Source organism: Jatropha curcas, chromosome 6 (assembly GCF_041381405.1).
Source record: "Jatropha curcas cultivar XTBG-Jc1 chromosome 6, XTBG_Jcur_1.0, whole genome shotgun sequence".
Taxonomy (NCBI): Eukaryota; Viridiplantae; Streptophyta; class Magnoliopsida; order Malpighiales; family Euphorbiaceae; genus Jatropha; species Jatropha curcas.
In genome coordinates this window covers 29,719,334-29,832,815 of record NC_143156.1, presented here as the reverse complement: position 1 = coordinate 29,832,815, position 113,482 = coordinate 29,719,334, and the positions used below count along the sequence as shown (strand labels likewise).

The window sequence follows — 113,482 nt, the reverse complement described above, 5'->3', positions numbered from 1 at the left end:
ATATAATGGGTTAGTAGTTTGGTGGTTTGTGTCCTCATATCATGAGGCAGAAAAGAAGGCAGGTGCTATGCTGATTATAGTGATCAGGATAATTATCCATCCCTATAAAGCAGGTGTATTAAATTTATTCATTTTATATTTATGTATCTGAATTTTATTTGTCTTATTAACTATATATCTGAATGGATTATTTTTTTTTAATTAAATATAGTTGGTTGAAATTTCTAGCTGGGATATTAAAGTAAACTATCACACTTTTCTACCTCATTTGTTTTCTAATTATCCCCTTATTTTTTTCATAAACATTTTTTTTGAAATATCTTGAAAAAGTTTAAAAACTTTTTAAAGAAAAAAGGTAGAAAATAGTATAAAGTGAAAAACAAAGAAATAAGGCTATGTTCAGCTCATCGGAATGATGGAATAGAATAAAGAATAGAATACCAATTTCCGATTCCACTGTTCACTAGCACAAGTGAGGAAGGGGAATAGGAATAGGGAGGAATGGGAATTCCTTAGTGTAGGAGTGAGAACAGATTAGGAATATACATATATATTTTCAACAAATCAAAATATGTCTTATTATTTTTTTGAAATACCAAATTAAACCGTTTTCATTTTTCGCACCCCCATTCTCTTCTCCATGTCTCCAAAACCTAGTAGTGCCATTCCATCCTTTAGCTGGAGAAGCTTGACAAGCCTCCTGTCATCCTCATTGGAAAGTCTCATTCTGCCATTCTCCTACTTCCTCACTCTCTCAAGGTATGTGTGTTCTCTTTTTCGATTTTTTTTTTAATTGATTTCATTGGGTGTTTTTTGTCAGTCATCTATATTTATGTTCGTATGATGCTTAATTTGGTCTTGGGTTATGCTTTTGGCTCGCGAAATAGAAAATGATGTTTTGTTTTGATGGGAATTTATATCTGGTGCAGAAGTTTTTTCATTGAATAAGTAGCAATTAGGGATTAAACCATTCAGCTTGTATATTTGGATTTTGGTTAGGCATAAGTAGTGATCAGCAATTAATGTTGATCATACGTGGTAGTTTTATTAGTACTTGGTCTTGACTTGTACAAAGTGTGGAAAAATGAATGCTGCCAGTGCCCTATGGGAGGCATTGTGATGCTGGAAACCTTAAATAAAAACATTTGTTTATAAAGTTGTCTTGTTTCGTAATCATAAATCGGTTGTTGGGATTAAAAACTGTTAGAAGAGAAGGATGACACTGTTTGAAGATGGTGGTTCAGTTGTTTAGTGTTGTTTCTGTTTTTAACCTTAGTTTTCTGGTTATAACGAGGGTGCGTGAAGATGGTACTTGAGATTGTTTGGGAAATTTTCATTATGTTTCAGAGTTGTAGAGAACTTTAAGCTTTGATTTTATTTGAAGGCTTTCTAATCAAGCTTTCTAGTGAACATTGTTAGAACTTGAACTTGCTAAGTGTGAAATGCTGATGAGTTTGTTCAGTTGTATCTGTTTTGAAACCTGGTGCATTTCATTTTTCGTAAATGAGAAAGATATCCTGATTTTCCAAATGTAGCTTGGTCCAATTCTTTTCTGTCTATAAGCTTGGATGATATATGATGTTCAACTATGTCTTGTTAATGCAATTTATCGTTGATTCTGCTCAAATCATATTGATTATGGGTTGATTTTGGTACAAAGTGTTGGATTTTTGTATGCATGTTGTCCGAATTACAATTTTTTTTATACTTTCACGAGCTGTCTAAGCCCGTGTTTGTTTTTAGAGTCCATGGTAAATCCGATTAATTCTCGCTCGCCCTTGGAGGCAAATGGATTGATTCGAGGGAATTTGTATTGTGGAGGATTAAACTCATGACCTAAATCATGATGATCAATCTAACAAATGCTCTTTGCGATTGAGTATCCTCGGTCAGATTCCAAATTACAATAGATTGTGGCTAAAAACAATATATAACTTACTACTTTTGTCTTTTTTTCGAAGATGTGAGAGATTTCTTTATTTAATTATTTTATTGTTATTTGGTATTAAATTTGGGATGTTACGAGATTTGATGGGGTAATTTTTCAACATCATGAATGGAAAAAAAAAAAAAAGGAAAAATGATAAACCATATAAATTGTTTTCTATTCCTAGAAAATGAAAAATTAAAAACATGGAACCATGGCAAACATGCCTTTGGTATGATTTATTAAGGAAATTATTTATTTTAATTTTCTTATAAGATATTTCAATTGAATATATCTAATTGTAATTGAAAAGGGAAAAAAAAAAAAAGATTCAAAAACATGATTTGGCTGCTGCTCATTTGAACTTGATAATCCTCTTTGTCAAGTGAGAAAGTCATGCGCAGCCCATTATGACTTTAAGCTAAGGGGTATGTAAGTTTGAGTTGTTCATGGAGACAAATGAAAATTGCCAGTCAAAGCTATCTTATTTTAAAAATATTGTTGAGGTAACTATATTTTTTAAGATTAAAAATAATAATAACATATAGTTAGGCTGCTGTAGTGTGTTTAGGTCAAAGTAGACCTCATTTTTATTTTCCAGTCAATTAGAGTCGCACCATTATTTTTCTCTTCTATGGTCCCCAAAAATGGTTAATTTATTGAATTTGGATGGATCTTTGAAGAAGGAGCAGCAGCATTTACGCCGTCAATTAAATTACAGAGCAAGAGGAAGCCAGCTCTATATACTCTACTAAGTCAAGAATCAAAGACGACTGTGCATTCAACAATACAACTATCCTTTCTTTGCATATTTTTCTGTGGAAGAAGAGATCTAGAGACTTAAAACCACATAAAGAGAAATCATCTAAAAAAGATTTATTAGTTTTTGGTATTAGTTCGGATTTAGCGATAAACAAAGTGAAGTGAAAATAAAGGATCTACATAATCGAACTTTGCTAATTTCAGATTAAGACTTAGTTGTTGTATTAGAGAGTTGTTTTGATAAGTAATTGTTAATTGACTAATTAGTTCTTTAACTTTAAGCAAGACTAGTCAAAGTTTAATTAAGCATTAGGTAAGTAAGAGATGTGAGAAAATTTTAGGGAAATCTTCTTGATTAGATGTGAGAAAATTTTAGGGAAATCTTCTTGATTAGTTAATTACTATGCTTAATATTATGATGTGATTGATTGATTATCAGAAATATAAATAATGAGATTCATGCAACCAGTTTATTTATATTATTATTATTATTATTATTATTATTATTATTATTATTATATATTGGGGAGTGCAAATGGTTGGTAACCTGGCATTCACCCTTGGGCTTGGCAGACAAAAGATAATGTATGAAAAGGAGACAAAGATTACCTTTGAAACTATAATATTTATATGTATTCATATAGTAATAATAATAATAAGAAAAACAATATTTTTTTACTCAATGGACTAGTATGAATAGACTGGTTGAAAATCCCATCAAGAGATTTAATATTTTCCCCTTTCAATCAGTGAACATGTTTTTCTTTTGAAGGACATCCATCAATTAATTATTTAGCATTTTTTATTAATTAAAGAAAATAGTAATTTGGGTAATACTGATCTTACACTTCTATTCCATATTTGGATGATAATAATTGGTCATTATATATATATATAATGGCTGTTGAGTTGCTTATATATATGTATATAAATTTTTAATTCATATTAAAGATATATAGTAATGAAGAGTGAACTCTAAGCTTCAAAGCGTCAGCTTATAATTCTTATACATTTCTTTTAGCAGAAGAATCATTAATTATTTACAATATGAATTGTTTATAAGATAATTTACATAAGAAATTCATTAATGTGAATTAGATTAAAAGGGTTTCATAAATTTTAATTCGGGTTCGGGTTTATAATAGTAATACCCACTAAAATAAAACTTTCGATTTTTACTCATACTTTATCTAAATTCAGTCAAAACCCTAAAATTCGAGTTTGACCAGGTTTGGGTTGGGTGTGTGCCCATCGGGTTGGGTTGATTTTGCGGTTCCTGTATATGGCATGCAAGAATATATAGTATGATGATGATGATGTATGTATGACCATGAATTAATGCTTGATCGATGATGGTGATGATGATGGGTATTTGAAAAACAATGTAGGAAAAAGACAGACATACTCATTCTCAAAGGATAGGTAGATCCGCATTAATAGGTTCACGTATTCTCATGCACAATATAATAAAACTTTATTATTATTATTATTATTATTATTATTGAAAAACAATGATCCTGATATGAGTTGACTTTACAAGTTGTGTGCTATACTTGGCTTGATGCCGATCTCAAAACCCTATCTTTTATTTTTTAATTAACATTCATATTAGCATAATATATAGTTATATATACTTCATGGCAAACCCGCCCACCATTGCTAACTAAGAAAAATATATGTTTTATTTACTATTTTAATTACCAATTAATCTAAGTTGATTATCATATTTGGTTGCGGGACGATCTTAAAAATAAATCACAACAGGACTTGATTATTGATAAATTATTATCAATTTTTAAATATATTATTATGAATTCGAACTCGTGATCACACCTTATATAAATTTTTGTATATCTCAATTCATAAACATGATATATTAATCACGGAGAGTGTTCGAAAGGGAAAGAGAAAAAAAGTTTTTTCAAAAGACTATCTATATGTCTTTGATATTCACTCTATCTTAATTACAAAAAAAGTAAATTCAAAATAAAAGATTTGTACCGTCGATCTTTCAATTAGTTTGGAATCACATGACTTAGTTATTTTCAAATCGAAGTTTTTAAAAATCAATTTGGTATAATGTGAATCCTACACTAGGACTCTAATTTAGTCATACACACATGAATATCTATACATATGTAGATTGTAGGGGTAGTTGATTGACTTAGAGACATTAAGGCATTGGTGTATCTAACTAGGAAGCCACAATAAATCAAGCAACCAAATTTGTCAAAAAGTGCAATAGAGATCATTAATGTGAATCATAGAAGAAAAAAGCAAAAAAAATTTTTTAGGAGACATTCTTGGCATTTGTAATCATAAAATCAAATTCATGCATTAGGGTCGGTTTGACAAAATTACTTGTTTCAGTAGTTGTTAGCTGTTTTATTAGCATTTAACTATTAGCTATTTGAGTAATTTTTCATAAACTACTAAAAGTTAAACGTTACACTAGTTAATTTTTTATAAAATGCTATCTTAATATCTAAAAGTCAGTCCAAACGCTATGTTGCCAAACACTTTAAAAAATAACATTTAGTATTTTGACCAGACACAGCCTTATTCGATTACTTCTAATACAAGCTAATTCTATACATGTTTACATGACAATTTCAAAGAAACCATGCATATATTACTTGGACGGCATTGAATTTTGGCAAGATGCCCGTGTTGGGAAAGTAGTTTCAACTTTTAAGCTAAAGAGTTTGTTTGGTGGTTATGTGTCATACAAAGGTACCTTTATATTATTATGCACGAGGGTAGAATATTAGGTTTCATATATATGTAATATGTTGCCTTAGGTCAAAAGCTGTAATAAAATGCATTTATGCATGATTTATAAAAAATAAAACAAAAATTGATTTTCTTCTAGAATTTTTTGAACTTATTTGAAATTTTCTAACATATATTATGCTATATATATGTATTTTTTTTTTCGAAATTTTAATTTTAGGATCATCAATTTATAATATTGTTGTTATATTATTATATTCTTATGGACTAATTAAAACAATGGACCATATATGAATTCAATTTTTCTCCTTAATTAGATTATTAAAAATAAAAAAGGAATAAAAATAAAATTAAAGAAAATGAATATGCATGGAGGAATCAGGATCTTGACCTTTTTTGCATATTAGTATGTTAAATTATGAATATAAAGAAACATTTTCTTTTTGAATATTATGAAATAATATAAAAATGGCTTAGCTGTAGAGCTTTGTTGACCATATCAAACTGCTCTCTCAAAGTCTAAAACTAAAACTTTTCAATTACAATCTTTTTTTTTTTTTTTAATTATTATTTTTTGTGTGTCTGGGAAGCCAAACTCACTGCATATACTTCTCACATTCATTTACATATAAATACTAAAAAATTTAAAAACACTATATAAAAATATATATTTTTTCACGCTAAAATTTATTAAAACTATGATCTTATCTGGGTGTAAGTTAGTTAAACCGCCTGTAAGCTACTCAAGACTCAATTTGAAAAAACAAAATTCATTGTTGGAAAAATCAAGTTTATCGTTTTTTTTTTCAAATTATAAATTATAAACGAACCATATTTGAGCTTGAGTATATGTTTATCAGACTTGATTTCGGATTTGAAATCAACAGAGCTCGGTTTGATTTATTACAATCTCTTGCCTATCAAAATTAGTCAAAATTGATATAGAAATTCCTTTAACATTCTCTTGTCTTTAGGTGGCCCACCCAAGACCATTTGAATTCAACTCAACAAAAAAAAAAAAAGAAAAAAAAAAAAGATAAACCACTTTCATTAATTAAAAATTATAATTATTAAACCAAAAAATACTCATAAATCAAGAAAACAACTCAGTGATTCGTATTTTGCGTACTTTGCTTTCTTTTCCAGTTGGGTTTTTCTCCTAATTAATTACTAATTAATGTGGAAAATAATGAAAGATGGTAATAAATATAAATGTATAATAATAATAATAATAATAATAATAATAATAATATACAGAGACCTTACACACATCTGACTTGTTGACAACATGAGGCCTTAAGTATGATAATTTGGGGGAGGGGTCTTAGCGTAGGGACAAAAATACATCCGTGATTCTCGACGAGAAGAGAGTGGAGTGCCCTTTTATTTATTTATTTTTATTTATATTTATATTTTATGGTTATATATTTTTTTTAATTTATAATTTCTTTTGCCCTAAAGTTTGTGGGTGAGTGACAGGCTAGCAAGAACAAAGCTTTATTAATAGCTAGATATGGTCATATGGGGCCAACCTTCTCCGTTGGTGAGTGAAAATATTAATATACCTCCCATGCAAAATATATATTTTCTATTATTTCTTTATTAATTTAATATTATTTTTACTCAAAACTAAATTAAAAATAATGTCTTTAGTGTTATTTTTTTTACATGTATTTCATACGTCAACCGAGATATTCAAGTAAAATTCTCTTTACAGTAAAGACTCTAATAGTATCAAATAAATCTGTAATTATATAAGAAATCTTAATAGTTTTTATAATTGTTTTAAATTAAGTACTAATGGGTGGATAATTAATTTAAACATAAATGAAGAATAAAAGTATAATTTTCTAAAATAATTTTAAGGTATCTTCTGTCTTCCACAATTAAATATAAATGCACTATGAGAGAGACTCGTGGGCAGTTTGACAGATGAATAATTAAGTGTAGTAGCTTTCATTTTAATTACTAACATTCAAAATTCAATTACTATAATAACCTAACTATATTCACATGCTGTGATCCGTTTTCTAAAATGAAAATATCATTTTCAAATCAAGTAATTAAAAAAAAAACATATATTCAATATATGGTTTTCCCTTTATTTAAATATTTAAATTTATTCACAATAAATCACGTTAGTTTGATTTAGCCTTAATTAACTTTTTATTTACTTTTCTCCTTTGAAAAATTCTCAGATTTTGTCAAACAAAAAAAATCAACGTATTAGACACGGTAAGTGTCAGTATTAAATATGAGGTTGACTTATCTAGACTGGGTCTATAATTTCATCAAGGGAGTAAACTAATGAAAATAATTTTTTTTTGAAATGATAATATTTTTAACCATATATCGGGAAAAAAAAATATAAAGTAAGAATAACTTTTAAATTCTTATTTTCATTGGTTTAATTCATATGTGAGGCTATGAACTCGGTATAAGTAAGTATCTTCAACCACACATCATTATACAGTTATCTATATCAAACTACACTATATGCATGCATGCAAGTCATTATATATATATATATATATATATATATATATATATTAAAAAAAAAAACTTTAGCACACAATAATATCATATATATATATATATATATTGACAGATTAAGACGGGTATATCTCCATTTTTTAAGGTCTAGGGTTTTCAATTCCAAGTGTTGTTTACATTTCTGCTTTATTTTTTTTTTCTCTTAATAAAAAGAATTATTTCAAGACTTCATTTCTTTCTTTAGGTGAGAGAGAGAGAGAGAATGAATTAATAAACTGAAACATCAAGAAGGTCATTTCTAATTCACAGCCTAGATGCCACTAAAATTCCTAATCCCTATTCTTGTTTCTTGAAGTCTTTCTTGGTAGGGGAAGACAGCTAAGGAAGAAAGAAAAATATGAAGGGAATTGTCAGTGATTGTACTCTTGAAGGTTCTGATAAGTTAAGCTTTTCTCACAAGAAAAGCCACGAAGATGATGATTCTGATGAAGAAGTTAACAAGAAAAATTGTTGTAAGCAAAGAAATGAAGAAATTATTAGTACAAGCAACAGCTCAGTTGATGAAGAGAGTGAAAAGAAAGAAAAGGATAGTGCTACAACGAGATCTGTCCGGCAATATATCCGGTCAAAGATGCCTAGGCTCCGGTGGACGCCCGATCTCCATCTTTGCTTTGTTCATGCAGTTGAAAGACTAGGAGGGCAAGAGAGTGAGTTCTTATTGATTAATTATCAGTCTTTCTTTCTGTTAATTAATTGGTTGGTGTCTTTTAATTTTACTTATTAATGATCTACCAGTAATGGTATTAATTCATCTTTTTTATTTAGGGGCAACACCTAAGTTGGTTCTTCAATTGATGAACATCAAAGGCCTTAGCATAGCTCATGTGAAAAGCCATCTTCAGGTAAATAAATACACTTCAATCTATATGGAAATTTCACAATCTTAGTTTTTTGTTTTGGGTCTAAACTCATGATCTTCTTCTTCTTCTTCTTCTTCTTTTAGATGTATAGAAGCAAGAAGATTGATGATGCTAATCAAGGTGATCCTTATGATACAAATTACAACAAAATTAGGGTTTCTTTCATTTGTGTGCTTGTCATCTTCTTCTCTCTAACTTCAATTAGGAATGATTTTTGATTATAGGGCAACGGCTTTTATTTGAAGGAGATGATCACAATATATTCAACCTTAGCCAGCTTTCTATGCTACAAGGTTTCAATCAAAAGCCTAATTTTACCAATTTAAGGTATGAGAAAATTTTAATTATTAATTAATTCCTTAATCCCATTTTTACCATTAAAATTGAGCTTCAAAATGGTTATTTTAATTTCATTATATTATAGATATAGAGATGTTTCTTGGAGAGGTCATGAACATCACCAGATTTACAATCCATATATGGGAGTAGGAGGAAACACACTCACTAGAAGCAAACAAGGATTTTCAGACTCAGCCGTAGATAATAGATTAATTAATCATCATTTTCCTTCTCTCAATGGACAAAACTTCATTAGTAAAATTCATCAATCTTCTAATGAGCTCAAGTCGTTTCACAGACCGAGCTCATTAGAATCGAGTAACTTGATATCCAAGTTACGAGAAAGAGGAAAAGATCAAGATCAAGAACGAGAACAAGAAGATTGTTTCAAGAACGACACCTTACCAATTCAAGGAATGGAAAACAATTTGCTGAAAAGGAAGAATAATTTTGATTTGAATTGTAAGTTGGACTTGAACTTGTCCTTGAAAGTAGCAAGAAAGGAAAATAATAGTATGGAAGGAGATGAAGTTGATAGTAGTTTATCTCTTTCTTTATCTTCTTCTTCATCTTCAAAGCTTAGTTGTGGGTTCAAAGAAGAGCAGGATGAAAGTAATAGGAAGGTTGCAAGAAGGGCAAGTACTCTAGATCTGACTTTATGAATGAGACAATATTCTAAGTGAGATCTTGAGGTACTTGTCTGAGAGCAATGCTAGATTAATATGATCTTGTCATGCACATTGTACCAGAAACACCAGGTAATTAATTATTAATATATTTTTTATCTTTAATTTTTTCCTTTTGTTTTTTTCATAATCTGGCTAAATAAGAACTGCCTAAATCAATTATTTAAATCTCATGAATTAGTCAATTTTATGCATAATATTAAGCATATCTTTCTAGTTTGATTCCGAGACAGCAATCCCACTAGCTAGATCAAGAGGTCGAGTCGTGGAGTAAGTACATCGGGGAGGGATATTAGAAATATAATTCTTGTTGTTTTAGCATTGCAAGATTATATATATATGGTATAGTGGGTTATGTGTATTGTTTTCAGAGTTGAATAGATAGAGGAGCTTTCTTAATCTTGATTAGTAACTAGCTAGGTGCCCGGTAAAACAGGATTAGAAAAAGTTAAAACAAGATCTTGAAATAATCAAATAATTTGATTCGAAATCATTTTATTATGTTATCTCTGCAGCTATATTAGTAGTAAACGACAAACACTTGTCCATATTCTTACAATACTGGATACTGAACAAGTGTACGTTAAAAAGTTGTTATTTGAATTGTGTTTTATCCAGGGATTATCTAGGAGATTAATTATAGCATATAATAATTGCTTTTGCTTTCCAAGAAGATGCAGAGATGAGAGACCCAATTAATAAAAAAAATTAATTTAATTAACCAATATATATATATATATATATATAGTAGATTGAGAGATTAGAGCTACGTCTATTATGTTAATGGCAATAAGGCAATATTAAATAAATGAAATATAATGAAATAGAGTCTTGCTTTGAAATCTTTGAAATTTTTTATATAAACCGAAGCATGGAACGAATACATTGCAAAGAAGTTTCGGGAGCTATGGAGAGACTTTTCAAAGGTTATGGAGAGAACTTTAAATTTATACTGATTATAGGTTGAGAACGCTATTGAGTTAAATTTTCTGTTGTTTCTCAGTAACTTAATAGAACGAATGGCCGGTAATTGATTGACTACAGTTTGAAATTCTACTTGGAGAGATTTAATATATTTCAAATCCTTTAGTTATCTATAGTGGAAGTTTTTGCATTATAAATTTTATGAAGCTTCTTACATTCTAATATGAAAAGGCAATCATGGACATGAATGATTAATGGAGGAAAACGCAAACCTCATATACAGGTAAACTTAAACTAGCTATAAAGACAGTGCATGCACGTGTGCCAACAGATATGCAAACTATGTCTACACTTTTGCACGTGCACTTGATTGCTTTTTCATTTACAATCTCATGACAATATCATGAACGATAACTTTGTACCAGAGTATTACCAGTAAATGCTAGAGAAACGAACATGTTTTTAGGTTATCAATTACATAAAAACTTGGATTGCAAGCTAATAATATTTGAATAATAACATTTTCTTAAGGATAGTTTCCATAACTTTTTAAGTTGAGAGTAATATTTAGCATTTCAAATGTTAATATGCACTTCAATAAATTGGAAAATAAATATATCTAAATTTAATAATTAATTCTTGTGATGCACAAATCTTTTGGATCAAATTATTTTAATATATTTCCTTTTAGTTTATTAAATTAGGATTTATTCGGCAAAATTAATTTTTTTAGTTGCTGTTGATTATTTTAGCAAGAAGGTGTTAGTTGTTTGAGTAAATTTTCATAAAACAGTAAAAATTAAACATTATTTAAGTTAATTTTTTTATAAAATATTACATTAATCTTTAAAATTTAATTCAAGCATTATATTATCGAACAACGTTTTAGCGTTTTAATTGACTATTTAAACAGCGGTTGCTGAACACAGCTTTAGTGAATCACTAATTGAGCCAAATCACTCTTTCATTTCTAATAAAGAAGTTTAATTAATGGGATTGAAAACCCAAATCTTGCTTTAGGAGATTGGTCTAAACAAATCTATCATTTCCTCTATTTTGCATGCAATGGAGATTTTACTAATACACATCAAGTCATTGAGGGTCTTTTTATTCTTTTACTAGAGCATTGAAAAGGAAAATTTTCAACTCATATTTAATTTATAGAAAAATATTTATCGAGAATAATTAAACTTCGAGATGAAATTAGTCTCATACCTAATAAATGATAGAAGGAAAAGGTATAGCTGGTCTAGGAGTCTTAGGAAAATTAGGAAAAATTTTCAATTTGATCATGTAATTTTTTATTAATTGTATTGGTAGACAATACTGTTTTTTTTTTTTTTTTTAAAGATCAGAAAAACTAGAAAAAATATTGTATACAGCTTAGCTTAACCTCATCAAAATTTATTGTGTACCCAAATCTACAAAGGGCCACCTGCCTAAAATTTGACATATAATACCTAACTCAACCAATATAACAATATCAAAATATCACCTAACATAATGAGCAAGAAGGACTTGGATTTTATGCAACAACTCACATATATATATATATATATTTCTCTAAGCAGATCCGATGATAAACGATTTCGATTCAAGAAAGAATATAAATTTATATATATAGTTTCTTCAAACTCTTAAACATGCATTAATACATCATTTTTCATAAATCTCATGTCAATAAACAAGGCCATTTTATTTTATTCATATCATCTTAATTTACTGAAGAAGAAATTTACCTTTGGGATTCTTTTACATATTATTATTTGATTTATAGTTTTCTTAATAACCAAGAACATGCGGAATCACAGTCTCTTGAGCTATATTGGCAAGATTAGAATATACTTGTAGTGTTGGATGAACAGCATCCCAAAAAACATACTTTGATGCATCAGGACATGTTGTTGTCACATTACATGAAAGTCCGAATTCAAAGAGCCCACTCCCGCAACAACCTTTTAGTGTTTGTTCATATCCTTCAACAAAAACAAATTATATAAAGAATTTTTAATTTGTTTGTTAGAGTTAATATCCAAAAAAAAAAAAAAAATCTACAAAAAATGTCCTTTGAAATTATGCAGATTCGATTAATCCATGCTCGATTCAGATAAACAATATTAACAGTCATGATTTCAAGTTTTCAACCTTCAACTTTTCAAATAAAGGAAAGTCATAATTCATTCACATATTGATATAAGTAGCGATTTCAAGTTTTGAACCTTTAATTTCTTAAATTTCAGGTTTTAAATCTTTAACTTTTCAAATAAAAGTTTCTGATCTGTCCACCTATTCATATAAGTGTTATTAACAATTTCGATTTTAGGTTTTGAATCTATCCATGCTCTTTAAGTAAATATCATTTGATCCTTCGTCTATTAATTTTAGATTTTGAGTCTATCCATATTTTTTTAAATAAATATTATTTAATCCGTCCATCCATTAATATAATGTAATGTTTTTTTAGTATAATCAGGAAGCTATTAATACAACGCTTCTCATACATCGAACTTCTGATCTACCTAATGGCACAACCAACACTTTGTTGGTACAGTTTAATGTTTTTTGATAGTATTTTTTAAAAAAAAAAACAATTTCTTACCGTATTTAGCTGGGTTGTTAATCATATCCAACAAAGTACTATACGTGTCATAATAAGCAACCTTGACATTCTGAAGATCTTGATTTTCCAATCTTGAAGCTAAACCCTGAAGCTTTATATTAAAGGCAACACTATCCATATTCTGTTGTTCGACACACATACGTTGAGACGTGGCATTGCTTGATTGGTTGCTACTGAGTGTCACTTGTATCGGCAAACACCCCACCGGTTCTAGGCTCGTCAACGCAAACCTCCGCCCTCCTTTATTGTACAGTCTCTATAATATTTCAAGTTATAATAATTCAGTAATTAAGAGCTTCGTTGCATTTTTATTTTCTAATATGGATATGTTAAGTTTTTCCTCGATTTATAATTAATAAAAATAAATTTTTCGCCGACGAAAAATAGATAAATAAGCCAAATATTTACTTTAATAGCATTTTCCAAATTTTGGAGCAGGAAATCTTGGTAACTGGAAATTGTAAACTCAGGTGTTCTTAAAGGAGAGTCATAGATGTGTTGGGTCCCGGCAATAAGATTACGAGAAAAATAACACAGCGGAAAAATAAAAATATGACACAGATATTTACGTGGTTCACCCTTTAACTGTTAGGGCTACGTCCACGGGACAAAAACCGAATAATTCTTCCACTATTAAAAATAGTAGGCTTACAAAGAGAGTAATACAAAATAGTGGCACTCACACAGTGTTTCCCAAATTATCCTCACTATTCTCTTGACCCGAGTTTTAGAACCCAATTCTAAAACTCAAATTCTCTCAAAAAAAACTCTCTTCGCTCTTTTTGGTCTGTGTGTTATGAAGCGTTGTGCCATCTCCTATTTATAGGAGGGATGGACGCGGGATTAGGAGAGGTGGACGCGTTAATTACGCGTCCACCGAAAAACGGATCACCTACCAAGAAGAAAATTCTTATTTCCTTATTTCCATTTTCAACTACGTGTGGGTCCTACCACGTTTTCTTTTTTTTTTTTGTTTCAAAAGTGGGTCCCATTGAGTGGGCACCGCACAACAAATCTCCCCCTGCACACTCAAGTGGGGACGTTAGCCATACCAGCTATCTTTCTGCAAGTGACAAGTTTCTCCGTAGGTAAAGCTTTAGTCATCATATCAGCGCCATTATCATCAGTGTGAATCTTTTCAATCTGAAATAACTTCATCTCCAGCGCATCGCGTATCCAATGATACCTCACATCAATGTGCTTTGACCTTGAATGAAAGGTCGAATTCTTGCTGAGATGTATCGCGCTTTGACTATCACATAGCAGAATGTACTTCTCTTGTTCTACACCCAATTCTTGTAGGAATTTCTTCATCCATAAGAGTTCTTTGCTAGCTTCTGTAATGGCGATATATTCCGCCTCAGTGGATGAGAGTGCAACGCATTTTTGCAATTTTGATTGCCAAGAAACTGCTGCTCCTGCAAAAGTCATCAGATATCCAGAAGTTGATTTGCGCGAATCAACATCACCACCCATATCTGCATCTGTGTAACCATCTAACACAGGTCTATTATCACCAAAACATAAGCACATTTTGGAAGTGCCCTTAAGATACCTGAGAATCCACTTCACTGCATTCCAGTGTTCTTTACCTGGATTTGAAAGAAATCGGCTAACAACACCAACAGCATGAGCAATATCTGGTCTTGTGCATACCATGGCGTACATCAAGCTGCCAACGGCGGATGCATAAGGAATTTTCTTCAGTTCTTCTTTTTCTTTCTCACTTGAAGGACATTGACTAAGACTTAATTTGAAATGACCTGCAAGCGGAGTAGAAACTGGTTTTGCATTGCTCATATTGAATCTGCTGAGAACTTTCTCGATGTACTTCTCTTGAGACAGCCACAACTTTCTCTTTTTCCTGTCTCTGGAGATCTTCATTCCGAGTATCTGTTTTGCCGATCCCAAATCCTTCATGGCAAAGGATTTTCCAAGTTCCTTTTTCAAGCTCTCAATTTTCTTAGCATCTTGGCCCACAATAAGCATATCATCCACATATAACAAGAGAATAATAAAGTCGCCTTCTATGAACTTTTTCACAAATACACAGTGATCAGAAGTAGTTTTCTCATACCCGTGATTTACCATGAAAGAGTCAAACTTTTTGTACCATTGTCTTGGAGCTTGTTTGAGGCCATACAAGCTTTTCTGCAATTTACACACCAAGTGTTCTTTGCCTTTGACTCTGAACCCTTCTGGTTGCTCCATATAAATTTCCTCCTCTAAGTCACCATGGAGGAAAGCGGTCTTTACATCAAGTTGCTCGATCTCCAAATTCAGGCTAGCTGCTAAACCGAGCACAACTCTGATAGAAGACATCTTGACTACGGGTGAGAAAATTTCTTCAAAGTCAACTCCTTTCTTCTGACCGAATCCCTTCACAACCAGTCTCGCCTTGTACCTTGGCTGTGAGTTGTTCTGTTCAGTCTTCAACTTGAACACCCATTTGTTCTTCAATGCTTTCTTACCTTGAGGCAGTTTCACCAACTCATAAGTCTGGTTCTCATGTAAGGACTCCATCTCATCTTGCATGGCTTTCAGCCACTCATTCTTTTTACAATCTTCCATTGCCTCCTGGTAGTTCTCTGGTTCTCCCCCTTGAGTCAACAAGTCATATTCATTAGGAGAATATCTTTGGGAAGGTATCCTGCCTCTCGCAGATCTTCTCAATTGAGGCAGTTCTTCTATTGGAGCTGGTTCAGCATCATTCTGAACAGGTTCATCATCATCTTCTTCATCATTTTGTGGTTCTATATGAGGTTCTGCATCAAGACTAACAGGAAACTCATTGATAGACTTTGGCTTTTCATTTTTCTCAAAGTCTTCAATGGTTTGGTCTTCCAGGAATACTACATCTCTGCTTCTGATGAGCTTCTTTTCAACTGGATCCCATAATCTGTACCCAAAATCATCATTTCCATAACCCAAGAAGATACACTGTTTTGACTTCGAATCAAGCTTGGATCTTTCATCTTTTGGAACATGAGCAAAAGCCCTGCAGCCAAATATTCTAAGATGATCGTAAGAAATATTTTTCCTTGACCACACCTTTTCTGGAACATCTCCTTTGAGGGAGGTTGAAGGTGAAAGGTTGATCAAGTAAACTGCAGTATTCATTGCTTCAGCCCAAAAGGTTTTAGGAAGTTTAGCATGAGAGAGCATGCATCGAACCCTTTCAACAATGGTCCTGTTCATTCTCTCTGCAACTCCATTCTGCTGTGGAGTTTTGGGAACTGTCTTCTGAAGTCTGATGCCGTGTTCTGAGCAATACTTCACAAATGGACCTCTGTACTCACCACCATTATCAGCTCTAACACATTTTAGCTTTCTTCCCGTTTGTCTTTCAACACTAACATGAAAGACTTTAAACATATCCAGCACCTGGTCTTTTGACTTTATTGGGAAAGCCCACACCTTTCTAGAATGGTCATCAATAAAGCTAACATAATATAAGCAGCCACTCAAAGATTTGTCACCCATTGAGCAAACATCAGTGTGTATCAATTCTAGAATACCAGGTTTTCTAGATGGAGAAGGAGATCTTTGAAAGGAAACTCTATGTTGTTTACCAGACAAACAATCAGTGCATATTTTCAGAGGCAAACCTTTCAAAGATAGCATTTTCTTCTTAGTGAGAGTCTCCATTCCTTTCTCACTCAAATGCCCAAGTCGTTTGTGCCATAACTCAGCAGATGAATCTTCAACTGCATTCACTACTCCTGTGCAAACTTTAGCCTGGGTGTAGTAGAGGGAGTTGAACTTTCTTCCTCGACCGAACACCAAGTTGCCTTTGGAAAGCTTCCACGTTCTGTTGACAAACAAATTTGCATAGCCCAATTCATCTAGACAGTGAACTGAGATCAGATTGAAGTTTGCTGTAGGAGTGTATCTCACATCTTCCAACCAGAGATCATATCCAGCATTGGTTTTGATGCATACTGTTCCAATGCCGCAATTTTCCACATATGTGCCATTCAAAGTCTTGACATGGCCGTAATCTCCGAGGGTAAGTGATGAGAAATATTCCTTATTTGAAGAAATATGATAAGAACATGCAGAGTCAATAATCCATAAAGATTGTTGACTAGTGGAACACTCACTAAGACCAGCATGAGAAATCAGCGCACTACCATCACCAAGTGCGTCAGCATCAATAGCTACTGAAGCTACCTCCGTATCGTCTTTTTCTTCATCACTTTCTTTGGCTCGTTCCTTCTTCCACTTTCTACAATGCCTTTGGATGTGACCGGGCTTGCCACAATGATAGCAAGTGACACCTTTTCTTGACTTGGATCTTCTCCGTGAATTGTCACGTTTGTCTGGATTTTGGGGGTATCTTGTTCTGCTTCTCCCCCTCCTTTCTGTAACTGTAACGAGTGCATCTGAGTTGCTACTCGTAGCATTCTCCTTACGTCTGGTTTCTTCATTCAGAATGCTTTCCTTGACTGTGGTTAAGGTCAGATTCCCCTCCGACACATTACTGAGCGTAACAGTCAGTGTCTCCCAACTGTCTGGCAAGGAACTCAATAAGAATAGTGCCTGCACCTGGTCGTCAAACACTATCTTTGACGTCGTCAGTTGGTTCACTATTTCTTGAAATTTGCCCAAGTGATCTGAAGCACTTTCGCCATCTTTGTACTTTAGATTTACAAGCTTTTTAATTAAAAAGGCTTTGTTCTGGGCATTCTTCCGCTCGTACATGTCCTCCAACTTCTTCCAAATTGAATAGGCATCTTTCTCATGAGCGATATGATTTATGACGCTCATTTCAACAGACTGCCTAATAGTTGCGACTGCTTTTCTGTTAATTGACTTCCAATCGCTTTCATTTATTGAAGCTGGCCTGACCCCCTTCAACTCAATCGTTTCAAACAGATCTTTACAGCATAGAAGATCTTCCATTAATATCTTCCATACTGCATAGTTTGATGAGTTGAGTCTAACCATTGTGCCTGTTGTTCTGTCGTCCATTTTTAACTTGTGCAGAATATTATCACCAGCAAAACCGTATACGTGAATAGTAGTATACGTGAATAGTGACCGTATAATTGAATAGTAACAGTATACGTAAACAGTACCTGTATGCGTGAATAGTAACTGTATATGTGAATAGTACTATGCGTGAATAGTGCTGGGCTTATTTGAAACAGACTCAGCAACAGTAACGCCAATAGTACTATTCACCATCAACTTTGAGTTACTATTTTACTATTCATCACTAAGTCGATTCTGCAACGTCTTTTCGAACGGACTGCACTAATGGACTCGGCGTAATTTTCTCGTCGTCGTGGTATATTTATTTTTAAAATATATCCACGGATCCGGTAAACCTTCGGCTCTGATACCACTTGTTGGGTCCCGGCAATAAGATTACGAGAAAAATAACACAGCGGAAAAATAAAAATATGACACAGATATTTACGTGGTTCACCCTTTAACTGTTAGGGCTACGTCCACGGGACAAAAACCGAATAATTCTTCCACTATTAAAAATAGTAGGCTTACAAAGAGAGTAATACAAAATAGTTGCACTCACACAGTGTTTCCCAAATTATCCTCACTATTCTCTTGACCCGAGTTTTAGAACCCAATTCTAAAACTCAAATTCTCTCAAAAAAAACTCTCTTCGCTCTTTTTGGTCTGTGTGTTATGAAGCGTTGTGCCATCTCCTATTTATAGGAGGGATGGACGCGGGATTAGGAGAGGTGGACGCGTTAATTACGCGTCCACCGAAAAACGGATCACCTACCAAGAAGAAAATTCTTATTTCCTTATTTCCATTTTCAACTACGTGTGGGTCCTACCACATTTTCTTTTTTTGTTTCAAAAGTGGGTCCCATTGAGTGGGCACCGCACAACAAGATGTTATACACCACATCATTAGTACCTGCGCTAAAGAAAAATAAAGCATTTGTCACTATAAATTTAGCCCTTGCTTGACCAACCAATCTTTCTATCCGTTCCAATGCTTGATCAAATAAATCCAATTGAATTGACAAATTGAGTGCTTTAGCATTTTGTGCCGTTAAAGGATCTAGTCCGGAGCCGGCCGACCCGAAACTAACTCCGGTTAGTAGCTCATTATCTGCAATCACTTTAAAATAAGCTTGTAAGGTATCTTTGAGGCGTAATGAAGATATTATAAAATCAATTGGTAATTTTCCATTAGAGAACCGCCCGGTGGGTATATGGAAAGGAAAATTTCTACCATATGGTGGGAAATTGGCACGATTAGTAGTATGAAGATAGTTGTTATTGCCTGTATCGATTGTTGAATCTCCGAATCCGAAAATTGCAGTAATATTATTTGAAGAAGGTGAAGTAGCCATTAAAGATGGCAAAGAAAGGAAGGTGAAAATGGTAAGTATCATTGTTTTTTTGGCTGGTTTAGGCTCCATATTTTTATTGTTAATGTGATGTTCTTAGGTTTTAGTGAATAGAACTAAGAGAGACGGATATATAAGTAGGTGCTTGATGCTTTCAGGCTTAAATTGAAATGCGTCATATTTAATTTCAAAATGAATTAATGCTAAAAAAAAAAAAATACCATATTAATAACCCATAAATCTTTTGATTTAAAAAAAAATCTAAATTCCATTTATGTGTCAACATTTTGGTTATATATATATATAACTTGCACATCATAATATTTTCACCCATTTATATAGATGGGACTTGGTAGTAAAACTATTAAGAATGTTTTACTTAGTTGATTCAAAATAAGTAACGCTCGGTCAAAAATTCACTTCATTATATAATTAATTCTCGAGATTCTCGCTTGGTATTAAGTCCTGAGATTCTTGTTCGACATTTATTTCATTGTATCTTACCTAAGATAACTACGAATAATATAAATACTTATACTCAATCTCAGCAAGAATAGTACCATTTATCGATTTCTCTTAGTCCTATTCAAGTTTTTCTATTTCTACCAAGACTAATTTATATTTTGATTGAGATAGTATTTTGGTAAAATTTTATGACGTAAAATTGATCTAGAAATACAATTTATTTCTATTTATCCAACTACTTATTAATTATTAATTATATAATTAATATAATTTCTTTTGGTGGTTTTCAATTCGCTTGGCTAGTTATGAGTTGATCTATCATTAGCTAGGGGAAAAAGCTAATGAACTTGAATGCAAAAAGTCAAGACCTTAGGATATGTTTGGTATGTTGTAATCAACTATATAATGAAATGAGAATTACATTATTTGGTTAATGTAATTGATATTATATATGTAATTTTCATTACTTAAATTGATGTAATATTATTGCATAAAAAAATTTATGTAAAGCTCATTACATTCCTCAAAACCCATAATTATTCTCAACCACCACTCCATCACCATCACCACCACCCCAACCACCAATCCACCACCACCTCAACCACTATTCCATCACCACCACCACCACATCATTATTAATTATTCTTTTGTATTGTTATAAGAATATGAAGAATGAAATGAAAAATCATTAAAAAGATCAAAATACATAATTTTGTATTATAATTTAATTTATTCAATGAAAAAATATAAAATTGTATTAAAAAAATAATTTTCAATGACTTTAACTTTTATTTTGTTACATAATATTTTTTTTCAGACTTAATTTTTTTTTAATTTCCTAGTCCAAATAGTTTCTATGTATAAATAGTCTTTAATAGCATGATATATAAAAAACTTTTGATTCAAATATATTTTTTTATTAATAATGATGTCGTGGTAATGGTGGTAGTGGTAGAGTAGTGGTTTTGGTGATAGTGATGGTAGTAGAGTAGTAGTTATGGCGGTGGTGGCAGTGATGGCGTGCTAATTATATTACATATTTACAAACAAATATAAAAATTGAATAACGATTACATTCCATAAACTTTCTCAGTTACGTTGCCAAACATAGTAATGAAATCTTAATTCTATTCCATTACATTATATTTTTCATTGCATTACATCTTTAATTATCTTGCATTACATCTTTAATTATCTTACATTACGCCAAACCAAATATAGCCTTATCTTAATTCCAATTCCAAATTTTAATGAGTACATTGTTTAATATAGGCATTTCAAATTTACATTGTTGAATTTTCTGTCCAACCTTCGAAATGGGTTAAACAGAAAAATAGAAGCTGCACTGGCATTTTGAGATAAAATTGGAAACTGAACAAATCCTAACTAAGGTTATTTCTTGAAGAGAGCATAAATATGGGTTTGGAATTTGCATAAGATTGACGGTAAATACAAGTTATGAGTATAATGCATAATTAATTAGAAACATGCATGTAATAATGTTTTTTTAAGAATTGAAAAAGAGAAATTCAAATTTAGATTTATTGTCATATGTCAGGTTGTATATGTTCTTACCATTGGACTCTATGCTTTAGTGTGCATACACGTAGTAATTATATATGCAAAGTGGAATTGAAAAAAAAAAAAAAATGACTTTGATTAAGATTCATACTAGTAACCTTACAATTTGGAAGTGATTTCAGTATCACTAACCTAAAGTTTATTGTCAAGATTGGGATTGAGATTTTTTTTTTTTTTTTCTTTGAACTATTAAAAATAATTATATAGTTATGAATTGTGCTAAATGCTAATTAGTCATTACCGTAACAACAAGGACGGGATTACCGAACTGACCGACTGCAAAATCATTTCTACTTGTAATCATGTGGGCTAAACCTTTTGGGCTAGGCTGTGATTCAACCCAGGCTAAAACTTGTAAACTAGAATTGGGCTGACCCTGAAAAATATGTCTTTAGTCCAAATGAAGGTCCAGCCCATTCTATTCTAGAACAATACATCAATAAAACGCAACAAAATCCAACGAACTACGGTGGAATATTCAATGAGACATAGGACCCACAGTCTCCTCCACAAAAACGGCAGACAGCCATCCAATGTAACATTGGCATCCACTCCGAACTTCCTAATAAATACCAATGGAAGATGTGATTTTTGGACTGTGGTTATGGATTGGTATATGCTTCAAGCATCTCTTCTTATCCTCCTCTTTATTTCCCTCTTCCTCTACCTCTCTGTGTCTCCAACTGAAATTCAGTTTCCTTCCTTGCTTTAGCTATGGCTGAAGCTAACGCTACTACTACTTCAAAGAGTCTCTCCTTTCTTCTATGTAACAATAACAGTAGCAGCAACAACACTTGCCTTTCTTCTTTTACCTCTAAAACGCTCTGTTTTTCTTTTCATTTCCAAAAACCTTCTCCTTTACTCTCTTTCCCTTCCTTTTCCTCTTCCACTCAACCTCCGCGCTCTTGCTATCCAGTTACGCGTGTAACTACTGTTCCTTTAGAATACGCGCTGCCAGCTCCTGACTCCAATTTCCACCTAGAAATCTCCCGCCTAAAATCTCTACGCTCCAAGCTCTCCGGTTTGAATTCTCTGGAGCAGAAGCTTTTACTCCTTGATTCTGATTCGCGAGTTAAACATTTTTTTAGTTCGCATAGAAATGGAGTTTCTAGAGCTGTAGCTCTGCTTAATTTGGACTTGCACGAGTTGTTTTTGCTCAAGTGTTTGGTTGCAGCAGGGCAAGAGCACGTGCTTAGCTTCGGGTTTGAGTTGGTGGAGAGTGAGGCGGAGTCGGCAAGGACTTCGGTGAAGAGCGCGCTTTATGCTTTGGTGGAGATGATTGAGAGTTTTGATTTGAGTGAGCATGGAGGAAAAGATAGTTTGCAGATGAGTCGTGGTGCGTTTTTTAATGAAGAGGAGATTGCGGACTTGAGAAAGTTGTTAAAGACTTTGGAAGAGATTGAACAATTCTATGATTGCGTTGGGGGTATCATTGGGTGAGTGAATCTCTTACCTTTTTTAGCTTTTACGCTTGAAATGTAGCTAATTCATTCTTCTTTTTGTGCATGATATTATCTTTTTCGTTCTCCTTTCTTCTGGTGATTGAATGTTATTGGTGCCATAGTGTTTGAATTGTTTGAGGAAGGATATTAGCCTCATCTGATTAACTTTGGATACGGTCAGATAATAGGATAGTAATAATGAAATGGAGATGCCTTTTTGTGGTTAGCATTTCGGATTTTAGTGTTTTCAGGAATACACTTGCTGGGAATACATGCTCATCGTGGGATTCTCTTAGCTGTTATGCCGACTTGCCAAGTGTCGATAATTACAAGATTAGCTATGTTATTTTATGCAGACAAGAACAAAGTGTGATGTCTGTAAATGAGCATTTTCAACTCCTGAGGATTAATAGCAAAAGATTGCACAACAAATCAACAGGGATGTGTTTGTTTTGTCTTATTGAGAAATATTTTGTCAGTCATTCTCAAAAAAGGGAAAAGGAAAAAAAGAAATATTGTCAGTTACCTGCCTAAAGTCATGTGGAAGTTTGATGTTGGTTAATCAACCAGTTTAAGTAGAGGATTTTCATTGGATTAATTTTATCGCAACCTTCCCTTCCCATTCCCTATATTCTAATCTATAGGGTATGCTATCAAACTTAATCTCTACTAAATTGGATTGGAATAAACTCGATCATTCAAGTCAAGTGGTGGATTTGAGTCACGAGTGGAGCAATCCCTTCTTATAATTGGAAAGAACACTATAGTCTCATCTCTTAATTACTTGATCAAGATGGTGAAATCAATTGAAGGCCGGAACTCTTAATGTCTAGATTGAGTTCAAGTTTATGCGAGTTCCATGTGAATGCCCTCACAGCTATGCGACTTCCTAAAGAAAACTGCAGTCATAGTTTATAAACCACTCCTTTGCTTTTAAAGTTTTGTTGGAGTTGTTATAGGTTTATGTTTGAGTTTGTTTGGGTGGAGAACAAGGAAAGGATTACCATTAGAGACTTTTCAAATATAGGAAAGTTACTTGAACAGTTGAACTATTATTCACATGTGTCTTAATTTTCATCTTCTCAAATTGATTGTAACGTTCATTTATTTGAATTTTTGCTGTTCAGAAATCATAAGGTTGATATTGGAAGATTAATAAATTAAAAAATTTATGATATTCTTGCTGCAGATATCAGATAATGGTGCTGGAACTTCTTGCCCAGTCAACTTCTGAGATGCACGCAACAAATTGGTCCCAGCACATACAAGAATCAATGGAATGTCAGTTTTTGGAAATTCATGCACCTAATGTAATTGACCTTTCAAAAAATACAGAATATGCATCTCAAGCAGCTCTGTGGGGAATTGAGGTTAGCACCCAAAAATTGTTGTGTCAATGCAAAAAATATTGCTAAGTGTTTCTAGAATAATAAGATCTTATTCTTTTAGGGTTTGCCAGGTCTAGGAGAAATTTATCCTCTGGGCGGTTCAGCAGACCGGCTTGGTTTGGTTGATCCAGACACAGGTGAATGTCTTCCTGCTGCAATGCTTCCTTATTGTGGACGGACTTTATTGGAAGGCCTTATAAGAGATCTTCAGGTATAAGAGCTTTGTTTCCAATTGTGGAAATATTTGCTTTTGAACTTTGATGTTTAACTAAGGAAAGCAAGCGTTATAGTTTAGACGCTTATGATATACATATGTAATTTTGTGATAGGCTCGAGAGTTCTTGTACTTCAAGTTGTATGGAAAACAATGTATCACCCCTGTTGCGATCATGACAAGTTCAGCTAAGAATAACCACAAGCATATCACTTCTCTATGTGAAAGACTCAGCTGGTTTGGAAGAGGCCAATCCAGTTTCCAACTTTTTGAGCAGGTTTATATTTTTTTTTTTTTCTTGCTGTGTTAATTATTATTGCATTTCATTTTGAAACAAGTTCTGTCAATTCCCAGCCTCTTGTTCCCGCTGTTGGTGCGGAAGATGGGCAATGGTTGGTAACAAAACCTTTCACACCTGTTTCCAAGCCTGGTGGACATGGTGTTATTTGGAAACTTGCATATGATAAAGGCATCTTTGAGTGGCTTTATGGTCATGGAAGAAAGGGTGCAACCGTTCGACAAGTCAGGTTAGCTCTTTTCTAGCATATTGAAATATACTATGTTTTTGATTGTTACCATCAAATTTTCATTTTTATATTGAACTGGTGAAACTGCAGCAATGTTGTGGCTGCTACAGACTTGACCCTTTTGGCATTGGCGGGGATTGGTTTACGCCATGGAAAGGTGGGGTCTCAACTATGTTTGCGTGTGTCAAGTTCTCTTGCTCTATGTGCAATGGCACTCATAACATAGTATATACAGATACTGACATAGGTGATTTTAAATTAAGCGATCCATTACTGGTTGATGCCCCTGACATCATAAGGTTTCTATATATGCCCTATACTTAACTCCGTTTGTCTGCATACTGCCTTATAATGTTCTCTCTGATTGAGGTGCTAGAATTAGAAAGACCAAGTTAAATATGTTATTTTGTGGAGATGCTTATATAAGTTGTCTTTAGAAACTGAAATTAAATGCAGATTAGTAGTTGTGTCTCTTGTCGATATTGTTTAGGGCTAAATCTTTTTCAGCTTATCTTAGTCATTACATATTGTGCATGTAACAGAAACTTGGCTTTGCATCTTGTAAGCGTAATTTGGGGGCTACAGAAGGTATAAATGTCCTTTTGGAGAAGAAGACTCTTGATGGGAAGTGGGCTTATGGTTTGTCATGCATTGAGTACACAGAGTTTGATAAGTTTGGAATCACAAGTGCACCTCACTCCTCTAACAGGTAAGCATTGATTTGGTTACGTAAACGTTTTATTCTGACATGCTTTATGCTTTAAACTACGGATAATATCTTTAGGCGCACAATTTTAATGACTATTTAAAATCCCATAATTTGCAATGTTCCTCTATTGTGAGGAGTACTTGAATGAAACTTGATTATATTTCCCCTTTCCAGAAGTTTGTAGATGCTGGTATAGGACCTATATGGTAACTGTTGAGGCATCCTCTTTAGCATGGTAGTATCTATATTACTGGGCTGTGCTATTTTTGATGGTGTATCATCAATGAAATTATGATGTCTTTATCATCTATCCACTTGGCACATCATGCTTTCTGCTTCTTTGTTAATGCATTTTAAGCTAAGAGTTTCAGAAATGTGTAACTTCACTTTTGTTTTTCCTGTTAAGTTTGCAGGTGGAATTCCCTGCCAATACAAACATTCTCTATGTGGATCTACCCTCTGTGGAGACCATTGCATCAAGCAATACTGAAAAGAGTTTACCAGGCATGGTAATCAATACAAAGAAGGAAATTACATACGAGGACCATTTCGGGAACTGTCATAGGTATATGTTCTTCTTAGTGACAGGCTTTTTGCTATTTCTATGTCCTTCCTTTCATGGATGCGCCTAAAGTTGTTATATCCACAAGTTCATCTATCCTTTTGAATAAATCATATATTATTGAAGATATTCTGCATAATCAGTATCTCTTGCAAGGGTAAAATATGCACCTTTATGACAAGCAGATAATTTTTTATGTATAAACTAAATAATTATACTTTGAATTTTTTGCTTTAAGTGCAAACAGTTTGACTTTGGAATTAGGACAAGTACACTCTGGACAGGGATAAAACATAGGGAAATTGTCTGGGTAGGCATAATGCAAGGCATTTGATTTAAATGCATATATGCTGCAGGATTTGGAAATTTGCATTAATAATCAATCCTAGGTATAAACATTGAGGTTTTCTCTTTTGCCTCCCCAACTTAAAGGTGATTTTCCATATTTAGTAATTTGATATATCGTTGACGTGGAACTTTTTTCTCCCTTCTTTTGGGGATGGTGTTATTTGGCTCAACTGTTTCTATAGATATTCTATTGATGAGGGGAACCATCCATAGTGTGTAGTCATTCATCTTTCTCTTTGGAATTATGTTACTCGCTAGTTGTTTCCACAGATGCATTTATGCTGACTAATTATCTTTTAATATGCAGTGTCTCTGGTGGCCGGCTGGAATGTACCATGCAAAATATTGCAGATAATTTTTTGAATACCTACTTATCAAGATCTTATCAGGGAGTTGAAGGTATAATTATAGTTCTTCTCTGCCTAAAATTGCAATATAACATGTTCATTTCATGTTACGTGTATTATGTTGATAAAAATCTTGGCAATACATCTACAGATAAGCTGGATACTTTTATTGTGTATAATGAACGAAGAAGGGTTACGTCATCAGCTAAGAGAAAGAGAAAACATACAGACAATTCTTTGCACCAGGTTATAATTTTCTGATTATAAAATCCATGCTATTACGGGACAAATAAAAGTAACAAATGATGATGTCTTTTCTTTTTGAATTCTAGATATTGACTGGCTGCTATGTCTTCTATCTCCCTGTTTATCAGCATTCTTTTACTTCTGGTTTTCTCCCTCTTAACCTAATTATTAAGTCCAGAACAAAGCTGGCAAGTGAAAAACAACTAACTTTTTTTTTTTTCACTCTCAATCAGCTGTAGACCTCATACCATTAATAGTCACTCTAAACCCTTAAATTTCATTTTAATAGAATCCTCTTCAATTAACCATCCAAACAGCCTTTAATACCTCAAATTCCTAGCTGTCCCAGAAAACTCAACACTGATATTCTTATTGCGCCTATAAACTACACCTCATCCCTGCTACTTTTGTAATGCCGAATACAACACATATTTCTATACATGTTCTGCCACTTAAATCATCAAAACTTCCAAAGATCTCATTTTTACTGCTGCCGCAAAATTCTATGACCATAGCTTGACACTGTGCTTCTAGAGAACCTTTTATTTGTTCTTGCCTTCAGACATAATCAAAGGAATTCAACACCCAGAAACTGTCTACAGATTAGGGTAGTCTATCTTGATGCTTTTTATCTTTCTGAGTAGATAATTATTCTATGATCATTATTTGGTTTGAGGTTCATGTATTTGAATGAGTGGATTTTTTACAATTGATGCACCACTTATGTTTAGTGCTTAAACTTGCGTGAGTGTCCCCAATTCTTGTAATGGAACTCTCTTGGAAACTAACTTAAAGTTAAAAAATTGTGACATACTAGTCAACTTGATATAATGTTATTCCTCTAGTGTTAATTTTTTTCAGTTTGGATCCATGTGCAGACCCCAGATGGTTCACTCCTAGATATCTTTCGGAATGCTTATGATCTTCTTTCCCATTGTGATATTGAACTTCCAGAGGTAGTTTCTTCTGTCTCCTACAATATTAGAACCCAAACTTGTCTCTGTTGAATTGAGGTCAATGTTTCCTCATACTTTGTATCATTATCGCTAATGTTCTTGTTCATCATTATCATATGTTCATCTGACAGCCTTGCAATATATATATTAATCTCCTTTTGAAGTGATTCCATAATAAGGTTTCTCTTTATTCTTTGCAGATTAAAGGTAATGATGCATATGTTGATTCTGGACCACCATTTCTAATATTTCTGCACCCTGCTCTTGGCCCACTTTGGAATGTTACAAGACAAAAGGTAAGCTTATTTTGGCTAGGGCTATATTCCATAGTTTGTCTGCAATTAGGTCTGTCCTTACTTTGTTTTTATTTGTTCTATGATGTTATTAAGTGTATGCTCCATCTCCAACAGTTAGTGGGCTTATCTATTATAGGCATACAGGAAGCCTTTTAGGCCACTAGTTTTTCATCATGCAAAAGCTTTGTTATGCATTCTTTGCAGTTGAATACTTGTTTCATGAAGTATCTTTCTTCAACTAGGTATCATAATTTGGTGCTGATATCCTTTACCAAAAGTTGGCCAACGAACTCTGATTATGAATTTTCTGCTTTCCAGTTCCATAAAGGATCCATTTCTGAGGGCTCTGAGCTACAAGTTGAGGTTGCAGAGTTCTTATGGAGGAATGTTGAGGTTATAGCATTTTGATCAACAGTAAATTTAGGCATGCTAGTTATTGCTCTTAGGCTCATCTGTTTTCCTTTGCAGCTTGATGGGAGTTTAATTGTTATTGCTGCAAATATCATGGGCTCAACCAGGATTGATGCAAATGGTGAGCCAATATTGCAGTATGGACACAGGTATGAAATGACTGTTTGCAATCCAATTTCAAATATGGTAATGATCAAATCCGTAGGTCCTTAATCAGTTTATTTGTCTAGGTGTGGAAGATGTAGACTGCAAAATGTCAAAGTTGTTAATGAAGGGATTGACTGGAGTTCTGGAGAAAATGTATACTGGAAACACAAAGTACAGCGGTTTGAGGCGTGTAAAGTTATTCTACATGGAAATGCAGAATTTGAGGCCAATAACGTTACCCTAGAGGTTAGACTAACAAAACAACATTGTTTTGTCTGCATAGATTGAATTGATTGTTCAACTTATATGGAGAGTAAATTATATAGATTGGCAGTAATCATTTCTTGCTAAGAATTAGGACCAACTGTTAGAGATCCTGAATAAAATTTCTTCTATTGAAATCAATAATTAATCAATTGCATCCATTAATTTCAAATAAAAGCCACCTTCGAAAAGAAAAACTGATGGGTATGAATTGACCCAGTTGACTGAGTTGAATTTGGTTATTAAATGCTAATTCTTTGCTTGATAGATTTATCTCTTGCTAGTGTTGTACTAAAGAACTTACGTGGCTCCACCTTTTTTTTTTTTTTTTTTTTTGGTTTGTAGGGTAATCATGTATTTGAAGTTCCAGATGGCTACAAAATGCAGGTCAAATCAGGAAATTCAGGTACATACTCTTTGGTATCATAATACCTTTCACATTAGTACATAGTGTTTCCAGCATTTGAGCCGCCCAATGTGCACCCACACTCACAAGAGGCAAGGGAAGTTTACAGTGTAGAAAATCCTAGATCAAATAGATGGTCTTAAGCACTAAATCACGAAGTGAAGGTGGCTGTACATATCTTAGAAAGTTGGTAATTGAAAAATACAACTTTATAATGCTTGTTGTTGAGAGTGGTGATCAAAATGCAACGAAATGTGCATTTTTCTTCAAGGAGTTTATTTACTGTGGTTTTTTTTTTACTTATTTCTAGTTTCTACTGAAACACCAACTCTAATATTTAAAAAGAAATGGTAAGCAGCCATTGGATTAGTAGTGGCAGTGGAGTGCATATATATCTTGTAATGCAAGAGGTATGGAAAAAAGAGGGAATTTCTGATACCTCAGGGGTGTAAACAAGCCGAGCCGAGCTCAAACCTGCCAGGCGGACTCAATGAAAGCTAAAGCTCGAGGCTCGAGGCTCAAGTTCAACTTGAAAAATTTTAACCTCGATAAGGCTCAAAGAGTTTTTGAGCTGAACGGCATTAGGCTCGAGCCGACTTTTTTAGAGCCGAGCTCAAATAGCTCTCAAGCCGGCTCGGCTTATTCACGCCTCTATTTGTCATTATAACCCATTAATGCATCCTTCATAACGAAATGAAACCTCAAAATCAACTCATTATCACCTTTGATTATTCCACAGGCTTGGAAGTCCAGCTCAACCGCATAGAACCAAGCATGATGGGCAGTGGAAGCTGGTTCTGGAACTACAAGTTAAAGGGCACAAACATTCAGCTGGAATTGGTGGAACTTTAAAATATTTAACCTTCTCTAATATTAATATGTGAATCATGGTTCACAAATTGGAGTTCGAGCTTTATCTTAATAATGTATGATCGGTTGTAACGTAAGTTAAACCAGGAACTCGCCCTTTGCCGTATGATTGGTTCTAACATAAGTTAAACCATCCAAGTCTAGGATCTTTTTTTTTTTTTTTTTTTCAGTCGGAGCATTATAAAGCCGGTAGGGTTCCGGCTAGCTGTTGTGATTTGTATTTTTTTGTGTTGAGTTATCGTAGTAAATCCATTGTATATTTGAATAATGTAAGGAATTAAAGCAATAAAATTTATGCATTTTTTTAAATTTCTTTTTTATTATTACTCAATTTAGTTTGCATCAGCAAAGTCATTTAGCTTCGATTTTATTTTAATAGTTAATATTATTAAATATTTATGGATATTTTATGTCCTGGATTAGGACCGTAAATAAGACAAGTCGTTCGGGAAGTGCTCGATAAAGCTCGCTCGAGCTCGAAATAAGTCATTAGCTCACAAGATGGCTCATGAGCCAGCTCCTATGCAGTTTTAGTGAATGGCTCAGAAAATTACACTTCATAGGGTAGGCCTCTTCTATTCTATATTGAGCTGAGCTCACGAGCTAGCGTTGTTGAGCAGAGTCGAACTCACGAGCTAGTTTAATAAGCTAAAATCAATTAAAATTTATATTAAAACGTCATTTTAGTTCAATAGATTTCAAGTTCGAACTCGGCTTGTTTATTATTGTCGAGCTGTGCTCGAGCTCACTAAAGCTTGGCTCATCTTGGCTCATCTTGGCTCGGCTTGACTTGTTTACGGGCTTATCCCAAACTAAAAAATACCATACTAATTGGAAAAAAAATATCCAAAAAAAATTACTTTATTATCATGTAAGAAATAGGGACTAGCAACATTTAAATACAAAATTGAATTTACACGAACAAAAGCTCTTGCAAACATTTTATTCATCCCAATCCAATAGGATGCCATATACAATGCCAAAAATTCCATAAACCAAACTATAAAATTTGAGATCGACTACAAATCAACAAATGAACACAAGGTATAAGAATTTATATGATCATAATGTGCACTTGGTTCAGGTTTTTTCTGCTGTCTTCTGTTATCCAACAGGATTATGAGTTTGAGAGCAGAACCTACTGAGTAATCTAAGCAATGCATCAGCTTTTCTTCTAGCTTTCAAAGATCCATCAGCAGATAAACTCTGAAGCGAAGGAATACTCCGTGGATTAATCAAAAGGCGATTGGCAACTTCTTCTCCTCCATCTCTGCACAATCCTAACAAAATTGTTATAGAATTCTCCTTCCCTTTCGCCGACCCAAATCTCAAAAGATCTATCAGGAGAGGAACCAAAACTCTACTTTCCCTTATCTCCTTCAACCCTTGAGAACAACCTAATAGTAAAGACAGAACAGCTAAGACATCATCCGTTACGCCTGCCTTATCATCCATTAATAGTTCAATTAGCAAAGGAATTGCTCCTGAAATTACAACACTTGCCTTATTAGCATTATAAACTGCAAGATTGAATAATGCACTTGCAGCATCCCTTTTTCCTGCTGTTGTGCCTTCTCTTAGTAAGCTAACCAAGGCAGGAATGGCTCGGGGACGAGCCCCGATTGTTACTTTACAGTCATTTATCATTGATAGGCTAAAGATTGCTGCTGCTGCATTTTCCCTTGCCTCCATAGTTTTGCCTGATTCAAGAACATTTACTATGTTGTCTATTGCACCTGCTGCCATTATTAGAGTCTTGTTGTTGTCATATATAGAAAGGTTAAGTAAGGCAGTAACTGCGTTTTCTTGAATTCTGGGATCACTAGAACTTAGTAGTGTCACTAGAAATGGTATGGCTCCTGCCTCTGCAATTATCCTTCTATTGTCCATGCCAGTTTTGGCTAATAACCTGAGACCACATTTAATAAAACTGAAAATTAATTGCTGAAAATTTTGGAAACTGAACTTTAAGCACTGGATGATATGATTTCTAAATTTGTATACTGCAAATTTGTTTTCAGTGTAGAATTTAAGTTAGAAACTGTATTCTGAAAGCTGAATAATATAACTGCTAGAAGTTTTGAAAAATTCTAGCAAAATAAGTGTTATGGAACATTTATAAATTAGAACAAAAACACTGAAAATTTTACATTATGAAATACCACCTGAGTTCATAAGCTGCTTGCCTCTGAATTTCCAGGGACCCCATTGCAAGTTTACCCACCAAAAATTCTGCAGTCATTTTGACAGCATCTGAAGCAGCTTTTGTTGCAGAAATGTGATCGATAGCTTTTTCGCTTAACTTCTTCTTGTCGTTGCTGCTTCTCTCCAATTCTGGGGAAGATGAAGAAGAGTAATCATCTACTAATGGAATATTATTATCTTGGCACCATTGATGGACAAGGCTCTTCAATGCATAATTTGGTACCAGAGCCATATGAATTAGTCTTTGCCCACTGTTCGGACAAGTATGATGCCCTGCATTGATCCATTGAGCAATAGAATTCCGGTCATAAGTATGCCCTGATGCTACAATCACAGGATCTTTCATTAAGTCAAGAGAAATCGGACACCGGAATTCATCAGGAATATTTGGTAGTATGGCATGAGAAGAAGAAGAAGAAGAAGAAGAAAAGTCTACATTTCTATTCGCAGACTCTTCTTGTATCTTCTCATTTATCTCTTTGTTGCAAAAGATCATGGACTTGGAATATCTAAGAAGTGATATAAGATTGTTTATATTGGATATCACAATTAGTCCTCCTGTGCCTGCCTGATTCTTTGCTTCTGCTTCAAGCTTCAAGATTTCTTCGTCCAAATCCAAAGAACTTGTCAATCCAATACTACTTAAAACTTGTTTAACTCTGTCAAAATCAAGAAACCCTTTATTTTTTCTGTTCTTGTCATTATTCCAAGCCATTATTTGTAAAACCTCTTCTTTTCTTTGAACTTCTTTAGGGTCAAGTATCAAATCTACTCTTTTTGCTTGCTTATGAAGTAACTCAACTTGTTCTTTAGTATCTGCCATTAAACTAAGCAAGCTTAAAGGTAGAATATCAAGTGCTCTTCCCATTTCTTTCACTAACACATTAAACTGATTTGATAAAAACTCAGTTCTTATCAAACCCCAAACACAGCTACCATCTTTACATTCTTGAATCAAGAACTTGACTTTTCGAATAACCGAAAAAAGCTCAGTTAGACATAGAATACAGGATGGAGGGAGAGGATTATTTGTTTCTTGTAAATCTTCAAATAAAGAAGAAAGAAGCTTAATTCTTCTTATCATTCTTGAAATGTTTCTAACCTGGATAAAAGGAAGCTTCTCCATTGAAGTAATTTCATTAGATATATGAATTAGTGATTCTAACAGAGACCCAGTTGGCAAAATACTAGAAGAAATTTTTAGAGAAGGGAAAGGTATAAGATCCATAGAACCTAGCTAGCTGAGCTAGTACTGAGTTGGTTTCTGTTCAAGAATCGTTATTTATTATTAAGTTTTTAATTTGTTAATTAGGATTAAGTTTTTAGATTATTACTTTAATGGATTGTTTTATTGGGATAAATATAAATACATTCATTATTTCTTTGATTACCAAGAAATTATTAGATTATTTTGCATGGATTTTTGACTCTTTCTTTTTGTATACAGTTAACACAAGAGACAAGGAGGAGGACGGTGAAAGATGAAGAAGACTTATTGGGTTGCTGCCATTTGGAGGGATTTCCGGATTCAATGATTTATATATATAAATGAAGGTTGAAGAAGGAAAAAAAAAAAAAAAAAATTCTAGTTGCTTGGTAGAAGACAATTTGTGAGTCCAAATTTTGAATGTCTTGTTAGGTTAACTTTGAGGATTGGGTACCCAAACCTTAAACAAGGATTTTAAGCACTACAATCTTGACCTTTTGGAGTTTGTAAAGTACCCAATGAATCAGCTGAAAGGCAAGTGAAAATCTAAAGAATAAAAAATCATTTCAACAAAATCAAGAAGTTTAATTTATTTTGCATATATATGGGTTTTGTGTCTTAATTATAAATTAGCACTTCCCTCCTGATTGCATGTGTTTCTTTCTGCGATCCTTCTTTGTACTAGATAGACAGTAATCTTAGACATTCTTGGATTAACCTGTCATCTAATGTTCTTTATTTAAAAGTTAAAATTATATATATATTCAGTGAATTGAAAATGGTTAACCAGAATCAATTTTGACTGCCAAAAGCAACAAAGGAAGCCCTTCTCGAAAACTTAAATATTTTCAAACAATTATGAAACCTTTGCAAATAGTTGCTTTTTTCTTAGAATAGATTTGTGAGTTGATACAGATCAGTCTTCTGCCATAAAAAAGAAAAGAAAAGAAAAGAAAAGAAAGGAAAAGAAAAGTTAGTATAAAGAAGGGAAGGGAGGAAGAAATATTATCCATGGAAATGGAATGGCCTTTGCCGCAAAATATCTGTTACTTGTTAGAGAAAGTGATGCAAGTATAATGCCAAGAGGATGAAAACAAAATTTAGCTAAGCTAGGCCCTCATTTCTCACAAATCTTTTATTTTATAGGATTTTCTGTACAACTTTTAGGAACAATTTTCTTTTTTTTATGATTATAATTAATATGGAAAAATATTTTTCTATTGAGAAAATTATATATTACAATTCATGAATTTACTATTATTAAGTTAAAATCAACAAAAAAAATATAAAGATGGAAATTTAAAATTCCATCACTGAAAAATTATTTAAACAAGATCAATTCAATCCATTTTTCTCTCCTTCTGGAGAGTCAAATGTTGAAACTTGTGAATGTTTTTATTTAAATGGTGGATGTGTTTTTGGAACACCAACTTTCAAACTCGAGCTACAACCCCCGACACAAAATATCACAAATAGTATATTAGTTACACTTATCATGATTCGATTTATTTTTAGTCGAATCAAATTTATAACCACGGTTTACGGAGAATTTGAAATAAATCAAATTATAAAAGACATTCAAACTTATTAAATATATGAATATATTAAATTCGATTTGATTTGATCAACAATTTGGCAACAGATTAAAAGAATTTGATTTTTTATGGCCATCTCCATTTAATACTTTTTAATGCTTGAATTTGATTTTCTGATTTCTATAAAAGTAAAAAATTAAAATAATAATTTTTAATATTTTCAACTAATAAAATTATCCTATTATTAGAAGTAAAAATTATTATTTTGTTCTTTTTTACTACAAGTTTTAATATTTTAAATTATTTCGGTGCAAATTTAAGGTGATAAATAATTGTACAAAAGTTTTTTTAGATAAATTATATGTCGTAATTAATATAATTATTGCTTAAAGTTTAAGATTAATTTTAAATAATTAAATACTTCAATTTGTGTAATATAATAAGAAAAAATATTATGAACATAATTTATTTATTAATGCTTATATTTTCAGCTTCATTTGATTGGATTTCAATTGGAAAATTCATGAACAACCGTAATTAACAATACCCTTAATTGGAGAAAAACAAACGAGCATAAGTGGACCATAAAAATATTTGGGCCGGCCCATTATTCAGCTCCATCTTGCTTTATGCGCACCTAAAGTGGAGCGTGTCAAACACTAATCCGATATGTCAGTATTCAGAATTCAATGCTTCGACCATACTTGAGTGATCATAAAATTTAATAATTAACTTTGCAAATAATTCCTTTCAAAAAAAAAAAAACTTAGCTAATAATTTAATAATTTTTATAAATAATATAAAATTTAAATTTAAATACTTATAATAAAAAATTTTAATTTGCTTTTATTAAAATTTTTAAATAAATTAATTAATTGAAAATTTAAATATTACAAGATATTTAATGAATATCACCTTAATTTATTGAATAAGCATAATGGCACGTGTGACACAAATTGATAATTGCCCCTTTAGGCTTTAAGGGGCAATGTTTCAATCATGCGAAAGGATGGGCCATTAAAGAAGTGCACTTCTTGAAGGACAATTGAACCATTATCATTGTCCCTCTTCCACTCCCTGCCACAAATATTTTTGAAGTGATATCTTTCCTTTTCTTTTACCAATAAAGCCATTGAAATAATAATAATAATAATAATAGAGTTCATCAATTTTTTTTACTGTAAAATATTTATTTATAAGGAATAATTTTATATTAATAAATTATAAAATAAAAATATATCTTGAATATAATTTTTTAAATGATTAAACATAAAAAAAAAAAACAACCTAAACACTGAAAGGTAAAAAATATAAAATTAAATGCCAAAAATAATTTTCCATTTATGTAATAACATAATTTAATATTGGTTATATTAGATGACAAGGAAATGCAATGGAGAGAAACATTACAAGCGTAGTGTAACAGTGAAATTTCCAGTGGCTCCACTAGTTGATGATAGATTCCCAACTGGTCTTTTCAATTATGCTTTTTTTTTTTTTTTTACTCAAAGTTTTCAATTTTGTGGATAGGGCCAAGTTTCTTTTCTTTTTCTGAGATGAAGTAAATGAAATATCCCATCCTCATTGACGAACTATCATGTCTCATCTGAATTAATATCAATACATATAATTTTGCCCCCATGTTCAATTATTTGGACCCATTCCATTCCCACTTTCTTATCGCAAAAAACAAAAAATAAATTAAAAATAAAAAAAATAATATCTTTATTTATTATTCTAGAGTAAGGATTTCTTCAACTTTCTTAAGCATCTTGTTGCATGGTTAAATTAGGTAGGCATTGCTTAAAAAAAATTCATGAGAAATTTTGGTAATTTGTACTGACATATATTATTGCATGGCTAAATTTAGTGGAACATAGGTTAAAAAAACACAAATTAATGGGTTACTTTCTGGTAACTTGTAACTATTGGTGGTAGAACTAAGGGTGGCCATATTACGGTTTCGGGAACCAGAACCGTCGGTTGGAACTGGCCCCGAACCGTAACCGGAACCGATGAGAATCGAAACCGGAGATTTTCGGTTCAGTTCCGGTACCAGATTTCTGGAACCGAAACCGGCAGTTCCACAAAACCGGTCAGAACCGGATTGGAACCGCCGGTTCTCCAGCCGGTTAGAACCGTCGGTTCGAACCGCCGGTTCTAGCCATTATAAACTGTCAGTTGTGTTTTTTTTTTATTTTGTTGTGAAATTTCTTAATTACCTCTCCCAACAGCCATAAACGGCTACATAACAGCTAGTTTCAAGGGTATTTTTGGAAAAAAATAATTTTTTGGATTTATTATAAATTCCTCATTTCATTTACAAATTCATCACAAAAAAATCTCTACTCTCTCTACTTACTCTCTTTACAATATACTACACTCTACTCTATATCATTCTTCTCTACTCTACAATCTCTCTGATTAAGTTATTATTCTCTCTAATTTTTTTTATTCAATTTTCCAAATTATATCTTATTATCATATAATGACAAGTGGAGGAAACTCAAATTCGGGTAAGGGCAAGGGAAAGATTGGAGAAACACAATATTCATCTATCCCTACAAACGACATCTATGATTTCACTCCCAACCAATTTAATTTTGAGGGATATGCAAATGAAAATTTGGAAATTCCAACTCAAGAATCTGAATTTAATGAGCAATTACAAGAAGAGGAAGAGCAAGAGCAAGAGCAAGAGTAATGAGCACAAATTGTTGGAAGAGCAAGACAAAGTTCCGACATATTCGTCATTCATTTCATGAAAAAAATTCAAAGGTGAGAAAATGTACGATGTAATTTGCAATTATTATGGAAAATCTTATAAATTTAAACAAGCGGGCAGCTATGGATCATTTTGGAAGCATTTGGAGACAAAACATCCAACAAAAATAGAAGTTGATCGGTCTCAAACACAAATTTCCATGTACGCATCTTCTAACATTTTTTTATTTTAATATTCTGAAAAAATACAAAAAGAAGAATTAGCAGAAATGATTTCTATAGAACAATTAGCTTTTAGTTTTGGTGAAAAAGTAGATTTTAATAATTATTGTCAAAAAGCTTTAAATCCTTGTGCTAAAAGAGTGCCAAGAAATACTGTAAAACGAACTATTATTTCTTTATATAATAAAGGAAAAAAGAGTTAGAGCTTTTATTTTCTTAAATGAAAATTTGTGTTTCAATTTGTTGTGATATTTGGAGTGATCATTGGCAAATGCATTCTTATATGGGCATTACATGTCATTGGATTGATGATGATTGAAAAATTCAAAAAAGAATTATTGGATTTCGTGTTTTTGATGATAAACATACTGCAAATAATATTTATAGAATAATTGTTTCAATTTTAGATGAATATAAGTTGACAAAAAATTTTTTTTCAATTTCATTTGATAATGCTTCTGCTAATACTAAATCAATTATTGAACTTAAAAATATTTGTGAATCAAATATTGGTGGAAAATTTATGTGCATGCCATGTTTTAAATTTATGTGTATAAGATGGTTTAAAAATTCTTGAATCTTTTATTTCTCCAATTAAAAAAGCTATTTCATATTTATGGGAATATCCCCAAGTGATGAAAAGTTGGGCTAAATTTTGTAAAGAAAATAATAAAAGACCAAAACGTTTTCCAAGGGATGTCCCAACTAGTTGGAATTCAACATATGAATTACTAAACCAGTCTTTTTCTTATAAAGAATTATTATGCTTTTTTGTTACTAATGATATTGAAGATATTAATTTATATCCACAAAATTGGGATATTTGTGCAAAAATTTTAGATATTTTAAAAATTTTTAATGATGCTACCTATAAATTTAGTGGGGTTTATTATCCCACATCTCATTTATTTTTACCTATGTGTATTAATATTGTTAGTGCACTCCAAGAATTTGAAAATGATTGTATATTAAAAGATTGTATTTTTTCAATGAAAAAAAAATGGTTATCTTATTTTAAAAATATACCACCTCTTTATCTTGTTGCTATTGTATTTGATCCTAGATGTAAAATTGATGTTTTATCTGAATATTTGACTATTTATTATGAAGTATTAAATCTTGATATAGAAGATAGTGTTAATATAAATGTAGTATTGCATGAAGTTAGACAAAATATTATGCAATTATATAATGAATTTGTTCAATTTTCTAGTTCATCTACTTCTAATTCTTCTCAATCTAATATTCAACAATTTCCAACACAAAAGATAAGTGGTGTTGGTGTTGCTCAACAAGTTTTACTACAAAGACAAAAAGACCAAGGGAATCCAGTTCTTTTTATGAATTTGATAATTATTTAATCACTTCTTTTGAATTTGGTGATGATTATGCAGATACTGATTTTCCAATTTTAGATTGATGGAGTCGTCACGCCAATACTTTTCCAATACTTTTTTTAATTACAAAACAAGTTTTAGCAGCTCCGGTCTCCGCTGTTGCGGTTGAACAAGCTTTTAGTCAATGAGAAAACATATTTGATGAAACATGATCTCGTATGACACCCGATTCATTAGAAGCACAATCATGCGTGGATGATTGGAGCAAGGCCGAACTAAGAGCACAATAAAATCCAAAAGAAAATGAAGATTTATATGATTTATACGATGGATCTTCAACGGGAACATCAACCGGTGGTGCAAATAGCAATTAAGGTAAAATGGGTGAAATTGGTATAAAGTAAGTAACAACTACATGGGCTTTGATTCCTCTAAATCCCAAGAGGATACGTAGGCAAATAGCGATTAAGGTAAAAGGTGGTGCAAATAGCGATTCAAGCCCTTTTTTATTTTAAATTATGTTCAAACTTTTTTAAACAAAAAATAAATTCAGTTGAAAAATTTTTTTTTTAAAAATAATTATGTTCAAGTCTTTAAAAAAAAATAAATTTAATTGAAGTATTTTTTAATTTTTTAGGTGTATTTTTTTTACAAATAACTTTCACGAATTTATTAAATTTTGAAAATCAGTCTTCAAAATTTAAATTTTAAAATTATGCGATTCGCCGAAAAACCGATCGGAACTGTCAGTTTTGTCACCGTACCAGAACTGAAACCGGAACTTTTCGGTTTTGTTTCGATTCCAGATTTTTTGGAACCGGAACCGCCGGTTTCGGAACCGTGGCCACCCCTAGGTAGAACATTGGTTTAAAAAAAAAATCATGAATTAATTCTTTAGTACCTTGGACTTCAAATTATAACTAAGTATAAAATTTTATAAGTATAAATTCAGCTTAATTGAGCAAGCTAAGTTACTCATATTAGCATGATGCTCTAACCAAATGAGCATACAGGTCTCAAACCATCTCTAAATATAATCGAAATCAATGGCTCGAACCTGCGACCTTCGCGTTATTAGCACGATGCTCTAACCAACAGAGCTAATAGGCCAGACCAACTATTATTGAACCGAGCAATAAAAGCCTATTCGATTAAGTTTGTTAAATCAATGGCCCATGCAGGTCTCGAACCTGTGACCTTCGCGTTATTAGCACGACGCTCTAACTAACTGAGCTAATAGGCCAGACCAACTATTATTGAACTGAGCAATAAAAGCCTATTCGATTAAGTTTGTCAAACTAACTCAAACCAAAATAAAAAATCAAATAACCCATACTGGTCTCAAACCATCTCTAAATATAATAGGAATCAATGGCCCATGCAGGTCTCGAACCTGCGACCTTCGCGTTATTAGCACGACGCTTTAACCAACTGAGCTAATAGGCCAGACCAACTATTATTGAACTGAGCAATAAAAGCCTATTCGATTAAGTTTGTTAAACTAACTCAAGCCAAAATAAAATCAAATGGCCCATACTGGTCTCAAACAATCTCTAAATATAATCGAAATCAATGGCCCATGCAGGTCTCGAACATGCGACCTTCGCGTTATTAGCACGATGATCTAACCAACTGAGCTAATAGGCCAGACCACCTGTTATTGAACCAAGCAATAAAAGCCTATTCGATTAAGTTTGTTAAACTAACTCAAACCAAAATAAAATCAAATGGCCCATACTGGTCTCAAACCATCTCTAAATATAAACGAAATCATTGGCCCATGCAGGTCTCGAACCTACGACCTTTGTATTATTATCACGATGTTCTAACCAACTGAGCTAATAGGCCAGACCAACTATTATTGAACCGAGCAATATCAGAATCAATGGCCCATGCAGGTCTCGAACCTGCGACCTTCGCGTTATTAGCACGACGCTCTAACCAACTGAGCTAATAGGCCAGACCACCTGTTATTGAACCTGTAACATCCCTTCCCGGTCCACCCGTTAACTCAAATGAACCGAGCTGAGACGCTACAATCTGGTTGAACCTATGTCCTTTCATGCTAATATCATGTTGTATGCTGATTATGATGTCAAGCTGTTGCTTTTTACATTAGGAAAATATAGATATGTACTTAATATTTTTACAAGACATGATACTAATTTTCAAAATGAAATGGGCCCAACTGTGTGCCCTGTACATGCCATGATAAGGATAGACAGAATCAAAATATCCAAATGAGTAGCTACCCTGAAGACTGAGTCTTCCACAGATGAACTGCAGCAGTTGTAAGCTGATTCTCTACGGTCCAGTCTCGAAACCTACGAGTTAAATAAATAACTCGCTGAGCAAATAATGCTCAGTGGATATCTCAATTTAATAAGAAATAAAACAATAAACATATAAGCACACATATCATTATACTTTCATGATTTTACCTACTGTTCATGATGCTGTATAAATTTTGCAACTTTTATTAACCATCGTATACTTTATAAATAATAAATCACATAACTGCATGGCTCCATAAGGTTATAGTGAAACCAAAGTGATAAGAAAAACTGTATGAACTGTATGAAACTGGATGAATACTGTATGGCTGGGCTGTTATGGCCCGTATATAAATCATATCCACTCAACAGCCTGTCGCTGGAGTACCAAACTGTATGGGGTGCAGATCTGCTATCCTATGTCGCGACATAGTCTTATCTACGTGGTTTCTGCCTAACCTTAATGGAGCATATTATTCGTAAAGAAGAAAGATGGATCACTCAGACTGTGTATTGATTATAGACAGCTGAACAAGCTGACAATCAAGAATAAGTATCCATTGCCTCGAATCGACGATTTGTTTGATCAGCTAAAGGGTGCAGGCATGTTTTCTAAGATCGATCTCAGGTCGGGATACCATCAGTTGCGGATAAAGGAAGAAGATATCTCCAAGACGGCATTCAGGACCCGATATGGTCACTATGAATTTTTAGTAATGCCATTCGGTCTCACTAATGCACCGGCGGTTTTCATGGATCTTATGAACCGCGTGTTTCATTCATATCTAGATCAGTTCGTGGTGGTGTTTATAGATGACATTTTGGTCTACTCCAGAGACAGGGTTGAACATGATAAACATTTGCGGATTGTACTTCAGACACTGAGGGATAAACAGCTGTATGCCAAGCTCAGTAAGTGTGAGTTTTGGCTGGAAGAAGTTTCTTTCTTAGGACATGTGGTGTCATCAGAGGGTATCAGAGTGGATCCGAAGAAGATTGAAGCTATTATTGATTGGAGACCACCCAGGAATGTTACAGAAGTTCAAAGTTTTTTGGGTTTAGCCGGCTATTACAGAAAGTTCTTAAAGGGATTCTCCATCATTGCATCACCTTTAACAAGATTATTGAAGAAAGAGGTTGTATTCCAATGGGATGATAGGTGTCAGCAGAGTTTTGAAACTTTGAAGAAAAAGTTGACTGAAGCACCAGTGTTGACCCAACCAGTGTCAGGTAAAGAATTTGAGATTTACAGTGATGCCTCTCATACTGGGTTAGGATGTGTACTCATGCAAGACAGTAAAGTGGTAGCTTATGTCTCCAGACAATTGAAGCCACATGAATTGAATTATCCAACCCATGATTTAGAACTGGCAGCCATTATTCTAGCGTTCAAAGTATGGAGGCATTATCTATACGGTGAAAAGTGTTACATTTACACTGATCATCAGAGTTTAAAGTATTTACCGACACAGAAAGACCTGAATTCAAGACAACGGAAGTGGATGCAGATTCTGGCTAATTATGATTATGTCATTAATTACCATCCGGGTAAAGCTAATGTGGTAGCTGATGCCCTTAGTCGAAAACCATTGTATGCTTTGAGAGCAATGAGAATCAACATGGAGTTGCAACAGCAGGGAGCTATTCTAGCACAAATGCAAGTACAACCATCTTGGGTTCAGGAAGTTGCAGAAGCACAGAAGAAAGATGAGCACATAGCACTATGGGTTAAACAAGTACAGGAAGACCATGGTGGGAAATTCAAATGGATAACAGTGGAGTATTGTTCTATGAAGACAGAGTTGTTGTACCACAAGGGGAAATCAGACAGAAGATTCTGCATGAAGCTCACAACAGTCCATATACAATGCATCCAGGCAGTACTAAGATGTATCAAGATTTGAAGAAAGGCTATTGGTGGCCAGGCATGAAGAAAGACATTGGAAACTTCGTAACAAGATGTTTGACATGTCAACAAGTAAAAGCAGAACATCAATTGCCAGCTGGGTTGCTTCATCCAATAACAGTTCCAACATGGAAATGGGATCAGATCACGATGGATTTTGTTACCGGATTACCTCAGACGCAGCGGAAGCATGATGCAGTATGGGTAATTGTTGACAGATTAACCAAGTCTGCGCACTTTCTACCAGTCAGGATGGACTATTCTCTGGACAAGTTAGCAGAAATCTATGTTAGAGAAATCGTTCGACTACATGGAGTTCCATCATCCATTATATCGGATCGTGATCCAAGGTTTACATCGAAGTTCTGGGGTAAACTGCAAGACGCATTAGGAACGAAACTACATTTCAGCACTGCCTTTCATCCTCAGACAGATGGCCAGTCAGAGAGAGTAATTCAAATCCTGGAAGACATGATGAGATCATGTGTTATAGAATTTGAAGGCAGTTGGGACAGATATGTACATCTCATGGAATTTGCCTACAACAACAGCTATCAATCGAGCATCAAGATGGCACCATATGAAGCGTTGTATGGCAGAAAATGCAGGACACCTGTGTGTTGGACAGAACTTAGTGAGAAGAAGATTTTGGGTCCAGATTTGGTTAGAGAAACAGAAGAGAAAGTGGAAATCATCAGAAAACGGCTGAAGGAAGCAAGTGATCGACAGAAGTCCTATGCTGATTTAAAGAGAAAGGACATTGAGTATACGGTCGGTGATAAAGTATTTCTAAAAGTGTCACCATGGAAAAAGATCCTAAGGTTTAGAAGAAAGGGTAAGCTTAGTCCTAGGTTCATTGGTCCATACGAGATTCTTGAACGTGTAGGACCATTAGCCTATCGCCTAGCGTTACATTCGACATTAGATCGAATTCATAATGTCTTTCATGTATCAATGTTAAGGAGATACAGATCTGACCCATCACACGTGTTATCAGCAGAAGAGAGTGAAATTCAACCAGATCTCACTTATGAAGAAGAACCAGTTCAGATCCTAGCCAGAGAAATTAAAGAATTGCGAAACAAGAAAATAGCATTGGTCAAAGTTCTTTGGAGGAATCATAAAACAGAAGAAGCAACTTGGGAATCTGAAGAAATCATGCGACAACAGTATCCGCATTTGTTCACAACAGGTAAACTTCGGGACGAAGTTTTTTATTTAGAAGGGTAGAACTGTAACATCCTACTGAATCGAATCATTGCATAGAGTCGAGTCGAGTTGGGCCGAACAAGAACCCAGTTCGAGCCATTTAAATCCAGAGTGGGGTAGAATGGGATGTAACTTAAATAAGTAAAAGAAGTGGACTTACTTGAATGAAACAAAAAGATCAAAGTATAAGGAGTAGGACTTACTTGCACTAAAATATAAAGTTTAGGTATTAAAATGTAACATATGGAAAATATAGGTACTATTTGGTAATTTTTAACACACAATCAACTTGTCCACTAGTGTACACTGTAATTGCTCCAGGACTCTTAAAGTACCATCTAACCAATACTCAGCTGTTTCGGGATTGTCGTCCTTGCTAGCTCTGAATTCTTTTGCACCATATTTTCTAAGCTTTTCTAGTGGGGACTTTCTTTCTCTGTCTACTACTACTGATGCCTGAGGTACCACCCCTGCAATCTGTCTAAACGTATCTGCAAGTTGCTTTAACAGCACCTCTTGACCTGGTGCTACTGGAGCCTCACCCTCCACAGCTCTGGAGGCGTGTGACTCGCTTTCACCTTCCTGTGACATCCTCCTATAAAAATAACAACTGCTTAGTTCATCAGGGTAGTCATGGCATGTACACTATAGTTATACTATTTTGGTCACAGATCTCAATATATAACTCCAATTTAGGTGATTCTGCCTTCTATGGTTAGCTAACACATTAGGCTACAAATTTGTCTTCTGCCACATCTCTTAATTACGTTGGTAAGGTAGGCAAATATTTACCGAAATGAGCAACTTCTAGTCCGTCCAGACTGTTGATTTCCAGCCTGCACAGTCTGTACTATTTTGGTCATATCTCTCAATTTATAACTCCAAATTAGGTGATTCAAAAACTCATGGACAGATAAAACATAGAGGAACAAATAACTCTTCTATACCACTTCCTAATTCCATCGTTAAACAGAGTCAAAATCAGGGTGAAGTTACTGGTCAATGGTCCAACAAACTGGGTTCAGCATGAAATCAATATCTACTTCATTCATTCAATTCATCCCATGCTTTATCACCATTTACAGACCTCTAATTCAACATTCAGCAATATATGTTTTCATTATCAACACACTACACAAGTTTTCATGCAAGAAAATGTGAAAAACTAAAAGAGATATCAAACCTTCAACCAAAAGAGCTTTAAATCCTCTTCTTAGCTTCCTTTTCTTCCAACTTTGAGTTCCCCTCTCCTATACATAATAACTCTTAGAAATCATCTAAAATATCACAAAAGTATGAAAATCAAGAAGGGCTACTTACTTGGATAGAGTTCTAGGTTGAATTTAGTGTTTAAATCACATGAAAATGGATGGAGAAAGGAAGGAGATGAAGAGAAAGATGAAAGGAGATGAAGAGGAAGATGAAGATGAAGAAGATGTTGAAGATGAAGAGGAAGAAAATGAAGAAGGCAAACTGAAATGGAAGTCTCGTGTAGTCCAAATTTATCTTTGATTGTGTGTTAAAAATTACCAAATAGTACCTATATTTTCCATATGTTGCATTTTAATACCTAAACTTTATATTTTAGTGCAAGTAAGTCCTACTCCTTATACTTTGATCTTTTTGTTTCATTCAAGTAAGTCCACTTCTTTTACTTATTTAAGTTACATCCCATTCTACCCCACTCTGGATTTAAATGGCTCGAACTGGATTCTTGTTCGGCCCAACTCGACTCGACTCTATGCAACGATTCGATTCAGTAGGATGTTACAGAACCGAGCAATAAAAGCCTATTCGATTAAGTTTGTTAAACTAACTCAAACCAAAATAAAGAACTGGATTCTTGTTCGGCCCAACTCGACTCGACTCTATGCAACGATTCGATTCAGTAGGATGTTACAGAACCGAGCAATAAAAGCCTATTCGATTAAGTTTGTTAAACTAACTCAAACCAAAATAAAATCAAATGGCCCATACTATTCTCAAACCATCTCTAAATATAATCGGAATCAATGGCCCATGTAGGTCTCGAACCTGCGACCTTCGCGTTATTAGCACGACGCTCTAACCAACTGAGCTAATAGGCTAGACCAACTATTATTGAACCGAGCAATAAAAGCTTATTCGATTAAGTTTGTTAAACTAACTCAAACCAAAATGAAATCAAATGGCACATACTAGTCTCAAACCATCTCTAAATATAATCAGAATCAATGGCCCATGCAGGTCTCGAACCTGCGACCTTCGCGTTATTAGCACGACGCTCTAACCAACTGAGCTAATAGGCCAGACCAACTATTATTGAACCGAGCAATAAAAGCCTATTCGATTAAGTTTGTTAAACTAACTCAAACCAAAATAAAATCAAATGGCCCATACTGTTCTCAAACCATCTCTAAATATAATCGGAATCAATGGCCCATGCAGGTCTCGAACCTGCGACCTTCGCGTTATTAGCACGACGCTCTAACCAACTGAGCTAATAGGCCAGACCAACTATTATTGAACCGAGCAATAAAAGCTTATTCGATTAAGTTTGTTAAACTAACTCAAACCAAAATATATTCAAATGGCCTATACTGGTCTCAAACCATCTCTAAATATAATCGGAATTAATGGCCCATGCAGGTCTCGAACCTGCGACCTTCGCGTTATTAGCACGACGCTCTAACCAACTGAGCTAATAGGCCAAACCAATTATTATTGAGCCGAGCAATAAAATTCGATTAAGTTTGTTAAACTAACTTGAACCAAAATAAAAATGAAATGGCCAATACAGGTCTCAAACCAACTCTAAATATAATCAAAATCAATGGCTCATACAGGTCTCAAACCATCTCTAAATATAATTGAAATCACTGGCCCATGTAGGTCCCAAACCTGCGACCTTCGCGTTATTAGCACAACGCTCTAACCAACTGAGCTAAGAGGCCAGACCAACTATTATTGAACCAAGCAATAAAAGCTATTCGATTAAGTTTGTAAACTAACTCACCATCTCTAAATATAACCAAAATCAATTGCCCGCCCATACAGGTCTCAAACCTGTGACCTTCGCATTATTAGCACGACGCTCTAACCAACTGAGTTAAGAGGCCAGACCAACAATTATTGAACCGAGCAATAAAAGCCTATTTGATTAAATTTATTAAACTAATTCAAACTAAAATAAAAATGGAACGGCCATACAGGTCTCAACCCATCTCAAAATATAATTGAAATCAATGGCCCAATCTGTGACCTCGCATTATTGGCACAAGGTTCTAACCAACTGAGCTAATAGGCCAAACCGACAATTATTGAACCGAGCAATAAAAGCCTATTCGATTAAGTTATTAAACTAACTCGAACCAAAATAAAAATGAAATGGCCATAGAGGCCTCCAAACCTTCGCATTATTAGCACGGGGCTGTAACAACTGACCTAATAAGCCAAAGCAACAATAAATTAGTATTACCAACTATGTCGATTGGTACACATAAATAATGTGTGTATATATAGTAGTAAATGGTTGTGAAGGATATAGGACAGAGAAGGTGGACTGTGATATATGAAGCAATGAGAAGTCAAGAGCCTCGTTCAAGCTCTTCATGTGCAGCCTGCAAGTTCTTAAAAAGAAGATGCATAACAAATTGCATATTCGCACCGTATTTTCGATCCGATGAGCCTAAGAAGTTCGCAAAAGTACACAAAGTTTTTGGTGCAAGCAACGTAAGCAAGATCCTCATTGAAGTTCCTGAAGAGCAAAGAGAAGATACTGTCAATTCTTTAGCTTATGAAGCTGAAGCAAGGCTTAGAGATCCTGTTTATGGTTGCATTGGTGCTATTGCTTTGTTGCAGAGAAAAATGGTTGAACTACAACTTGATCTTGCCATTGCTAAAGCTCGTTTAGCTAAGTATACTGCAAATTCTTCGTTTTCTTCTTCTCCTTTTCTCCATGATTATCCCAGTAACTTGCCACCAAATTTCTCTGAATTTCCTGCTTGCAGTGGATTTATTGGAAATTTTAGCCAAAATTCATCTGAGTCGAGTCAAGATGGGTTTATCAATATTGATTTTAGTCAATTCCCATATATATTTTAGTATTTTAAGATATATATATATGTATTCTTTTTCTTTTCCTTCTTCCTTCTCTCGTGTTAATGTTGATTTCAAGAACTTGGCTTTTCCAGCTTATGTTTCCAATCAAGAATTAAACAAAGGGAAATTCTCTGAATAATTCAGATTAGTGTAGTTTATTATATCAAAATTGTTCTATGCACTGGTCAATTAGCTTATTTATATTTTTTACATATCAGAAATTCTTAAAGAAGATGAGAACTATCTGGATTTGTGGTCTGACCTCATGCACTATAACCCAGGGAGACAATATTAGCCTAATTATTCTGTTTAATCAGTATTTGCATTTTTTTTTTTCCCCTTTCTGAACATGGATTTTTTTTTTTTTGGTTAATCATCCATATAACCATTTTTAATGGCTGTAATAGTAATTTGGCACAGTAGCAGAACTTAGAATTCACAAAAGCCCTCAAGTAGCTTTGCTATTGGAGCAGTTGGGTAATGATATTTTCAACCCCACATGAAGCTGTTTACTTTTTTGGTGCAATGCGAATCCAAAGATGGGAATTCATTTTACAGCATATTTCTAACGTTCTGTTTGGTATAAATAAACTTAAAATGTAGAATTCATTTATTCCGAGCAGAGGTACGTCTTACAATGCATTAGAAGTGAAAGTAGTTGCCATCAGAGCTGCCAGTTACGGAAACAAAGTAGGCAAGTAATGGAATAATTTACTCTGTAACTGAGACTGGAATAAAGTTCTTAAACTAAAATTTCATTATGTAAAATTGAATAATTTGAATTCATCTTAGAATGATACTGGTTTTTAAGTAAATTCTTGAAATAACGACTAATTCTATCCATTAGTTCAGTATAAGACATTCATCCATTTTCAAAACAAACCAAACATGGCCTAATATATTTGATGCAACCCTAGCTAATGCCAAGTCTCCTTAGTGCAAATGCCTTGGAAATCTCCCGCAAATTCTGATTTCTATTTTGACCTCAAAACTTAAATAATGAGTTTCGTGACAATTAAATAGTAAAAAGTAAACCTAATTTCTTTTGATATCTTAAGGGTGTCCTATGAACATCATTCAAAAAGGAGAAGTGTTCAATCAGCATCAACTTTATTGAGACACAGCTTTATCATATTCATAACTTAAAAAACAATGAGATGCCTGGGGCTGGGAATATAGGTCACCGGGATTACTTACGGTTTAGAATACTACAGATGAACAGAATTTGTAGCAGAACTTAATCATTTACACTGAATAATGTTACAACAATAGATACACTACACACTAATCATCTACAAAAGCTCCGAATTTGAATCTATTGATGATGTAACAGAAAACTTCTTCAGTCTGGAGCTGAGTGATCCAAAGAACGCTTTCATGGAGATTTGTACATAGCATTATGCATGGAATTCAAATGTTCAATTGATCTCACCTATAACTTCTTCCCTGTTTTTGAAATATCCCAATTCATCGACCGGTTAGTAGAACTTAAATGTAAGGCAATCTCAAGTTTAACCGCAACATTAATTTCATTAGCATTGCAATAACAACCTTTTGATGACTCCAGATCCATTTATTCAAAACAGACAGAAGAAGATGGGAATAGAAAAGGGTAAAGCATAAAGTTAACCATCTGGGAAGCTCTGGGTGAATGCGTACAAGCTGCGACCCGCAAGCACATGCATGTCCGTGGCTGTTGGTTAGTGCATTCATGTCCATTTTGAACAGAGAGACAGAGATATTGAATGCCAAGCAAAATGCATCTAAGTTGTATGCTCTTATCTTATCATATATGATAAAAAATGTCCAATGATGATTATGAATACATGTACGCAACACAACCGCTCAAAATGCAACTGCCTTCTACTTTTCAGCATAATTGAAATCGGTGTAAGATTTGAGAACCAATAGACATTTAAAATACCGCCAACATCACAAGCCTTGTGACAGCTAAAGAACATCAGATGCATAGCCCACATTTGCATCTTTTATCCTGGTCTGCTTTCCCTCCCTCTGTGGGGTTTTAGAAGACAAAATAAACTGTTCACACTATTTAAAGCAACTGAGTTCTATGAAGACAGAAGCAAGAAGTACAATTACAAAGCTCCAGAAAATCATCCAATTATAAAACCCTTAAGCTTTTTTTTTTTCTCTCTCTCTCTTGATTAATTAGGATTTGACTGGAGTTTGAACTCATAACCTCATAACCTTTGAGACAAACTCTAGTATCATTGAGCCAAAACACAAAGGTCAAACTCTAAATCATTTCTAGTAAGCATGTTCAACAAAAACTCTTATCTCACAATGTAATAGGTGTAATCAAGAAGCCGGACAAGTCAACTGCACGCTGTTTAAAGTCTCCCTAGCCAAGCCAGTGTATATTGGGCAAAGTTTGAATGAACCAAGGGCAAAGCAGCTAAATACAATTCCAAAATATGTTTAGATGAACAAACATCAAGGTACTTACACCAGTTCAGTTTTGACTATGTTTTCCTCGACTCCCCTCAAATCCCAATCAAGAAAACTCTTGGAAGTTTAAACTTTTAATTTCACGCACAAAATTTATCTATCTTGGTAGCAAAAAATAAAAGAAAAACTTCCATGAAAATGATTTCAAACCCAAATAACTCTATATCCCGTCACAAACCATCAAATTCCTGTCCAGAACTTAACAAAAGTGCCATAGAAGAGCAAAAACTAAATTTGAATCAACAAAAGCAAAAATAGCAATCTTCAGGTTTTCCTTCTTGATACAAGTAAACTGACAATGAACAATTACGCACTAATTAGTAATTACCCAAGAAATTAGTAAGCATAAAAATTAAATTGCCACAATAAATTAGCTTTTTTTCCTAAACTCACAGTTCATCAAATCATATTATCAACCATAAATTCAAAAGCATAAATTTAGAAAATGAATTAACCTGAACTAGAAGACGTGTCTTTGGCTCGCTTTAATGACTTCTTTTCTAGCTCCATTTGTGCATCCATGAACATGTTCATTCTCTCAAACTCAAGTTCCTTAGTGAACTCCATTCTCTGCTTCTCAAGCTCCACCATTTGCTGCTGCTTAGAGCTCTCGATTCTTTCATATATCTCACCAAACTTCAATATGGCTCTTGCTAATTCCCTACACGCAGCCCCATCGGAGAAATCTACATCCTCCATTCTATGCTGCTTCTTTATTACTCTCTCATCAAACCCTATATCATCGTCATCCTCGTCATTCTCTTCATCCAATGACGCCTCAGGTGAATTTGACACACCAGGATAAAGCTCTAGCTTAGGGATTGACTTCGATTTCAGGGTTAAAGTCACGGCAGCAGACTTCTTTTTGGGATTAACGGTAGCGTTAACGCCAATGAGTGAATCTAGACGGAAATAAAACGGCCATTTCGACGGAGGGGGTTTAGCTTTCTCGAGCTTGTACTTCTTCTTCAACGTGTCGATCCGATTTTTGCACTGGACGTCGGTCTTACGTGGCTTGATGCCGTTTTGACGGGCGTTGACGGCGTCGGCAACTTCCTTCCAGTCCTTTTGACGGAGATTTCCACGGTTGAGATTAACATAACGATCTCCCCATGCCTGGATAAGAGTCTCCGTCGCGCCTTCGCTCCAACAGTCTTCACGGCCACCGCCGCCGGATGGTGAGGGGCGGGTGGATAAGTGGAGGGACCGGATCGGGTCCATAGGAAAGAACAGAAAGGGGAATGTACGGTGGAAGGGACTAAAGTGCGCCGGAAGGAAAGAGGAGCATAGGATAAGAGAGAAAGAGAATCGGATTCGAAGGAAGGAGTGGAAATGGAAATGGGTAAGGGTAGAGATGGCCGTGCATTGTGACCGGCGGTGACGTCAGCTCTATATTGGGGTTGGACGGGAAATGAATTTTAAAAGTAGTGTTTGGATTACAACATAATCAACATGTGCATGTTAAAATGTCTCCTCTTTTGTCAAACAAAGTCAACCCAAATTAAGTTTTTTCTTCTCCTCTTTTTAGTTTGCATACATTTTTTAAAATACAAATTTAATAGAGGTTTTGAACTTGTAAAATAACATTAATTTTAAAATGTAAAATGAAATTATTATTATGCCACTAAAAAAATATCTTTGAAACATAAAGAAACTTTTGAAACTTCTCTTGACAAATTATACAACCAACTTTTGAAATATTTTCCAATTGCATTGTACTTAAGAAACTTCTCTTGACAAATGTTTTGGAAAAGAAAAATTGCTTTTTCCAAATCATGAATTTATGATTTACCAAAAAAATAAAAAGAAATCATAATTTTTTTAAAAAATAATAAACGATACAAGAAGTGAACGTTATTTAAAAAAAAAAAAAAAAGGAATTTATAATATTTTTGCAATCTATTTTATTTGAATGTAAGTGAAGGAGTGGTAAATAAAAATAAAACGGAATAATATTTTTGCAATCTATTTTATTTTATCTTTCACCTATTTCCAAACTTCAAAGAATTGTTTTCAAAAGGGCTCTTCTCTTAGTTTGACAGAATATTTTAAAGCCCAATAGTCAAAATAGGCTCATTTGAGAAGCCCAGTGGGTTTGGGTTCCAACTTATAGCCCAGTAGGATACTACTGGCTTATCTACATATATCTTTCTTTTACATCTTTATTTTTCGGGAACTCTTTATTTAAGTTTTTTTTTTTTTTTTTTTTTTTTTTTTTTTGAGAAGATACTCTTATGTAAGTTTTTTTTGTTTTTTTTTAGTGGACACTATTTATTTAAGTTGAAATCATTTGGGTAGCAAAAAAAAAAAATAATAAACCAATATATCATTTGTGAGGCACAATACAATAGTAGAAAAATAATTAAATTAAAAATTCGAGTATTTATCTCTTAATATAAAGATTAGATATTAAAATTCTACAGGTTTCAATTTATCAGAATATATTTTATAGCATTCAAATTTGAAATCAAATGATATAATAACCGATTCAAACCGAATCTTTGATGTACGAGGAATGCAAATAATCGAAAGGGTAATTGAAAAGACTTTGGTGGTAAGAAAATTTATTGGGAGGCCATACAAAAACAAGAACAATATGTCTTATTATTTGACAAAAGCAAGTTATTTAAAAACACAATCACTTTCTAGTTGACTAAGAAATGCACCACGTGGTGTTGAAAATATATATAAAGCCCATTCCCACGTCTGGCCCCTTCATGCTTTGGGCCATAGATTTGGCTAACAAAGTCACAATGCATTATTAATTCCACTAAACAATAATTGTAGTGTATACAAAAATTTTTGTTGTTTAGCTTATAAATTTTCAAGCACCGCACGATTCCATTGATGAAATTTACCATTAAAGTGATACATGAAAACATAGTGCTATTAAATTAATAATTTATTGGTCGAATATTTATTTTTTTGCATATTATATAGTACCAAAAATTAAATTTTTTTTCATTTGTGAAAAAGAGAAATAGTTATAGTAAAAAAAAAAAAAAGAAAAAGAGAAATAGTTATGATCAACCAATCATCTTTGAATAAAAAAAAAAGCTAAGATAAATAAATTGTCTCTAGAAACTACAAAGAAAAATTACAAGAAATTTGTAGATATTTTTCCAAAGAGATATCTTAAAAATTAATATTTTGTAATGGGTTTTTAAGAAATTTCAAATTTGAATTAAAATAAAAATAATTGCAAAAAAAAAAATCTTACTATACAGTTCTTTTGAATCATTGATTTATTGAATTTTTTTCATTTTCATATTTACAAAATTGTTAATAGTGTAAAATGAAAAGAAAAATGAGGGAACATGCATGCATGTATATAGTGAATTATTAAATTAATTAACAACAATAATTTATAAATATTATTAAATCTCTTATCTTATTACAAAATTAATTTATGATCAAAAAATATATGAATATATATATGGTAAATGCATCCTAACCATTGTCTTGGAATCAGAATTCTTTTGGAGTATAATTTCTTTTTTCTTTTTTTTTTTTGAAAAAAAGAAAAGAAAATAGCATTCAATCATATAATTAATTATAATATCTTTTAAGTACATATTGTCTCCTCATGCTTTTGTGAAAAGACGTGATGGTTTAATCTCAAACCCAGCTGGAAAAAAAAGAAAGATAAACATAGATAAGCTAAGAGCTGAAGAATAAGAAAGAAAGAAAGAAAGAAGCTTAAGCAGCAGATAATGATATCTCTTGCATATCCTTCAAAAAGAGATTAAATTTATAAAATCTTTTTTTTTTTTTTAATATTAAATATGGTTCTTATCTCATCCATTGCTTTTTGTTCATAACCTTTATATATATATGTGTATCTTTTTCTTTTTATCTTAAATTGATTTGCATCATCTTTGAAAAGGTCCTACCCCAGTTTTGACCTCTCGATAATACCCTACACAGTTGGACCAGATTTCACATTCTTGTGACCATTTTCATTTACTATATCAACCAGTAACACCGACACACCCCCAGGTACCACAAATAAAAAATAATATATGTATATCACATAATATGTACAATTAAATTATCGAATTACGCTCGTATTATTCTTTTTTCTTTGATCGGAAGTTTGACTCGAAACTAGATTGGATTTGAATTTATCAAAGCTAACTCATACTCTTGCTAGGATATTCTATTGATATGCTCGTTTTCATATTTGATTGATGTTTTAAATTTTTTAAGTTGTCTGAAATTAATAAAATGAAATAATTAATAATGACATGTTTTTTAAAATACTCGACATGTATTTGAAAGTGTTGGACAAATATTAATATTAACTTGTATATAATATGAATGTGTTGAATCTTATACTATGCCCCTAACGTAACTTTTGAGAGATGAGAGAGTAACTAAATCACGAGTTAATTCATCTCGATTCGAAAAAGTGAAAAACCGAATAGTTGTCCCTGAGAAATCCGAAAAGAAGTAAATAGGGCGGTGATAGGAGAGGAATTGACAAGAGGAATCTCCAGTTATGTCATGGTCATATCAACATCCAAGTAATGTCTCCTTCTTCTCTTATGACTGGTTGGTTGGTTGTTGTATTTTTTATGTTTTGCTTTGAAGATACTGGCTAGCTAGGAAGGAGCTGCCTATTCTTGGCTCTTTTTTAGATTTTACAGAGACACAACACAACTAATATATACCAAAAATATTCCCATCCGATGCTCATGCTACACTATGCCTGCGACATTGTTTTACTTGTAAATTAATTAATGTTAGAAAAGACGATGATGGGACTTCTCGATTGCGGTTCGGTTTCGTTTCCTCCTTTCATATAACGAGTGAGTATAAAAATTTATTTACGTAAAATCAAATAACAGAAGCATAAGTTTTTTTATGATGAGTTATTTTTCTGTATATCGATCGGAATGAAACCACGCCATGATTTGAATGATATGTTTCGAAGAATCTCGAATCAACGTGAATTAATTTTTTTTTCATTTCATCTTGCATATCAATATAAATATTTCTTATATACATAGTCCATATCTACCACAAGAATAAAGATAAATTGAGGCTGTCCTCATTAGGAGACAATCTCTATGGCCTACATATATATGCTAACAAAGCAAAGAAGAAACATATAAACCCATCCTATTTCCTTTCCTTTCTCCCAAAACCAAGACATAGATATATAAAAGATTTTAGTTCAACAGAGCTTCAGTTCCATATATATATGATTTAATTGATATGGTATCCTAGGTGGATGTTTTTTTTTTTGTTGATAATAGGTGGATGTTGCTCATGGTATTGTATCATTATACATATGTGCACATTTTTTTTGTTGGCATTTTCCACTATAAATGATCCCCTTGGACAAGGCAAAGAAATAGAATGATGAGACAGGTTTAGATATTCTTCTTTCAGTCTGAGGAATGAAAAATAAATTTACTTCTAGCATTTTTTTTTTCTTTATAAGTTTGTCAATCATGTTATTTAAACATTTGGCAATGTAAAAGATTTTTTTTTTTTAATTAGTTCCTTATTCAATTGCAATATAAATCATACTATTAAAAGAATATGGTTGATCTATTAAGAAAATAATTACCTAACACTCAATGTATAGACTCATTCGTATGCCAAAACTAATGAAATAATTTTTTAGTTAAAACGAGAGTATTATAATTATTCATTCAGAAAAAAAAGGATGAAACAAAAACAAATTTTGAACTCTTCATTAATTTTCAAACAACCAAAAATAAAGACAAGATCAAAAGCAATGACATTGAAAATAGTTGAATAAATATGGATCCTAGGAGGATCCAAATCCTTTTATAGGGAATTATATTATCCCACATCAAATAAATAAATAAATAAATAAACAAATATCACTCTAGAATATTGATATACTAATTTTCTTCTCTGTCTTTCGCTATCTCATATCTTACTTTTCGTGGAGTTTTATGGGTGATCCACACAACAATTCCCTAGCCTTTTCCTTTGGCCTCTCATATCTCATTACCTATACAATCCCCAAAAGACAAAAAGCTATTATTGTTATCACTTGCAATTATACAATCTATTCAACATTAAATTTTGAATTATTTTCTATTTCATAGCTCGAGCTTTCTATTTTTATGCTTGTCTCAAAGCGTGGAAGTTTATTCTACATTTATTGTTATAATATCATGATTTATATTGATTGATGTTGCTTAGAAAAGATATTAACATTTGAATTTATTTCTCTAAATATATTTTTATAAACATAGAAAAAAATAACTTGAATTTAACAAAATTACTTCAATTATTAAGAAAGTAAAATCTTTACAATCCAATTTTTTTAATTGCAGATTAATTCAACAATAATATGCTATATCTTCATATAAATTTTATCTAAAATGTTAAAGATTCGAAATTTAGAATTACTTGTTGAAAGAGTGTTGATTTATTTGAATATTACAATGGATTAATTTCATTCGTATCAACGCACCGGGCATACCACATGATACATGATGAAATACAAAAAAAAATAATCAATATGACAATAACATTAATTTGAAAATATTATCTATTTGTTAAATAAAAACATTTTAAAAAGAAATTAAAATTTTTTTTCCCAACTAGCATACATCCTTTTGGCCTGCCCTTTTGGTAAATAGCTAGATATGTACTAGCAAGACAAGAACTAGACAGGTATCAGCATCTATGCGATCAACTCACACAACATAAAATAAAAAACTAAAAAATAAAAATAAACCACCCATAAAACTCCACGAAAAGTAAGATAACAGATAGCGACAGAGAAGAAAGACCATACACCTCTCACTCTCTCTCTCTCTCTCTCCAGAGTCATAGCTATCAAATCCATTGCCAAACAGACAGAAAGCAAAGGCAAGCTGTTAACGTTTGTTTTGATATTCATTTTTCTATAAAGTGATGCCCTTAGAATCTTGCTTCAAATCTTCCACAGTTACCCACAACAAATATATATATATACACACACATGTTTTGTTTGCTTCCTTTCCTACCTTATATATATTTATATATAATTAACAATCAACACCCATTAAGTCATTACTTCTAACAACCCAATTATATTGTCTGGAATCTTGTTTCCCTTATATATATAAACGATCCAACCCTTCCTTCTTCTCCCTGCGTGGGTTATCATAGCTAGTTTTGATCCAAAGAAAACTAAAGAAAAATCACCAGAAAATGGCAAACTCGGTGCAGGTCAAGGAAGCTATACTTATCAAGCCAACTGAGTCGACTCCCGCTCGTTTATTATCTCTTTCAGCTCTTGATTCTCAGCTTTTTCTGCGTTTTACTATTGAGTATCTCTTGGTTTTTAAGGCTCGTCTAGGTTTAGACCAAGTTGATATCACAACTAGGTTCAAAGCTGCATTGGGTAAAATCTTGGTCCCTTATTACCCTCTTGCAGGACGAGTCAGGGCTAAACCCGATGGTTCGAGTCTGGAGGTTTTGTGTCGAGGTCAGGGTGCTGTGTTCGTTGAAGCATTTTCTGATAATACAATCAATGACTTTGATAGGGCTCCAAGGTACGTCACACAGTGGAGAAAACTTCTGTATTTCTACGTGGCTGATGTTCTTCAAGGCGCACCACTCCTTGTGATTCAGCTTACATGGCTTAAAGATGGCGCTGCCACGTTAGGTGTTGGGTTTAACCATTGTGTTTGTGATGGAATTGGTAGTGCTGAGTTTCTTAATTCGTTAGCTGAATTAGCAACGAGTCATGGTCGAGTTTTTTCTGATTTTAAAGCTAAACCTGTTTGGGATCGTCACCTTCTTGACCCATTAAGGCCTTCTCGTCCCTTTTCAGTGAGTCATCCCGAGTTCAACCGAGTTCCAGACCTTTGCGGTTTTTTAGCTCGGTTTAATAACGAAAAACTCTCTCCCACATCCATTATATTCGATAAGAGGTGGCAAAACGAGTTAAAAAGGCTAGCTCAGTCAACGAGTCGGCGAAGTGAGCCTGCATACACATGTTTTGAGGTAGTATCAGCTCACGTATGGAGAAGCTGGGCTAGGGCTTTAAATCTACCATCAAACCAAATCTTGAAGCTTCTGTTTAGTATTGATATAAGAAACCGAGTGAAACCGAGTCTACCCGGTGGATACTACGGCAACGGATTTGTTCTAGGCTGTGCACAAACAAGTGTTAAGGACTTAACCGAAAAGGGTTTAGGATACGCAGCAGGTTTGATACAGAAAGCAAAAGAAAGAGTAGACAACGAGCACGTTAGATCGGTTATTGAGTCAGTGAGTCAATCAGGAGCGTGTCCTGACTCAGTGGGAGTTTTGATAATGTCACAATGGTCAAGACTGGGGTTAGAAAGGGTTGACTTTGGGTTGGGAAGGCCAGTTCATGTGGGACCCATATGCAGTGATAAGTACTGTCTGATTTTGCCAGTATGTAATCAGACGGATGCAATTAAAGTAATGGTAGCTGTCCCTGCAAGTGGGGTTGACAAGTATGAATATTTGGTCAAGAGTCCCTACTCATGAGGACCAATAGATCAAAAATTTTTTGGCCCATTCGTTGACCTGTAATATCAGTTTGACTTTTTTACTTTTTTCTTATCACATGATTAGTCAGTATAATCCAAATAATATGTGATTATCACTAATCTACTATTATTATTAAGCATTTAAAATATTTTATTTTTTTTCCTTCATGTTTATCAGAAGTTTGGCGGTGATCTGATCACAAACACTCCTAGAAATGGATGGATATTAACTTCTTTCTTTTTATAGTTTTAGTAGTATTAACTATCTAGATGTACAATCTCAACCTGATATTTCAGTAGTAAAGAGTACTTGAAAGGTCTGCTACTATAGTTTAAGCCATAGATTTGATCTTCCGTAACATAAATTCCCTTGTACTAGCTCTTTTGCCTCTAAAGCGAGCAAGAATTAATGACTCATGCAAGTATAAGCAAAAAAACTATCTAGAGGTAGATCTTTTGTCAAAGCAGGTAGAATCTAATGAAACATTTAGGTTCCATTTGTTTCTGTAAATAATTTGCTGAAAAATATTTTTGTAAAAAAATTTTCCTTGAAGAATATTTTCTAAATGATTTATTTTCCTTTGTTTGATTGTAATATTGAAAATTAGTTAAAAATATTAAAGTTTTTATTTCACAAGACCATAAAAAATATTAATAATAATAGAAATTTTATAATTTAAAAATTTTATTATTAAATATGAAAACAATGCAAAAAGATTTATATAAATTATGAAAGCCGTAGATGTCCGGTGGTGGTCGGTGGTAAATGGTGACCGATGATAGTGACTATAATGATTAATAAATTAAAAAATATAGATTTATAAGATTTATCAATATCCGAAAAATATTTTACTTTCTTGAAAATGAGAAGTTGTTTTCCTTACAAAATGACTTAATTTTCCTTTGACCAAGAAAATATTTTCCATTGACTTATTTTCCTTAGCGCTTCAAACAACAGAAATTTGTGGAAAATATTTTTCTATAAATTATTTTACAGAAACAAACGGAGCCTAATTTTCTCACCGTTAGATACCTTTCAATTCCATTATAAATTCTTTTGAATACTTTCGAGAAATTAAGTAATTAGATTATTCACCATAATTATTAGCATAATTTTGTCATAATTACCATTATTATGGTATAATTAGACAATACCAATAGTAATATTATGAACTAATCTCTAATTATGAATCAAATCCAAACTTTTATTCACTCAACATTAACATAACTCCGTGTATAGTTGATCACTAAACTATCTTGAACTTTTAGTGTTCTTTTTCTAATTTACTATAATCAAAATAATACTAAGCGTTCAAAAACAAAAATCCAAACCTATCTTTATTTTAAATGGATATCTATTCAAAATTTTAAATGCAGCTATTTATTTTATATATAAGGGAGATACAATATATCATAATAACATTGCGAGCTACACAATAAAAGTAGTCTTACTCCTTGAATAATATTTATCAAATTGGTGACTCTTATGGAGGAAATGATTCGAATTCGAGACTTCTCACTCTTCACATCATTTATAAAAATACAGAAAAATCAATCAAATCACATCTGATTAACTCCAATTGCACCCTATTATTCATTTTGTAAATTCATCTTCTAAATTAATTAGGCATCTTGACTTCACAAAATGCTAAACCGTCATAAGAAAACAATTGGCTAGCCGTATATTGACTTGCTGATTTATAATTATATGTCTTAACGGAAATAATAAGATTTAGAATAAATAAAACAAGATTATCTCTTGCATGATCCATCTATCTAGCTATATATTCCATTAGGCGTATCTTGATACAAGATTTGCAAGCAAGCCATAGAACCTAGACATTAATGTGCCCTAGCTAATCTATTTTCTTTCTTTAAATATCAACCTATGTGATTCACATGCTGCCCATTATAAGTTAGTCCTATGCATGTATACTTCAACTAACCCATTATAAATTACTCCAACGTATTTATATTATACACATTAATATATTATATATAAAAAAATACGCCATCTAGATTGTAAACGAGTCAAACCGCTAGTAAATTACTTGAAATTTGATTAGTAAAACTTATTTACATTCATTCGATAAATTTAACGAACTGAGTTAAAATCTGTTAATCGAACTCATTTAATAAATAAGTCAAATTTAAATTTAGTTCAAAGAGATAATATTTTATTAATTATAAAGTATAAATGAACCGAGCTTAATTTTTTAAATGTTAAACTAGATAAAATCTTTCTTGTTTACAACCCTAAATAGACATATATACAAGGGAAAGGAGAAAAAAAAAAAAAAATTAGTTATGAAGCCGGTCAACTTATGAAAATGATGTAAATATAATATAAATAATTATACAAGAGAATCTGAGATCTTTATATTATATATTTAATTATATGGTTTACATAAAAAATTATGTTTATTTCTTTATAGAGTATTTTTCATGTTTCAACGTACCATGTAGAATATATAATATAAATATGCAACTTTCAGAGGTAAAAGAACAGTTAGAACTTAGAATCCAACTCGGAAAGTCAAAGGGAAAAGATGGGCTGTATCGGAATAGGAAATTAGAGTTTGGGCATTTAAGCTAAATACCCTCAAAGAATAAGGCCTGCCACCAAATTTTTAGCTTGGGCCTTAAGCCCTAGCTTGAGGTGACAGTAAATTTTTTTATGATGATTATCATCATTTTAAGAAAATAATATTCAATTTGATTTACAATTTTCATAAAAAGATAAATAAAAAATTACATATAATAAAGATAATTTTTTCAATATTTTTTATTTTTTTTAATTTTAAAATATAAGATGAATTATTGATTGCTTATTAGAGACTTTAAATTTTCGAGTTTGATAAATTTCTTTCATCGATGGAGCTTGATAGTGCGTTCTCTGTTACTGTTCTATATTTTGAACTCTTTTATGTGTGTTAAGTATAACTCTATCAATTATATCGAAGGCTTCAAATCAATATTGTGTTTTTTTATATATATAAGTGATTCATTATTAGAATTTTATACAAAAATATACAATACATTGATATATATCTTATATTTATATCCGGTTTTCTTTAATAAATTTTTAATTTGATTTCTTCTAAAAAAACTATAGTAAGTTTTCATAAGAATAAAGTTCAAAACAATATTGTAAAAAATTAACATTATCATCCTATTTGAAAAGGTGCCGGCATTTATTGAAAGATTTATTTCTTCTGATATCATCATCTTTAAATAGAAAATTTCAATTTTATATATTTTTATTTCTTATTCCTATAAAAATATCATAATATACTCAAAATTATTGTTTTTTATTAATAAATTACCAAGTATCCAAAGAAAGAAAAAGTCGTTCATTTTATCTAAATTCCAATATGAAACCTATTAATAATTTCAAATATAAAATAAATAAATTACTTTGAGAATATCTCAATTTATTTGTATGAAAAACAGAAAGACAAAGTGTGAATGATATCATCACCTACAACATTGAAATAGAGAGACAAGATGTATTAATTGTTAGGATGAGAATCTCATATTTTAGTCTAAGTATCCAAATCCCAATTCAATTCATCTTTCAAATAGCTCCAAACAGACACAGATAACATCCCTTATGGCATCTTATATATATATATATATATTTTCCTTCTCTTTATAATACTGACAAATTAATCATTACACATGCCAGATTTATATGCCAAAAATAGCATTGTATTTTATAATAATTTCAGAATTACCCATTTTCCATAAGAACAATTTTCATATTATTAAAGTATTCAATGAAAATTTTAAATAATTAAAAATTAACTTATTATTTAAATGCATTTTAGTTTTAGTTAAAGTTATTTTTAAATAATTACAAATAAGATTATTAAAAAAATTTAAAGCACATCGAATTATATGTACACTAATCAAAGATAATATTGGGATTTTTTTTATTGTGAATTAGCTTATAACGACCACATAGTACAAAAAATATATTCTTACAGATAATAATTGAACATGAAATAGGGCACACGTAGTATGTATTATTGGAATTATATTTTTAAAATTGTTTTCACGTTCAATTTCTCAGTCTATATTATATTTTATTTAAAGAAAATGAAAATAAAATCAACGAATTAGTCTTAATGGAAATGAATCGGATTTTTTAAATAAAAAGTCAGTGTTTCATTATTATGAATGCAAAAAATCTCTCTTGGAAGCGTTTCCTTCTTATAATAAAATGAAAACACTTTTCCGTTATGGATCTAATGTGTAGTTTTCCCAACATGAAAAATGGTTGTGTGAATGGAACAGTTCCCTTCAAACCTCACAACCCCACACCCAATGCTTTATATTCCAAAACAGAAGACAAAAGAACAGCAAAAAGTCATCAAAATGGATAATTTTTATCAGAGAAAAGAGAAGCATCAAATGAGATATATGGTGCCTGCGTGCAGGTCCGAGACCAAGTGGGTCTATTTGCACTTTAAAGAGCTTATAGTTATAAAACAATTATATAGTTTTTGCGAGTTACGAGGTAATTGGCTGGCCACCATATGATGCTTACAAGCTTCCACCAATTTCTTGTGCCTATCTCTTACGAGCAGACACCTCATCTCTTGCATGCAAATCGTAACCCTACTTCCTTTCCTTTGCTTGCTTCTATAGCACATAATCTTATACTTTAAAAATATTTATGCAATTCTTTGAATTATGACGTAAAGAAATCTAACCTTATTTCCAAATAATTAATAAAAGTCAAATTGTTTCTGAATAGGTCATAGATTTACAGTGATGCAAGTTAATGAAAATTACTAATTTAAAAAAAAAAAAAAAATTACAAATGACATGGTGAGTTTGACCCGCCGGTTCCTCGACAGAAAAGTTCTCCTTCAATCCCAATCAATTAGGGAATGCCAACCAGCGGTTCAGTTCCGAATCTAATCAAACCACAAACATTGAAAATCGAAAATAATTTTTTTTTTTAATATGGAAAAAGAGGGAAAAAATAGGTTATTTCCGATGAAGAAAATTTGTCTTCCAAAGTTGGAAGACTAAAAAGTGTATAAAAAGGAAATTTTAGCTCCGTATGCCGACTTCTGCCGCCCCTTCCTGGAACTGAGCTTTTGTTATAGACATTGGAATTGGAGTAGCGAAAAATGCTTGGCTGCTGCTTCTCATCAGGTCCTATCAGATTCTTTCTAACGGATTCCAACTTCGTAGTAAGAGACCTTTCGTTTGATGATTTTAACATATACCCAGCCTAGGAAGTTGTTGATACCTTTTCCTTTTTCTTTTTCTTTCGTTTAAGATTATCTCCACTACTAGTAAATTTTTATCAACTAATTTAACGGTTTAAAATTATTTGTTTATGATGAAAGCTATGTTCCGCAGCTATCTTTTCAAGTAGTTTTTAACGTATATAAACATTATTTTATAGTGTTCAGTAACATAGCGTTTGAATTAATTTTTAGCGATTAAGGTAGTGTTTTATTAAAAAATTAAGATTATGTTCGGCAGCATCGTTTGAAGTAGTGTTTAGTATTTTAATAGAATTAAAACACTATCTTAATTAATTATAGCGTTCGGTAATACAATATCTACCCTGGCATTTAAAGTTTCAGACAGTATTTTATGAAACGTTAATTCATTAACGTTTAGCGTTTTGTAATTTCTTTATGACACCTATAACCATCACTTGTCTTTAGCATGTTACTCGCTTTCACACTCTTTTCTGTCATTTTATATTAAACAGCTAACCAAATAGTTATTTGTACCCAGCGTTTTTATTCTAAACCGCTATATAATGGTTAACCGCTAACACCTAATATTAAATATCTAATCACTAGGAAAACAGCTGACGACTATTAAAACAAATAATAGCTACTAAAACAGCTAAATTTGCTGAACGGACCTTAACTCATGTAACGTTTAGCTTTTAACATTTTACGAAAAAGCTAATCAAACAATTTACAGTTAAACACTAATAAAATAACTAATAACTATCGAAACATTTAATTTTACCAGACAGACCTTAATTTAACAGCCACCTATGGATTAGATTTTCTCTCTGTTTAAAATGATAGGATTCACATCATACGATGAAATTTATTAATTCTTAGAAGTTATTTTTTATATATATATATTTTTTCAATCAAGCAAAACAATCCAATAAATTCATGGAATTTTAGATTTCATCGCTCAAATTCCTTCAATGCAAATGAAATCTAGTCATTTTTTAATTTTGTTTTGAGTTCCTTAGACTTTTCCCTCTAGGCCCAATTTAACTAGTTCTTTTGTTATTTTGTTTTTAAATTTCTTTTTTTTTCTATATAATAAATAATGAATAGGCCAAATTATCAATTTGACACTTGAATCTTATAAGAAATTAAAATTTGTAATATCCTCAATTTTTATGTTAATCTATTAAACATTTAACAATTTAAGTGTTTTATATTGATCTATTAAGCCATTAGATTTGTAAAATTGTACTCATCGAACGTTTATAAAATTGCACTCATTGAAACACCTCAACTCACAAAATTATACTTATTATATAAAATGTGAAGTCATCATTGAATAATTTGTTCTATTTTTATTTCCTCCACCTAATTTTCTTTCCAATATAAGAATTTGCTAATACTTCATAAGTTTATATTTAAAAAAAATTAGGAAAAAAATTTCTCCTTGCGGAGATCAGGGGTGTGTAAATGGAAACCGAGCTGTAATAATCGAAAATTGAAAATAGATTTTTTTTTGAACCGGCTCAAACTGAAATAAATTTGAAAATTGAATCAAATTGGTCAATTCAGTTCGATCAAACAGTTCGGTTTCACTCAGAAAATAAATATTTTGAAATAACCAATCCAAAGACCGAAGATCGAAATTATGAAAGATTTCAAACTGAAGCTAAAATGGAAAACCGAATAACTGAATCAAAAATCAAAAATAATTTGATTCGATTTAATTTTTGGAGTTTTTCAAAGTTTCCTCACCCGTAGTGGAGATTTTTTTTCTCTCTCCCACAGTCTCTATTTCCAAAAATATATCTTCAAAATAAAGTATTTTTCTCAACAAGTTACCTAATGAAACAAAGATATATTAGAAGCATATGCAATATTATAATAAGGAAAATAATGTTCCATATACACCAAATAGCTTTTGCCTATGTATTTGGATCATACATAATTTATTTTTAGATGAGTTTAAAAAAATTAATATTTTGATCAAAATAGTAAGCGAATTTAATTTCCATAAAAAAACATGAATTTAAGAATTTAATTTCAATAGACGCAAATAAAAAACCATTTATGCTCTATTTATGGTCAACTTTCCTACTAATTAAATTTAAAAAGAAAATTACCAGAATTTTGATAAGTGTATGGACTTATCTATTTTTCTTATAGTAAAGCTTTTTAATATTAATATTGTAAACTTTATTATAAAAAAATAAATTATGTAAATATATACTACTTGAAAGCCAATCTTTAAAAAAAAAAAAAAGAAAACACTCAAGATACTACTTATTTCTCAAAAATTACTAAAAGTTGTAAACCTTAGTTAATGATAAGTTTGGACTAATGCCATATTCAACAACTACATTTGAGCTAACTTTTAGTATTTTGATAAAGTCAAAACTTTAATCGTTTGATAATATGGCTTTTATAATCTTTTAGAGATTAAAAGAACTTTTTTAATATTCAAAGAAAAGTAAACGGTCGTACTATAAGCAATTCCTACTACATCATGATTGAGAGAGCTTTTTTATCAAATGTTAAACACTTTAACGTTTATATATTAATTAAATTTTTTGACAATTATACTGATTACTTTTTTTCTCCAAATTCAGCTAATTAAATAATTAATATCTTTTTTTTTTGTCTTTATAAGTTAACAACTAATTAAACAAATATTTTTACCAATCATTTTTAATCTAAACCGCTGTATAAAAAACTAGAAGCTAATAACTAATAATTAACACTACTAAAACAGTTAATATTATCAAGCATATAGTAAATATACATATATAGAGCCTAGTGGGTACTCGTGAATTTTGAGCTACCCGTGTCCGTATTCGTTTTCTATATATATTTTTCAATCCTGCTTAAATACTTATTTAAGTATCCGAAATCAAATGCATTTAAAATTTTATTATCTGTATCCTGTCCAAACTCGTTTAAAAGTTCCTCTTAAATGAGTAAGGTGTCCGTAAATTTTAAACTATCTAAATCCGAACTTATTTAAAATGTATTTTTCTTTACTAATAATAGATAGGTAGCCACGTATACCATAACCTAACTCATTTAATTTAGCAGGTAATAAATAATGAATATCCAAAGACTTATATTCATATCAATTATAGGTAGTAATGTCACTATTTATTTCTATTTAAACACCATTTATAATTATCCTTGCTTCATTCAACGAATTGAAAGAGCATGGGTGCCCTGAAATACTCGTTCTCCTTTGGTTCCTAATAGAGCCCTTATCGGTTTTCATAGCTGCTGCTGAGATGTTTTTGTTAGCTAAAAGCGTGTTTGAAATGAAGAAATGAAAAACATTATATTCTCAATTAATTTTATATATATATATATATATATATATATATATATATGAAGACAAAAGAAAGATTATATATGTTAGCTAGAACAAAAAATTCGACAGATAAATATATCCTTATCTAATTAATAAAAAATTAAATATGGACAAAAAAAAACTATTTATAAGTTTTGAAAATTCATAGAAATATATTTAAAAAAAAAAAAAAAAACTTTTGACATTGATAAGGACATGACAAAAATGAATAGCTCATTTCAAGAAGTAAAAGGGAGGAAAATCGATGATGTGATATAATGCTTTGGTTAGCTTTGCTTCATTTCTTGCGGAAGAGTCTCAGTTTTCATCAGCTGCAGTTTTCCTCTGCTTCAGGAGCCGCACCTTACCTCACCCATCTATTATTAATTTCTCTTCAACCAAATACCAAATATACAACTTTCCGAAAGTATCTCCTATAAATATGAATTCTTAATTTTATCAATCTTTCAGTCAATGATGTCAAGATCATTTAAAAATTCTGAGAGAGTTTCCCAATCCAAATATGACGCAAGTATTAATAAATCATACGTATTTTTACATTTGAATCGAGATGAATTGACGCAAGTATCAATCTTTCAATAGCATCTTACACTAGAGGTAGCCACAGTTTTGGAACCGCTGGTTCTATTTTTAAAACCAATAGTTCTGATCCAAATAATGTAGAACAAGAACTGAACTGAAAACTGATAGTTCCGATTTGAAACTAGCCGATTACGTTTCTAGTTTCAGTTCCTTTACGATTCCAAAATCGACAGATTTAGATGATTCTCTGACCGTTTTTCCAGGCATTCGCATAATTTTAAAATCTAAAATTTAACTTACACAAATATCTTGAATATAATTAATGATATATGACAATTTATAGTTGTTAAGAGAGTTAGTTATGAAGAGTTTAATAAAAATTTTTGAAAAAAAAAAAAAAAGTGTTGAACCGGTTGGAATCATCGGTTCTCGAAACCACCAGTTCACGGTTTTAAAAGATTTAGAACCAGAACCGAACCGTAGCCTTTCAGTTACAATTTCGATTCTACATGGTTACAATTCCGGTTTCAACTAGTTTCGAAATTAATGACTTCAGTTCTAAAAACCAAATTTTGGCCATCTATCTTACAGGATAAAAATATTTATATTTTATATAAGGTAGAATACCAATATATATGTATATCAACTCATTTCGTAACATTTGTTGGTTGGCTTAGTCACAGATTTCAATTTATAAATCAGAGAAGAGAAGCAAAATACGGATATGGAAGCTCTCAATTTGACGTATTTTAGTTGTTGAAGTCTGAAAATTTATTTATTATTTTGACTCCCATTTTAATTTTTTATACATTTAAAAATTTATTTCATAGACGTCAAAGGAAGTAAAAAACACGTGGTTAAAAGAGTGTATTCTTTTTCTTCTCAGTTTTGTGTTTCTAATACAGGCAAAATAAAAATTAAAGGACTCAATGTAAATAAATAAAAAATTATTTATTTAGTTGTGATTATGAATTGTCCAAGTTCATGTGTAGTCAATGGTACATGTAACTCGATTATTTCTCGTCTATTTCAAAAAACGGAAGTCGATCCATGAAGATTTTGCACTGAAAAATGTTTAAATCAATAACTCTTGAAGTACTCTTTGCTTCTAGTAAAGTAAAATATATCTAGCCTTTCATAGTAGAATATTGTAGTGGATTACAAATGTACATGCTCATCCATCGCAAATATAAATGCTTTGTGATTGTTGTACGGTAATTAAAAAAATAACTAATTCTCCTAAATTATAATAAAATATTTATTAATTTGACTTAACTTCTTTCAAAAAATTATAGAATTAATTATTACATTTAATATGAATAAAGATAAATTTAATATTTTCAAACGAGTTATATTTATGGATAAAATAATCATCTTAAAACAATTTATATTTTTAAAATAAAAGAGTAATATATTATCTTCCGTTATAGTTCGTTAAACATGGTGTGTTTTTATTTTTTTTTTATTAAACACTTAAACAAAATTTCATACTTTTTAAATTCAAGATTGAACGCATAAATAAAACCGAAATTGTATAATTCTTTTTAAAAAAACCTGGAATTATATAAAAAGACATAAAATTACAGAATTCAAAATCCAGTAATATTGAAAAAAAAAATAAAAGAAATACAGAAAAATAATAAATATGATTCCAAATTCCAAAACTAATGTGCAACTGTTTTCTTCACAGTGCAGCAATCTTTCTCTCACCGCCCTCTTCCACCATTTATACACATGACATTCAAACAAACCCACCAGTCTTTTAACAGCTCTTTCTTTTAAAGCCTTAAAAGCCTCACAATTTTCATGGACTCTAATCCTTCCCAAGACCCCATTACCACCGCCACCACCACTTCTGAAACAATCACCACCACTACAATCGCTGCCGGCGTTACAAGTGATACCACCAGTGACAGTAACAATACCAGTAGTGATAGTGCAGGTAAGAAATGCAAAGGAAGAGGGGGTCCTGATAATAGTAAGTTTAGATACAGAGGTGTTAGACAAAGAAGCTGGGGAAAGTGGGTCGCTGAGATCCGAGAACCAAGAAAGCGAACCCGTAAATGGCTCGGTACTTTCGCCTCCGCAGAAGACGCTGCTCGTGCTTATGACCGCGCCGCAATCATTCTTTACGGTTCTAGAGCTCAGCTTAATTTGCAACCTCTAAATTCTTCCTCTGCTCAAAACTCTTCCTCTTCCTCCTCCAGTCGTGGCGGTGGAAGCGGTGGAAACGGTTCAAGCTCTTCCTCTACTCAAACTCTCCGACCTTTGCTTCCTCGTCCTTCCGGTTTCGGTTTCAGTTTCTCTCTTTCTTCTACTTCAATGGCTTCTCCAGCAGCGGTGGCTGCCGCCTCATCTGGGTTTGTTCCGTACGGGGTTTATCAGAATCTTCCAAATGTTGTAGGGTCATCGACCGTACTATGTACCAATAACATAGTACAAAATCCACAAGAACAACAAATAACTATGTCATCAAATATTCCGTACCAATATCAATATCAAAACCCATTATCTGATTATACGTCAAGTCTTAGCGCCGGCCATGATCCTAGTTCGATCCCAACAACCTCGTACCAAAATCTTAATTATGATCATAATCCTCACCATCAACAACAACAAGAACATGGATTGTATGAGGATATTAGTTCTTTGGTGGGGTCGGTGGGTTCTAGTCTGTCTTTATCAAGCAATACTCAACCGATAATTGCACCAGCGAATCAAGATCCGGTTATGCATGTTGGACCCGGATCTCCATCACTTTGGCCTTTGACAAATGATGATGAGTACCCACCATCTAGTATTTGGGATTACGGAGATCCTTCTTTATTTGATCTTTGAAGGGTTTCTTGTTCTTGATCTTGCATGGGATTTTTTTCAAGAAAATACTTCTTTAGCATCAATAGCTTGCATGCAAGTCTATTGGATCTTGGTATGTATAGATCTCTTCAATATATCTCTCCATTAATTGTTCTGATGGAGAAATTTGATATATGGGTGAAGTTGAGTTTTCAGATGAAGAATTTTGAAAGAAGAAAGTGAGTAATTTACAAAATTAAATTCTAGAAGATTGGATATCTGCAATTGGATGATGTTGTTATCAAATTTTCACTCCCAATATAATAAAGCTGATAAGAAAGATCTATCTCTTAAGGTTAGTTTGCTTCTCTCTTAACTTGATTATTTAAGGTAGAGGTAGTTAATTAAGATTTTAAATTTTAGAGATGAGAAGGATCTATTACTGTCATAGAGTTTGGATTATGGAGATGTAGTTTGCAATACCGAAAGAAAGGAAAATGTTGAGTTCTTGTCTTCTTGAATTCAATTAATAAAATTTTTAGAAGAAGTTCCACTAATCATGTGATTGCCTGAAAAAATTTTCAATCTTTGGCTTTGTGGTTGGTTTCCATCCCTTTGTGTGCCAAGAGGAAGCAAAAGGGGGAAGTTGAAAAGTATGAATAAAAGAAAAGAATAGAAGAGGGAAAATGAGGGAGTGAGGGAGAGCAAAAAATAACTGAATTGAGTTTATACATTCAGTGTATGCTTCAAATTAAGAGATTTGATAAACAAAAATTGTTGGGATGATGAGTACTCTCTCTCTATATATATCTATCTCTATCTACCTATCTCTCTCTCTCTCTCTCTCTCTCTCTCTCTCTCTCTCTATATATATATATATATATATATATATATATATATATATACACGCAAATATTGTAGTTGGGTTTGTAAGTTTTCCAAAAACTAGAGACATGAGGATCAATTTGAACATTTGATGAGAATAGATTAATTTAAATTTTTCAGTGAATGATTATGGATGGAGACACAAATAGGTTCATTTAACATTTGTAGATTGAAGATGTTTTGTTCAAAACATTGTTACAATTGTTTAAATTCCTATTCAAGATCCATCAAAAATTGAATGTGAGATGACAAATGTGTTGCTGCTTCATCTCCAGAGTATGTAAATTCTCAGCTACATCAGGTTCATCTCGGTCTTCTTTTCATTTTGGGATTTGCTGGTTCAGATAGTCATTTGAATTTAAATCATTTTATTTTCTTTTAGGGAACACAAATATAAACTTCTCTTTTATTTTAAATGAACACTTATCCAAATGGTAGAATGTATGCGACTCGAATTGCAATTATTATTAAGTAAATTACATTAACATGTGTTTTTTGGGTATAAGTAATGGCTAGCTAGCCTTTGATCATACTAGCCACGAGGCATGTCAATGAATGTCCTTATTAGCTTAGGGTTTGAATAGTACTTGTGTAGAATCTCTGTTCATCCTTAAATTCAGTTGAGTTCGAGTTCAGCTCGTTAAAAATATAACTAGCTTTGAGCTCAATTTGGGTTTTGGCGAATTGATTTTGAGTTTGTCTTGTTTAAAAATAGTTGAGCATGAGCTTAGTTTCAGATGTTTATAGTTTATAGTAAAAAAAAAAAAAAAAAATATGACTTGGCCGAGCTTATGCTCGAAGCTCGAGTTTGGCTCGTTGATGTCTGATAAATCTGGATTCTTTTTTTTCCGAACTAAGGGTCGAGGAGCTCATGAGAGTCTTAGAACAGTTTTCTGATTGTAACTTCTTTTTTCTCTTCACGTTCTGTTGAGGAACTACATGTCTTGGTATGTGAAGTTTACTTTAGTATATGCTCATTGTAATGTATGCATACACGTATTTAATTTTCTTTTGCTAAGATTAGTAAATTATGGAGTGCTTTGATACCTCTTAACATTCATGAAATCCTAACATGTTTCAACAATAACGACTATAGCATAATTTCAAAGTAATTGGGATCATTTATATGATTTTTTTTTCCTTTCCACTGACTTTTTCTCGTTTGTCATCCTTCAAGACTAACTTTGACTGTGTCCGACAACAGCTTTTTAATTAGTCAAAATGTTAAACGCTATTTTTTAGCGTGTTTTATAAAAAGTTAAAAGCTACTAAAACAATCAATAGTTAAATGCTACTAAAATGACTAATAACTATCAAAACATCTAATTTTGTCGAAAAAATCCTATAGATCAAGATCGAGATTTATAAAAGATCATATTTATAAATTGAAGTAGGTCTATGGGAGACATAAAAAAGCTATCTTAAACGTATTTCTTTTATTTTATTTTCAACTTATGTAGTTTATACCTTTTGTCAAATTTAGTCATTTCTAAGTTTACTCAATCTTATGTGTTTACACATTCACATTAAAATCTATATCTGCGATATTTATCTTTTGAACGTTGGCTGCATTCGACATTTATTAAATATCTTTTTATCATATAGTGTATTTGTAGTATTTCTGTATCTTATCTGTTAAGACCATGTTTGATAATAACTTTTAAGATAGCTTTTTAGTGGTTTGATTAGGTCAAAATACTACTTTTATTAGTTATGGTGTTCGATAATATAATTTATATAGTAATTTTAGATATTAAAGAAGCATTTAATAAAACGTTATCCCACCTAATGTGCACAATAATTAATGGATAATTTTTGACATTTATTTCATTACTTGTTTAAAAAATTAAAAAGACTTATTTTAAAATGATTTTCTTTACTTTTTTATCATTTTATGTTTTAATAGTTAGTTAAATATTTATTTTTACAGAATAATTTCACTTTAAACCGCTGTACAAAGGTAACAACAATTAAAACATATCTTAATATATATTTATTTTTAAAAAATAAAGGGGGAAACGGCTAACCTCCAAGCTTGCATTTACTATTGAATTAATCTTAGGCCTTCTATAATTTAATTTGACGCTATCAATTCAAAGCTCAAACGAGACAGCTAATATTTGATGAGCCCATCAACAGTCAAACCTTAACTTGGTCCAAGACCAATCAGAATTGGCGATGCATGCCCACAAAAGGACAATAGATCCTGCAAATCCCATCTTACCCCTCGGAGGATCGTATGATCATTTTTAATCTCTCATTCCTAAGCTTTTATTTTCTGCAGAGAAAATTTAAATAAAATCTTTCCAGAGAAAACCTATGGGAGAAAAGGCTACATTTCCCCCTCGTGAATTTAGATACAAACTCCAAAAATTAGCTTTTTATATAATTTACCCATTGAATTTGAACCAAAAGTATAAAATGCTCAATTTTTATTTAAAAAAATTATTTAAAATAAATCAAATATGATTAAAAAGTAATTAAATTTTGACCTATATCAAATATAATTAAAAAAATAATAAATATTTTTTTAACCAAATATTACAATATAATCATTTTTTTCTAATTTTATAATTTTTTTAATCAAATATGTCACGCCCCATTTTTCTGTGTCTGAAATAATAAGTTTACCAGTGTGTGAATAGTACCACAAGTCCAGAAGTCGATATTATTTTGGTCCAGAAAAATTACTATGTCTATTGAATATTTTCTTTAATATTTTTGGAGTATGTATACATTATTTTTATGAGTAAAAGTAAGTAATGAATATTTTTAGAGAAATTAGAGAATTAGTGAATAGTGAATTATGGTTAATTAAAGAAATTAGAGAAATTATTTTTATGGAGTAAATTTGAGATGGTGTTATATTAATTTAAGGAAATTAGAGAAATTATTTTTATGGAGTAAATTTGAGAATTTTGTTGTGTTACATAATATTTTGAAAGAATTTAATTTGGAGAATATTTGTAGCCATTAGATTACATTGACTCAATCCTAGCCATCCAATGTTGAGAAAAGACTAAAATGCCCTTGTTGCTCAATTATTAGTGTAACGCCCCATTTTTTTTCCTGTGTTTTAATAGTAGTTTACCGATCTGTGAATAGTACTACCGGTCCGGAAGTTGGTATTATTTTTGGTCCGAAAAATTACTATTTATGTTTTATATTTTATTTAACATTTTTGGAGCATGTATGCATGGTTTTTATGGGTAGAAAGTAAGTAAGGAATATTTTTGGAGAATTTAGATACTTAGTGAATAGTGAATTATGGTGTTACATTAAGTAAGGAAATTTGAGCAATCGTTTTTTTTTATGGAGGAAAATTGAGGAATTATTTTTATGGAATAAATTAGAGACTTTTGTGGAGATAAATAATATTTTGAAGGAATTTAATTGGAGAATATTTGGAGAGAAGACCAAAATACCCTCCAATTTGGAGAAAAGACCAAAATACCCCCTTAGTTGCTTTAATAAAGCAATTATCAATTATTGAGCGCCAACTTTTGCCTTCTTCTTCTCCATACACGTTTCCTTCTCCTTCTTCTTCTTCTTCTTCTTCTTCTTCATTTTCTTCAATTCCTACTTAGTAAACACCCATCCAACTTGATTTAAGGCATAAATCTTAGAGAGTGAAGCTAGAGAAGTAATCTTTGGTGACTAATTTCAAGGAATTTGGTGATTTTCCTACTTGAGTCAAGTAAGCGATTTTATGATAAGTGAATTATTTTTGGATTTAGAGTTGTCTTTTAGCATATACATGCTTAATCATGCTCCAATTACTTCTTTTCTTTGTTTTCTTTGTTTGATTTTGAGTTTCTTCCATGTAGAGGGTGGAGAGCCTTCTAATAAGGATAAAGGCAAGACCAAAGCTTGAGAAGCTTTGATTAAAGCTTGTTAAAGCTTGTTTTGAAGGTTAGTGTTCATAAACACACTTACCTTACTCAAATTTTAATTTTGTGCCTTTATGTTATTATGTGTATATTTTGAGATTTTGTATGAAATGATTGGTTTGTTGAATTTTGGTTGCCATTACATGCTCTTGGATGATGTTTGATGAGTATTTATGTTGTGGTAGACATTGCTACCTAGTATCATTGTGGTTCATGTTCCTTTCATGGCTAAAGTAAACTGAATTTGGGAAAAATGTGATTTTGAGTGAGATTGAGGACCATTTTTCAATCCTTTATAATTTCCATCTGTGTCTGAGTCCTTCATAAAAGTTGTAGTTCTATCTCTTAGCTTTCCAACCCATCCTCTTGTGTCCAATTTGGAGATATATAACTCAACTTATGGCTGAAACATCCAAACTGACTCTGTTTGTGTCGGGCCACATACATCACTGAATTTAGTGCCCATTTTGACCACTATAATGACAAGATTAGGTTCTGAGTTCTTCATAAAAGTTGTTTCCCTGTGTCTTGAGAATTCTCTCGTTCTAGATTGGTTTAATTTGAGTGTGGGGTTTAGTAGGAATTCAAGAAACAATGGACTTGGTTCTGCTGAATCAGGTCTGGTCTGTCAGTCTGTGTTCCTAGCTTTGTTTTGTTATCTTCCATATTGATCTGGGCTGTGATCCCTTCATAACATTTGTAGGATTTTGTCTTAGCTTTCTAACGACTCTAATTTCATTTAATTTGGAGACCCATAGCTCCGGTTATGTTTTAAAAACACAGCAAAGGTCCATGTTATTTTTATGCTGGAAATTTTTTATGTTAAGTCATTTCAACGATTCGATTCAGTAGGATGTTACACATTTTGTTTAAGTATGAGAATTTTTATGAATTACTTAAGTTTAAATTAAGTTTTTATTATGAGAAGACTAAAGAAAATGAATTTTATGAGAAATGTTTTTGGGCTCTAATATACTTGGTGTGAATTTGATGCATGATTTGATTTTATTATGTATGATGAGCATGCTCGGCATTTGATGCCATTATGATAAGAAGCTATGATCATATGCTAGGCACGTGGGTGTCTTATGTTAGGGGGGACGCGCTCTATATGTTATGAAAAGGTTGGCGACCTAAGGCCATTATGAATAAGCTATGAAAACTTATCTGCTTCTTTTTCTCCTAAGTGTATGTGAGCCCTTATACAATATTTTTAAGGAAGTGAAATAAATGAGATCACATTATGTTAATAACTCTAAATTTACCACAACTTATTTATGATATCAAATGAATTTCTAAAGCATGATGTGTTGGTGTGCATATGTACTGCATGTTCAAATTTAATGATTTTATGTATATAAATGATTGTTTTTAAGTATGTTGTCATCACAACATTGGTTTGTTGTGTTTTATGAGCACCACTGAGTTTTATACTCAGCGTGTTGATTTTATCACGCGCAGGTTGGAGATTGTGCTTGCTGCTTAAAGACCTGAAGAGTAGCATCAGAGTTGAAGAGATCTTTGGTAGTTGATTAGTATTTTATGTAACTAAAAATTATGACATGTATAAGTATTACATTTTTGGAGACTGTTTTATTTCATTTATAACTTAAGCATGTTATTGTAAATTATTTTGGTGTATATATATTGGGAGATAAACTTGGACTTATTTAATGGTTAGAACATTAGAAGTTGATATATTTAAATGAATGTATTGAAGTGATGAATATTATAATGTTATTGAGGAACTATGGAGTTATGAAATTATAGAAGTGCTATTGTGTTGTTATTGGAGTTTGATGGGGTTTGGAGTTTGAATTTGGGAGTACTTTGTATTCATATGTTTGGCAACTTCTATTTTTAGGGGAAACTCTTGCAGTTTTTCTGTAGGATTCTCCCAAATCATTTTCAAAACAGAATACTATTATTTGCTAAACTTGTGAATACTAAGTCACTTCTAATTCATAATATGATTGTTTGATTTATATGTAGGTTAGGACGGTGCCTCCGGCACCGAATGTGGCATCCACCGTCGGGTCTTTCGGGATCGGGCGGCGGGTGTTACAATTAGAGCAACCATTTTCTCTTCTTCTTCTTCTTCTCATCAACGTGAACTCCTCTCCTTTCTCCTCTTTGTTCTTCCTTCAATTTCTACATGGTAAACTCACCAAATTTACACCATTAAACTTGATGTAAGTAATCAATCCTTGAGATTAAAGATTGAGAAATGATTTTTGGTGAATAATTTCAAGTAATTTGGAGAGTTACTACTTAAGCCAAAGGGTGGAGAACCTTCTACTAAAGAGAAGGCAAACTAAGGCTTCAAGAGTTTGATTTAAGCTTGTTAGAGCTTATGTTTAAGGTAAGTGTTCATAAACACTCTTATCTTGTTTAAATTTTGATTTTGTGAAGTTTATACTATTTTGTGAAAATTTGGAAATTTTATATGAAATGATTTTATTATTGAATTTTGGTGGTATAAATGTGTTCTTGGAAGATTTCTAAGCAGGCCTATATGTTGAATTGATGAGGAAAACATTTTCTTCATCATCTTCCAAGAGTGGCAGAACCTATTGATGAATAAGGCATTAAGTTTTCTTGTTGTTCTTTGTTGATTTATGCTCTTAAGATGATATTTGATGAGTATTTAGTATGTGGTAGAAATCTATACCTTATATATGATTTAAGTAAGCTGAAATTGGGAAAAAATGTTATTGGGTTTGATTAAGGACTATTTTTTGATCCCTTTCATTTTCCATTGGTGTCTGAGTCCTTCATAAAAGTTGTAGGTCTACTTCTTAGCTTTCCAACCCATCCTCTTGTGTCCAATTTGGATATATATAACTCAACTTATGGCTGAAACATCCAAACTGACTCTGTTATGACGGGCCACATGCATCACTGACTTGAGTGTCCATTTTGACAACTATAATGGCAAGAATATGTTCTAAGGTCTTCATGAGAGTTGTTACCATGTGTCTTTAGACTTCTCTGGTTTTGGATTAGTTTAGTTTGAGTGTTTGGATAAGTAAGAATGCAACAAACAGTGGACTTGGTTCTGTTGAATCAAATCTGGACTGTTGGTCTGTGTTCCTAGTCTTTGTTCACCATCTTACACATTGATCTGGGTTGTGATCCCTTCATAAAATTTGTATCAATTTGTCTTAGCTTTCTATTGAATCTAATTGCATTCAATTTGAAGCCCCCTATATAATTGAAGCATATAATTATTTTGGCGTAAGTATTTGGAGAGAAGAATAATACTTATTAAATGATTGATTATGAAATATTTTAAAATAGTGCACTAAGACTTGATATATATAATGAATGCAATTATTTGATGGATATTAAATGTTATTGAGGATTTATACAGTTATGAAAATATAATAGTGTTATTCCGTTCTGATGATTATTTGGAGATGTTGAAAGTTTGGAGTTTAATTGGGAGTGATGTTTGCCGAGCTTAGTTTTATGTATGATTTTTCCAATCTATTTATATATATAAAAAAAACATGACATAATATTTAGCATACAGGATGATATCAGCATGACAGGACATAGGTTCAACCAGATTGTAGAGTCTCGGCTCGGTTCATTTGGGTTAATGGGTGAACCTGGAAGGGATGTTACAAAATATTTATTAAATTATTTTTTAGTCAAATATTGTAAATTTTTATAATTATTATATATTTTTAAATAATTTTTTTATTCTAATTTTTAATTTTAAGTAGTTTTTCCTAGTTAAAACTATAAAAAAAATTTCTTTAAAACTGGATATTTTGTTCCTTTGATATAAGTTAAATAGGCAAACTGTACAAAAAAATTAATTATATATTGTGTTTAAGTTCAGGGAGCAAGTTGCGTCTTATTCTAAAATCTATTTATATCACTGTCCTTGCAAATTTCTAAGAATTTATAAAGTAATTCCACTTCCGTTTTTAAATTATTTTTTGATAAATTGCAAAAACTATTTTTTTTAATATAATAGAAATGGGTAAAATTTATACACAAGCATATATATATATATATATATATATATATATATATATATGTTTAACTAATACTGGAATACCATTAAGTAGAACGATAAAAAGAAAACAAATATCCGGGAGGTGAAGGCTCCTATTGTTCGAAACCAGCATCAAAATTTACTCCTTTTTTATATATATAATATAAGAATAATAATTTTGTCTTTTTAACAAATATTTTTTATTCATAAAAATTTAGTTCTGGGAAACTAGGTGGAGCTTTGGAGAGGTCACCTGCAAATCTTTGTATAAAATTACATTTTACTCCCTGAAACTTGAAAAAAATACATTTTAAAAAAAAAAATGACATTTACTCGTGCAAACTCTACTTTGATTTCCGCCCTGTATACCACTTTATTAAGCTGGAAAAAGAGCAACCAATCTCTCGAGTCCAAGCCTCATCCAAATGTACCCATAAAGGAGACAAAGTGATTCCTCATATCAATTAGAAGAAAGAAAGAAAGAAAGAAAAAGCAGTAGATAATCTTTTTTTTTTCTTCTGTTCCACGACATTATTTGTCTTCTTTTACTCTGTTTCTAATGTAATTGTTGTAGGACCAAGTAGATAGCCCATGAGTCTCAAACTGTAATTTCATAGATGAGTTTTTATGTCCCTTTTTCTCTTCAATCATGGGTTGGATAAGATGAGAGTTTTGAAAAGATGATGAAAGCTTATACACACTGTTTGATTATCACTTGTTAAAGCTTATAAACCCTCCATTTGTCGTTAATTTCGCCCATCTCATCACCTCTTGAATTAAGCTTACACTACTCCACGTCTACGGATTATCATTTTACCCGTCTCGGTGGATACTTGCTCGTGCCCGATTAAAATGACGTGAATAAAATCTGTTTTAATGACATATTATCATTCTCAATGAGTTGCTCCGGTGCAAATAAAATTTAACTTTAATTAAGTGGATTAAAAATAATTGTTTAGTTACTAAAAATATAAAATTCAATCCGGATATTTTTAGCAGAATGATTTGATCCGCCTGTAACTAGTATTATCGTTCACCTAATTATTTTGATTTTTTTTTTCAGAATTATTTGATATATATGGATGATTATCTTTTAAACAAATCAAGCGATATTGACTCTGTTGTTAAGGTGGTGGTCTGGTGGTAAAGGTGTTGATCATCCGCCTACTTGATTCAGGTTTAATTCTTCAAAATAGTGTCTCTTTACTTTGTATGATGACCAAATATTAATTTTGTTGCTTAGGAGTCACGACACACTTGTCATGGGATGAGGACTGCAACGATTCCCAGGAAGGGGCGACATCTAATAGTGCTCTTTTTGCTTTAAAAAAAAAAAATAAAATTTGGACGAAATTTATCTAACCATAAGGTAAAATCATACAAGTATGAGAACTGTGCATTAGGTGTAAGATAAATGTGGTGGCTTTCATCATGTCATCTAGTGCAAAAGCTTGCATCACACTGGTAACAGTTTGTGTTATATATATATATATATATATATATATATATATATATATATAATGAGTATATCTAATTAAAAGATCTAACTAATAAGATATGAATAAAATTATTAGAAATGATAGAGAGTTGGACTTACCCTAGACAGACGACCTATTTTTAAAACATACTTGGATCTCATATGTCATGTTGCATTTGTGGCACGTATAATAACAAGTATGTTAGATTGAAAGAGAGAATAAAATGGCAGACAGCATTTTCAGTTATTGATATTTTTTTTTTTCAAATTAAAATTTTAAAATAAAATTGACATAGAGGTATAAAGTTTGAACTTTTAAGCTATACATACTCCTTAATAATAAATCATACTTATTCCTAAAATGGTAACACAAAATCATGAGTCTGAATTTTTTTCTAAAAAAAATAAAATAAAAATGAGTTTGACTTGCTAGTTAGGACGTTTGACATTTGACTTTCCAATAATTAATTAAAAGTATTTGACAAAGCCCACAATTAAAACAACATTTAAGAACTTAAGACCATGTTGATATTCACAAGTACGATCAAATGGGATGAATTTAAAAACGACAGATTCTTAAAAATTAAACCCACCTCCAGCACTTCCATTTATGTATATATATATATATATATATATATATATATATATATATATATATTTCATGTAAGCATCTATTCAGCACACCAAGCAAGTTGGTTTGGAATTTCAAGAAACAAAAATCCAGTTCTGTCATGGATCACTTCCCAGGAATTGAAAGAGATGAGATTTGACAAGTGACAACCACTTGCTAAAATCTAAAATCTCACTGAATTGCCCTTTCCCATCTCCTGCCTGCCCCCACCCCCACCACCATTCTTTCCTCCAATTTTCGCAATTTCACTAAAATGATACATTGTTTTTAATTTCCACAAAATAAATAATTCCATATACTTGATACAACAAACAATATTAGTTTGGTTATTTCCTCATTAGAGGACACTATAAAAACATTTTTTGAAGTTTACTATTTAATGTCTGTCTTTTTCCATATTTCACATTCTGGGTGGAGCTATCATTGTAAGAATCTAGTACATGTATAAATATCTTAGCTTGAAAAAACAAATTATCTTTTTTTCCAAAATATCTCTTTTCATCGTTTAAAATTAAAGTAAATATGATACGTAACGTATACTCTTTCCTATTTAGTGACGTATTAAATAATTTTAAAAAATGTTTTTGATTTATATAATGCTTCGTATTAATATTAATTTTATTAGAGAAAATAAATGATTCATACAGTATTTTTTCAATTAATTTAGTATTAAAATTGAATTATTGTTGCTGTATATTATTTTATGTCAATTGCTTGTGGAATTGATTTATGGAGTATGAGCAACCGTTCATGAAGGGGCAAATAATGTATTCTTAATTAGCCACTAATGAAAAGATGAAAAGGTTATAGAAATAAAGTGGAAAGATATTGAAATATTCATTTCAAATAGATGGGGTATAGTTGTAAAGTGGATCTATGAGATATTAATTTATTAATTAAATTTACTTTACTTTTTAAAGCACCACGTAATTTTTATATATCAAAACGGTATAAAAAAAAGAGTTAAATTTATCTTGAATGAGTTCAGCTTCATATTAATATTTAGAAAAATATTAAATTTAACTAGACTTGATTTATGAGTTTACTTGTGAATTAAATTAATTAAAATGAGATTTTTAAAAAGTTATTTTCACATTATTTTTTTTTAGTAAATGCTCATTTACAAAAATTTATTATTCATTAATTTAATTTATAGATTATTTTAAATTCAGATAAAGACCGTATTCCGCATCAACTTTTTAAAGTTAATTTTACTCTGATAATATCTAACAGCTGCCAAAAAACATAAATCCAAAAAATAGTTTTGATAGTATATGACTGTGTATATAATTGGATGTATATATAATTGTACTACTAACTACTTTTTGGTTCTCACATCGTTCTTTTTTTCACCGAACTCTTCCCAATTCCACCACCACAGTCCACAGATCTAAGTAATAACCACCCTTACAACATCAGGCCGCCGTGGCCGCCACCAAATGTCATCACAAAACCACCTACAATTCCACTGGCACTTCAAAGAACTAAACGACAACGATTTCGAAAACCACGGTCGTAGGCTCTTCTTCATAACCATCATAACCATCCTCTTTGCCATAGTTGTTTGTTCTAATCACACTTCTAAATGTCGTCAAACGACTCCCAACAGTTCCATTGGCACTTCACAGAACTAAACGACAATGACTTCGAAATCCATGGTCGTACGCTCTTCTTCATAATCATCCTCTTTGCCATAGTAGTTCTACTTACTCTTCTATTCCTTTATGCCAGGTGGGTTTGCCGATACCAATACCACCACTTTCCGACCCGCCATAGTTTGCACGCGCCCAACCCGCCTCTTTCTCGACCTCAGGGCCTTGACCCCACAATTATTAAAGCCTTGCCGATAACTCTGCACCAATCGTCATCGTCATCGTCGTCATGCGATTTGAATTCAAGCAATACTGGGTGTGAAGTAGAAACAGAGTGTTGTATATGTTTGGGATTATTTGATGATGGTGATAAAGTTAAGGTTTTGCCTAACTGTAAGCATTTTTTCCATAGCGAGTGTGTCGATCGGTGGCTTACTGCTCAGTCTAGCTGCCCTCTTTGTAGAGCTTCGCTTAGGAACGACTCATCTTCTCTTGTGTCTGTGCTAATAGAGTGAATCACAGTAATTTTTTTTTTTTTTTTGAAATTTTAATTATCTCCGGTACTTGTTCATGTAGATTGTAATAAGCAGTCTTGTAATCAATAATTTCGGTTGTTGTAATTTGATCTTATTTTATTAGATAATTAAGGTTTCTGTTGTGATTTTTCTTGTTTTTGGGATTAAATATAAAATTATTAAAAAAAAAGGATGACGTAGTTGTTTGGCAGATAACCAGCAATGCATGCGAAATGTTCGACGAATTTTCTCAAAGACTCTTGTTTAGTCTTGCTTTTTGTTTTGGTAAGTGACAACAAGGCGGGTGGGATTTTTGTTATTCTAAAGGAAAATGTACTAAAGTTGAATTATTTAGCTACTGAGTTGACCGGATAAGTACAAATAAAAAATTATATTTCTATATTGAGGATAAAAGAAAACATTTATTATTATAGTATTTATTTATAATTATTCAAACCAAAAATTTGATTTCTAATGTGCGTACTTTGATTTTTTTTTTTAAAAAGCAAAATGTTATTATATATTATTAGCATCAAAAGCTAAAACATCATAAGTAATACTTGGAAGAACAATACCTCACTCTAAGTGCATACATTGATCTAAAAATACTTTAATTACTCAAAAACAATATTATTATGCCTTATTGAGAGCGGATGTGCTAAATGGAGGAAAAAAAGAGTAGACTTCTCATTATACAGAAAAAAAAAATTTATCACAAAATATTTAATATTTTTGAGATTACATTAATGATGGAAGGCTGAATAATGAAAAGCAAAATAATTTCAAAACATGTTAAGGAAAGTTATCTCAAAATGTCTACTATTTATCAAACATTAGCGAAAATGGGAGGATTCCGCCTTAGAGGGAAGCACCTGAGCGTTCCGCCTTATAGGGAAGCATCTTCGCAAGTATAAGTGGACAAAGTAGAAGCGTGAATGTCGAGGATTACGTGATAAAATAAATCTTGTGCAATGATGGATGGCAGAAGCGAGAATGTCGGAGCATTATGGGACAAAAAATAAATCTCAGATAAGGGTGGACGAAATGGAAGCGAGAATGTTTAGAGGATTACTGCATAGTATGATAATTAGTTTCAATTTAATCTAGATAAAAACTTAATTATTCCTATTGCTTCCAAAATATATATAATTACTTGGACATTGATGATTAACTTTGTTAGTAAACATCCTAGACTGTAAGCACAATAAAAGAAGAAGAAGAAGAAGAAGAATTGTTGTTACTATAATTTAATATATGGTCTATGGTTATTGTTTATGCAGATCGTAATATAGAGTATTTGTAATCAATAATTTTGTTTGTTGTAATTTGATATTTAATTAATTAGACAATTAATGTTTCTATTGTTATTTTTCTTCTTTTTGGAGTAAATATTAAATAGTATAAAAAAAATGATGACGCAGTGGTTTGGTAGGATTACCAGCAATGCATATCAAACGTTCGACGAATTTTCTCAAAGACTCTTGTTTGGTGTTGCTTTTCGTTTCAGTAAATGACAAGGTGGATGGGCTTTTTGTGAGTCTCAAAGAACATATGCACGAAAAATTTTGTATTATTTAAACTACTAAGTTGACCGGATAAGTCCAAATGAAAAATTATATTTCTATATTGATGATAAAAGAAAATATTTATCAGTATAGTTTATATTTAAAATTATTTAAACAAAAAATTCTGATCTCTAACGTGCATATATTGATTTAATAATGTTTTAATTATATAAGTCCTCAAAAATTAATATTGTTATGCCTTATTGATAGTGGAGGTGCTAAGTGGAGGAAAAAAAGAGTAGACTTATCATCATATAGAAAAAAAATTATCACAAAATATTTAATATTTTTACATTACATTGATGATGGAAGGCTAAATAATAAAAAGAAAAATAAATTCCAAAACATGTTAAAGGAAAGTTATCTCAAAATGTCTACTATTTGTCAAACATTAGTGAAAAAGGGGAGGATTCTGCCTTAGAGGGAAGCACCTGTGTGAGCGAAAATGAACGAAACGGAAATGAGAATGTCGAAGGATTATAACACAAAAAATTAATCTTACGCAGCGATGGGTAAAGTAGAAGCGAGAATGACGAAAAATTATGAGATAAGGAATAAATCTTGCACAATGATGGACAAAATAGAAGCGAGAATGTTGGAGGATTATGAGATAAAAAAACAAATCTCATAATTATTAGTAGAGTGTATATTTAAAATTATTCAAACAAAAAAATTTGATTCCTAACTTGCATACATTGAATTAAAAATATTTTAATTACAAATACCCAAAAACAATATTGTTATGTCTCATTGATAGTGGAGGTGCCAAGTGGAGGAAAAAAAGAGTAGACTTATCATCATACAGAAAAAAAAATCATCACAAAATATTTAATATTTTTTAGATTACATTGATGATGGAAGGCTAAATAATAAAAAGAAAAATAAATTCCAAAACATGTTAAGGAAAGTTATCTCAAAATGTCTACTATTTTTCAGACATTAGTGAAAAGGGAGTGTTTCGCCTTGGAGGGAAGCACTTCCGCTATGCCAATAAAAGTGGGTAAAGCAGAAATGAGAATATCGGAGGATCACAGGCAAAAAAAAATTTTACACAATGATGGTGTTAGGATTTCGGCAATAGAATTACGAAAATAATTACGGCAGCAGAAAATTATTTTCGTAATTCTATTGCCAGTATCCTAACAAGTGGTATCAGAGCCAAAGATTTCGGTATGTCCAACTTATCAGATTGTGGTACCGGATCCGTGGATATATTTTGAAAATAAATATACCACGACGAAGAGAAAATTATGACGAGTCCATTGGTGCTGTCCGCTCGGAAAGACGTTGCAAAATCGACTTAGTGATGAATAGTAAAATAGTAACTCAAAGTTGATGGTGAACAGTACAATTGGCGTTACTGAATTCGTTTCAAGTAAGGCCAGCACTGTTACTATTCATGCATACAGTTACTATTCGAGTAGACTGTTACTATTCATGTCACTATTGACGTATACTACTGTTCACGTATACAGTTTATGTTAGGTGATGATATTCTGCACAAGTCAAAATGGACAAGCAAAATGATCAGTCTAAATGGCGAGAATTACCATATATGGAGAAATGAGAGATCTCCTTATGGTAATTAAAATGCATTTGCCTATGTTTAGTTCAACTAAACCGGAAGATAAGACTGAGGAATGGGCTTTCGAGCATACGTCCAAATCTCCGTTGTAGATTTGATGATGAAGGTTTCTGTAGCACCTTCAGAAATGGTCAGTGGAAGCTCACAAAAGGTTCATTTGTGGTAGCTAAAGACCGAAAGCTGTACGTGATGCATGCGAAACTCTTCCAAGACACTTTGAGTGTAGCGGAGAATGATAGTACAGTTGACTTGTGGCATAAACGACTATGTCACATGAGTGAGAAACTTTGGCAAGAAAGAACGTATTACCTGGATTGGATGAAGTTCACCCAGACAAGTGTCCTGATTGTATGACGGGAAAGTAAAACAGAGTAGCTTTCAAGATTACCCCTCCTTCTAGAATGAAGAATGTATTAAATCTGATTCATTCAGATTTGTGTGGACCATTGACAATGTCATATGGTGGAAATTGATATTTTGTGATATTTATCGATGACCATTCTAGAAAGACCTGGGTATACACATTGAAGTCTTCTAAACCTGGTTGAGAGACAGACAGGCAAGAAGCTGAAGTGTATCAGGACGGATAATGGTGGAGAATACACTGGCCATTTGATGCTTTCTGCAAAGAGCATGGCATTCGACATCAAACGACACCTCCCAAGACGCCGCAACTGAACAGTTTCGCTGAGAGGATGTGTGACATCCTATTGAGTCGAGTCTTTTCATAGAGTCGAGTTGAGTCGGACCAAACCAAACCCGGTTGGGGTAGAATGGGATTATAAGTGGACTTACTTGCACTCAAACAATACAGTTGAGGGATTAAAATGTAACATGTAGAAACTGTAGGTCTTATTTGGTAGTTGTCCCATACATTTAAAGAGATGGTTGGGAAGTGGAAGTATACGAGACTTCCATTTCCATTTTCTTTCTTCCTTTTCTTCATCTTCATCGTCAACGTCTTCTTCATCTTCATCTTCCTCTGCATCTCTTTCATCTTTCTCTTCATCTCCTTCCTTTCTCCATCACTTTTCATGTAATTGACACACTAACTTCAACCTAGAACTCTATCCAAGTAAGTAGCTTTTCTTAAAGTTCATACTTTTGTGATATTTTAGATGATTTATCAGAGTGATTATGTTTAGGAGAGGGAAGCTCAAAGTAGGAGAACAAGGAAGCTAAGAAGAAGTTTAAAGCTCTTTTAGTTGAAGGTTTGATATCTCTTTTTATTTATCTTTTTCTTTGCATGAGAATTTGTGTGGTGTGTTGCTAATGAGGCAAGATTGCTTCATGTTGAGTGGGAGGACTGGTAATGGTGAGAAAACAGGGGAGGAAGTGAATAAATGAAGTAAATAGTGAGTTTATGTTGAAACAGGTTTTACTGGAAATTTTACCAATAACTTCATCTTGATTTTGACCCCATTTAATGATGGAATTAGGAAGTGTCATAGAAGAGTTATTTGTTCCTCTATGTGTTAGCTTTACATGGGTTTTTGAATCATCCAAATCGGAGTTGTATATTGAGAGATATGACCAAAAGAGTACAGACAGTGCAGGCTGGAAGCGCGCGCGCGAATTGCATGAAGAGTTCGCGTTGCACACCTCGCGCTCGCGATTTGCAAATGCGCGCTCGCGACTTCTACCTGAAACTCTCTGTCTCTCATTTAACACATCTCGCGCTCGTGACTTTCAAGTGCGCGCTCGCGACTTGTGCTCGCAATCTCTCTGACTCTCATTTGGCATTTCTCGCGCTCGCGATTTGCAAGTGCGCGCTCGCGTACTTGGCCCTTGGCCTGCAAGCGCTCGCGACCTTCATCGCGTGCTCGCGTATTTGGCCTGGGAACTCACTGTCTCTCTTGTTGCACTCTACGCGCTCGCGACTTTCAAGTACGCGCTCGCGACTTGTGCCCGATAACTTACTGTCTCTCATTTTGCATTCTACGCGCTCGCGACTTTAAAGTACACGCTCGCGACTTGTGTTTTCATGCACTTTGGACTTCTTTTTCAATGCAATTGTATTCCTTTGCTTCACTTATATGCCTCCAATCATTTTAACACCAAAATACAACATTAAATCATGCATCAAAACAACATGCAAGCATACAAATGATGTGATATCAAATGAACATTATGGATTATGAAGTTATGAACTATGAATATGATGTTGTGTTATATTATTGACATACCAACATTATGCTCCATTGAGGTTAGGTAGAAACCATGTAGATAAGACTATGTCGCGACATAGGATAGCAGATCTGCGCCCCATACAGTTTGGTACTCCGGCTACAGGCCGTTGAATGGATATGATTATACAGGCCATAGCAGCCAAGCATACAGTATTCATCCAGTTTCATACAGTTTTTCTTATCACTTCGGTTTCACTATAACCTTATGGAGCCATACAGATATCTTGACATAACATTTCATGAATTATACAGTATTATAAACAGTACACAAGATAATCAAGGTATCATGAAAGTATCATGATGTGTGTGCTTATATGTGCCATATGTGTTTACATGGTTCTTTCTATACATGTATGTGTTTAATTGGTTCTTTATTTGTTGAGATATCCACTGAGCTTTATTTGCTCAGCGAGTTACCTGTTTAACTCGCAGGTTTTGAGATTGGACCGTAGAGAGTCCGCGTACAACTGCTGTAGTTCATCTGTAGAAGACTCAGTCTTCAGGGTAGCTAATCATCTTAATGTGTATCTTTTGTCTACCCTTTTTATGGCATGTACAGGGCACACAGTTGAGCCCATTTCATTTTGTAAACTAGTATCATGTCTTGTAAACATTAAGTACATTATTTTTGTAAACAACATCAGAATGAGATTATATTCAGTATACATTATGATTTCAGCATGTCAGGCCATACAGTCAACCAGTTTGTAGCATCTCGACTCGGTTTATTCGGGTTAACGGGTGGACCGGGAAGGGGTGTTACAGGATGAACATAACTTTGATGGAGAGAGTCAGATGTCTACTCTCACATGCAAAGTTGTCTAAAAGATTTGGGGTGAAGCGTTACTCACAGCAGTTCGTCGTTCACTCTGTTTCCCTCTACATTATGATACTCCAGAGTGAGTATGGTTAGGAAAGGATGTTTCCTATGATCATTTGTGGGTGTTTGGTTGCAAAGCCTTCGTGCTTATCCCGAAGGATGAACGGTCTAAGCTTGATGTCAAGTCTAGACAGTGTGTATTATGGCCAAGACCAATTTGGCTATAAGTTTTATAACAATCCGGAAGACGATTATAAGAAATCATGATGCTGTATTTGTTGAAGATCAGACTATTGAAGATATTGAAGCAGAGTGCCAATAGATCTGATGAAGACTCAACAGACATATAGAGAGTCCCTCCAATAGAATGCAGACAAATTGGAGATGAAGAAAATGCTCCACAAGAACAAGTGCCAGAGTTAGAAAATCCAGAAGTTCCTAATCAGAATGAACCAGATGAAGATTATGGTGTTCATGTTCAATCACCAGCACCGGAAGGTTCTTAAACATTAAGAAGATCTAGTAGAGTCTGACAACCATCTACTAGATATCCAGTCAATGAGTATGTACTGACGACTAACGGGGGAGAACCTGAAAGCTTTGAAGAAGCTATGGAAAATGAACACAAGAGGAACTGGATTGAAGCCATTCAAGATGAAATGAAGTCCTTGCATGAGGATGAAACATTTGAGCTGGTGAAGTTGCCTAAAGGCAAGAAAGCTCTGATACCACTTGTTGGGCATCAGCTCTGATACCACTTGTTAGGCATCAGCTCTGATACCAATTGTTCGGCATCAGCTCTGATACCACTTGTTAGGGAATCAGCTCTGCTACCAGTTGTTTGGCATCAGCTCTGATACCGCTCGTTGGGCCCTTTCAACCAATTAAGAGAAAACTAACATAATAGAAGAAACAAAAAAAAAATGTAGAGAGAGATATCTAGTTTTAGAAAGGGTTTCCTAAAATTAGGGGAGAGAAAAATAGTGAGGAAATTATTTTTGGGTGTTTTTGGGAACACTTTGTGTGCCACTATTTTTGTATTACTCTCTTTGTGTATCTACTATTTTTTTAATAGTGGAAGAATTATTCAGAGTTTGTCCCGTGGACGTAGCCCTAAACAGTTGAGGGTGAACCACGTAGATTTCTGTGTGTCCCATTTCTATTTTTCCGCTGCGTCAATTTTCTCTTAATTGGTTGAAAGGGCCCAACGAGTGGTATCAGAGCTGATGCCCAACAACTGGTAGCAGAGCTGATTCCCTAACAGGTGGTATCAGAGCTAATGCCGAACAACTGGTATCAGAGCTGATGCCCAACAGATGGATGAAGCGAAAGTGAGAATGCAGAGGATTATGGGACAAAAAATAAATCTTGCACGATGATGAACAAAGCGAAAGCGAAAATGCTGGAGAATTATGGACAAAAAATAACACCCATGTAGAGGTGGACGAAGCGAAAGTTGGAATATCGGGGGAATATAGGATAAAAATAGATCCTATGCAAGGATGGACGAAGCAGAAGCGAGAATGTCGAAGAATTATGGGACAAAAAATAAATCTATCGCAGGGATGGACGAAGTGAAAGCAATTATAAGATAAAATCTAAATCCATTCAATTTCAAAATCATTTTTTAATAAATAATATTGTGTCAAACTTAAATATAAATAAAATAGAACGAAAATAAATGATTCATATGACCATCTTTGATTTAATTTAGATAGAAACTTAATTGTTCCTATTGCTTCCAAAATATATATGTGTATAATTATTTCAACATTGATAATTAACTTTGTTGGTATACATCCTAGACTCTGAGTACAACAAAAACTATATATATATATATATATATATATATATATATATATATATATATATATATATATATATATATATATATAAAGAAGAAACCAATTGATGCGATGCTAAAATCCACGGGTAATATCTACTTTCATTATGTGATTCGAGAGATAAACCATTTTGCTAATAGCTTGACTAAGAGAAGTGTATATGCAACAATGCCTTTTATTGCTTGGATTTGATTTTTACAACTGAGGCTATATGATTTTTTTCTTCAATTGTTTTTGTTTTCTTTTCTTATCTCGAGAATAGACATCAAGCTAATGTATAGTTTACCGAGTTTTCACTTAGCATTTCTGAGCTAAGATGAGTGTATTGGGGAGATCTGATGGCCTGGTTTAAATGCTTGGCTATGTTAAATTTTTCTCAAATTTTAATAATAAAAGAAAAAATATAGATACTAAACATTTATTTATCACTATTACTTAGACATGGCTGATTAAATTTGTTTCTAAAAAGACACTGCTTTAGTATGGTATTGATGATAGGGGATAAATGAGTTGATCTCCATTGACCTCAAGTTTGGTTTGGTTTAATAAAGGTATATTTAAATTTTAATTTCGCTCGGTTATAATTTAATTTTTTTAAAAAAAAATATATCTATTTACAAGTTTGAGATTTGAGTCTGATAAGAAGACTCGAGTTTTACTTATTAAATTTATTGATCGAATTTTTTTGAAATTAAGTATCGAACAATTTATGAATAACTGTAAATGATTATATAATTAAAATCCTATAGTTAGTAAATGTTTAGGATTTTTTTTGTTTTAAAAAAAAATATTATTAGTGTCAATTGGATATTTGAATGAGATTGAGTATTAGAGGAGTAATTATAATTGAATTTAGAATCCATCTAAAAAAAGTTTTCAAAAAAAAAAAAAATTTGTACGCAATGGTGGTAATGTTACAGTGAAATATATCAGCATATGGGCTGTATCAGCTGGATAATGCTTAAACTAGAAATCCATTTAACAATGGGCCTCCATGTACCAAGCCCGATTTACTTGTTTGTTGCCCAACGCCTAATCGGATTAGGGTTTCACTGCCATATAAATAGCTACAAACCCTAAAGTCTCGTCCCTGCCTCCCTTACACGCAGCCTCTCTGCTGAAACAGCAGCTACGGTTTTCGATTAAGGCGCAACAGAGCTTGAATTCCTCTTCACCATGAGAGCCAAGGTAAGAAACTGAGCTCGGAGACCTTGTTTAATTTCTTTTATTAAGCGTTTGCTTTGGTTTTTGATTATCTTCTTATTGTTTGTATTTTGTGGTTTTTGTTTTCATCAGTGGAAGAAGAAGCGTATGAGAAGGTTGAAGAGGAAGCGCAGAAAGATGAGACAGAGATCCAAGTAGTTTTACTTTATGATTAAAATATGAAACGACGGTCGTTTTAGTTTGTTCTTGTTTTTGCAGTTTGTTGGATTATCAGTACTTTAATTAACATTATGGAGTTCAGTTTAATGTTATCTTCATCACAGTTTTGTTAGACCTTTATTATATTCTATCGAAATGGGATTGTGTTTTTGCTTATTGTGGTTTCCTGAATGATTAGCTTAATCTCCTATTTTGTTGTGGTATTTGCATTTTTTTTGTCCCGTGTTTGTAGAAAGTTTGGTCTTTGGGGATCTTCTTCTTGGATGAGCATTTAACTAAACTTTTGTTTTCAATTAATTTTGATGTTTTGTGTTCTTTTTCCCCTTGAGCAGTTTCAGTTGTAGCTATTTACTTGTGTATCTAGGTGAACGTAACTTGATAATGATTTGGTGACCCCTTGAATCAATGTTGGAAACCAATGTCCGATTTGATTTAATTATTGTCTGTATGTAAGTTTAACCTTCAATGGCTTCCACCCGTAAACAGAATCACCATCCCTGGAGACTATTTAAAGTAGATTAATTAACTTTTTAGATGGATAATTATACTTACTGCATTGGGTCTTCGATGATGGCATGCGACAGAAGGTGTTAATAGTAGGGTCCTGCATCTATTATTTGAATTAGAATGGGATAAGTAAATCTCACTACACTAGTCTTAGTAGGGTTTTAGCTGCCTTGTGCTTTAGCTTTTCAAGGAGTGATGTGTGAACTTGAGTTCTACTATTTTAACTGACCGATCAACAGGTATTATGAACTTGAAGGAAGCTTTATGTTGTGTATCATAAAGGTGAATTATCTTTAAGTCTCTGGCCTGGATGTATCATATGCCTCGCAGCAGGTCGAGACTCGACAGTTGTCTTCGTGCATACTTTGTGTACTAGAATTAGAGTTGTGTCAATTTTGATTTTGCTTAATTCTGATATGATATTCCAAGTATTTACTTGTTTTGTTATGTAACCATCCAACTATCTGAATCTTTTGATGGATATAATTTTTTTCAGTCAATGAATGGAGTAAACTATTACTTGTATTATAAGTGAGACGCACATCTTTCATGCGATATACTTGTTTTAGATGGATTGAGCATGAAAGAATGTGCTTGAATGTGCTAGTATTAAGGTATTTAAGAGGCTCTAGCACCATGTTATTTTTCTCTTTTTTTTGTGCCATTGGTAAAAGTTACTTGTGGAATTGACAATACAATGCTTGAACGACAAGGCCTTATATAGGGTAGGTGATAGATCAAAGATCAAGTGCTCTTAACGATGACTATAGAAACTGTCCACCTGATTCTGTTCTTTGGACCCGAATGTCCTAGCAAGCATCAATTGAACTGTTTCTTTTGCGCATCAGAAATTTATGAGCTTTCGATCTCCGATTTAAGGAAACGACTTTGCTAAACCGGTTCTTAAGTGAAATCATAGATCAGGTCTATGATTTTATTTTGTTCATGCGCGGGGCGATGGACCTGTCTAGGTGAACCTATTTCCTAATTCAATCTGTAAAATCTCTCTTTTTTTTTTTTTTTAAATAACAGACTCCAATGATCTTTGTCGTAAATAATGTTGAATACATTATGACAACAAGAAATTAAAAATTTTCAAATCTCCATTTTAATATCCATTGCTAATTATCCAAAGAAACACTGATTATATGTGAAGTTTAAAATAATTTTTAGACTAAACATAACAAAAAAAAAGATTGTAAATGTATGTATTCCATTATTGATCAGCGTTGGGTCCGGCAAACCCATTTTTAGACCTTAATCTATCAATGTAACTCCTAACCTCCGTTGCTATCATCCTTTGCATGATAGTCAACAAACAAGTCTCCTCTATCTGCAACCCACATGTTTCCTCCTCTTCCTCCTCCTCTTCCCCCACCATCTGCCTATCTACGTCTTGTTCTCCGCCTTTCACTGCCACTTCCTTCACTTTCTCGCCTACTTCTGTCCGAACAAACCCATCCCCTGGTGGTGATAACGTCAGTGAAGTCTCAGGCTCCACAATCCCTGCCTCCCCGTCAAAACTACTATCCTCCGGAGGTGCACCTAAGCATTGCCTTTTAACTCCTGACTCCGACCCTGACTCAGTTGAAACATCCAAACACGGCCGTTTCATCACCGAGTTCGCCTCAGACGACGCCGAAGATAACTCAGCGGCGCGTTTCCGACGTAAAGTTGAGTTCCAATGATTCTTTATAGCGTTATCTGTACGGCCAGGCAAGAGTCTAGCAATCGTAGCCCATTTATTGCCATGAATTGCATGAGCTTGAACAATTATAGCATCCTCCGCTGGAGAGAACGGACGGTGCTGAACTTCCGGAGAGAGCTGGTTGCACCACCGCAGTCGACAAGATTTTCCAGACCGACCAGGAATTCCGGTGCTTATCAATGACCAGTTTCTGGGACCGTGTTGCTCTACTAGTTTAATTAAATTAGCATCTTCTTGTGGACTCCAAGATCCTTTGATCCGGTCCGCACCGCAGCCACTGAAAGAACCCATAAAGGAACCGGAAAATAAAGAAACTAAAACGAGAATATAGAAAAAGAGAGAAGAGTTAAGTGTGTGTTATGTTGGAAATGAAGATTTGATTTAAGGAGAAGAGTAGAAGATGATAATAAAACGGTTTCAAAGAAGGGGTTGTTGGTGTGAACCGTAAAACCGCACGATGACACAACGATTTTGCTCGTTACAGACGCGTTTGTTTCTGTTATTTATAATTAAAATTTTTTGTTGTTATTTAAAAAAAAAAATTCTGTTGTTCATTGGAGAAGGATCAGTTTCTGTTTTGGAGTGGGCGTGGTTGAGATAGGGGAGTTATAACTAAGTAACTGACTGATTTTTTTTTTATATATAATTATAATAATTATATATGTTTTATTATTATTTATTTATTTATAGAGATATAATTTTTAAAAAAAAAGAAAAATTTAACTGTTGATCAGATGATGGTTCCGGAAGTACGGCAGTTAGGTTTTTTTTTTTGTTTTTACTTTCATATTTTATTTATAAATATAAATATTTTAATGATGCATAATTAAATTAAAATGGAAAATTTTAAAAATAAAAGAAACAAAAATAAAATAAGCAGTATCAGTTAAGAGTTGGAGAAGCTGAAAGAGTGTCAAAGAACTGCACACGGCCATTGCGGGAATTAGGTGAAAGAGAGAGAGGGAGTTTTTGTAAGAGAGGGAGTTTTTGTAACGGAATCGTTGCAGTTATGCTGTGAGAAATTATTATTATTATTGAAGGTTATATGCATAATTCAACCATATATTTTTTTACAAAAAAACCTTATTGACGCATTTTATTTTAATTTATTGAATATTTTAATATATTAAATTATATTATTAAACACTTTAAATGATTCATCGAATACTTTAATTTATAAAAATTAATTATATTAATTGAACACTCATTTGGTAATTAAAAATTATAAAAATAATTATTCAAAAAGTGTATTAACTACGAATCAAAACAATATTTCACGTATAAAAATCAAAAATATTAAATTAGTATGAGAATGTGTGACATTATTATACAAGGTGAAATTCGGTACAGTACAAGATCGATTTTAAAATTTAGCGTGTCAAAAATATTTTTTTTATCAAAGTTTAAAAATAAATTATGTATTAATTCCATTTCACCTATGTACATTATTATAATTTAATTCGTGTTTATTTGGGTCGGCATTTCATTAATTTAAAACCTTTGTTACAATATTTAAGTTTAATATTAATCAGCTAATTACCAACTTTCCATATTTTTTTCCTAAAATAAAAAAGGTAATTTCGTAGTTGGAAAGATGTTTGTAAATATACATAACAGATGTATATTATTTGGCAAATAATTAAAGATTAGGGAAAATAAAAAGGAATTATGATATGTGTAAAAGATATGAAAGAAGTGTTTCCATATCAATAGTAACTTACTATATTAAGGAAATATGTTGTTTTTTATTTTAATTGTTATATAAATAAAAATACTAATTAAATCTTTTAAGAAATAATATTTAATATAAAAATTTAATTTTTTTAATAAACTATGAATCAAATGTTAAAAAAAATACTAATTAACTGTTAGAATCTCTTCACTCTCTCTCTCTTTTGACATTTGGATTGATTATATTTTTGAAAATTTATAGTCAAAAGCAACGGAAAATATGCAAAAAATTGAACCAAATAACTTTATTATCTGACGGCAGTAAACTATAAATAAATTTTAATTTATTTTTTAAAAAATAAGAATAAATTAGTTGTATTCGTAAACTATAAAGATTAAAATCAGATGTTGCAAAATGATTTATTTTTATTTTGGGCAATGATTTATAGAATTCTTTCTATAAGCAACTATAATATTTGATACAATTTTATACTCAACTTGCACTTGAGATTTTTTTTTTTTGGTTTAACAAAATATATTTAAAAATTATCTTCTAAATATCGTGTCAAATTTATTCCTAGCCGTTGGATCATTTTGAAAGAAAGCACAAATAATCAAATACATAATCATATCATATTGATATATACAGCTAAATAGTATATACACATGGAAAGGCTATATGTATAAAGAGATCACCATTTTAATCTAGATAATAAGAAACTAAAAATAGTAATCTTCAACAGAAATGTTTAAACTGTCTCCACTGTCTCCGGACTGACTTCCACTGCCACTCCAATTCCCACGACCACCATCACCACCAACATCTCCCCACTCGAGCTGCTCTGTCTCCGAACCAAGAACTGCACCATTTCCACTACCTTCATTTCCATTGACTTCATTATCAGAAGACCCAACTCTGTTCATTATCATCTGCGCATCAACCGCCATGCCAGCATCTGAAGCTGCTTTCTGTATAGACGTAGGGGATATGTCCCCTCTTACACTCGCGGGCAACATTAAATCAGGAAAATTTAAACTGTCGATGGACGAGTGTCCTCTTAAACAATAAGAAGCTATATCATGAGCCACCGCAGCTGCCTCCGGGGAAGAATAAGAACCTAACCAGAGCCGCCCTTGTGTTCCGGGAACTCTTATCTCCGACACCCATTTCCCCCACTTTCTCCGGCGAACTCCTTTGTATTTTGCTGTTTCAGCTGTCGTAGTAGTTCTTGAACCGCTCATTTTCTTGCAAAAGTGTGAACAAGGAAGACTTTCTTGAAATCGCGGTGGCAATGGTGAGAATAAAGAAACATGAAATGCTTAATGTGAATATATAGGTTGAGAAGTGGAAAGTCATGACAGAAAGAAGGTCAAAATTTTCCAAGGATAGGCAGGAAGGTCAACATTTTAAAAGGTCAAAAATGAAAATAAATGAATAAAATAATAATTATTTATATTATAACCCAATGGGACAAGTGGGCGGTCGTTTAATTAATGGTATGGGAAGGAAGTGTTTTGAAGTGCAGAGACCAGAACTCAGAAGTCAGAACAGAGAATAGAAGAGGAGGGCAAAAAGGGCAAATTGAGTTGATTATTGTATTTTTTGAAATTAAACATGTGGCCTTAAAGAATTGGTCCTGAAACGTGTTGCGGAATTTATAATGCAAACAAACAAACCCAAAAAAAAAAAAAAATCTTCCCTTAAAAAAAATTATTATAAAGATTATAATCAGATGTTGCAAAATGATTTATTTTTATATTATATTTGGACTCTAATAATCTTATAAATAATGAATATTAAGATTAATTTTTTCTATTAAAAATTAAGTCCCCTTATCCTCAAAAAGTATAGCGTTTATCTTTACATCACTTAAAAATTTTAATTAATTACAATTCATTTAAAATAATAAATTAATTCTAAAGAAATAAAATAGCTTCGTTTACTGATCTTCGCTACATAAATATATACATATAGATTGCTTTGATAAGACATCTATAACGATATTAAATAGAAAAATTTTCTATTTAAATGCTATATTCAAATAGAAAATTAATATAAATAATTAGAATTGAATTATCATTATTTTTCAAATAATAAAATTAAATTATAAGAGATCTTTCTAATTAGAATGAGACTAAACGGAAAAATTTTTTAATTAGATTGAGATTAAACGGAAAATTTTCTATTTAGAATCTATATTCAAATCGAAAATTAATATAAACAATCAAAATTAAATTATTTTTATTTTTTAACTAATAAAAAATTAAAATATAGAACACCTTCCTAATTAAAATCAAACTAAATTGGACAATTTTCTATCTAGATTCTATATTCAAATCGAAAATTAATATAAACAATTAAAATTAAATTATTTTTATTTTTCAAATAATAAAGACATCGAAAATTTTCTATTTAAAATTTGATAAACTATCTAATAGAATTTAAATTCAAATAAAAATTTAATATAATCAATTAAAATTAAACTAATTTTATTTTTCTTCCAATTTTTACCATAAAAAAGCAATTTACAGAAAGCCCAACCCAGTCCAGCAATAAAAAATAATGTTTGTAACTAGAGCAACCTATAAAATCCTGAATCCTGCCCTTTCTTCTCTTCCCTTCAAACTTCAAAATCCCAAAACAGCCATCTGCAGCCATTTCTACGGTGAGGCATACACGAAGCAAAATCCCAAATCCTTCTTCTTAAATTGAATGCTCGTATGATATTTAGGCTCTTATATCTGCATCTAACGGTCGATTGAGTCCAAGTTTTTATAATAGTTTTCAAATTTCTCATTACTGTTCTTCTTCTTCTTCTTCTTCTTCTTCTGTTTCTGCAGAATTATAATGACAACAACGAATTTCTTGGGGTTGCGTTGGTTTGGCATCTTCGATATGGGTAACGATCTTTATTCCAAGTTTATTAGATTGATATGGTCTTTTCAGATTACTAAGACTTCACTTGTCTAGGATACTTTAGCAATGTTGCAGTGCAGTGGTATTTCCCCTATCTCACGGTCGTTGTCGAGACGGAATATTTCTTGAAATTGGAGGCAAAGTAAAATGCTTTGAATTGTGTTACTCTCTTATTTGCTCCGCTAATTCGATTGGTATTTGGCTGCAGTCGTATGCTCTAATTGGTTTGGTTTTAGTCAGTATAGACCTTCAGACTTTTCGGAAAGTCATGATGGTTGTACCTGACGTTAGATTTTGTGATGTGTTGCTTGGGACGATAATGCATGTTACTACTTTTGTTGCATTTGGTAATTATGTCTATTTTAGCCTACTCTTAACGTTGTTTGGAGCTATTATCGTCTGTAAGTATAAACACTACTATGTTCCGCCTTACGAGAAAATTAAGTTCAAAGAAGACGACGACGAGGACGAAGAATCTCAATTCAAAGTTCTCGATGATATTGAGAATGGCAGTCACAAAGAAGATAAGATGGAGTTTCAGGCTTTTCTTGCTGTTGTTGATGATGAGGTAAAGCACATGAAAATAATGACTGTTAGTTCCTAAAATAGTGAGGATGGTGTATGGTACTGGTTTTACGTCTGTGCCGAAATAAGTGGCTCTTTTATGGATTTGGGAGCTTCAAGTGTAATTGGATTTGGTTATAACTTTGGTTATCTGAATTTGTCTCTTTTTTGTCGTCTTGTATATAGAGACTTGTTTTCACTTGAAAAAGAAAAAAAATATTTAACGCCCTGTCCGTGTCTTAAAACAGTTAAAATTGTACTGGCAGAGGCATATAGTGTGAAGTAGAAAGTAGAAACGGTTAGGATCATTTTGCTAAACAATAGACAACACTTCAAATTGCATAACTTTAGGTGTCCAAAATTAGAGAAAGAGCAATAGCTTCTTGGAAAGAAATGTGAGCACAAACAGAATAGAGTTGCAATCAACAGAAAAGCACAACCAATTGAGGCCATTTGAAAATTGAGAGCTAATAAGCCCCAGATATTAACTTTGCTAGCAGAATGAGCAGATAAAAAGAGGAATTAGCAAGCCATACACAAAAGTATCAAGTTTGGATGTTAGATTTCTTGCTAATGGAGAGCCTGCAGGGATTACTAACCCCAACAGAAAAGGTCGCCAAAGATAATTCACTCATACTTGATGACCAAAACAACACAATTACTACTACAATTAGCACATAAAGTCCATTCGTAGGTGTGCCCTCCTGGAGTTGCTCTTAACGAGAAACTCAAAGTTCTCATTAGAAACAAATCAATCATCAACATTTACCGTTTCCAAACTACTTGAAAAGCTACCCGTATATTGTAAAAGAATTCAACGCCGTATAATTTGCACTGCAAAAGAATCCGAAGCTTTACAATTCGCGAACTACTTGAAAGCTACTCATACACTATAAAAGAATTCAAAGAATTTAACGCTTTACAATTTGCGAACTACTTGAAAAGCTACCCATCAAAGCTTTACAATTTGCAAACTAGCTAGAAAGGTTACCCGTATACATGAAAGTATACTCTAAACCTTTACAATTTGCAAACTATCTCATATACTGTAAACCCAAAATCACATGTTAGAAACTGTATCCTCTAAACACTAACAAGCCAAGAATACGTATTAAAAACTACACCCTCTAAACTATATACATTCAAACGACTGGACTAGAAAGATACCTGCGCAAACAAATCAGAGTAAAGACAGCCACAGCAATGACAATAGCAGGTATTTTGGAATCTTCACAGATCCTCCAAGCTGTATTGATGAACAAACCCACTGTTGCTGGTATCCTAGTGCTCTGGTACCAACAAAAAACAGAGAATAGAAATATTTCTTCAAAAGTTGATTTGTAGCGTTTGGATGGGAAGAGCCATATAGAAAACCAAGAACTTGATAGGAAATATCAGTGAACGACGCCCATAATCAATAAGGAACTCTTTCCAGTCTCGAGTTATATAATATCATATAGCTAAGAAAAAACAGAGCACAAACGATACAAATAGTTTGTGCGTTGAAGTAGCAAAGTGAGGAGAAGAAAGTTACGGAAGCGCATATAAACCAGACAGTTTGAAGTGGGTTGCTCTGAAAAAAAAAAAAAAAAAAACCCACTGACCAAGTAAGCCCGGACGTGTTGCATAAAGAGAGACAAAAGCTCTTTGATGCGTATACCAACTAGAAGAAAGGAACAGCCAAAGAAGTGGGGTTAGTTTGGTGGATCATGGGGAGTAATCCAGCCATGGAGGAGAAATCTCGTAAAATGAGACTAGAAAGAGTTGTAAAAAAGTGAAAACGAACAGAAACGGTGATGAGAGAGCTAGTAAAAGCAGAATGGTGATGAGAGAGCTAGTAAAACCAGAACAGATGGCTGTAAAAAGTTATACAATGAAGAAAGAAGGAGAAAAATAATGTTGAAGACTTTGGTTATTCTTATCCGCAGTTATATATTAAAGTCAAATCCGTGTTTTTCTCGTTGTTTGAAATTCATCTGACTTCTCAATTCATAGCAACTCAAAATTAACAGTCAAGAGTGAAACGCAATATCTTATGTTATCATTTGAACGATTTTAATTTCACCGATACATTTTAACTTTTAACTTTTTATTCAATTGACCATCAATCCAATTGCATTTAGTGTGAACAATCACGAAGTTTTTATCATTTTAGATTTTTTTTTTTTTAACCAACAGGTAATTATATATACTGCAGGTTATTTTACAAATAGGGAGAAAGTATTAGCAGTCCTCCCAGAAAGGGAACGACCATAAACCCCTCTCAAAGTTACAACACACATACTAGCTAAACCCTAGTCATTTTAACCCACATGTAAACTACATTACTAAACTAAAGTACACTGCTAAGCTAATACTTTATTACCAACATTATTATTATTATTACTACAAAATACCATTTATAGTTTTAATCATCACACTAGCTCCCAGTCCTGAACTTCGACTCATCGATAGTGATGCCCTCCTTCTCAGCTCTTTCTCCACCAGACTCGTCCGTCGTGCTCAGCCCACCTTTCCGGCCCATCTCCTGATATCCTTCTGTCCCCAGCTGCTCCTTCCTTGTCTGTCCTCCTCTGCTTCTCCCTATCCAAAATCATACTAAATTAATTAAAATGAAACAAATAGTTCATTTATTTTACATGCGACATGAAAATTAAGGTTCCATTAAAAAACACTTCAGGAAAAAGAGAGTGATGACAGAAAATTTACCTTCAGCAAGATGCTCTTGAGCTTCAAGGCTCTTGCCCCCAGTACCTCCAGGGACAACAGTCTCTCCACGCCTTGCTCTTTCATCAAGCTCTTGTCTTGATTGATTTGAAGACATTTTTGCCCTTTTTTGCTAACAAATTTCTCCACCAATATAATTAATCTTTTGCTCTGTTACACTTTATCGATCACGCAATGGCACGGTTAGAAACGAGCGGAGCAATCAAGAATTTATAGAGGGAAGGGAACGGTGGGGATCGAAGGCAATCGGTTGATTGACACGTGATGGATGATGCGGCAAAATCGGAAGTGTCCTGGTTTTACACGTAGGCAATTTTTGTGACACTAGAATGACACGTGTCCTGATATTCTGGAAACATAGTAGTAGAAGTACACGTATGTGCTGTCTCTTTGGCTGACTGCAAATTCAATCCACCGTTAACGAGTTGCAGTGTTGATAGGAAGCAAAACAGTTTCTGTTTGTTAATGAATGGACCGTTCATTGTATTCAATGAAGCCAACGTATTAATTGGATTTTTCGGTTCTTTCAAGTTCCAAAATTTTCAACTTAATTTCAAATATCATTCCTATTAACTGAAATTCAAATTCCCCCTTCTCATTTTAAAAGTAAAATTATCTTGAAACTCCATATAAACAGATTTTTTTCCTTTTTCTTATAAATATTCACACATGCTATTTTGATTAATCACATTTCAAATTTGTGGTTATAACTATGTTTCTATCTACTATTATCTAAATAATTAATTATGTTTTCTAAACGAATCAAAGTCAATTCAAATTAATCTTGATATCACCTCACACATGCGAGACCTCTCGTTCGAAATTTCTTATTTTTCATATAATTAAGAAGAATAACCAGATGCGTGTATTATTAATATTATCACCTTCAAAACATAAAATCATTTATTGATAATGAAATTATTTTAAAAATTGCAATGTTAAACAAGTTCAAACTTCATTTACAACCTAATTAGTGTTAATAAAAAAGACCTTTGGATTGAAGTATACGTTGAGCCAGTCAGGTAACAATGGCTTGCTTGCCGGCAAGGAAACCATGACGTTTTGATTTTGACTGTCTATTTAGAAGTTCATATGATTTTAGAAAGATTTTAGAAAGATTTCAGAACTTATATTTGGATTTTTTTAGTGAGGAAACCATCAAACGAAGACTTTCTTTGACCAAGTCACACTTGCAACTCCGTTCTTGTTTTGTTGGTCTTCTTGTTCTTATCTATTTATTTATTTAGTTCATTATATGAAATAATTAGTAATAATCTGTCTTATCATTATAGAATTATATATCATGAGATAAGATAAAATGTGAATTTTTTATCATCGAGTGGTAAGAGGAATTAGCAAAGGTCTTAAGTTAGAGCGCTAGATATCGAGTATTTTTAAAATTGAGAAAGGAGTATTTTATTTTTGAAATGAGTTTATTCGATACGAATCTGAATTAATTGAATGGATGAACTTAAAATATTGAATGTTTCCACCAATAAAATGTGAGTTCTTTGAGTTTCAACTAGATTAAAACGAAATACCGAACAAAGATATCCCTTGAATTTCTCAGCTTTGACTGCTGGGATTGACTTCATCTTCTTTAAGATTAATTCAAGCCAAATATAGTATATGCAAGAATTAGCCATGCGGCACATGCAAGCACATGGTTTTTGAGTTATGATTGAAAATCAGGAGCTGGCTATGGTGGAATTGGAATTGAAAGAATAGTTCTAACTTCTATGGCAGCTGATGTATGTGAGAAACATAAATTTACCTAATCAAATGAGAATATTTCCATATACGTAACGGTTCAAGAAGCAATATGACATGTAGCAACTGAGATTTCGTCTACAAGATATATATATTTGAAAGTTTAAGACTACAATTTAACGGATAAAATAATAACTTGTCAAATATCATAATAAAATTTCTAATTAAAGGAGAATTGAATTAATGAAAATATTTTGTATTTACAAGCGAATTTTACTTCTAATATAAAAATTTAAAATTTAAAAATTTTATTACTTAAATATCTGTTTCAATAGACAAACACAAAATAAAATAAATTTTTATTTGTTTATATGATCCTCCATACTTGCTTTTCTATCTGTCAATGACTCGATATGAATGGATGGAAGAACTGCAAAGCAACCACTCAATAATTCAATATTTCTTCAAGGACGAAAATACCCTTAAGAAGCACATGCCACCAACCTGTGATCTGGTGTATCTCTTGTTACCGATCTGAAAATCTGAATTTTGACCACCGACGTGGTCCAACAAGAATCTGCTACGTGTCCCTTCTACCTAAACCTAGAAATTAAAAAATAAAAAAAATAATAATTTAGAGAGACTTGGTCTCCAACTTAGCGCCAGAAATTAACGTGTTTGACCATTGAAAGTATCAGTCCATAATAAAACTCACCTCAAAAACTCAACACTCTCGTTCAAAGCGCGTGTAAAACACCGAACTCGTTTAACCCGCTCAACGTCCACTGTTTTTCCGGTCAAACTTATGCTCTATCTTAATGAGCGTCAGTTAATTTTTAATTTTAAGACAAAGCTAAAAACAACTGTCCAGCGTTCATTCCAGGTCAATTTCAGTCCCGCAACCTTTAACACGACGCCGTTTTAGCGCTTAATCCACATATATATAAAGGCAGCTGCTTTAATCAGATTTTAAGCAACAATTACATTTTCTTCATTGTTTCGAAGACCTAAAGACGGAGGAAGGAGCGAGAAGCCGGAAACCGAAATTTTAGTAACATCTTGGAACCGAAATCATAAAAGCGAGATGTCTGGCGCCGTAGCGTTACAGATACCGAATTCGCCGATTTTTTCATCCCCTAGAATTCCTTCCATCTTTTGCAAGTCATGTGCGTCGCCTTCGATCCATGGACCGCAATCTCCTAAATCGTTATTATTACCTTCATCATCATCATCATCATCATCATCTTCGGCTTCTGCATTGCCGAAATCTCCGTTGGCGACTCGGATTTGTGAGAAAAGGTTGGAAGTTAATTCCTGTGCAGTGTTGAAGAGGAAAAGGCCGGCGAAGATTGATATACCGGTGGTCGGAGGTGTTTGGGGATTCGATTTAGAGACGCCGAGAAAGGAGGAAGAAAGAATTGAAGTTGTAGAGGTTGAAGGAGATGGGTATTCTGTTTATAGTAAACGAGGAAGGAGAGGGCTAATGGAGGATCGTCACTCTGCTTTTGTTGATGTCAAAGGCGATTCTAAACAGGTACCCTTTATTATTCTGATTTTGTTGTTTGGTTTCCTAGAAAATTACAAATTGGAAGAGAAAATAGATTCTTTTTCTCCCTGTTGTTAACTTTAGCATGAAAGGCCTCCATTTCATATTTGATTTTGGTATTGACATGATTAAAATTTTGTGTTTATAGGCTTTCTTTGGTGTTTTTGATGGGCATGGAGGAGCAAAGGCAGCAGAATTCGCCTCTAAGAATTTGCAGAAGAACATATTGGCAGAGGTATCAAACAGATGCGAAGAGGAAGGAATTGAAATGGCAATTAAAAATGGCTACTTGACTACAGACAGAGAGTTTTTAAATCAAAGTGTTGGTGGCGGAGCTTGTTGTGTGACTGCATTGATTCACAACGGCGACCTTGTTGTTTCCAACGCCGGTGATTGCCGGGCTGTCATGAGCAGAGGAGGAGTTGCAGAAGTACTCACCTCTGATCATCAACCTTCAAGGCAAGACGAAAGAGAAAGAATTGAATCCCTGGTAAGGAAGCTTCTGTATGAAATGTCCTTATTACAATTATATGTTAATGGTTTCTGATCATATGTTTATTGATGATGCTATTGCAGGGCGGTTATGTGGATTGTTCCCATGGAGTTTGGAGGATACAAGGGACTCTTGCTGTAACTAGAGGAATTGGAGACAGAAATCTTAAACAATGGGTGATTGCAGAACCAGAAACTAAAGTTTTAAGGATTAAACCTGATTGTGAATTCTTGATCTTAGCCTCTGATGGTCTTTGGGATAAGGTAAATTCTAAATTCTCATAACCAAACTAAACTTTTGTTCATAAAATTTTCCTTTCCCAGATCTAAAGTTTATTTCTTTCTTTCCCATTTGTCCAGGTTACTAATCAGGAGGCAGTAGATATCGTTCGCCCTTTATGCATAGGAATCAAAAAACCAGAACTATTCTCTGCTTGTAAAAAGCTGACTGAATTGTCACAAAGAAGGGGCTCAATTGATGATATAAGTGTACTGATAATACAATTAGGTCATTTCAGTCCATAATTTTACTTCTTGGAGAGGGGGAATTGGGATCAATTTTGCTTCTTCTGCAAGTGGGCTTTTTCCAAAGAAACTTGTAGTTAAAACAAGGGTGGACTGGACAGGGCGGCCCATTCCAAGTTATGTCCTCATCATCTTGGTGGCTGCGGCTGCGGCCGTGGCTGATGATGGTGTACTGGTGGGAAGGACACTTTGATGTACACTATCATGACTGTAATATAGAAATCACCTCTGTTCCTGATCTCTCGAAGCTTATGCGAGCTTTGTAATCAATTTTCCAAGATATAAAATACAATTTCATATACTAAACTAGTTCATTTTATATGCATGGTTCTGTATAAATTATGAATAAATGAACATCTAAAATTGATGATCTGATGAATTTGTTTAAATGGTGAATAATAACATGTGAATTAATAATTAATGTGAACTATTTATAAATAATAATTATGTCAAAACTGTGTTAATCGTGTTTTAAGTGTATGTAATGAAATATAATTAATAAATATGTAATGACATAAATAGATTTTTTTAAAAAAAAAAAAAGAAAAGAAACATAATCAAGTTGAATTTTTTTTTTAAATTAAACAAAACTGAATCTTTAGTTCAATTCAATTCGGTTCAATTATTTTATTTTTCTTAATTTATAAGATTTTAAAAATTGAATCGACTGGATTCATTTCCATTTTTATACGAACCAAAATCGAATAAAAAATTTAAAAATTAAATCAAACTAATTTAATTTAATAATTTGAGTCAATTTTCCTACTACTGCTACTAAAAGTTGACCCTTCAATATGCAGTCTTAAAGATTTTTTTTATATGGTTAGAATTTGATGTGGACTTATAAGAGTCTTAGTTCTTGTTTCTTTGAGTGTTAATGTTAGACCAAGTCAGTCTTGTTAGGCAGCTGCTTACAGTAAATTTCAATATTTGGTAAATGGGTTTTCTTATTTCTAGATATTCTTCCCGTTATTTTCTTTCTTGGTTCTAGAAAATTAAAACTTAGCTAGTAATTGTTGAGTGTTCCTCCACTAATTATAGTATTTGAAATAAATAAAATTGAAGCCAGGTTTAAATTTGACCAAGTAAATATATATATATATATATATATATATATATATATATATATATATATAATGTCTTTATATTATAGTAAAAAATGTATTCATCATTAATTATATTCAACTGAAGAATGTTTAAACAATTCAATACAATTAATTTAATAGATAATTCAATTTTATGAATAGAATTAATTATTTAACTCTCAAATAAACTTTAAAAACTCATTAATTAATTCAAAATTAACAATTATCATTGATTCCCTCAATTGAATTATCACATAATTTAAATTGGAGATGAATTTAACAATTTGATTTTCAAATCATTAATTCATAAGAAGTATTAGAAAAAGCAAATATATACACCTCAAGTTAATTAAAAAAATTTAAAAAACATATATATAATTATTTTTTTATTAAATTTGTGCATTGCATATAACTAGCTTGTAGAAAAGAGTCCAAGCATAAAACAGAATATATATATATATATATATATATATGATCCATCATAGCAAAATACTGTTGCCTGATGATTTGGGCCAAGCCGATTTGTTTGCTCACATAATTCAAGCCTAAAGCCCACGAGGAGTTTTTTTTTTTTTTAAAGAGAGCCCACAAAGCAATGTTTGAGAAAAAGCATCGGTAAAATGGTGAAAATCTAAAGGAAAAATTTGCAAAACAGCAAATCCAATAAGCAAATATTTGGAAAAAAAAAAAAGCCAAGCATAGCATAATTTGAAATCAAACAATTTCGGTATGGCTTGAAGTTTTACATACTCAACTATAATAGAGAAAATTAAAATTTTGTTCGACTTTTGTTAAAGCCAAAATAATTAAACCGGACCAAATTAAATCAAACTATATTGAAATTTATTCGGTTTGCATCGGTGTAGTTTGGTTTGAACCAAATTGATGAGACGTTCATCCCTATTGCCAGGTCTATCTTGTAGGAAATTGTGTAAGTGGAGAAGCGAAGAAAAAACAAGAAAAAAAGAAAAGTGCTAGATGGAAAAAGGAAAAGGACAATGCAAGGTCGGTTGATTTTATTGAAGTAGTCATGATAACACATATGCATAGACATAGCTTGAGGGTAAGGCAGTGAGGTAGGTGAGCATTCGAGCAATTCGGTTAATTTTAGCAAAATTTTTAACTGAAATATATTAGTTGAATTTTTTTTAACTTAATCAATTTAATTTTTTAACCGAACCGTTTTGACCAAATTAATTTTTGATCATTAATCAAATTGAATGAAAACTTAATTAACCGAAATTTATGATTAACAGAGTTAACCAAAATAAAAATTAATCGAAGTTATTAATCACTACTTAATCAAAATAAAATTGAAAGTTTTTTTAATTTTTAATTTTATTATCTATTTAATTAAAACGACGTTGTTTTGAGAACATTTAACCAAAATTTTAACTAATTACTAAACATTTAATTTTTTTTAACCGCGAATTTGTCGAATTAACCGAATGCTCACCTATAATATAGTGGATTGCTAAAATGAGAGTCCTCAAAGACCATAAAGGCAGATTAACCAGAAAATCGATACAAGAATTGGCTTCTCTAAAAATATGAATAGCTCTACCAAAGCATTCTTGTAGTATTCATAGTTTTTCTTTTTCTTTCTTTTTATGAGGCATGCAAATGAATACATAGAATTTATAACTCAGTTTTAACTTTGATTTGATTTGATTTTTTTTTTTTTATGGCATATATGTTATCTAGTTTAAATTTTAAAAAATCAAAATGAAAATAGTTTCTTTTGGTGATAAAAACTTGAGCAACTCACATTGTTGCCCAAAGACATGGAAGTTATGGACCAACTAGTATTACTTACTATCATGTCAAGTTAGTTTCAAGATGTTTACTCTTGTGACTCTATCTTGGCACTAAAGTGATTGCCATGACCAAGATTTGAAGTGAAGGAAAATAAAAAGGCTTGTATTTATAGAATTAGATTCAATATTTAGGAATAAAGGTGAAAGAGAGGATAAATCTATATGGCCACACTATGCAAATCCAACTTGAACCTTGCTTCGATGCTTTTAATGCAAGGTAATATTGTTGGTTTTTGAGGTTCGAATCCCCTTCCTACAATACTAAAAAAGAAAAAAAAAAAGCTTATGAAAGTTAAAATTCAAATCCATGGCAATCAGACTTGTAATTTATTGTTAAAATGTGTATTCATAAAATTAGATGTCATAAGTTGATTTTTTTTTTATAATATATTGTAAAAATAAACTAATATATCATATGAGTGAGAATAAATTATATTTTTCGACGAACTTTATTTATTAGGTCAATAATTTAAAATATGGAATATCATTGTCCACGCATATACTATTATATATATTTATATTGCAAAGATGATTTAAGCTTATTGGATTAGATTTGGCAAAATTATCGCCTAGGTGTATTAAATCATTCATATCAAATGTTTAATAGTGCTAAGTCCCCGGAAGTTGTAGTAATATTTCAACATAATGAGTTAAAAACTCAACTATTACAATGGACAAAAAGAACGTAAATGACAAGACAGACAAAGCAAGATACTAGTAAAATTTGGAGTAACGATATCTAGAAAATGAGGTGCAAATCATAAATAGTGCATATTTTCCTTTTTTTTTTTAAAAAAAAATAATTTGCTTGCTATTTTTAAATAAAGAAAAAACAATTTTTTATATTTTCCTCACATATTTTATTTTTTTTTAAATCGTACTTGGTTTCAAAAAAGAAAAATGTTATGATTGATAAAACGAAAAGAAAAAAAAGGAATTTTTGTGATTATGCCTTTTTTTTTTAAGATTTCAAATTTAAATATAATGATTGAAATCAAAATCATGACAAAATGGGGAAGAAAGAACTTAAAAAATCACCATATAACTGCACATTAAGGCATAATTTAATGGTAAATATATATACGACCTGACAATAGATACAGATTTGGATTCCCTCTTCCAACACTTAAAAAAAAAAATCATATAACTTATGTAGCATTACAATGGAAAAAAATTGTTTTTAATATTTAAAACCATATATTTACAGTTATTAAATGATTTTGATCATAGGTGATATGACTTAGATCTATTGCTAATAATGGAGACAATTTTTTTTTATTAATTTACTATAAACTCAATAAAATTTTTTCTTAACTTTATCATTAATTATCAAGTGATATATACATTTATTAC

General features: G+C 32.4%; 13 protein-coding genes, 3 long non-coding RNA genes and 8 other non-coding genes across 26 annotated transcripts; 9 read left to right on the top strand and 15 right to left on the bottom strand.

The window, feature by feature from the left end:
- Positions 1-8,071: 8,071 nt before the first annotated feature.
- Positions 8,072-9,965, top strand: LOC105648750 (Homeodomain-like superfamily protein). Its single transcript, XM_012235242.3, has 5 exons — positions 8,072-8,622; positions 8,741-8,817; positions 8,919-8,955; positions 9,060-9,162; positions 9,260-9,965. Exons 1-5 carry the CDS (start codon positions 8,313-8,315, stop codon positions 9,834-9,836), a joined length of 1,104 nt encoding a protein of 367 aa, XP_012090632.1. The 5' UTR covers positions 8,072-8,312; the 3' UTR covers positions 9,837-9,965.
- A 2,601-nt stretch (positions 9,966-12,566) lies between these two features.
- On the bottom strand, positions 12,567-19,805 carry LOC105648758 (SGNH hydrolase-type esterase superfamily protein). Its single transcript, XM_089723318.1, has 4 exons — positions 19,272-19,805; positions 13,813-13,899; positions 13,384-13,660; positions 12,567-12,760 (listed from the first exon to the last, which is right to left on the bottom strand). The coding sequence occupies exons 1-4, from the start codon at positions 19,803-19,805 to the stop codon at positions 12,567-12,569; spliced, it is 1,092 nt and encodes a 363-aa protein (XP_089579444.1).
- A 2,521-nt stretch (positions 19,806-22,326) lies between these two features.
- UGP3 (UDP-glucose pyrophosphorylase 3) lies at positions 22,327-31,221 on the top strand. Of its 2 annotated transcripts, XM_089723044.1 has the most exons (17): positions 22,330-23,215; positions 24,411-24,591; positions 24,671-24,820; positions 24,939-25,100; positions 25,178-25,350; positions 25,441-25,507; positions 25,893-26,059; positions 26,466-26,624; positions 27,277-27,368; positions 27,468-27,562; positions 28,441-28,518; positions 28,719-28,814; positions 29,133-29,207; positions 29,283-29,374; positions 29,456-29,618; positions 29,982-30,042; positions 30,782-31,221. In XM_089723044.1, exons 1-17 carry the CDS (start codon positions 22,494-22,496, stop codon positions 30,892-30,894), a joined length of 2,646 nt encoding a protein of 881 aa, XP_089579170.1. In that variant the 5' UTR covers positions 22,330-22,493; the 3' UTR covers positions 30,895-31,221. The 2 variants fall into 2 exon arrangements, with proteins under 2 accessions (XP_037497955.1, XP_089579170.1); XM_037642027.2 differs by lacking the exons at positions 29,283-29,374; positions 29,456-29,618; positions 29,982-30,042; positions 30,782-31,221 and having other exon boundaries at positions 22,327-23,215; positions 29,057-29,195.
- A 540-nt stretch (positions 31,222-31,761) lies between these two features.
- Positions 31,762-34,243, bottom strand: LOC105645874 (U-box domain-containing protein 1). The gene is made up of 2 exons (XM_012231607.4): positions 33,078-34,243; positions 31,762-32,821 (listed from the first exon to the last, which is right to left on the bottom strand). The coding sequence occupies exons 1-2, from the start codon at positions 34,241-34,243 to the stop codon at positions 32,017-32,019; spliced, it is 1,971 nt and encodes a 656-aa protein (XP_012086997.3). The 3' UTR covers positions 31,762-32,016.
- A 7,068-nt stretch (positions 34,244-41,311) lies between these two features.
- Positions 41,312-41,385, bottom strand: TRNAI-AAU (transfer RNA isoleucine (anticodon AAU)). The gene has a single exon. It is a non-coding gene; the product is annotated as a tRNA-Ile (tRNA).
- Positions 41,386-41,514: 129 nt separating this feature from the next.
- On the bottom strand, positions 41,515-41,588 carry TRNAI-AAU (transfer RNA isoleucine (anticodon AAU)). The gene has a single exon. It is a non-coding gene; the product is annotated as a tRNA-Ile (tRNA).
- Positions 41,589-41,715: 127 nt separating this feature from the next.
- TRNAI-AAU (transfer RNA isoleucine (anticodon AAU)) lies at positions 41,716-41,789 on the bottom strand. The gene has a single exon. It is a non-coding gene; the product is annotated as a tRNA-Ile (tRNA).
- A 239-nt stretch (positions 41,790-42,028) lies between these two features.
- Positions 42,029-42,102, bottom strand: TRNAI-AAU (transfer RNA isoleucine (anticodon AAU)). The gene has a single exon. It is a non-coding gene; the product is annotated as a tRNA-Ile (tRNA).
- A 127-nt stretch (positions 42,103-42,229) lies between these two features.
- On the bottom strand, positions 42,230-46,966 carry LOC149495919 (uncharacterized). The gene is made up of 3 exons (XR_016321456.1): positions 46,851-46,966; positions 46,714-46,780; positions 42,230-42,466 (listed from the first exon to the last, which is right to left on the bottom strand). It is a non-coding gene; the product is annotated as an uncharacterized LOC149495919 (long non-coding RNA).
- A 577-nt stretch (positions 46,967-47,543) lies between these two features.
- On the bottom strand, positions 47,544-47,617 carry TRNAI-AAU (transfer RNA isoleucine (anticodon AAU)). Its single transcript has one exon. It is a non-coding gene; the product is annotated as a tRNA-Ile (tRNA).
- A 127-nt stretch (positions 47,618-47,744) lies between these two features.
- On the bottom strand, positions 47,745-47,818 carry TRNAI-AAU (transfer RNA isoleucine (anticodon AAU)). Its single transcript has one exon. It is a non-coding gene; the product is annotated as a tRNA-Ile (tRNA).
- A 127-nt stretch (positions 47,819-47,945) lies between these two features.
- Positions 47,946-48,019, bottom strand: TRNAI-AAU (transfer RNA isoleucine (anticodon AAU)). Its single transcript has one exon. It is a non-coding gene; the product is annotated as a tRNA-Ile (tRNA).
- Positions 48,020-48,146: 127 nt separating this feature from the next.
- On the bottom strand, positions 48,147-48,220 carry TRNAI-AAU (transfer RNA isoleucine (anticodon AAU)). Its single transcript has one exon. It is a non-coding gene; the product is annotated as a tRNA-Ile (tRNA).
- Positions 48,221-48,947: 727 nt separating this feature from the next.
- LOC105645881 (LOB domain-containing protein 21) lies at positions 48,948-49,779 on the top strand. The gene has a single exon (XM_012231618.4). It carries the CDS (start codon positions 49,038-49,040, stop codon positions 49,611-49,613), a length of 576 nt encoding a protein of 191 aa, XP_012087008.2. The 5' UTR covers positions 48,948-49,037; the 3' UTR covers positions 49,614-49,779.
- Positions 49,780-50,701: 922 nt separating this feature from the next.
- Positions 50,702-53,544, bottom strand: LOC105645889 (sequence-specific DNA binding transcription factor). 2 transcript variants are annotated; one of them, XM_012231639.4, is made up of 2 exons: positions 52,535-53,530; positions 50,702-51,056 (listed from the first exon to the last, which is right to left on the bottom strand). In XM_012231639.4, the coding sequence occupies exons 1-2, from the start codon at positions 53,298-53,300 to the stop codon at positions 51,043-51,045; spliced, it is 780 nt and encodes a 259-aa protein (XP_012087029.1). In that variant the 5' UTR covers positions 53,301-53,530; the 3' UTR covers positions 50,702-51,042. The 2 variants fall into 2 exon arrangements, with proteins under 2 accessions (XP_012087029.1, XP_012087021.1); XM_012231631.4 differs by lacking the exon at positions 50,702-51,056 and adding an exon at positions 52,219-52,371 and having other exon boundaries at positions 52,535-53,544.
- A 5,479-nt stretch (positions 53,545-59,023) lies between these two features.
- Positions 59,024-60,739, top strand: LOC105645905 (HXXXD-type acyl-transferase family protein). Its single transcript, XM_012231651.4, has one exon. The coding sequence runs from the start codon at positions 59,265-59,267 to the stop codon at positions 60,573-60,575; it is 1,311 nt and encodes a 436-aa protein (XP_012087041.1). The 5' UTR covers positions 59,024-59,264; the 3' UTR covers positions 60,576-60,739.
- A 10,638-nt stretch (positions 60,740-71,377) lies between these two features.
- On the top strand, positions 71,378-73,302 carry ABI4 (Integrase-type DNA-binding superfamily protein). Its single transcript, XM_020685296.3, has one exon. It carries the CDS (start codon positions 71,486-71,488, stop codon positions 72,515-72,517), a length of 1,032 nt encoding a protein of 343 aa, XP_020540955.1. The 5' UTR covers positions 71,378-71,485; the 3' UTR covers positions 72,518-73,302.
- Positions 73,303-76,871: 3,569 nt separating this feature from the next.
- Positions 76,872-78,992, top strand: LOC149495917 (uncharacterized). Its single transcript, XR_016321160.1, has 3 exons — positions 76,872-77,057; positions 77,188-77,272; positions 78,712-78,992. It is a non-coding gene; the product is annotated as an uncharacterized LOC149495917 (long non-coding RNA).
- Positions 78,993-84,669: 5,677 nt separating this feature from the next.
- Positions 84,670-85,620, top strand: LOC105645915 (RING/U-box superfamily protein). Its single transcript, XM_012231662.4, has one exon. The coding sequence runs from the start codon at positions 84,953-84,955 to the stop codon at positions 85,472-85,474; it is 522 nt and encodes a 173-aa protein (XP_012087052.1). The 5' UTR covers positions 84,670-84,952; the 3' UTR covers positions 85,475-85,620.
- Positions 85,621-94,529: 8,909 nt separating this feature from the next.
- Positions 94,530-95,016, top strand: LOC105645926 (uncharacterized). The gene is made up of 2 exons (XR_001047457.4): positions 94,530-94,665; positions 94,774-95,016. It is a non-coding gene; the product is annotated as an uncharacterized LOC105645926 (long non-coding RNA).
- Positions 95,017-96,452: 1,436 nt separating this feature from the next.
- On the bottom strand, positions 96,453-97,487 carry LOC105648776 (transcription factor MYB105). The gene has a single exon (XM_012235278.4). The coding sequence runs from the start codon at positions 97,364-97,366 to the stop codon at positions 96,584-96,586; it is 783 nt and encodes a 260-aa protein (XP_012090668.1). The 5' UTR covers positions 97,367-97,487; the 3' UTR covers positions 96,453-96,583.
- Positions 97,488-99,357: 1,870 nt separating this feature from the next.
- LOC105648783 (ethylene-responsive transcription factor ERF020) lies at positions 99,358-100,029 on the bottom strand. Its single transcript, XM_012235290.4, has one exon. The coding sequence runs from the start codon at positions 99,986-99,988 to the stop codon at positions 99,467-99,469; it is 522 nt and encodes a 173-aa protein (XP_012090680.2). The 5' UTR covers positions 99,989-100,029; the 3' UTR covers positions 99,358-99,466.
- A 4,323-nt stretch (positions 100,030-104,352) lies between these two features.
- Positions 104,353-105,133, bottom strand: GEA6 (Stress induced protein). Its single transcript, XM_012231679.4, has 2 exons — positions 104,937-105,133; positions 104,353-104,810 (listed from the first exon to the last, which is right to left on the bottom strand). The coding sequence occupies exons 1-2, from the start codon at positions 105,049-105,051 to the stop codon at positions 104,647-104,649; spliced, it is 279 nt and encodes a 92-aa protein (XP_012087069.1). The 5' UTR covers positions 105,052-105,133; the 3' UTR covers positions 104,353-104,646.
- A 2,494-nt stretch (positions 105,134-107,627) lies between these two features.
- On the top strand, positions 107,628-109,533 carry PP2C5 (phosphatase 2C5). The gene is made up of 4 exons (XM_012231691.4): positions 107,628-108,198; positions 108,359-108,700; positions 108,787-108,966; positions 109,063-109,533. Exons 1-4 carry the CDS (start codon positions 107,749-107,751, stop codon positions 109,225-109,227), a joined length of 1,137 nt encoding a protein of 378 aa, XP_012087081.1. The 5' UTR covers positions 107,628-107,748; the 3' UTR covers positions 109,228-109,533.
- The last annotated feature ends 3,949 nt before the right edge of the window (positions 109,534-113,482 follow it).

Coding starts and splice junctions, on each gene's coding strand:
- LOC105645915 (XM_012231662.4), top strand. CDS start 84,953: ATGTCGTCAAACGACTCCCAACAGTTCCATTGGCACTTCACAGAACTA.
- PP2C5 (XM_012231691.4), top strand. CDS start 107,749: ATGTCTGGCGCCGTAGCGTTACAGATACCGAATTCGCCGATTTTTTCA. Junction 108,701..108,786: donor GAGAAAGAATTGAATCCCTG/GTAAGGAAGCTT, acceptor ATGCTATTGCAG/GGCGGTTATGTGGATTGTTC. Junction 108,967..109,062: donor CTGATGGTCTTTGGGATAAG/GTAAATTCTAAA, acceptor CCATTTGTCCAG/GTTACTAATCAGGAGGCAGT.
- LOC105648750 (XM_012235242.3), top strand. CDS start 8,313: ATGAAGGGAATTGTCAGTGATTGTACTCTTGAAGGTTCTGATAAGTTA. Junction 8,818..8,918: donor ATGTGAAAAGCCATCTTCAG/GTAAATAAATAC, acceptor TTCTTCTTTTAG/ATGTATAGAAGCAAGAAGAT. Junction 8,956..9,059: donor GATTGATGATGCTAATCAAG/GTGATCCTTATG, acceptor TTTTGATTATAG/GGCAACGGCTTTTATTTGAA.
- LOC105648758 (XM_089723318.1), bottom strand. CDS start 19,805: ATGGAGCCTAAACCAGCCAAAAAAACAATGATACTTACCATTTTCACC. Junction 13,661..13,812: donor ATTTGGAAAATGCTATTAAA/GTAAATATTTGG, acceptor GAAATATTATAG/AGACTGTACAATAAAGGAGG. Junction 12,761..13,383: donor TAACAACCCAGCTAAATACG/GTAAGAAATTGT, acceptor TTTTTGTTGAAG/GATATGAACAAACACTAAAA.
- GEA6 (XM_012231679.4), bottom strand. CDS start 105,051: ATGTCTTCAAATCAATCAAGACAAGAGCTTGATGAAAGAGCAAGGCGT. Junction 104,811..104,936: donor TCAAGAGCATCTTGCTGAAG/GTAAATTTTCTG, acceptor GATTTTGGATAG/GGAGAAGCAGAGGAGGACAG.
- UGP3 (XM_089723044.1), top strand. CDS start 22,494: ATGGCTGAAGCTAACGCTACTACTACTTCAAAGAGTCTCTCCTTTCTT. Junction 25,351..25,440: donor GCAACCGTTCGACAAGTCAG/GTTAGCTCTTTT, acceptor GTGAAACTGCAG/CAATGTTGTGGCTGCTACAG. Junction 27,563..28,440: donor CAGACAATTCTTTGCACCAG/GTTATAATTTTC, acceptor ATCCATGTGCAG/ACCCCAGATGGTTCACTCCT.
- LOC105645889 (XM_012231631.4), bottom strand. CDS start 53,300: ATGGACCCGATCCGGTCCCTCCACTTATCCACCCGCCCCTCACCATCC. Junction 52,372..52,534: donor AGACACGTCTTCTAGTTCAG/GTTAATTCATTT, acceptor GTTCATTGTCAG/TTTACTTGTATCAAGAAGGA.
- LOC105645905 (XM_012231651.4), top strand. CDS start 59,265: ATGGCAAACTCGGTGCAGGTCAAGGAAGCTATACTTATCAAGCCAACT.
- LOC105648783 (XM_012235290.4), bottom strand. CDS start 99,988: ATGAGCGGTTCAAGAACTACTACGACAGCTGAAACAGCAAAATACAAA.
- ABI4 (XM_020685296.3), top strand. CDS start 71,486: ATGGACTCTAATCCTTCCCAAGACCCCATTACCACCGCCACCACCACT.
- LOC105648776 (XM_012235278.4), bottom strand. CDS start 97,366: ATGGGTTCTTTCAGTGGCTGCGGTGCGGACCGGATCAAAGGATCTTGG.
- LOC105645881 (XM_012231618.4), top strand. CDS start 49,038: ATGGTTGTGAAGGATATAGGACAGAGAAGGTGGACTGTGATATATGAA.
- LOC105645874 (XM_012231607.4), bottom strand. CDS start 34,243: ATGGAGAAGCTTCCTTTTATCCAGGTTAGAAACATTTCAAGAATGATA. Junction 32,822..33,077: donor CAAGCAGCTTATGAACTCAG/GTGGTATTTCAT, acceptor ATGTGGTCTCAG/GTTATTAGCCAAAACTGGCA.